The 144,179-nt window shown below is 38.4% G+C and overlaps 1 protein-coding gene across 8 annotated transcripts; it reads left to right on the top strand.

Moving 5' to 3' along the window:
• Window positions 1-67,812: 67,812 nt before the first annotated feature.
• On the top strand, window positions 67,813-142,422 carry Mindy3 (MINDY lysine 48 deubiquitinase 3). Of its 8 annotated transcripts, XR_004944975.1 has the most exons (16): window positions 67,813-68,097; window positions 77,047-77,126; window positions 80,713-80,773; window positions 82,704-82,874; window positions 86,038-86,089; window positions 86,920-87,034; window positions 89,536-89,609; window positions 90,940-91,019; window positions 100,616-100,686; window positions 105,961-106,041; window positions 124,161-124,233; window positions 133,316-133,388; window positions 134,927-135,014; window positions 138,757-138,828; window positions 139,913-140,048; window positions 141,485-142,422. XR_004944975.1 is itself a non-coding variant. In XM_036187463.1 (15 exons), exons 1-15 carry the CDS (start codon window positions 68,004-68,006, stop codon window positions 141,632-141,634), a joined length of 1,335 nt encoding a protein of 444 aa, XP_036043356.1. In that variant the 5' UTR covers window positions 67,813-68,003; the 3' UTR covers window positions 141,635-142,422. The 8 variants fall into 8 exon arrangements, 7 of the variants coding, with proteins under 7 accessions (XP_036043356.1, XP_036043361.1, XP_036043358.1 ...); XM_036187463.1 differs by lacking the exon at window positions 139,913-140,048; XM_036187468.1 differs by lacking the exons at window positions 86,038-86,089; window positions 139,913-140,048.
• The last annotated feature ends 1,757 nt before the right edge of the window (window positions 142,423-144,179 follow it).

The raw sequence follows: 144,179 nt of genomic DNA, 5'->3' as shown, positions 1-144,179 counted from the left end.
ACACACACACACACACACACACACACGAACGCACACACACACACGAACGCACACACACACACGAACGCGCACACACACACACACACACACACACACACACATGCTTTAAAATATTTTTTTTAATTTAAATATATTTTATTATCTTCCCTTATTAGTTATTTCTTTCTTCCCCATTTCTCCTTTCCTTGTGTACACTTATCTTTCCACTTCAAGTCTCTGGGCCGTGAAGCCTATCACCTTACCTTGTCAGTGGAAGAGACAGACAAAGCTAAGTGAGAATCCAGGGGTCCTTCCATTCGGCAGTACACTAACTTCAGTGCAAAGATTCTGAATCAGACTGTCAGCCCTGATCTCAAGTGTACATATGTACCTATAATGGTTCATATTTACTGAATAGATAAAGTATTTAGAGTATGTAGAATTTCAATTCACTTTCTGATTCTTAGCTCTGTCATAGATGTTTGAGGTTATTGGCTAACTGAACTCTGGATGGGTGGGGTTTCAATGTCTGTATAGCCTATTCTCCAAATGCTTTCTGTAAACTCTTCACCAAGGGAGTTCCTGGCCAAAACTGTTCATCTCTTCTCATTCTTCATCCTTCAGCCATGCGAGGACACAGCAGGAAAGCTCCCACCAGATGTTTGAGATCACCCCATGACACCCAGAACTGTGAGAGAAAAGAAATAAGTTCCCTAAAAATTACCTAGCCTCAAATACTTTGTTACAGCAGCAAAAAACGTAGAGATGGTAAGATAAATGAGATTTTAAGTCTCATACAAACAGGTATATAAATGTGCACATACACAGACATATATAAAAACTTAAATTGAATAATTTAAGAAGGGTTTAATTTCTTTAACCTCTTATTTTCTGAATTTGGATGATATTTTCCTATTTGTAAGCTGTCATTTCCTCCTCTTCGTCAGTTATTTGTATTACCATGAAGGAATGCTTCCTCACTTCATTTAGAGGGAAGCCTGTGAAGGCCCATTGCCTTAGCTAACCTTTCACACTATGTTCCCCAACATCAATTTTTACTCTGTCCCCTTAACAAACTATAAGGAAAAAAAGAAAATAGAAAAAAACAAATATGAGAGAAACCCTGAGATACTGTGCTCTTCCGCGGTGACTTCTGATGTTCACAAGGTAAGAACCTTGACACTCAAGCCCCCCCCACCCTCCCATCCCCACCCTCCACCCCCTGCCCATCAAAAGTTTTCACAAGCTCAATACCCCTTCCCCATTTCTACCACAGACCTCTCCTGGACCCTGGACCCTTCAGCTCCTGGTATGCATTATATCCTGCATACATTCTATTATAGAGCAAAAAATTAAAGTTAAGAGCACAGGCTCTAGAATCTAAGTTCCAAACTTCTCCTCCACACTTGCTAGCTGCGTGATCTTGGCTGCTAAACTAAGCCTCTTTGTGCTTTGGGGCCTCTCTCTATAAAATAATGTTCATGTTGGATGGCTGTGGGAGTATTAAATAAGATTCCCATGGTGCTGACATTTGACATGTTCAGTTACTAACAGCGGCCACAGGTTCATTTTGCCTTCCAACTACCTTGTGAGCAACAATGTTTTCTGTGCCTAGCACAGTGCCTGGCACATGGCTTGTGCAATGCAAAAAAAGTGGAGCAGGTAGAGCAAACTGTAGGAAGTACATAGTGACTTTCCTATATGTTTATGGAACTATACACATGTATTTGTACTATCTGAAGTGCTGGTCTTAAACATTTGCTGGAATAAGAATCACCAGGTATAAAATGCAGTGAAGCTGTACATCTGAGGTCTCTAACAAAGTCATCATAATTCCTGAAAATTCCTCCAAGGAGCCCCTGGTCTGAAATCCTATTTTTCTTGTTTCAATTTAACAGACTATTCATTTTCCTGGTCAAAAAAAATCTTCTAGCAATATTTTGCATAGAGATAGCTTGATTTTCACAAAGGAGGCGGCTAAGAGGGACAGTAATGTTTAAGGGTGGATGGAAGAAATCACTGGATTTATTTCATTCGTAAGAGGCTTTCCAACTCTAAATAACACTGCCTCCAATTGTCTGGGGACTCCTCCCCCGATCGTGCTGACCCTGGATGTCTTTGGGATGTCTCCCACACATTTTACACAGCATTTTCTTCCCACTGTAGCCATACTCCTCGAGCCCCCAAAAGTGTCACAGTTTTTATGAAAAGTAGAAAAGTCAAATGAAAGAAAGGCAAAGCCAGATCAGACAGAGGTGTTAAGGGCCCGAGCTTCGCCTCACCTTTCAGTCCTCTTATTAATACCCATGTCATGACTCCTGTCGAGAGAAAGGTTCGGTGTGGCTGTCCTCAATCAGTGCACCTTCATTCACTTTCATTAGGGGCCATGTTTCCTGACAAAGGATAACAAATGGATACTGTGGGTCCCTAATGTGCTTTTGACTACAGATTCTGCACCATTTCTCTGTGAAGCAATTGCAATTATTTGTCATTTTAATATGACTTGGCAAGGAGGTCTGAACAACACAGCTATTATTCATCAATATGTATATCTTGTACTTATATTAATATTAGAACATCGTTATTACTCTTCTCACATTGCATGAGCAAGATAAAATTACACCATGCAAAAAAAAAAATGCATTAAATGCTCCTCAACTGGACTCATAGCAAAAATAATGGTAATTTAAGAGCTTACGCCATTTATATGCTAAATGCCAGCCATTTGTTATTATTAGCAAGGAAATACTTTTACCTTTGCACTAATGGAAAAGATATCAATATGTTTCCACCATTAATTGGAAATAATCTAGCTAATTGTGTAATCCAAACCTTCTAAAGTGTTTCTATCCATCCTTTTATATCCTGAAATATGTCTCTTTTCAGTCATATTCACGCAAGCATAACTTAGGTTTTACAGTATAATTCTTACTTCTTTGGTTCTGTGTTCTTTGGGAGTAGGTTTGCATATAAGCTAAATATTGAGACCTTTGAGGTTCAGGAACTAGATTTATAAATAAGTAGGAATGGTTTATCAGCCAACCCTCTCCCCATAGATGTAGTTAATATTGTATCATAATCATGATGAATCCAGCAAAACCTCTATCCAATTCTGAGTACTTTAAATTGTTCTGAAATTGTCTTCAATTCTTTTGCCTATTACCAAGCTAGAATTATATAAAAATCAAAGGCATTGAAAATAAATATACAGATAATAAATTTTTAAAAGATTGCTGTGTGCTAAGTAAATGGAAAGCAGGGGGAAGATTATTAGAATCTGATTCTTATAATTAAGGCAACACACATATTCTGCAGTAAGGAGTAGGGGAAATGCATGGAGTCGACTTTCATGCTTCTCACATGTTACAAGACCCATATCATCAGCTTTCCAAGTAAAAATAAGCCTTTGACTTCCCAGTAAATATTTACCTGGGAAGAAGCCAAGTACATATTTAAAACATCTACAGAGTACAAGATAACATAGTGAGTTGGTTCAGCTCCTAAGACTTAGGAAGATGAAGATGTAGATAACAGCCTCTAAACCAAGTCAGAAAGCAAAGGGCAAAGCGGGAAGCCCATGATGGCATCTGTTTTTTTGTTGGTAGAATGAGAAGCAAGGAAAGAGAAGGAAGCCCAGACACCTTGAGCTGGCAGTGACATCAGCAGATCAGAACCACTAGTCCCACCTCAGAAAACAGATGCCCCAGCAGGACACTATAGAGGAGTTGAGAGAGTTGACAGAGTGTCTTAAAACAGCATGCAAATGTGAAAAGGAAATGTGATCTCCTTTTTCTCTGGGAAACCACTAAGGACCTTTCCACATTCCTCCTCCTCAAACAATGCCAACTACATAAAAACAAATGCCACCTCCTCACACGGGACCATCCACATGAAACAAAGAAAATAACAAAGATACCAGGACACTCTGGCATCGTGGATAGACTGGCAGCCCTGTGTACAGAGCTGTGAGCTGGTGTGTTAATATCTCCTCAACCATTTCCTTTTTCATTCATAGGAAATAAACATCTACAGTTACGCAGTGAGAAGGGACTTTACAGTTGAACACTTACATATATAATGCTGAACTCTTACGTATATAATGCATAGGAAGATGCCTACCACAAGCATTTTAAAAATGAATATAGAACTAGAAATGGCTTTTATCAGCCCTTTTTGGTCATAAGTTAGAAATCCAGGAAACACAATGAACTAAACAGTATGTGCAGAGACTGTGAGATCACATTTCTAGTCTTGATTCTGTCTCATGTTAAAACAGGATGAAACAAATGATTTAAACTTTTCAATATCGTTTTCTCCTACCTTTAACACATGAAAATAAAACATACGTCTTGTGTCTCATGACAAGAACATTAATCTTCCCCGATGCCTTCTGTGGAAGTGACGAAAGTTCCATAAAGAGAAAAACCCTGATGCCCACACTAGGAACTAGGAAGGAAGGAGCACTTTTTGAATCTAAGAACAAAACCCCAGTATTCCTCACAGGTTTCAGAGCACATCAGTCTAGATTAATGAGATAAATTAATGCATAAATAGAGCCCCTCATCAACAGGAGAAATCAGAACACCAAGGAAAGGGCTTCCATAGGGACACTTTGAAAGGACTAAAAGACCACTGGATTCAGACAAGGTTCCATCTCGTTATGATGGTAGTCCTGGGCACAGGTCTTACAATCAAGAATTGTCTAGATAGAGCAGGACCTCAGGGTATATATAAACAGCACACTCAGTATTCATACCTGCCAGGGAAAGAACAATGCCAAGTGGCTTCTCACTTGCATAGTATCATCATACATACCATTTGTGCTCAACATTTTAAAGGAATATGTATACACATATGTATATATACAGAAATGGAGAGAGAGAGAGAGAGAGAGATTTTTCCTGGCTACAATTTTTAGAGAAACATGTATTCATATATACTTATAAACAAAGGAGACAACAGAGATACACAAATAACATATAACATAGAGGATAGATGAAGTAGAATAAATAAAAGGATACCAGGGCATTCACTAAATTTAGTTCATTGTAGCAAAAGCCAAATCTGACTACTTAAGAAAGGGAAAGAAGTTTTCAGAACGGTAGCTGAGGGCTCACAGGATGTAAGGAATGTCTGATGCACCTTGTGAAGACAGACAAGACCAAATCATGGCAAAAGGTCTCAGAAAGCAGAGCCGTCACTCCTACCTAGACCCTGCCTGAGAAGTCCAAGGAAGCTGCAGCATTGCTCTTCATCCCTCGAGTGAGCAGCACAGGTTTGAAAAACCCCACGTGAACACCTGACCTAAGCAGAAAATGTGTCATCTCCTGGCTGCACCCAGGGAACCCAGGCAGAACACATCTGAATCTGCTGGGTGAGCCGGTGTGTAAATGGATCCTCGTGGGAAGGCTGCATATCTCATGGTGAAAACATTTCTCAAGAGAAAACCCAGATACTAAGTGCAGAGAGAGCCCCCCGAGAGCTCAAGAAAGGACAAAAGTCTATAATAATTTCTAAGTATGAACAGAATATGGGGAGGTTAGGCTATGGAGAGGGACATAGATGACCATCCTGGGTAGTTTTTGTCAACTTGACACAGCTAGAGTTATCTGGGAAGAGGAACCCTGGTTGAGGAAATGCCTCCACTAGAACGACCTGTAGGCAAGTCTGTAAGGCTTGGTAAGCGGTCTGTAAGGGGTAGTGCTTCCCCTGGGCAGGTGGTACTGGGTCATATAAAAGGCAGGTTGAGCAAGCCATAGCGGGTAAGCCAGTACGCGGCACGGATGCGGTGGTCAGAAGACAGCTTTCGGGAGGAGGGTCTTTTCTGCCACTGTTTGTCAGGCTTCCAAGTGCTTTCGCCAACTGAGCCATCTGCTGGCCCAGTAAATGTATCTTTAAGGAGTGATCTTAAGGAACTTCCAGTCTTGGGGGGGGGGGGGAGAGAAAACATGGCCTCTGCTTCAGTTCCTGAACCCAGGTTCCTGCATTGAGTTCCCACCCTGACCTCCCTCACTAGTCAACACTGTGATTTGACATGCAAGCAAAAGAAACCTTCTCTCCCTCAAGTTGCTCTTGGTCATAGTATTTACCACAGCAATACAAAGCAAACTAAGACCACAATATGTCTGCATCTAGAGTCAAACTACAGAACATGATCAGGTGTTTGCATCCCTTCGCAGACACCGAAGGGAAGATCAGTCATTGTCAGCTCATGGTAATCATAGAAGACTGAGGGCCAGGAGAAATTCCACAGCTGGGTGTGGTGGTGCACACTTTTAATCCAAGCACCCAGGAGGCAGAGACAAGTGGATCTCTGTGAATTCAAGGCTCGCCTGGTCTACAAAATGAGCAGCAAGAGCTACAAAGAGACATCCTGTCTCAAAAAAGACAGGAAAGGAGAGGAGAGGAAGGGAATGGAACAGAACTGAAATTCCAAAAGCTCATGACAACATTGCCAAGCAAACTGTAGCATGTATAATTAAAAAAAAACCCTCAAGGTATTTTTTAAAATGAGCTGTCTTGTGTATTCTGACAATATGTTGAAAGACAACAAATAATGTAGTACAGTATACAAAATAATCCATTTCTGTGAAATAACATGCAAGAGGTAGATACAAAATATCCATATACACAAATGTAGTCATTTTATCACTGGGTTGGGAAGGGTTTTGAAAGCTAGGAAAAAGATAAATGAACTTTTTCTTTGTCTGTTTTGGACTCCAATCTTTTAAATAAGTATGTCTAATAGTTTTATGTAAAATTTGGTAATTAAAAAATGCTAACAGTTTTTCCAGTAATTATTCTTCTAAGAAATTATCATAAAAATATTGAGTTATAGGAAAATATATATATATTTAGTGATTTTGTCCTATTATTGTTGATAAAATACAGGATTTGGTTAAATGAAATATAGATTATCTGTAAAATTGATCAGGTAAAATTGTTCCAAAAAACTGTAGCTATGAAAGCATTTAAAATTGCTTTGTAAAATTATACTCTCAAATATGAGAATGTAAAACTATTTTTATTTAAAAGTACACTGCAACATAGATGTGTACATGTTTAAACAAGATGCTCTAGCATGTTCACTTGCTGACAAGATTATGGGTGATTTTAATTTTCTCCTTCATACAATCTCATATTACCCAGATTTTCTACAAGGGAATGTATTATTTTGTCAAAAAAAAAAAGAGTCACTTAAAAGGCCTACTGAAATATTAACTAGAAAATTATTTTTTAATGCATAGAACTTAAAACTTTTATTTTTACAACTCAATACTGAATTAAATTATGATTTTTTCTTGAATTTATTTGAAGTCTTAAATCTCTGCCAAAGAAACTTCCACCCTCCTTGCTGTTATTTTATATACTGACACTTAATATTTTAAAGAGGATCTGTATAAAAAATCTAAGAATCCAAGGAACCTCTGGAAAATACAAGGATTGTTATTTTTAAGACAAACAATAATAGCATGATCCAGATTTAAAACAAATTAGGCCAGTCACAGAGTCTTGTTCCTGTGTCAAGTCGGAAATACAGATGGATTCAAAGAGTCATAAAGTGTGTGCCAGTCTGTTGGTTTAAAAAGTAAAAGACATCTTGGGTTGGAATTCAATCCCTAGGTCCTGTTTCCTTTATTTAGTGATGTTTTACATGGTGTGGGACTAAAGCAATGAAAGAAAAAAATAGATACAACACCAAAATGTAAAGCTTTTATATTCCAGGGAACACCATCAAAACCATAAAAAATATAACTGGCAGAACTGGGAAAAAGTTTTATATTTCACATATCTGAAAAGAAGCTCAAAAGAGCCCACCATGAATCTTCATTGCACACCCAATGAGTAGGAACTCACCACAGATTCTCACTGCACACCAACTGAGTACGAATCCAGCATGGATTCTCACTGTACACCAACTGAGTAAGAACCCACCACAGATTCTCACTGCACATCCAGTCAGTAAGAACACACCACAGATTCTCACTGCACATCCAGTCAGTAAGAACCCACCACAGATTCTCACTGCACAACAAATGAGTAAGAATGCAGCACGGATTCTCACTGCACACCAACTGAGTAAGAACCCACCACAGATTCTCACTGCACACCAACTGAGTAAGAACCCACCACAGATTCTCACTGTACACCCAACTAAGTGGCTAAAATACAATTTTTAAGATAATAAGAAATCTCCATACTGATTTTTATAATGTCTATACTACTTTATATTTCCATGAAATAATAAAGTCAGTTACTTTATATGCCCCCCAGGCAAAAAATAATAACCTGAAAATACAATGAGAGGTGAATAGAACAACATAAAGGGGCCAGAACTCTAACTCACTACTGGTGGGGTCTCAAAGTGGTGCAGTAGCTTTGACAAATAGCCCAGGATTTTGTCAGAAAACTTTTCATGAAGACATTATATATTTCAGTAATCCAACTTCTGGAAATAAACCCAAGGGAAAAAAACCTGCACACACAAAAACTACCTATGAACACTCACAGTAGTGAAATTCCTAAAACCCAAATGTTCATCAGTTGATCAGTTGATGAAAGGATGTGGCATATCCAGACAATGGAATAATGGTAAGCAACAAAAAAATAAATAAATAAATTACTGATATTGCTAAAACCTGGATGCATATAGAGACAATTATTCTAGTTGCATGAGATGTCTGGTGCCTCTAATTCTAGCACTCAAAAGGAAGAGGCAGGAAGATCAACTGTCAGTTCAAGATTAGTGCATATTTTAAAATGATAAAATCAAATTAATAAAACATAAAACTAAGCAAAAAGTCTTGTGCTAAGTGAAAGAAGCTGGACTCCAGTCCTCTGTAAAAGTGGGGCTGCAGAGATGGGTCAATGGCTAAAGCGCCAACTGCTCTTCTAGAGGACCTGGGTTCAATCCCCAGCACCCACATGGCAGCTCACAACTGTCTGTAGCTCCAGTTTCAGGGGGTCTGGCATCCAAAACACCAATGCACATGAAATAAAAATAGATATATTTTTTTTAAAAGTGGTACACTCTCTTAATCACTGAGCCATCTCTCCAGTCCCAGATGGGGATTTTGTTATTGGCTTAATGTACATGGTCTAATCAAAGAAACTTTTAAGAGGAAAATAATCTGTTTTGATGAAGTTACTTTTTAATAAATTTATTTAAGTCGGGATTGGAACTTATGAGTGTTATGACACACGTGTAGACTTCGGAAGACAATCTGTGGTAGTCACTTCTCTCCTTCATTATATGAGTACAGGGAATTGAACTCAAGCTATCAGCTTGGTGGCTAGTGCCCTTATCCCTTTGAGTTATAATGTCTGCCTTAGTAAAAATATTTCCTAACATTCTTGAGGCATCTGTAATTGGATGGGAACTTCTGTGTTAAATTAGGCAATACTACTCAGCCCTATGGCAGAAGTGAGCTTAATAATTTCCAATGATAAATAGAGGTCGTTACTGTCACAAAGACAAATTTAGATAAAAGTTAGCCTATTGACTTTTCAGATAGCTTTAGTGGAATTTAAAACATCAAAGGATATGCCTTCTAGATACCCAATAAAATAATGCTGAGGATGTGGCTTTGTAGTTTACATGGAATTGTTGTTTTTTTTTTTTTTTTAAGGCTCTGTTAAAATACTTATTGTAAGAGTATAATGCAGATTAAATTGGAAGGATCACACAATTTCTATCAAATGTGTCACACTTAACTTTAAAGTCTTATGTTCCCCTAATGTTATATTATTTCATATATCTAAAATATTGATGAGATGGTTAATGATATAATTTGTTGGTTCATTGGTGGAGTGTTTACCTAGCATACAAAGAAGAGGGCTTGAATCCCAGCACCAAAAATTAATTAATAAATACATACCAGTGAGGAAATATCAGATATAAGGTGGATCGCCACAGAGGATCACTGCCTGAGGTGTTCACATATGCACATCTGCACACATGTGCACATTCACACAGGTCATTTCACACAGCATTTCTTACTCTAAGGTCCTAACTGGGGCTCTTCGGGTTCCCTTTTGCTTCCTTAGAATTCCCAAAGTACTACTAAAGTCTCTACTTGGGCAATGCCTGGGGTTCCAGACAGAGATCACCTGCCAAGCTTGCTTATAGTTATAGGAAATTCAGCTACAGTTCAAGCACCTTGCAGAACTAGACATTTCTCCAACTCTTCTGAGAGATGAAATTATGATTCCATCTCAGGCCAAGAAAATAATTTCTCACTTGTATGAAATAAAGTCTGGGCCTGTACATTCAACGAAGTAATGTTAGGAAAAACATCAGCCAATATGCTTAATAATAGAAATATGTACCATGGATAAAGAATAAGTGATCAATTTGAGGAGCTTAACATTTTAATCATGGGCTAGGAGGATGGAGTAGTGGGTAACACAACTGATGAATGTGGATCTACAGCACTCGTGTAGCAGCAAAGTGGGCGTGGCTGCCAACCTGTATTCCAAGAGTTCAGGAGGTAGAGATGGGGGTGGGGCAGTGGAGGGTTGTGGGGGGGGGGCAAGCTCTACACATGCTGAATGGGCATGTTCTGCTTTCAGTTTAGGATCCCTGCCTCAATATATAAAACAGGAAGCAGAGTCATCAAGGAAGACAACAAAGACACGCACATTTACACTTAGATATACATATGCCCAAACACAAGAGCACTCATACACAAGTTCACACACCATATACATAAACAAGCAAACAAATTTTGGAGTCATATATTTGTCTTTTCATTACAGGAAAAGGAACTTTTTTTTTTTTTTTTTTTGAGACAGGCTTTCTCTGTGTTTTGGAGAGAAGCTTTGGTGCCTGTTCTGTAACTCACTCTGTAGACCAAGCTGACCTCGAACTCACAGAGATCCACCTGCCTCTGCCTCCCAAGTTCTGGGATTAAAGGCGTGTGCCACCACTGCACTGTGGGAAAGGAATTTCTTGAGAAGATTCACTGTCAAAATATCATCAAAAGACTGAAAACACGGGGCTAGGTTTTGCACCTGCTCCTTTGGAAGAGGTCACAGGGAGTGACAGAAACTTTTCATTTCCATTTTATTTATTTTATTTAATTTTTTAAAGTTCAATGCCATAAAAGAAATTTACTACCCAAGTGTCCTTTGGTCCTCTTTAATGAAGTGCAATATAAATCTTATTTTTAGCTCTACTGAAATTGTTCTATATCCTTGTGGAAGATCGTTAAATCCTAATTAACTTTTAGGTTATTTTTTAAAGCACAGAATAAGGAAATAGCATTTTAGTTATATAAACATGCATTGAGTTCCCTACAACACTTTTAAAATCAAGTATATATACAATAAAACATACATCATCATTTATTCAGGAAAAAATTTACTCCATAAAATTAAGATATATATATATATATATAAATATATATGAAAGTTCAGAATTCACTCTATTTACAATAAAAATGATGACAATTTAGTTCCCTTAGAACACAATTAATCCCCTTTCAATCAGCAGAAAATACAACCTGTAAAGATAAGAAAATATCAGAATGCAAACACAGGCAACTGCCCCCAGGTAGGCATTGGACATTAACATCATGTATAATTTCAAAAATGATTTGTGTGGGCAGAGAAAATCTTTGCATTTAAATTAGCAAGGATAAAAATGATAAGACTCATTGCTGGCAAACAAGTGAGGAATTCAAGACTTTTATGATCAATGGGTTGTTTAATCTTTTTTTCTCCTTTTTTAATTTATTGTATTTGTGTTTTAATTTTACACATCAGCCATGGGTTCCTCTGTCATCCCCCCTCCCGTCCACGCCCCCACCTTGCCTCCAGCCCCTCCCCTCCATACCCATCTCCTCCAGGGCCAAGACTCCCCTGGGGATTCATTTAAACCTGGTAGATTCAGTATAGGCAGGTCCAGTCCTCTCCTTCCAGGCTGAGCAAAGTGTCCCTGTGTAAGCCCAAGGTTTCAAACAGCCAGCTCATGCACTAAGGACAGATCCAGGTCCCACTGTCTGAGTGTCTCCCAAACAGTTCAAGCTATTCAATTGTCTCACTTATCCAGAGGGCCTGCTCCAGCTGGGGGGCTCCACAGCCTTGGTTCATAATTCATGTGCTTCCATTCGTTTGGCTATTTTTCCCTGTGCTTTTCCAATCTTGGTCTCAACAATTCACACTCTTACAGTCCCTCCTCGTTCTCCACAATTGGACTCCTGGAGCTCTACCTGGGGCCTGGCAGAGGATCTGTGCATCCACTTCCAACAGTTACTGGATGAGAGTTTCAGCACGACCTTTACTATTCAGCAGAGAAAAACAATGACATCATGAGGTTTGCAGAGAACCTTACTGTAGAGAACATTTTTCTAAGTGTAATTCAGTGCCCATTGACCAAACATTCTCTTCCTTCTTCCCCTCTACCCTTCTCAGCATCTACTAAATTCTAATGTTGTCTATCCATAGTTTAGAATCTTGCAGTTGCACAACCAAACTAAGCTACCAAATTTCCCACTGGGATTCTAACAGGTTACCTTGCATTATCAAAGCTAATTCTGCAGTTAGTGAGCACACTGGCTGTCAAACTCATAGGCTTCCCAACAAATATAAAATAAATTGACTGCATTTGTTCTGTGTGTTGTCTTCAAAAATTACTGTTGTCAATGGAGTTTTCTTCTGTTTCATCAAAAACATCTTGTCTTACCAAAATCATCTTTAAGAAGAGTTTAAATGTCTGGCATAGAAAGAACTGGAAATATCTGACAGACAGATGAGAGGGAAGGAAGAGGGGTGAGGAAGAGGAAGGGAAAGATGACAGGGAGGAATAACGGGTAAGCAGACGACCATCTGGATAGATGAAAAGACAAGATGGAAAGCTGAGAGGCTGATGGGTGGATAAATAAATAAATAATTGGATGAGAGATATACAAACAACTGAATAATCACATGTGTTTCTTTAAAATCAGCACACTCAACTCCTCATGCAAAGTTAATGTCTTTTGATTCTGGAATCATAGATGAGGACAAATTCTGATTTTTAAAGGCAACACTAGTAGTTTGGGGTAAAATATGAATATTAACTTTATTGTAGAAGTATTCTAACAGTTGTTTTATCTGAAAGTGGATATAAAGATAATATTTTAAAACTAAAATTGGTAATAGGAGTACTTTGCTTTGCACATTAAGAATTCTTGTGTGATAAGAAAAATGCAAATATTTTCAACTTTTGGATTTTATTTATTTAAGTAGGATCCTAAGTGGATTTATATATTAATAAATCTCTAAATCAATTTGTATCTCAGTTCACAATGTACTTAAACATAATAGGGCAGGTTTTGAGAATTCGAATGACTTTTCATATATTAAGAGAATTTCAAGTTTGCTCTAGAAGAAATAGTCAATAATCTCTAAAATAAATCATAAAAATGCAGGGAACCTTTGGATACTCATGGGCATACTTTATTTGACCTTGAAAAAATACAGCCAATGTACCTTTCAGGGTGATTTATTAGATGTTATTGTTACAGTGTTCAATATTGTTCAGTACTGAGCTAGTCTAGTGATTACCACTCTCCACTCTGTGTTAGTTCTATCATGTGTTTTTATTTACCTCCCCAGGCAAAAACATTTTAATTGGTTTAGAGAAGCTTGAACTCTCTTTTATCAATGACAGATTTCATCAAACTGAGCTACTCCGGGAGCTGCAGTCCCAGAATAGAAAAAAAAAAAAAAATCATGATCTGCTTGGGGTTTCTAAGATTTGAGACTTAGAAACCAACAGTATAAAAGACAAATAAATCTCAATGAGCTCAGACTTTTATCTACATATATACACATTCACTATATTAAAAGTCCCCTAAAATGAATGTGTGGACACACACGTATTCCATGTCTATATTTACACACTGTATCTGTATGAATATGCAGCTGTCCACCAGTGGAGTGGGTTATTGGCTCCAGAAACCCCATCATAACCAGTCTATAGAAACTTAGCTTCCTTGTATGATGATTGGAGAGATAGTTCAGCAGTTAAGAGTGCAAACAGCACTTGCAGAGGATCAGAGTTCAGCTCCCAAAACCACCACCAGGAAGCTCACAACAACTTCTAACTCTTGCTACAAGAATATGACTCCTTCTTCTGGTCTCTATGGGCACTGCACTACATGCTTTAACCTCTCCCTGATACATCTAAAAATGAAAATGAAAATAAATTTTTTAATGTACCCTGCCCTGGTGTACCAGGGTTACAAATCCCAAGCTAACCAACTCATTTACCGTCCAGGCTCAGATCTGGCAGTTTGAGTAGGTCCACCCCAACATCTACCCCACCTATGTATGAGCTGATGGATCTCATGAAGGAATTGGTCCTATAGAACAAAAGCTGCAGTATCTCCATGACCCTGAGCAGTAGCAGGATATCTGAGAGGAGTCTCAGTGATCGTCCAGTATTGATGGTGTGTCAGAAACCAGAAACCTTGAACGAAACCAAGGACTCTTTGCAATGAAACTGCATTGCATATAAACTCGTTGTTTATAAAAACTGTTTGGGCAAAAAATATACTGTGTGGCACTCTCCAGCTTCTAATGCCACTATTACAAACTAATATATAATAGAGAGGTGGGACAGATGGAGGAACAGGCAAGTACATGCACAGTGGAGAGAGAACTAGAGACTTGGCAGCTATGACAGGTGTGAGAGAAGGCTGCAGTTGATGGAGGAACGGGTCCTTACCAAGTAGGGTCGGCAGGACGATGTGCAGACTCAGCCCCTAAACAAGCTGCCCAAGCCCCACAATCGCCGTGGCTCAGAGCAGTGACAAGATGCTCAAAATGAAGAATGGTTCATTTACTGGATTGGATCTCCACAAAACTCCTCCATGGTTCGCACTTCTCCCAGGGGCCATGCTGATCCATGGCCTGTGCTTCAACAGAGGGCCGTGTTGATGTCTTCCAAGAGGTGCTGCCACAGTAGACCAAGCGGAGGTCCTTGGCACATGCTGATACTGGGAACCATATGGATGTTCCGGCTCCACGCTGATGCCAGAAACCATGCAGAAGCCCAGGATTCATGCTCTCGCTGACAGTAAAGAGCAAGGAACCTACTTTTGTAGTGGAATTGATGACTGTAGACACACAGTCGAGAAAGAGGAACATAAAAGGCTTCTGGGACAACTCCGACTCCCACCCCAAACCCACCCCAAAAGTAATAGCCAAAGCAGGAAGCCAACAAAGAGAACTCTTAAAACTGTGATAAGAATGCTGAAGTATAGCTCTCCAGCTCTCTACAACTGATGGGCTCAGGCGGGGTGCAGGTGGGGAAGGACTCCGTTTTCTTTAGGGGGCTGGCCACTGGGAGTTTGACCATCCTCTAGCGACAACACAAATGGATTTGGTTTTTTGGTTGTTTATTCTTTATTGGTTTTTTTTTTCTTTCTTCCTTTTTATTTTGGTGGGGGTGGGGGGCGTAGGTAACAAGGACTGGGAAGGGACACGAGAGGACTTGAAAGTGAGTATGCAGTGTGCTGGGAGACATCGATTTGGGGGATGTGGGGATGCGGGGTGGCTTGGGAAGGAGGGCTGAGGGGTAGAAGGAGGAAGGAAGGGGGGTTTGTGGATAGCATATGGAGTGAATAGGAAATTTCTTAATAAAGAAAAATGAAAAAAAAAGAAAGTGGGTATGTTCTGGGTGCATGATGTGAAATTCCCAAATAAACAATGAAAATATTATGTTGGAAAAATTATAGCATTTTCATTTAACCTAGACACATATCCCCATACACTTTGAATATGCTGGAGCACATAAAATATCTATACAATTTAAATAAACTATAAGTAGTAAATACTAATTTTTTAAAGAATAATGACAAGAAGGAAATATTTATATATGGCCAGTACAGAAGCAATTAAAATTTTTTTTTCAATCCACACTTGTTAAATTTCTGTTTGTGCCACCAACACAGAAGGCCAACTATATACTCATATGCACCAAGTCCATATAGATGTGTATAGAACTCAAATATAATTTTGAGGAAATGTTAAAGTGTATGAAGTAGATCAGAGAGTCAAAAAAAGGTGTAACATAGTTTAGCTACGTATTTTTTAATCCTAACAGGGAAAGTCAACAAATCTGCTCTGTACTTCTCTTGTTTTGCTAATAGGCTCCTTGCCAAATTATCCACACATTAAATTTATGGAACATTGCAGTCAATTTTGAAATGATTTACAGCTATGGCAAATCTTGCATAAACTTAGGCTAATGGTATATTATTTTAATGGGACTATATTTCTTTAAGTATTCATTTTACAGTGTTATATTATTTATGAATAATATACGTGAAATAATTTACTATGTCACAGAAATTGTGTTTACTTAATATGTTTTATGTTCCATACAGATATCACTATTTCAAAACTGGAACCTAAACTATGTAGTCCTTTTTCTACAAAAAGCCAAATATCCGTTGTCATTCATTCATATGTGTATATATATATAATGATAGACACCCACTTTGCAAGTTTCTTTTTAAGTTTTATTTAATTAGACTAAGAATAATTGGCATGGGATCTACTCTCTCGACAAATATTCAAATGCACAAAGCAAAGAAGTAAGAGAAATAACAAGTGCTATGGAGGGCATTGAGAGCCATTGTATGCTTGATGTTGGTGGGATTGCCACATGATTCAGCTGCCATGAAAAACACTGTGGAGTTTCCTCAAGCACTTGAGAACGGGACCACCATGTGACCCAGAAATCTCATCTTCTAATTGTCTAGAGAACTGAAATGGAGATCTTGAAACCTTGAACACTACTCACAATAGCCAAGATATGAGAACAAGCTAAATGTCCCAAGACAGATGATTGGCTCTCACTTTGCCAAGCAATCTGACACAAGTTGTACCCATGAAAAGCAATACAGACAAAGCCACACTGCTCCACCAATCCTGCTTCAAAGGGACACAGCTCTCCCTTATTCTGAATTCAAATGAGATGAGTGATATATATATTTGGTTGGCATGTAGCACATAGAGAAGGTGAAGTGAGTTGTTTAAAGTGAGTAGAAGTTATCCTCTTCCAATAAATCCTCAACCTAGGATCAATTGATAGTCCTTCACAGTCCTAAATTGTGGGCAGCATTTCATTGCTCTTTCCAATATGGGCTTATTGTTATTTTAATCTATTTTTTTAATCTTGAACTGAGCAAAAGCTCCCAAGAACCACAGATGTTGACCTTCACGTCTCTCCCCAAAAGGCAGAGGCCTTTTCAACACAGGAGGTTCATCCTAAAGACAAAAAAGGCATTTCATCTTGTCTTGTTACAAATAGCACTGCATTTTGTTCAGTGAGTTAGTAAAAGAAATTACTCCCTTTCTAAACTGCATGTAGTTAGAAAGGTAAGGTCATTCCTGAAATCTAACATGAGTGATACAGGTAATGGACCCTCATAATAGTTACTGAGTATGTTCATATATCCATTGTATTCACCTAGCACTCCAATGCATTAAATACATGTGTATATTTCACAGACAGAGAGAGAGAGAGAGAGAGAGAGAGAGAGAGAGAGAGAGAGAGAGAACCACATAAGAAGACACATTTTTAGTTGCTAAACCAATCATATATTTACAAAATGCCTACTCTATGCTCACCTGTGTACCCAGGCATTATAAAACACATATACATTTCTGCTCCTAAGTAACACAGTTTAAAAGAAAAGATCGACCTGTGAAACTATACCAAAAAATAAAAAATAAAAAGAACATTTTTACTTGAAATCCTATATCTCATAGTCACAACCAGGGAACCAGTAGGGTTGTCCTTTCCTAGAGCATCAAACCTGGACCTTGCACATGCTAAGCAAGTGCTTTGAAATTGAGCTACATCCCCAACATTTATGGTCAGCCAACCTTTTCTGCAAAAGGATAGATAATAAAGATTTTATATTTGGATAATATAGAGTCACCGCCAATGCTACTCAATTTTACTTCTGTGCAAAAGTAGACTTAGATAATTCTAAATGAAAGAATGTGTGTCTGCTTCAATGAAATTTTATTTATAAAAACAGGGCAGTGGGCTGGGAATGAGCTGAAAAGATAGTTGATTGTCATGAGGTCTATTTTGTATGTTTTCTCAATATTTTAATGATATTACTAGGCAAGAACTTGTCTGATTAAATTCTGTTATGGGTGGCAAGATGACTCAGGAGGTAAAGGTGCCTGCAGCCAAGCCTAATAACCAGAGTTTGATGCCTGGGACCCAGGTGGCCTTTTAAGTTCACAATGTCTCATTTGTTGATAAGTAGCTTTATTCCATGAGCTACTAGAGTCCAACTCAGAGATTTCCCTATGCTTCTATCCTGACATGTTTTCACTACCTTTTCATCTAGAATTTTCAGTTTTGGGTCTTACGTTGAGTTTTTGATCCATTTGGAGTTGGGTTTTGTGCAATGTGAGAGATAAAGATCTAGTCTCATTTTTTTTTTTTTTACACGTGAATATCCCTGAGGAAATTTTCTTCTTTTTATCTATTCTTTGAGAATTTAATATGTGTGTGAAATGTATTTTGAGCACATCTATCTTTTCCTCCTGGATATCCAGTTTTACCAGGACCATCTATTACAAAAGCTGTCTTTTCTCCAGTGAATGTTTTCAGCACCTTTATGAAAACCCAACTGCTAGTGCTGCATATGTTTATGTCTTGGTTTTCTGCTCTGGTTCCTGGATCAACATGCCTAATTGTGACTGTGACATGCTGTTTTTAGTTACTGTGGCTCTGTAGTGTTACTTGAAATCAGGTATGGCGATAACTCCAGCATTACTCATTTTGCTCAAGGTTTGGCTAGCTACGGTTTTCTGTGCTCCTAACAAATTTGAAAGATTGTTTCTTCGTCTTTGAAGAACGGGACTGCACGGACTCTGCAGACTGCTGCTGGTAATACGGCCATTTTCACAAAATTGATTCTACCAGTCCAAGAATGAGAGAGGTCCTTCCATCTTCTAATGTTTTAATTTAATTTAATTTCTCTCTTGGGTGCTTTAAAGTTTTTATTATAGAGGCCACTTGCTTCCTTGTCTAAGTTATTCCGATGTATTTTTAAGGCAATTTTAAATGGTATTGTTTCCACGCCTTCTTCCGCAACGTGTTTCTTATCGGCATATAGGAAGGCTACAGAATTTTCTAAGTTAATTTTATATCCTCCTACTTTGTTGAGAAGGGTTAGTGGAGGTTTTTCTATTGGCACAAGAAAAACGTGCTGTTTAAGAATAATATAATGACCCAGTTGCTGACTGTTCAGCAAAACATAGAATCAGTTAACATAGGATCCATGATAATAATTTTAAAAAATGAAACATCTGGAGATAGCCTCAGCAACATCTTTAATGCTGAATTACCAACCAGTTTTCATGGAAACCAGAGGAAAACTAAACACATGGATTTCTATCTGTCCATGGGAACTGCCTTTCACAGTAACCAAATGATACCAATTCATGATGGAATACTTCCAGTTAATCCTAATGACAGGAAGAATTAATTAGAAAGGAATCATTATTTTGTAATAGCTAATGAAATTATATATTCAGGCAATAGTTACAGATTGGTTTTAGGGCCATGACATGAGTGGTTGATTGGGAATTGTATACATGATGTCAAAGGGCACCACATGCATCATCTCATGCTTGTAGAGGAAAATGTTGAAGCACAGTGAGGGGAGAAGGCTATTTCTAACACTCTGGCCAATGTTTTGGTGCTTTTCAATCATCATAGGGCAAATGGAACATTTCCTGATATTATGAAGCGTGGCACCCACATTATTTTTCATGCAGTCTACTATGGTGTTTACTTAACATAATCAAGATTTTAGGACCAAATTCCAGGGAACAGAAAATGCAAGGCATTGACTTATAAGTTTAAAAAATCTATAAGAAAGAAATGTGACAATATCCTAGGAAGTTGAATATTCCTCAAAACAATTACCTAAGCTTCTGTGTTATGAAGTGACTTTTGATCAAATGAGAGTTTTGTGAGCTATGACAACCAGGTGAATTGTCTGACCCCAGGTTCAATAATGTTTATGGTAGCCAGCTATATATAGGACATGTGGTGAACAAGTAAGGGAAATTTAACTATGAAATGACCAGTAGATCCAATTTAAAATACATAAAGTTCATTAAGCATGCTTCTAACAGACGTTTTAAAATAACTAGTCTTGGGTGTCACACCACTGGACAATATGTTGGCAGTTTCTCACTAGCTTCTCTGTAGAAGACATCTCTGAAGTCACCTAACAGGTTTAAAAAGCTGTGTAGTAAACATCATGACTCCCTATCTTCTAGCAGAAATAGCCTGTTTTCTAAGTCTCCTGGTCCACCAGGGGAAAGTAGCAGTTTGCTACCTTCCAGTTCTTTGGAGAAAGGAGACGTTTTCTATCTTTTTTTTTTTTCAAGACTTTGTAGCTTTGTGCCTTTCCTGGATCTTGCTCTGTAGACTAGGCTGGCCTCGAACTCACAAAGATCTGCCTGCCTCTGCCTCCCAAGTGCTGGGATTAAAGGATCCCATGCCTCAGAAAGTCTGACTACAATACACATTTGTGGCATCCTTGATGCCTACCTGAATAATTACATTTCCTTACAAATCCCTGCACAGCCTTTGTGTCTGTAACACCTGGGTAAGACTAACATCTAATCAGACTAAGATATAATCCCAGCTGGTCTGTAGTCTTCAGTTTGCTAGATTTCCAAACAAGTATTCACTGTTGACCCAGCTACTTGTCCTTGAATCATTGACTTTGAATGGCCTAGAAGTAAGCCCAGGGTCATGGTTACAACCAATTCTTTAAAACTCTTCACAATTATGAGACTTTTTAAAATACTGTGCCTTCGTTCCAAGTAGCTCACACTCTGCTATACTCCTGTAATAATTCCATCCTTGAGTACATTGTAATGTTTTCTACAAGGCAGTTTTATTTAATACTTGAATTGTTTGTTGGTATGTTGTTCATTGGTTTCTCATCTCCCTCACTCCGGAATAGTATCTTGTTTGTTGTATTCACAAGTGTATTCTTATGCCTTGATAACATGCATTGTGCAGAATAGATGCTTTGAAAAACATTAATTTTCAAAATACATACACTTTGATATACATATACTTACACTAAACCACATTTCAATTATTGTATTCATGAAAATTTTGCATGGAAAAAAATCTGCTTTTCTTAGTTAGACATATGGCTTCCTGTGGAAATGTGTTGACAAAAATTGGGAAGGGGATGCTTTCCATTTTCCATATGAATGCAGCTTACATGGTATACTGTCAGTTAACAACAAGGGGAAGAAAAGGGAGAAAGAAGGGACTCTAATTCACTGTGATTTAAAATCACATGTGAGCAGCCCGCTGTGCGCAGCTGGAAGACATCTCTGTGAAGTTCAGAGAGCTGAGTCCTACAGCACCTGTTTCTGAGCTATAACCTGTTTACACTTTTCATAATAAGATGAAACTCGATGTTTTCAGAAAGCCAGTACATGAACGTTCTAAACATATCCTGTTGGAATTAAATCTTCAGTCCTAAAAATAAAGCTTGCTGTGTTCCAATGAAAGAAAATTAAAACATTTTATTTTAAAAAATGTGACACTGGAAATCATAATCCAAAGGAGCCATACCAACATGAATAGGAACATCTTCTCCATCTACAGGAGGCATATATTATATGAAGATCAGATTTAACTGTGCAGACTACAGAGGCTCTGGTTCAAGAAATACAAATAGCAGTTTTTTGTCACATATAGAGACTATATCCCCCAGTTAATACAGTCATGTTTAGTATTTCATTAGTTGGCATTGAAAATTTCATCTGTAATAATAAAGGCCATTTAAAGAAGCCCTAAGGTGATGTGCCTAATAGCTGTGTGTCTTTTGGACCCTTCAATATTTCTTTTCGTGTGTGTGGGGGGAGGGGGGAGATCGGTGCACCAATATACACCAATGCTGTGGTGTATGTATGGAGGAGGTCAGAGGACAACTGTATGCAGTCTATGCTCTCTTTACACTTTCACTTGGTTTGTAGGCAGCAAACTCATTTCAGTAGGCTAGGCAGCAAGCACTTTTACCCACGGAGCCATGTTGCCAACCAAGTACTTCCTATGCTATTCAAAACATGGAGAATGAAGAGCAAATAACAAGCTGTCTGACACTAGGTAGTTATGCTGTGGACAGAAGCCAAATTTCTACAACCACAATTCTTCTCGATTACTTATTGTTCTTAAGCTGTTACTTGTCTAAAAATTATAGAGTCATATTCAAGGGAAAACCTACCCACTATTAAAAGGGAAAAAAGATTTTTACAGTAGCTGCATCTAATCAACAGATATAAAGTGAGAGCCAGTGAGATGGCTCAAGGCTTAAGGTGCTTGCCGCTAAACCTGTGCCATAACTTTGATCTCCAGGACCCACATGGTGGAATGAGAGAATCAGTTCCTGCAAATTGTCCTCTGAAAATCACACCCACACGTACACATGCACACACACACACACACACAGAGAGAGAGAGAGAGAGAGAGAGAGAGAGAGAGAGAGAGAGAGAGAATAAATAAATAAAATATATACAGTAAAATTTTACTAGACATCACATTTTAAAGTACTAAGAAGTTTGAAAGTAAGATGGTCTTTATCCTTCAAGGCTCTGGATTTGTGTGTGTGTGTGTGTGTGTGTGTGTGTGTGTGTGTGTGTGTGTGTATGCTGGGCCTTTCCTTACTCCCAGGATATACCACAACAGAAGTTCCATTAAAGGAGTAAAATACATTGCGATGTTATGTTGAATATTAATATGTGTATTATTAATACTAATGAATACTATTTAATATTAATGTGATTTAAGGGGCACAAGGTAATCTGTTAAATTACCCATTAAACTTTTCATTTTGCCTGGAAACTGAAGTAGTAAGGTGAACAAAACTATTTACTGAAATTGTAGTCCTAACAAAAGTAATAAAATATGACTAGAAAGAGTAAGCATCCCATTCATTATTATCAATGTAGTTTTGATCAAAAGTGTGAACTTTTAGGGGCTGAAAAGATGGTTAGTGGTTAAGAGCACATGCTGTGCTTCTAAGAGACCAGAGTTTTGTTCCTAGCATCCAAGTCAGGTGACTCACAACCACCTGTAACTCCAGCTCCAGAGGATTTGCATGCCTTTCTCTATTGGCACCTGCAGGCACATGATTCACACAAACTTACACACACAAACTTACACACACACACACACACACACACACACACACACACATCAAAATAAATCTTCAAAAGATTTGGACAGTTTTGGAAAACTTACCTAAAATATGCAAATGTACAAGGACAAATTCAAGAAATTAAAACACCAAAACTAAAGAAGATTTGTTTTAAGAATACATTAATTTAATGTATTATTTTCAGTTATGTGTTTATTGAGGCCACATTACCCATTTGGCATGGAAAGATATTTTCTTGACCTACTAAGGAACATAACGAATCAAGACCAAAGTCCATGAGTTTTCCCTATAATGTTTTCTACATGAACAACAGTATCTGTCTTCTAACTTTATCATGAAAATTAGATAAATTAATACTTACATGGTATCTATAATAGTGATTGTTATACTAAATTCTTTTAATTTTTATACTTGAAAAAGTTTAATAATAAATATTAAAAACATTCTTACTCTATTACAAACACAAAAGAATTTTCATTAAAATTAAGACACAATTCTGAGAAGACTGAAGAGCCAGAAGCCCTAGAAATTGTCGTCTCCATTAGACGACAATGGCAGGGGCAAACAGGTCTCACTGATGACACCACTTTGAATCTCTGGAATCCACTGAAGGTAGCAACGTCTAGGAAACATCCTAGAGAACGAGCTGAGGTGGGTTTTATCCTGTCAGCTCTTGGCTCAGCAGTAGCTACTCTACTCCTGGCACCAACCAAGGCACCTCTGCTTGCATTTCTAGAGCAATCTGTACCAAGTTTGTAGCTGCAAATGTGGTCCCAACTGCAAATATGGGGGGCCTGGGATTGCACTATCAATTACTGCTTCTGATGACAGAGCAGACAAACGGGCAGGTGGCCACTGTGGTTAGAGCTCCCACGGTATTGTAAGCCACTTGTCTGACTATTGATTTCCAGGGGATTTAAAGTGCTGGCTCGCATCTCCCCCACCTTAACTGCTTTCTTCTTTTGCAGAAGCTATATATTAAACACAAGGACAGTCCAATGCAACCAACAATATATAAGGGAAAATTAGAAAGCGACTACATATACCCATGGAAAGAGGATCGATTGGTTTTACACAAGATTATATATCATTTCAAAGTTGCCAAGAGCAGAATAATTGTCACGCCACAAAAAAATTAATCTGAGTTGAATCATAGATATAAAATCTGCAACTATATATTTTTAATCTATTTATATAATATATTTTTGTATTTATAAAACAATATATTCACAGCCAATAACAGAAAATATTTCTTGAAATATTAAAAGCATTAATGACAAAAATAACCTAAGTACAATTTAAAATTTAAAATGTCTATTCATCAAAAGGCATTAAGAAATCAGGAAACTGTACATTAAAAAACTGAGTAGAGAGTCCTTTGGCTGTAAAACATAGTTTTAGAGCATATATCTAAAAAAAACCTGATAACCAGGAATTACTAAAGAATTCCAACAAATAAACTAAAAAAAAATGTGATCCATATGGATTTAAAAGGAACAAAAAATTTGAAAATGTCACAAAATATGTCAATAATCAATAAGCAAAGAAAAGTTTCTGAGAATCATTAGTTGTGAGTGAAAGGAATATTTAAAAAAAAAAAAGGTGAGATCCCCATTCTTAGCCTCAAAATGTAGAAGCTTTGAAGAAACACCCAAAATTGAAGACTGCCAATACTCTATGGTATTAGGGAAAGAAAAATACATTATTCATGGGCAGGAGGACAGCTCAGTTGGAAAAATGCTTGCTTTTCCGGGTGCAGGAAGTTCACAGTGCTGTATATCTGTAATCCCAATGCTGCGGAGACAGAGATAGGTGTAACTTTGGGGTTCTAAGACCAGTTAGCTCAGCCTACTTGTTGAGCTCCAGGCTGGTGAGAGATTCTGTCTGGAGCTGGGGATTGGGAGAGTGCAGGGGTAGATAGCTCCTAAGGAACAACACGAAACTGTCCCCTGGCCCCCATAAGTGTGGCACCAGTAACCACACATCATGGCGAAAAATAAAAGCCGACACTCATGCACTGGAAATGTAAGACAGAGCAACCCCTTCGGCAATTTCACCTAAAGTTAACATTCCTTGCTACATTTCAACAATTTTATCTTTGGACATTTAGGCACAAAAATAGCAGTAGTAAAGTCAATCCTAAAAGCCCAAATCCAGAAGCAACAGTATGGGGGAATATATTATGGTATGTTAGTGTCAGGGGACGCTATTCAACATTGAAAAAATAAATAAACTACTTATAATATAACCACATGGATGAAACTCAAACAATTGTGATTAAAGAGCAGACACTCATCATTCCATTGATGTTGGTGCTGGAACAGCTGCATCAACTTTTACAGGTAGGGATCAGAACAGCAGTTGCTTTCCAGGCTCTGGATCAGAGAAAAATAACCTGAATTTTTATCTGGGCTAGCCCATTTTTGCTGCTATAAGAGAACAGACTGGGTAATTTGTAAACAATAGCATTTTGTTCCTTGCCCATCTGGAGGCATCAGCAGATACAGTGTTTGATGAAAAAAATGTTCCTTTCTGTCTTCAAATGCAGAATTCTCACATGAAAGAAGATACCGACACTGTGTTCACACTGGGAGCAAAGGCACTTCCTTCAGCGCAGTTTAAAGGGGTGTTTACCCCACTCATGCAACAGAGTCACCATGACTTCATCTCTTCCCAGGGCCCCTCCTCTTAACAGCCCAACAGTGGAGGTTGGGAATAAATCAATTTTAGAGAGAAGTGTTCAGATCACAGCAAAGTCTGAAAGCAAACCAAAAGCACTTGGCACATTCCCCTTTCTCCTCTGCTTGTGTGGATCTCAGTCCACTTGATGTTCATCCTAGAGTTTGCAGAGACACCTAATCTATCCCTGTGCTGGTTGCTCAACGGAGCAGGGGATATGGTTTACTGTTCCTTCAAGAGCTTCAGAGTAATGCAAACCCTGCGCTCCTTCAATGTGCAGGATCATCTTTCTGGGATCCCATGACCCGGTTTCCACAAGTGCTCTGGCTTCTTCAGGATCAGCGATTTGGCTTGCGCTTTCTCACTCTGTCCTCTTTGCTCCCCTCTGCCCTCCCTCATCCTCCACGGTGGTTCCAGGGACACTTCTCCCCTGGAAAGAACAATGACTCTGTAATGGCCATAGGGAGGACAGATCACACCTGAACAGCCCAGCTGGACAAAGGGAGGAGGAGTGAGGACAGACAGACAGACAAACTGGGAGAAAGCACTTCAGTGGGAGGGAGTACTGGGGAGAGAGGACTTTTTTTCTTTGGAAGCTTTGTGTCAATAGTGAGGGTGAGATGCAGACAGGAAACCAGCCTACCTTGAGAGTACATTACACTCTGAAATTTATCTGGGATGATCTCCGATGGCAGAGCTCCCAGGGATCCAGCAAAGCCCCACCCAGAGCAGTCTTGGGGGCTGGAGAGATGTCCTGGTAAATGAAAATACCCACCACACAAGCCTGGTGACCTGAGTGTGATCTCTGACCTCCATATAACATCGTAGCACATGGATACCTGCACTACACACACACACACACACACACACACACACACACACACACACACACATGCACCCCTTATACACACACACACACACACACACACACACACACACACACACAAATAATAAAATAAAAAAAAAATATAAATAATGAAGGCCCTCTATGGAGGAAGATGATATCTTATTCTCTATATTGTTTCTGAAAACAATCCTGCTATTTCTGACACCCAGCCACTAAATAATATCTAAGATCCAACGGAGGCATAGCACATGAAAAAATGCAAGCAGAAGTTTACAGAATATGATCAGGCCCAAAAGAGCTCCATATATTACTGTGAAGAGACAAATTGTTTAAGTAAAAATAATCAAACAAGCAAATCTTATTTCCATTCATAAAACTGTGCATAATAAGTTGACTAGTAGGAACCCTATGAGAAATGAGAAGTAAGGCAGCGATGTGGAGATGCCTTGTCTTCAAGTCCTGTTCTACCACGAAGGGGCTAGCTCATCAAGAACTTGGTAAGATCCAGGCATTTCAGAGGGAATAGAGAAGGAAGAACCAGCATGAAGAACCTCACATTGCCCACACACTTTTTAAGTAACACATCTTTTGTGTGCCCTGATGTCTTTTGTTTTTCTCCATATAACTTAGAAATATTGACCCAGAGTTTTATACTTTACATGAATCTCTGAGAATAAGACAGGGCCAGGCGGTGGTGGTGCATGCCTGTATTCCCAGCATTTGGGAGGCAAAGCCAGGTAGATCTCTGTGAGTTTGAGGCCAGCCTGGTCTACAGAGCGAGATCCAGGACAGGTGCCAAAACTACATAGAAAAACTCTGTCTCAGAAAAAAAAAAAAAAAAAAAAAAAAAAGACAGGCATGATTAGCAATTTGGAAAGATATAACACTTACAATCTTAGAGCTTGATTTGTCCATAAACTAGAGATTGACCATTTATGACATTCAAACCCAACTGTATTACCATAGGTCCTGCCTTGGAGGATCAGCCTTGTCTGCCTGACCTAACACTTCACTGTAGCTGCTACATGGTCTCTGTTAGTATATTTCTTACAAATAGTTACCACAGTACCTAATATTAACTAGAGGGTCAGTAAATAGTTATTGCACAAGTACATTCATTAAACTTTCAGATTTAGGTGAAACACTGAACAAATTTTTGTGTTAAACAGAAATATGCTAGTATTAAATAAGCTACATAGCCACATAAGTCAGTGAATAAAGTGGCATCCACTTAAAATTAATAATAGATAATGGAGCATTACAACATACTACGTACTATTCTAAGAGTATACAGATAGACTTTGAAAGTTCTATTTGACCTTGTTTTGAAGTTATCTGAGAATGTCCCTCCCACAAATAAGAGCACTGAAGCACAGGGATGCTTAGTGGTCTTTGGCTCCTGTAAGCGACTACTCAGAATATAGAGTCGGGATTCAGACATGCGAAACCAGGGGCCAGTTAGATGGCTCAGAGGCTGAAGACACCTGCCAACCAGCTTGATGACCTGACTTTGATCTCTGAAAGCCACATGGTAGAAGGAGAGAACTAATCCCACCAGTGTAAGAGATCAGATTCCCCTTCACCTCTAAGTGGGAAACTGTGGACGCAGTCTTCAACTTCCTCTTTTCAGAATGTTTCATTAGGACACGGTGCATTCTAAAACACACCCAGCTGGTGTGCTGACTTTAGTAAGTCTTACTCTCTCTGAAAAGGTCTACTCTTTAGTTTTTAAATTAGTTTCCATAACGACTTAGTTAAAACATTTAATCTTCTGTTTACTTTCTAACTATATAAAAGCAGTGAAGTTCTGAATAAAGTATATTGATACTAAATGAGTTTCTTTTCGGTATAATCTAGTCAGTCCTATCTGTAACAAAATTTTACCCACCTATGGCACAAATGACTGAAATGACAATATGCTTTTTCACCGAAAGTTACTCATTTATTCACATAAAACACATTGGCTGACCACACTAATATTTCCCATGCAGCTCCACATTTTCAATTTTAATATTCTATACTATGCAAAGATGTGACATGTTCATTAGGATACCATGACTATTTTGTACATGGTCTGCTACATTTTAAGTTTTTTTCATGTGTTATGAGTGTTTTGCCTGTGTATATGTGCACTGTGTGCATGCCTGGTGTACTCACAGGCCAGCAGAGGGTGCTTGATGCCCCCAGAAGTGCAATTGGAGTTACAGAGGATTATGAGCTGCCCTTTGGATGCTGGGAACAGAATCCTGGTCCCCTGGAAGAGCAGCCAGGGCTCTTAAACTGATGAGGCATCTCTTTAGCCTCGGGTCACCTGATTTTAAGCTATTAGTTTCAGTCAATGGCCCACTGACTAGACCTTCCTCTTTGATGGCCACTGTGCCCTTGTCAGAAAACAAAGCTGTGTCTTCTGTTCTATACACACATACTTTTACAGCATTCATTTGCTATGCTAGTGTGCCAATTTTTAGGAATCAAAAGTACACTTCAAATCTGTGGTGTGATAAAAATCAATGTATATAAAATCTCCTATTCTCAGATTTATTTAGACATCAATATTCTCTTTAGCCAGAAATGTGAAAGTTGTTATCTACATAAGTCCAATACGAATGATGAAGAGAATTTCCATAGAACTAAAGCACAACATACTCAAATTTAAATTGAAGATGTAAGACTAAGATGCTATAGCATTTGAAAAAGCATTGCACATCGCAGACAAGCAAGCCACAATGAACTCAGTTGGAGCATTCTCTCCATATAATTAAAAAAAAAAAAACTGATGCAAGAAGATTTTACTGCATTGAGGAATGTATTCCCTTAAAGGTGAACTATCCCTATCACCACCCTTCCCAATGACTCTAGGGTGATCAAAATCCCTCTATTAGCACCTCCCTCCCTCTCTCTCCCTCCCCCTCCCACTATGAATGTCTACATTCTTTAGCACCGTCTTTTATGTGGCCCTTTATGAAAAACTCACACAGGCACATGGGTTAATGTGCTATCAGAATTGTTTTAAAGCTGAAAGATACTCAGACCTGTCACAATTTAGATGGAGGGAGGGAGTTCCTAGAAGAGTTGCTAACATATAAAGTCAAAGCAACATAAGGGTGTCAGGAAGATCATCTTAGTGATCACACTTATATCCTCAGAACTGAGGGAATGAGGCAGGGGGATTGAGAGTTTAGGACAACCTGAGCTACATAATGAGTTTGCTTCCTAAATATTAAAGTGGCACAAACCAATTGTTTATCTTATATAAAAAATAAGAAATACCTTTTGTTTAGTTGGATGATGCATATAGAGCATTTTAAATTATTAAAATCAGTTCAGGTGTCGCAAGCCAGAAGGGCTCCATCTCCACCTGAGGATTTATTATCACTCAGCCATCTGTGACCAGTAGTCCCTACAGAATTGTTCCAAATTTATTCTTCCAAGTTAAATCTATGAAAGAAGAAATCTGGCACCTTTTCAGCAGGTGAACATCTGGGTTCATTTTGAACAGGTAGAAACCAGATACCTGTTACTTTAAATATTTAATGATCACGAGGAATAATGTTGAAATACATTATCCTATTGTAATAAAGTACAATGAATCCGTTACATAAATTGGAAGAACATGGAAAGTGTTGGAAGGCCCAAAGGTCTACAAAATTGCACATGTTTAAGAAAAAAAATAGTAGCCATGGTTGGATGTTCAATTTTGGATCATTGTTCCTAATTTTGTTTACATTGAAATTTTATTCATTTAAGATTACTTTCTTAAATGTGCACATTTTAATATCTTTAAGTTAAATATTATACACAAGATATAGTTAAGAAATGGATAGGATGGACCTCATTCTCTGAGAGCAAAATATATCTATTTTAGAAACTGTGGTAAATCAGATGGTGGTGGTGGCACACACCATTAATCTCAGCATTTGGGAGGCAGAGGCAGATGGATCTCTGTGAGTTTGAGGCCAGCCTGTTCTACGAGTGAGTTCCAGGGCAGCTAGAACTCTTATACAGAGAAACCCTGTCACAAAAACCAAATAAGCAAACAACAACAAAACCTGAGGTAATTAACCTCCTCAGCCCATCAAAGTAGGAAGGGGGGATTGTTGTTGGAGAGCTTCTCTCCAGGTGCCACCAAGCCCTGTTAGTCCAACAACCCATTTGTAAAATAAACACATAGACATTTATATTATTTAAACTCCTTGGCCATTAGCTCAGACCTACCATTGTCTAGCTCTTACTCTTATAATTAGTCCATTTTTATTAATCTATACTTTGCCACGTGGCTCGTGGCTTACCAGTACCTTACATCTTGTCATGGCCGCGGCTGGCAGTATCTCTGCCCCAGCCTTTTACCTCCCAGAATTCTTTTTTCTCTTGTCCTGCCTATACTTCCTGCCTGGCCACTGGCCAATCAGAATTTTATTTACACAGAACAATATCCACAGCAGGGGATAATCAGAAGCACTGTCCTGGCTCTGTTGTTTGTAGCAGTTCTGAAGCCCTTGACATGCCTCCCAGAGGCCCTCTTTCTCACCGGCCCTTTGTTCTTTCCCTGGATCCACCCCGAAGATATAGACAGAAATGGTACTTTGTAACCTCTAAACTTTCCATGTGCCTCAGCTCTTACTTGGAAACAGGGTGGAGGAGAGGAGTCTTTCTTGCCAGGCTACAAGCACACAGTAAGTACAGGCCTCCTCCTCAGAGGCCTATGGGCCCATGAAACCATTTGCAGATAGGGCCAGGGATGGTGGAAGACACAGGTCTCAACTAGCTCAAACAACTGTCACCAAGGTATTTTCTAGAATGGGTGTGCCAATAGTCTATGAAGTACCACCAACATGAAATAAGTTCCTTACAGTTTCCAAATTCTTATCTAACTAAGGGAGAAAAAACCTACATATTGGTACAAATTGTATTTTTTTGTCAAAATTGAGGTCATATTGTCTTCCAATTAGAGTCACTTACAATTTTGTGTGTGTGTTGTCCACTGTAGGCCAATGTTCTTTTATTTGTATTTATTTATTTTAAATTAAAAAATTAGTGTGTGTGTGTGGGAACATGTGTGAGTTATAGGTGCCTACAGAGGCAGAAGAGAGTGTCAGATCCCCCAGATTAGAAGTTACATGCAGTTACAAGCCATGTCCAGTGTGCTGAGAACCACCACCAGACCTCTGGATTAGCAACAGGCACTCCTAAACACTGAGCTCCAGATATTTAAAAGTAAGTTTCTGGGATGTGTTTATTCAAACAGGGCAGCTCTTTGGCAATGTTTTCCTCTTACTTCCACTTGTGCCAAAGTAACAGAATAAACTCATTATTCTTAACAACGAATAGTATTGGTAGTGTCTTTTTATAATTTTTGTCTTAATTTCATACATGACACGTCTTTTAAAACCAAACTTTTTTTTCTTGTAAAGGATCCATATCATTTTGCAAAAGAATTTTCTTAACTTGCATAATGTTTCTTAACAACTCAGAGAGATATTTCAAGGCACTTAAATACCTTTTGATGTTCCCTCCAATTTTTTTATTTAAATCTTTACATTTCTACTTGGTACACAATACTTTCTTTCTTACAAGGATTTTCTTTTTTAGAATAAATACAAATTCACTATCAACACATTGATGCTAATGATTCTAAAGAAGATACTGCATTCAAAAATAACTTAGTCCCATGTCACAACTTGAGCCTTGGATTTATTGAGCAACCACAATGAACTGACACAGCATTCTATGATCACAAATATGAACAAGACAAGACTCTGAAGTCAACGTGCTTATAATCCATTATCAGGTTTATCAAAGATACCAATGTCCGGTCAAACATAAGCATGACTCAAATATTTCAACGTATATACCTGTACTAAAAAAGAATTGCTCATTTGGAATTCTGTATTTTATCTGGAACTTCCGATAAAATATCTAATGGAGTATTGAAATCCATGTCTTCTTTCAATGAATATATGAGAGCAGTAGCGTTGAGCAATGAAACTAAGCATGCAGTACAGAAAGTCAGAAGAGCAGAGGGTCTCAAGCAAGCAAGGAGGATAACATCCAGACAGATGGTAGTCACAGGTGATCTCAAAGAGGGGGATGGATCAAGCAAAGGGGATTAGGCCAGCAAAAGGCCACATGGAACCCGCAATACAGTCCATTGAGCTGGAGAAGTAACTCACATGAGGAAGTTTAGAACGAGGAAGTTTAGAACATAGATCATTTATTAATTCTCAAGTTTAAATTATGAAAGAAAATACACACTATTACATTTCCTATTTATTAATTACAAGTTCAAGGGTATGATGGTGTTAGATGTGAAATTATTTCTGGTGGAAGAAAAGAGCTATTTATAGTCAGAGTTATAATTCCCTCTAGTGGTGAAAAGGAGGAAACGCCTCCATTGATATGAAATGATTTAAAAAAGCATTATAAAACATTCCCTATTATTCCATTTTTCTGGGAATACATAATTTTAATCTGTATAAGTGTTCATTTTCATGGGGACTGTAATTCAGAAATTAATTAGTGAAAGAAAGTACACAATCAATTGGAGGATACATTTAAAGCCCTCACATGTTACCTGTCAAGTTGCCTAAACGAAGCTCATTAGAGTCCTGGATTTCCTCGACAAGGCTGGATCCTCCCCCTCCCGTATAATCCAACTGAAATTCCCCTGAGAGAAAATGCAAAATCTGTTATTGAGTACATTTTCTAACAACCTAGAATAGAGCTATGTGTACATAAATAAGACTCATCCTGTGAGCTTGAAAAAAAATAATAACGTTTCCAATCTCAAACCATAAGCACCACAAGAGGGAGTCAGCAATCTGCACTTGCTGCAGTTGCCCCTAAGCGACTGTTATCAAGCCCACTGGGACACACTTCTCCAACGCAAGCACTCCTTAATAAATTAAAACTTCTTAGCTGCCAACTTGTTGCTGAGCAGTTGATTGACTCCTAAGTACCTGCAATTCATTAGCACCACCTGTTTGACAAATGGAAACTGTTCCCTGTTGTCTATTAGATCAACTCTAAAACCTCTCTCTGCTGGAATTTTATTCTATACACCAGATGGGCTTTTCTCTCAGATCACATCCCTATACAGGGTCCTGATTTCAGAAATGCATCCCTCTCACTGGCGCCTTCTCTGTCATGTGTCTCCTTACAGAAAAATGTGATGTCATCTTTTCCAAGGTCTGCCATTCTTTTCTCATTCAATGTATTCTGATTACACTGTCTGCTCCTTCTATTCTACCCAGCTCCTCCCCATTTCCCATCCCATCCAGATCCATGCCCTTTCTGTCTCTCATTAGAAAAGAAATAGGCAGCACCTGACCGGACTAAGAGGTGAGTCTTTATCCACATACCCAAACTCCCCAGCCCCTAGGCTTTGGACCCAGGGGCACAACCCTGCATCCCTATACACCCACCCATTGCAGTTCCAGTTTCAAGCCAGTTGGCAGGCAGAGCTCCTGCACACAGGGCAGACCACCATCCCCCATCAGACCCTGTAACCCAAGCCCCACCTCCCCCAAATCCCACCCACCCTCTGAGACTGCCAGGCACCCTATACTGGGACTAAGAGGTCCAGTTGGCCAGGCAGGACATCCTGCAGACAGGTCAGACTAACCACCAGTGCTAGCCACACGGGTAAGGCACTGCAGCTACCTCCCTGAGGCAGAGCCCCAACTAGTGCCCAGTGGGACAAAGAGCTGCATTCCATCTACCATACTAATTTCTCTGGCTGGCCACCACCATAACTTGCTAGATCCCACGTGTTCTTTGTGGTTTGGGCTTTCTCCTATAAGCTCTATAGTACTTACTTGATTCTAGTCCATTTATAGACTGATGTGTGCACATAGCTGGAGAGCTTATTTTTGGCCACCCTTCTAGTCATACTGGTCCACTGTTACTTCAACACCTCTGGGTAAGACAGGTTGACAAAGTACAAAGACCACAGAGCGAAGTCACTACTTCACAATTCTCAAAACTTTCCTACTGCATTCCCCCATGCCATGTCCGCACGATGTGGCATGTCCTGTAAAAAGCTCATCCTCCATTTCTGATCAAGAAACTACATTAAACTATTCATTGCAGCCACACAACGTGCACACCCTTAGTAAAGTTGTAGTAAAAGTGTCTTCTTGGTCTTGCCTTTTGATTGATGTTTAGCTCAACCTATACCTGGTTACAGCACAGTTGTCTGTCTGGCCATGGTCAGATCTCCACATATTAGTACATCTTACCTCTCACCTATAATCCATACATATTCTAACCTTCAACACATCGCCTGGTCTCTCACAAGTCACTGTGTAACAAGGCTCTTGAGTACTTAGTGAGTTCATCATCATCGCAAACAGCCACTGTCACAGTTTGCCTGCAAATCTAGTTTGTTGTAGTACATTAAAGATGCTTTACATTTGTTTCTGCTGTGTAACATTTGTCTAATGATGCAAAGATGCATTGCATTTTTTTATACTGCATTTGTTTAACTCTGTGAAGCTGTGTTACTTTGTCTGCCTAGAACGTCTGATTGGTCTAATAAAGAGCTGAATGGTCAATAGCAAGACAGGAGAGAGGAATAGGCGGTGCTGGCAGGCAGAGAGAATAAATAGGAGAAACATGGGAGGGAGATCGAGGAGCAAGAAAAGATGGGACCAGCCACCCAGCCACACAGCCAGACACAGAATAAGAAGGAAAGAAAAGATACACAGAAATAGAGAAAAGTAAAAACCCAGAGGCAAAAGATAGATGGGACAATTTAAGTTAGGAAAAGCTAGCAAGAAACAAGCCAAGCTAAGGCTGAGCATTCATAAGTAATAATAAGCCTCCATGTATTTATTTGGGACCTGGGTGGCAGGCCCCCAAAAGAGACAAAAGAGTAAGAAAACAACCAACAACATTAGTTCAGAAGTTTTAAAAGTGATGTAGGCTCAGCCTTTTAATCACATTTCATTTTGGTTATCAAGATGCTTGTATTTAATCTCTTTCAAAACATATCATCACTTCAATAAAAACATGCCTTATTGATGTTTTCTTAGAAAATCAGATGCTATAAAATTCATAATAGTTATATTTCTTACCTTATGATTGGCTAGTTAACCTAATAATTGAAGCATAAAGAATTAGGAAAGACCAGCACTCAGAAGGCAGAGCCAGGCAGATCTCTGTGAGTTCAAGGCCAGCCTGGGATACAGAGCGAGATTGGGAAAGGCACAAAGCTACACAGAGAAACCCTGTCTCAAAAAACCAAACAAAAAAAAAAAAGAATTCGGAAAGTGACAAATAGAATTTGAATGTACAGAAGAGAAAAATTCAAAAAGTTTTAAAAACTTGAAAGTTCAGACATATTTAATAAAAAAAATCAAGCAGAATATTTATTTAGAATGCACATTCCTTCCCCTACAACTTAGGGCACTCCAACTTTAAAGCTGTCATGTTCATCTTTAACATATATTCATTTCAGTCCCTATATCTCTGCTCTTATAAGACACACCAAGGTCTGAGTGTCAGCCTGGACCCAGCACAGAGTCTGAGACATGAACTATAAACAATAACAATTTGGGAATGACTAAATGTGCTAATCTGGTTAACAAGCATCAGTCTGGCTTAGGAGCAATTATAAACTAAAGAGACAAGTAAATCATCAAAAGGAGAGCAAGCCATCTATGTTCATGGAACTTATGTAACACAATTGCAGAATAACTGTAGAAACAGTCCATTGTTGAAAAGCAAGTTATTACAAACTTAGCAGCTTTAGACACTGTAAATGCTCTTTTTTGTCACAGATTGTGGGATCAAAAGTCTGGAGTGATAAGACTGAGGTGCTTCATGTCTCCAAAGACTGAAGTCAAGGTGTCAGCAGTTCTGTTTGGTACTTGGGGGACCTGGAAGGCTCCATGTCCAAACCTATGCAGGTGGGTGGAAAATCCTACTACAGGAATTAACAGGTTTTTTTTTCTGGTTGTCAAGGGACAATCTTGACTCTGATGACATCTCTACTAGGCAGAAGACCACCAGAGGAGCATCTGCTCCCACCTCTTCGACTTTTCTTCTCTGCCTGTTTCTCACCAGCTAACCTTTGCTTACACAGTGCTTCTCCACAAGGTCATACCCACCCAGGCAATTTTCCCTGTTAATACAAAATAATCTATAGTTAGTTCTTTATCCTTGAAATGGGGGTGACACTGAATCCCATGTAGAGACTTACCCATACTCAAAGAGAACCAGATGGCACAAAGATGAAAATCAGTGAAATCTTTCATAGAATTTTACATGTTGCACATGTCAAGCAGATTATTTAGTTGGCAGTTATGGTTTGTTTTTAAAGGCAGAGCATATACTTATTAATTTTACAACTCCAACTATGTACACATGCTATTTTTAGAAACACTGGCAAATCATAGTCACTCAGATGGTGATTGGTGTAATACCTACATATAAACACAATAGAGGCAAAAGGAGGGAGACACGTGTTTGACTCTTAACATAGGAGCTAGGGGAGCAGATACAAGAGACAGTGAGATCCAAATGGCAGTGGCCTTGCCTGCCATGCTGTATTTTTACTTTATTCTGTAATTGATCACACAGTGATCGTTCATTATTCAGCAAGAAAAAAGACACAAGATTTCTGCAAACATCAGAAAGCTAGATTTAGCCTTGTGGGTAGCAACAAACAGTGCAATGCCACCTACAATGTCTGCAGACTATTAGTGGTCCTGCATCGGGAGGTGAGAATTAGATAAACCTAGTGGCCAAACATGTTAATACAATTTTACCTTCCCAAAGGCGCTAGGAAATCTGACTCAGCCTGGCATCTCTTCCATCAGTCCTCTGTGACAAATTTCTAATTTATAATCTACTGTGTCACACTTCCAAAAGTTTGAGCTTCCCACCCACCCTCTGCCAGACTTTTCAACTACTCACAAAGAATTTCCTCTATAGATCAGAGTCGAAGCTTTGCACACATTAAAAATAAAATAAAATAAAAAACCCTGCACCTTTTATGCCTGCTGTTGCTTCCTGAGAAAAGGTTACAGGAATCGCAAGTAAATTTTAATGAGTGAGTTTCTGAGGTCTCGGAACTGATTTATGTGGGGAAGCATTTGAGATTTTGTAGTAAGCGCATGGTTGACATGAATTATCATGTAGATGTACACCAGTCTACATACATAGCCCTCTTGCTTTAAAGAGTTAGCTCAGAATAATTTTTAAATGTCAGTGCTGGATCTGTGCTAACTACCAAGCACTCAGCATTTAGAAAATCAAGTCTATGTGTCCTAGAAGTGACTCATCATGAAGTCACTTCTTATCAGGGGAATAGATTGTTTTAAAGTGTAAACATGTGGAGGAAGAATTATCTCCTGATTAAGATGAGAAGAAGATCAAATGGATCTTTCCATTCCTTTCTCTACATTGTGTATCTGTTGTGGATCCATTGTGTATCTGTTGTGTATCATTGTGTATCCATCCTGTTCCTTCTGCTCCCAGACACATGAGTGACTCATGAGATTCCATTTGAAGTTTTACCTCAACTCATCTCCTCACAGAAAGGAGTTTTCTGTCAAAATCCATGAGAGGGGAAAAGAAGTCTGAACTTTCAAAGATCCTGACTGCTGCGAAGACAGACCCATTTTTCTATATAGGATGGAGCAATGATGAAACTATGGTTAATAACTTAAACATGCACAGCTTCACCCCTCTAAATGACACTACGAGATAGTGGGAAATTTTAGACCTATGGATTAATTCATGGAACATCTGAATTTCTCAAAAAAGAACTTTGTTTTGAGTGCCTACTACATGCATGAACTGTGGGTGATAGGGTGGCGAGAAAGGCACCTTCGTAGACCCCACTTCAAGCCTGGAGTGTGTTAGGAAGCCACACCTTCTCCAGTCTTCAAATACAACTCCAGTCCGCATGTGGGAACGTTAGTAATCTCCCAACAGATACTATGATGTCTTATGGTAATCAAATTTACTTTTTGTCTCTTTTGAACCCATTTGCCCTTTTTTCTTTATATTCAAATTGTTTAGGGCAATTATCCTTTTCTGTCACCACCGTTGTCACAACACTGTTTACTATACCTTAACATTCCAACTCTACAGACTCGAAAGCCTTTCAGATCAAGACTGCCCCTGCAGCTTCTAGTGCACAAATGTTTTCACACTTGTGAAAGGGTGCTTGTCAATCTGAAATGTTTTTGTCAATTACATTCGACTGTTTATAAGTCGTAAGTACAGTGAAGACCCCAAGTGCACGATGTGAGGGAAGAGACAAGCTATGTGGGCACTTTGCTGAGTCTCACACATATACTCCTGTGATCTTGGAGAGTCATGGAGAATCTACTCCTTCTCCTTTTCCAAAATTGCCTAAAAACATAAAGCCCATTGGATTATGTAAAAACAAAATGCTATTTTCTGATATAATATTATAAAATGGATTTTCTACAATTTAAGGGCTGGTTTACTTGTCCCAAGAATGCCTCTCAGTCAGTTGGCATTCACAAATGCCAAGCCAATTTCTGTGCAATAAAACCCTGTGTGCAATTTTGCAAGTTGAACAGTTGACTTATCTTAAAAATACAATAATTAGATCATTTTGACCAACATGCATAAAATATTGAAGTCTAAATTTCACTATAACAGCAAAGATTTTGAATCTGTTGGAAAATTAGGCAAATTACTCAATAAAAATGCTTTCTGGAGCTTTGAAGAATTAAATAATAGTCTTCAAGATTAAAAATCAATTCATTTAGTCTACCAACAAAGTCCAAGTTTATACAGTTGACTTTGGTGGATGATCTACAATGGTCAAGCAGCTTCTACTTTTTCTAGGAGGAACCATGTGAGCTGGCTTGTGAATGCTTTTCTTGGTTATATGACTGGTCTTGCATTTTGCACATGAAATTTGGATATACTGAAAATCCCCAACACAGAAGAAACAGAAGATATCTACCATAAAGATGACTTTAAGAAGATATTAGAGATCTTAAAAGAGGAAATGAAAAAATGCCCTTAAAGAAATCAAGGAAAAGTCAAACAAAAAATGGGAAGAAATCAGTAAATCCCTTGAAAGCTGAGAAAAAGCAATTAAACAAGTGAGGGAAACAGTTCAAGATTTCAAAACTGAATGGAGTCAATAAAGAAGACACAAACTGAGGTAATGCTGGAAGTGGAAAATATGAGTAAACGAACAGGAACTACAGATGCAAGTATAACCAACAGAATGCAAAAGATGGAAGAGCTGATCTCTGGTGTTGAAGATACAGTAGAAGAAATAGATTCATCAGTCAAAGAAAACACTAAAACCAACAAAGTCATGACTCAAAATGTCCAGGAAATTTGGGACACCATGGAAAGACCAAATCTAAGAATAATAGGAATAGAAGAAGGAGAAGAATACCAACTCAAAGACACAGAAAATATATTCAACAAAATCATAGAAGAAAACTTTCCCAACCTACAGAAGGAAATGCCTATAAAAATACAAGAGGGTTACAGAACACCAAATAGACTGGATCCAAAAAAAAGGCCCCTAGCCACATAATCAAACCACTAAACATACAGAATAAAGAAAAAATATTAAGAGCCACAAAGGAAAAAGGCCAAGTAACATATAAAGGCAGACCCATAAGAATAACACCTGACTTCTCAATGGAGACTCTAAAAGCCAGAAGGTCCTGAACAGATGTTATGCAGATACTAAGAGAACAAGGATACCAACCCAGGGTATTATACCCAGCAAAATTCTCAATCAACATAGACGGGAGTAAACAAAACATTCCATGACAAAAGATTTAAACAATATCTCTCCACAAATCCAGCCCTACAGAAAGCACTCAAAGGAAAAATTCAACCTAAGGAAGTTAGATACACCTATGAAAACACAGGCAATAGATAGTCCCATACCAACAAATACCAAAGAAGGGAAACATACAATACTACAACCAAAAAATAACAGGAATTAACAATAATTGGTCATTAATATCCATCAATATCAATGGCCTCAATTCACCTATAAAAAGAAACAGGCTAACAGAATGGATACAAAAACAAGATCCATCCGATTGCTGCATACAGGAAACACACCTCAACTTCAAAGACAGACACCACCTCAGAATAAAAGGCTGGGAAAAGACATTCCAATCAAATGGATTTAAGAAGCAAGCTGGTGTAGCTATCCTAATATCTAATAAAATAGACTTCAGACTAAAATCAACTGAAAGAGTTTGGGAAGGACACTACATATTTATCACAGGGAAAATCTGACAAAATGAAATCTCAATTCTGAATATTTATGCCCCAAATACAAGAGCACCAACATTTGTAAAAGAAACATTGCTGAAGCTTAAGTCGCACATCAAACCCCATACACTAGTAGTGGGAGACTTCAACACCCCACTCTCACCAATGGACAGGTCTGCCAGACAGAAACTTAACAGAGAAATAAGGGAACTAACAGAAATTATGACTCAAATAGACTTAATAGATATCTACAGAATATTGCACCCTAACACAAAAGAATATACCTTCTTTTCAGCACCCCATTGAACCTTCTCCAAAATCGACCACATGCTTGGTCACAAAACAAATCTCAACAGATACAAAAAAAAATTGAAATAACCTCCTGTGTCTTACCAGACTACCATGGCTTAAAATTAGACTTCAACAACAACAAAAATTACAGAAAGTCTACAATCTCATGGAAATTGAATAATGCCCAATTGAATCACCAATGGGTCAAGGAAGAAATAAAGAAAGAAATTAAAGATTTCTTAGAATTCAATGAAAACAAATGTACAACATACCCAAACTTAAGGGACACCATGAAAGCAGTGCTAAGAGGAAAATCCATAGCTCTAAATGCCCACATAAAGAAGTTGGAGAAATCTTACACTAGTGACTTAACAGCACAAGTGAAAGCTCTAGAACAAGAAGAAGCAGAGTCACCCAGGAGGAATAGATGCCAGGAAATAATCAAATTGAGGGCTGAAATCAATAAAATAGAAACAAATAGAACAATACAAATAATCAATGAAACAAAGAGTTGGTTCTTTGAGAAAATCAACAAGATAGATAAGCCCTTATCCAAATTCATCAAAAAGCAGAGAGAGAGCATCCAAATTAACAAAATCAGAAATGAAAAGGGGGACATAACAACAGACAATGAGGAAATCCAGAGAATCATCAGGTCATACTTCAAAAACCTGTATTTCACAAAATTGGAAAATCTGAAAGAAATGGACGATTTTCTGGATCGGTACCCCATACCTAAGTTAAATCAAGACCTGATAAACTATTTAAATAGACCAATAACTCCTAAGGAAATAGAAATGGTCATTAAAAGTCTCCCAACCAAAAAAAAAAAAAGCCCAGGACCAGATGGTTTCAGTGCAGAAATCTACCAGATTTTCAAAGAAGAGCTAATATCAATACTCTTCAAATTGTTCCACACCATAGAAACAGAAGGAACATTACCAAATTCTTTTTATGAAGCTACAGTTACCCTGATGACCAAACCACACAAAGATGGAACAAAGAAAGGGAATTACAGACCAATTTCCCTCATAAACATCGATGCAAAAATACTCAATAAAATACTGGCTAACTGAATCCAGGTACATATCAAAAAAATTATTCACCATGACCAAGTAGGCTTCATCCCAGGGATGCAAGGATGGCTCAACACACGAAAATCTGTCAATGTAATACACCATATAAACAAACTGAATGAAAAAAACCACATGATCATCTCATTAGATGCTGAAAAAGCCTTTGACAAAATCCAACACTCCTTCATGATAAAGATTCTAGAGAAATCAGAATACAACGAACATACCTAAACATAATAAAGGCAATTTACAGCAAGCCAACATCTAACATCAAATTAAATAAAGAGAAACTCAAAGCAATTCCACTAAAATCAGGACCAAGGCAAGGCTGTCCACTCTTCCCATACTTATTCAATATAGTACTTGAAGTTCTAGCTAGAGCAATAAGACAACAAAAGGAGATCAAAAGGATACAAATGGGAAAGGAAGAAGTCAAATTTTCATTATTTGCAGATGATATGATAGTATACATAAGTGACCCCAAAAATTCTACCAGGGAACTCCTACAGCTGATAAACTCCTTCAGTAAGGTGGCAGGATACAAGATTAACTAAAAAAAAAAAATCAGTAGTCCTCCTATATACAAATGAAAAAAGGGGCTGAGAAAGAAATCAGAGAAACATCAACCTTTATAATAGCCACACATATAAAATAACTTGGGGTAACTCTAACTAAGCAAGTAAAAGACTTGTATGATAAGAACTTTAAGTCTCTGAAGAAAGAAATTGAAGAAGGTATCAGAAAATTGAAAGATCTCCCATGCTCATGGGTAGGTAGAATCAACATAGTAAAAATGGCAATCTTACCAAAAGCAATATACAGATTCAATGCAATACCTATCAAAATCCCAACACAATTCTTTACAGACTTGGAAAGAACAATATTTAACTTTATATGGAAAAACAAAAAAACCTAGGATAGCTAAAAGAATCCTGTATAATAAAGCAACCTCCAGAGGCATCCTGATCCCTGACCTCAAGCTCTACTATAGAGCTATAGTAATAAACACAGCTTGCTACTGGCATAAAAACTGACATGTGGATGAATGGAATCAAATTGAAGACCCTGTCATTAATTCACATACCTATGAACATATAATTTTTGACAAAGAAGTCAATACTGTACCATGGAAAAAAGAAAGCATCTTCAACAAATGGTACTGGCATAACTGGATGTCAACATGCAGAAGATTGCAAATAGATCCATATTTGTCACCATGCACAAAACTCAAGTCCAGCTGGATCAAAGACTTCAACATAAATCCAGTTACACTGAACTGGATAGAAGAGAAAGTAGGAAGTAGTCTGAAACGCATTGGCACAGGAGACCACTTCATAAATATAACACCAGTAGTACAGACACTGAGAGTGATAATTAATAAATGGGACCTCCTGAAACTGAGAAGCTTTTGTAGAGCAAAGGACGTGGTCAATAAGACCAAACAACAGCCTATAGAATGGGAAAAGATCTTCACCAACCCCACATCTGACAGAGGGCTGATATCCAAAATATATAAAGAACTCAAAAAACCTAGACATCAAAATAATGAACAATCCAATTAAAAAATGGGCTACAGAGCTTAACAGAGAATTCTCAATAGAAGAATCTCAAATGGCTGAAAGGCATTTAAGAAATTGCTCAGCATCCTTAGTCATCAGAGAAATGCAAATCAAAACAACTCTGAGATACCATCTTACACCTGTCAGAATGGCTAAGATCAAAAACACTGAAGACAGCTTATGTTGGAGAGGATATGAAGAAAGGGGAACACTCCTCCACTGTAGGTGGGAATGCAAACTTGTACAGCCACTCTGGACATCAGTATGGCGGTTTCCCAGAAAATTGGGAATAAATCTTCCTCAAAACCCAGTTATACCACTCTTGGGCATATACCTGTAACTGGAGACCTTTTCTCCAAACTCCACCAATCCCTGTCAGTCCAACAGCCCACTTATAAAATAAACACACAGACGCTTATATTATTTAAACTGCTTGGTCATTAGCTTAGGCCTACCATTGTCTATCTCTTACTCTTATATTCAGCCCATTTCTAATATTCTATACTTTGCCACATGGCTCCTGACTTACTGGTACCTTATATCTTCCTTGTCCTGGTGGCCGCTCATAGTATCCCCTCCTGTCTTCCTGTTCTCCCAATTATCCTCTCTCTTAGTCCCACCTATACTTCCTGCCTGGCTACTGACCAATCAGTGTTTTATTTATGCAGAGCGATATCCATAGCATATACCCAAGGAATGCTCATTCTTACCACAAGGGCATATGTTCAACTCTGTTCATATCAGCATTATTCATAATAGCAAGAACCTGGAAACAAGCTAGATGCCCCTAAACTGAAGAATGGATAAAGAAAACATGGCACATACACATAATGGAGTACTACTCAGCAGTAAAAATCAATGATATCATGAAATTTGCAGGCAAATGGATGGATCTAAAAAAATATCATCTTGAGTGAGGTAACCCAGACTTAGAATGACATAGTATGTACTCACTCATAATGGATACTAAATGGGAGGGAAGGGATGGCCAGACTGCAACCCACAACTCCAGAGAGGCTAGCTAACAGGAAAAGACCCTAGGAGGGACACATGGATGATCCTGTGAAGGAGAAGTGGATGAGATCTACATGAGTGGACTGGGGGGTGGTGGCAGAGAGCAAGGATTGGGGGATGAGAACATAGAGAAATGGGAGGGTCAAGCTGGAACAGGGACAGAGTGGGAGAGCAGGGAGAAAGATACCATGATAGACAAGGACATCATAGGAATAGGAAGAGGCAGGGTGCTGGGGAGGCTCTCAGGAATCCACAAGGTTGACCCCACCTTGGTCTTCTGGAAGTGGTCCAGAGGGTGCCTGGACCAGTCTACTCTGGTGACAGCCTAGCTGTCATTATAGAGCTTTTGTCCAGTGACAGATGGAGGTAGATACAGAGATCCACGGCCAGGCATCAGGCTGAGCTCCGGGAATCCAAATGAGAGAGAGGAGAGATACTGCAGGCAAGGGACGTGCAGAGATGAACGGCCACACTAGTGGAAGCCCATAAACTGTGGACTGGTGGCTGAGGAGCCCCCATGGGATTGGACTAGGCCCTCTGGATATGGAAGATGGTTGTTTGGCTCGAACTGTTTGGGGGCAACAAGGAAGGGGGATTGGGATCTGTCCCTGGTCTATGGGCAGGCTTCTGGAATCCGATGCCTGTGGTGTGACACCTTGTACAGCCTTGGTGCAGTAGGAAGGGGCTTGGACCTGTCTAGGCTCAGTGTGCTGGGCTCTGCTGACTCCCCAAGGGAAACCTCGATTTGGGGGATGTGGAGATGCAGGGTGGCTTGGGGAAGAGGGCTGGGGGTGGGAGGAGAGAGAAGGGACGTCTGTGGATAGCATGTGGAGTGAGTAGAAAATTTCTTAATAAAGAAAAATGAAAAAAAAAAAAGAAAGGAACAGGCTTCTAACAAAACGTAACAGAACAAAATATAATAAAACAAAAACCATCACATAAAAGTTGGGCAAGGCAAACCAATAAAAGGAAAAGAACCCCAACAACAGGCACAAGAATTAGAGACCCACTCATTCTCAAACTCCAGATTCCCATAAAAACACTAAACTAAAAGCCATACTTTATACGCAGAGGACCTAGTGCAGATGCCTACATGCCCTGTGCTGCTGCTCTAGTCTTGGTGAGCTCATATGTGCCTTGCTTGATTTAGAGAGTCCTGGTGTCCTCCTTCCTCTCTGAATCCTGCACTCTTTCCACCTCCTCTTCCATGGGGTTCCCTGAGCTCTGGTGGGGGGGGGGATTTGATGAAGACATCCCACTTAGAGCTGAGTGTGCCAAGTTGTATGTGTGTGTGTGTGTGTGTGTGTGTGAGTGAGAGAGAGAGAGAGAGAGAGAGAGAGAGAGAGAGAGACAGAGAGACAGAGAGACAGAGAGACAGAGAGACAGAGAGAGGTGTCTGGCTGTGGGTCTCTGCATCTGTTCCCATCTGCTGTAGGAGGAAGCTTCTCTGATGATAGCTGAATAAATCGCTGATCAATGAGGACAGCATAATATCATTAGGGGTCATTTGTCACCACTTTTTTTTAAGACCAGTAATGTTTGATTTTACCCTAGGTTTATGAACTACCTAGTATTGTTTGTTTTCTACTCTTTGGGGGGACCCATCACCCAGCTTCCAAATAAATCACTCACAGAGGCTTATTCTTAATTATCAATGTCCAACCTTAGCTTGGCTTGTTTCTTGCCAGCTTTCCTTAACTTTAAATTATCCCATCTTTTCCATTTCTCTTACTTCTGTAAGTCTTACTCTTACTCCGGGGCTTACTGCATAGCTGGGTGGCTGGCCCTGATGTCCTCCTTCTCTGGCTGCTAGATCTCCTCTCCTCCCAGAGTTCTCGCATTATGCTCTCTGCCTACCAACCCCACCTATCCTTTCTCCAGCCTTGCTCTTGGCTATTCAGCTCTTTATTAGAACATCGAGGGTTTTAGACAGTTTCACAGAGTTAAACAAATGCAACATAAAAGTAACACACCTTAAAATAATATTCTGCAACAACTTAGTCTCCTGTTCTTGGTCACTAAAGTAGTTTCAGATATGGGTTCCATTTCATGGAGTATACCTTAAGTCGGATATCGGTTGATTACTCCCACAAGCTTTGTGCCTCCATTGCCTTAGCATAGTTTGCAGGCAGGACAGCATTGTAGATGAAAAGGTTTTTCTACAATCTAACTTTCAGTGTATCACCTCTCTTTTTACTGATTTATTTTAGAGAAAATTAAATACATGGTATGTCATTTAACTATGACATTTTAGGGAACATCTCTAAATAATCCAGTAAGATACAGGTGTGATATTTATGCTTAGAGAGTTCCTTCAAGAATAGCACATTACCTGATATAGAGTCTATGGCCACACCACTGCCCTGAATGCACACAGTTGTGCTGTACTGATGTAGATGGACCAGCCTGTGCTAGAACACTTGGCAGAACTTGCTCATACATCTTTTAGTTAAATGCACCTGAGAACACTACTCCAACACGATTCCTCTCTTTCTCTTTTGGCCACCAATCTGTTAGAGTCTTCAAAACAGATCAACATTTCTCCTCAGAGCTTTTAGTTCTCTTCTTTCCACTTTTAGCTCTGTAACTTTCCCCATAGCTCTTGGGTATATCTAATTATATGAGTTTATTATAGCACTTCTTGGATGCTATTTTTAGTTGGCTTCTGCTTGTACCTTTTCATTTAATAATAAATACCAAAGGCAATATTCCCTGATGCCAGTGTTGGTAATTTATCTTAGAAGTTATAGAAGAAGTATTCTAAGCAGTTAGTTTTTATTAATATATTGTTATTAATCTCTACTTTATGCTGCAGTTAAAAATATATTTTGTATCGTCTGGAAAGACGGCTTAGTCAGTTGAGTGCTTGGTGTGGAAACATGAGAGCATGAGTTCTTGCACCCATCTTCTTAAATAAAAATCAGTCATGTGACAGGAGGCTGCATTCTAAGAGTGGGGGAAGTGCAAACAGGATCTGTGGAGACAGGGGATCCCCAGAGCAAGCAGGCTACACCACAAAGAGGTATATGCAAAAAAAAAAAAAAAGTCCTTGAAAGAAATCAAAGAAAGCCCTACACCCTAAATCAGTATCAAAGTCTGCTTCCCAGAAAACAACTCAAAACAGCAGTGGTGTCAGAAATGATCTCTGAGAAAAGCAGATAAGGGATTGAGAAGCTGGCACTTACCACTGACCAGCACTGAGAACCTCCAGACTAATGGCAAGAAGAACACAGATGATCAGGAAATTTCACTAATGGTAAACTGAGATGACATATCCACATGCCAGGTATAATAAGACATCCACTGGAGTCTGCTTAAAGAGTAAAGGAATTTATTAGGAAAGAAAACTCACTGAACAGGATAGGAGAATTGTTGCAGGGTCCTGGAGGGCTAAGGTACTGTCCTCCACTGCTCCGGATGCCTGAGTCAATCTGCACCATCTAAGCCCACGAGGGAGAGAAGAGAATGGCATGCTTGTGTCTCAGATTTTAATGGTAGGCCCCAGGCCATGCCCCAGGGGCATGTACTACAAGGTCATAGGAAGGTATCCACTACATCTCCCCCTTTTATCTAAACAAGAAAGTTCTAACCTAATATAAAACTATATACAATAGGAATGATAGCCAAATATTGTCCAGGAGAGGGAAAAGGTAATAACATAGACAAAAATAGAAATACAACCAGCAAGAACAACATCAAACAAGAGACATAACCTACAATCCAGAAATGTGCAGATCATAGGTAAATGGCATGTTACAGAGATTATTCCAATAGCTGTCCTATCCTAAAGAACATAACTTTAGTATCTGAAATGTTCTTAGCTAAGATATGAGAAGATTACAGCTGTAACTATCTAGTCTCACCAAAGATCTGAGAAGGAACATATCAATACTGAGAAAACAGGAACGCAAGGCAGCAATTTTCAAAATAATGCACAAATAGACAGAGACAGCTGGCAGCCTGGACAGTCACCTAAAGTTTCTCACCACTGTGGGGGTATTCTTTTTGGCTACAGACCTAGAAAAATCTGACAGACCATTATCAGAAGCAGGAATTTTGAAAGACCATATTACCCTGTTTTGGCAAAATTCAGTAGTCACTTTTCCTTGTGTCCTGCTTGTCTGGAAAGGACAGCATGCAAACTGTCAGAAGTTGAGACAACGGCAGTTCTTTACCCAACAGGCAATTATGTACCAAGAAGACAAACTTCCAAACGTAGTGTCTTAGAAGCCCAACATTCTCTCAGGAATAGTTCAGTGCTGCCATGAGCAATTGTGTCTCATGTCCACAGGATTCTAAGGTATCAAAACATTTTAAATGCCATATTCTCTCGGTCTATGAAGTATTTGGAGATTACCTATCCATCTGACATGTTTCTGTAAATCTAGAAAACCTAACTAACATAACTATAGATATAACAAGCATGGTTGACTATTAGTCTGTAAGTCTTACCTACCTAATATAGCTAAAGAGGAAGGCTTCACATTAATAAGGTAAACAGTCTATAAACAGATGTACAGTATAAAGCCAATGACCTCAAAACTGTGACAATATACAAAATATCTTAAACAGAGGTAGAAATGTACAATGCAATATAACAACAATATCCTTAACATGTATCAATATACAAAATATCCTAAACAGAGGTAGAACACAGAGACAGTATGACAAACATAATTTTACATTTGTATCAATATACAAAATATTTCAGATGGAAGTAAGAACATGTGAACAATATGACAATTATAGTTTTGAATTTGCATCAAAATATAAATTATCTTAAATAGGAATAGAAAAATAGTTCACATTTGTATCAATATACAAGAATCCATCAGTGCAAATTATTTAAGGCTGATAGTTTGCTAAATTAGTTTACTAATAGATACAATAATCTACCTTAATAGCCTATGCCTATCTATTCCCATTTTTTTCTTTCTTAAGAGAATACTGAGTCTAAATTTTACTGTTCCACCCCTAACCCTATAACAATTTATCCATAAGCCTGTGAAAAATAAAACCTTTGGGAGAGGGGGTGGTTTTTTCCTTAAAATTGCTATCTATTGTTTAGGGGGTGATGGTATCTCTGTGGGATCCTATAAGAAAGCTAAATGGTTAAGTCTCAGTAGAATTAGCTGTAAAGTCTGTAGCCAGTCTCAGAGTAAAGAGTATCTGAGATTCTGGCTAGAGGTGTAATATGATGGACCATCTCATCTTGGACCTATACTGAAGAGTTTGCAGTCCAAAGCTGATCACTGAGTGGTGTTTTTGGTTCAATGGCATCATTATGGACATGGTAGAATCATTGTTGTGGTGCCCTATCTTCTGGAGGCTTCAGAGATCATGGTTAGGAGAATTTATTGTTCACTGTGGAAAACTTAACATTATTAATATCAAAATGGAAATTTTGGATGTTAGAATGATGTGACATGAGGAAGGATTCCAAGGAATCAACAATAAGAATGGAAAGAAATAGAATCTTGACAACAATGGTCCCTAGATTATTGGCTTTCTTCTGTCCCATACCAGGAAGCTCTTCTGATATGAGACAAAAATCTCTTTTTTTTTTCTTTTAGCAATATGCTTGGGTTTAGAGAAGGAGAGAGCCAGATTCCAACTCAAAGCCACAACTTTTCTAGAGTAAAAAAGATATTGATGTTAGGCAGTGAGACATTAATTACCCCGTAGAGTATATTGGTACCAATAGGTCCTTCCCTTCTGCTGTAGATGTCTGGGTGTCCAAGGCCTTTTGATTTCTTGAAGATGGTTATTTCTATTATCCTGTAAAGGCAAAAATCACGCCGGGCGGTGGTGGCTCACACCTTTAATCCCAGCACTCGGGAGGCAGAGCCAGGCGGATCTCTGTGAGTTCAAGGCCAGCCTGATCAACAGAGTGAGTTCCAGGAAAGGCGCAAAACTACACAGAGAAACCCTGTCTCAGAAAAAAAAAAAAACAATCACAACCTTGCCCTTACCCTTGTTTGTTGATTTTTCTTTACAACTTGGAGTATTGTCACATTGGTGGATGAGCTGTCACTCATCCTCGTCAATGAGGAAAAAAATTAGAGATACATTTTACAATTGCAAATTGCTGACTTTGCTTCTGTAAACTTGCTTGCATTAGACACAGACCCATCCTCTCCCTGGAAATAAGTAAAAAGTTTCAGAGTCCAGCCGTCGGCCTTGGGACAAGGTCTGTAATTATAGATTAAAATAATAATAAGTCTCTGTTTAAAAATTCCCCAAATGGGACCCAAGATAAGGACCATCTGGCGAGTCCAGCAAACTAGGTCAAATGTCAGCCAATCATAAGCCTCTAACTATTCGAACTCCCCTCCACAGTAACCGCTCCCCCTAGACCTCCCCTGAGCCAACCAGTTTACGACGAATGTTACAAAATTTCCTGCGTAACAAAATGATTGCTGAAATATATGATGATTTTTAAATTGGGCCAAACCCGGGGCACCTGGTATCTTATGCTAATTTTGTAGTTTCTGCCTTTAAAAATGCTTGTAACCCTACACAGGGCTCTCTGACTGACTGGGACAGAGAGCCCACTTGCGCCAGTGCTGAATACATTCCTCATGTGTGTTGCATCTGCTGGTTTGGAATCTTGGTTTCTGGGGGGGGGGGGTGTCTCGCAGACGAAAGTATCCCAGCGGTCTGGGGTCTTTCAGTTAAGAGGGTTCTCCTGTTTGAATCAAGTTGTTGTTAATTTTGTTGGTATCCATAGCTTTTCCTCTACTGCAGAAACAAGCAAATAGTAAACATAAACTCATGCAGGCACACACACACACACCAAATTAATTAATTAGTTAACTTTAAAATTGAAGCTAGGCTCTGAGAGAGCTGCTGTGTGCCATACAGCCTCACAGCCAAGCAGACAGGCAGTTAAGGAGGTAAAAACAGTATAATTGGTATCACCTTTCTCTTGTGTGTGTTCAAATCTTTCTTCAGAAGAATATCTAAAATTAAGCCCTTGCAAAGTTAAAGCTACCCCTCATTATAAAAGCTCTGAAAAAAAAAAGAGAGAGAGAGAAGGAACACACCTCCACGTGACTATCTATTATAAACTTATGCCAACATTTAAAAATATCATTTCCTTGCAGTATTAGTTGTCTCAAAACTGCACTTGATGAACGGGATTGGGACAGCAATTGTCTTCACAAAACCCCTTTGTGGGGTATACATGAGCTACAAAGATGTTGCCAATAGGAAGTTAGCTTAAGTTGTTTACACAGAGAGTGGATACAAAGGATGGTGTGGAGAGGAAGTTACCTTAAGTTGTTTGCACTGAGAGTGGATACCAGGATGGTGCTGAGAGGAAGTTAGTTTGGGTTGTTTGTATGGAGATTAGATACAAATGGTGCAGAAGGAAATTAGCTCAAGTTGTTTGTGCTGAGATAAGATACTAAAATCAGGAGATGATGTCAGTGCATAAACAACTTGTAAACAAACAAAAAAAATGAGTATACGGTTACCTTTAAAATGATTGGTCGGTTCCTTTCCCCCTCCTATTGTTCTGAGGGTTTTTGCTATAAAAGAGGCTTACTGCCTAACAATAAATGAGTTCTTGCTTGACTTCCAGCTGTCCACTATATCTGATTGTCTCCGGGTAAGAGGAAGGCTGGGAAGCCAGCCAGTGCCAGCCAGCAATGCACTTACCTTTCCTCGGTTCCAGGCCATCTCTTCGGAGGTGACCTAAGTTCCTGGTGGGGCAGGACCCCACAACCGTTCTGTAGCAGCACCATGTTTGAATCAACTGGCCTGGGCTCCAGGTAGTTTCTCATTTGTACACCTCAGTTGTTACAATCACAGATCTGTTCTGACATACTGGTTCTTAGTCTCAAGCCTAAGCCAATCACAGCATAGAGAATCTCTGGCAAGAGTTAAGACTGGGTATCTAAACTAAATTACCCAAATTAAAAGGAAGAATATTTGTTCACAAGCTGAGGGGGTGGTGTTCTCTTCACCACACTGGATCTGAAGGAGGAAGCGTCCATCAATCTGTAAGAAGAAATAGCTACTGAACATATGTTATATACACCAGATCACAGAGTGGTAGAACAGAGCTCAAGGAGTGGTAGCTCATGTCTGTAATCTCAGCACTCAGAAGACCTGAAGAAGGAGGATCATCGCCAGGATAGTGAGGCCTTGGCTACATTGTGAGTTCCAAGTGATTCTCAGATTCAGTGTGAAATCCTGTCTTAAAACACTTACCTCTGGGACTGGAGGGACAGCCCAGTGGTTAAGAGCATTTGCTGCTTTTGTGCATGATCCAGGGTTGGCTACCAACACCAACATGGCATCTCATAAGCATTAATAACTACATTTCTAGTTGAATCTAATGATCTCTCTTGGCTTCTAAGGGCAAAAGGCCCCATGTGGTATAGATACACACATTCAGGTAAACATTCATACACACACCCACAAAAAAAAAAACTTTAAAATATGCATCCCCCAAAAGAAGAAAGGGGACATTCATTTTTTAATTACATTTTTGAGTCACTGGATTAACTCATCCTGATCTAATCAATTATTTCTGGTCTTCTTGCTTTACAAACAAACCATGTTTTAAATAGTTTAAGCCACTTCACTTTGAGGCTTTCCCATGACTTGTACACAAAAATCAATGGTGCAGCCAATTATTTAAATAAATTGATAATACATGATGAGTACTTATTATGACCATACTGCCTATAATGAGCCAACAAGAAATCATTTCTGTACCTTTCTAGATGTTTTAAGAAATCTTACTGAAAATAATTTTTCATGCATATATTCTGATCATGGTTTCCCTCCCCAGCCTCTTCCCAGATCCTCCACACCTCCCACTCATCCAACTCCATGCCTTCTTTTTCTCTCTTTAGAAAGCTTACTCTAGTCAATTACCTTTCCTCTCATTCTTTGTTCTTTGTCTACGCATCTAACACTGTTTGATTCATCACTTGGATCTTTCATCTGCATTCTAGAAGGACAGTTTGAATTGGCCCACTCCAATGCTGAGTTCACTTTCTGCACCTCTTTCTCACTTCTATTGCATATGTTTCTTCTTGTAATTTTTTAACTTATTTGTAACCCTCGCACTGTATGCACCTCTCTGTGTCATGCCCTGCCTTATTTTTTTCCTACCTGTTGGAAATTCACCCTATTCTTTAAATGATATTTCCCATTCTTATAACTTTTTCCTTTACAAAGGGATCCTGACAATGCCCTGAGATTTATTCCCTAGATTATTTTCCGGTGCAATCAAATTGTCATCCTTGTAGACCCATAATCCTTCTAAATGACCTTCAACCACAACAAGTGAAACTCCCTCTTTCTACTACTGCTTAAGTTACATAAACTCCAGTTATTAAATGTAACATGTGTGCATATTACTTATGAGCACTTTGCTCAATTGTTTTGTGTAAAGGAAAAATATGAGCCAAATTTTTTCACAAATTAAAAAAATGCTTTCTACTACCAAGAAATAAAAAAACCTTAAAAGTTTGACTCAATTTAAAATAATTACAGGAATATATATGGAGAGAGAGAGAGAGAGAGAGAGAGAGAGAGGCAAATGAGTGTGTAGCTGCATATGCCTGAGTGTGCACATACAGAGGCCAGAGTGGGATATTGACTGTCTTCCTCTATCACTCTCTGCCTTGTTGCCTTGAGGCAGAGTCTCTTGCTGAATCAAAAGCTCACTGTTCCCCCCTAGGATGGCTCAACCTGCCTCAGCCCCACATGCAGGGGTTACAGGTGCATGCAGCTGTGTCTGGCATTTTATATGGTTTCTAATTCAGATCCCTATGCTTTCAGAGTGAGTAGTTTTACCCAGTGAGCCATCTCTCCAGTCCTGGGTAGATGATATCACCCCACACAGGATGGACTAGGGACTGCAAATTAAGAGTATAATGATGCATAAGAATTGAATGTTAACAAGTTTTCTGGAATTTTCTTTCATTCTCTTTATATTGAACAAAAGTGTATTTCACACCCCTTACATTCCAAGTCTATTAGAAAAAAAATTCCAGATCTGAAAGCCAAAGAGCTTCTGATCCTGTATTTCACTCCAGTGAAGACAGAGCGGTACTGTGGCATGGTTCATAGAGAGAAAAACACAATCTCCATTGTCATAATCCACATGATGTTGGAAGCCAGGCAGGCATGGTAGTGCATACCTTTAATCCTAGCACTTGGGAGGCAGAGGCAGGCAGACCTCTGTGAGTTCGAGGCCAGTCTTGTCTATAAAGCAAGTTCCAGGACTGTTACATAGAGAAACCCTGTCTCAAAAAAACAAAACAAAACAAAACAAAACAACAAAAATCTTACTTAATGTCAGAAAGTAAGCATAGTGAGTCATAGTTCAAATTTAATCTGCTCGTGCACATTGTCTAACAAGAAGAGTACATGACTTACAAAGACCTTCAGTAAGTGCTCTAATGTTTCCTTTGAGTGTAACTTATGAAAATCCAATTGTGAAACAAGGATTTTCAAACAGTTCAGTAATAAGAAAATTTGAAAATAAATTCTCACATAGCAAAGTTGAAGACAGCGATTTTAAGAATATCACACATTTTATTAATAGAATTTGTTCAGTATGTTGATAAATGCATTATTGAATGTATGGCCCATAACTCCGGTTTCTGATCCTAAATGTATTTTGCCCAACTCTTTGGGGACTGAATTTCTGATATGCTGATTTGTTCATCTAATTGATCCAAATGCTTCTAAAATCATCTGGGTTCACGCCTTAGTATTTGTACTGTTGACAGTTCTGGGCTTGCTAAAGAACTGTATTGTTTTCAATGACAGTTTTTCAGATCATCCAAATCAACAGCACAGTACTAATTTGTTTGGAAGAGCTAGTGGTTTCTGAAATTCCCAAGAATAATAATCACAAGAGCCTCAACATAATCTCCCTACTGGTGACTTGTGCCAACTCCTTACCACCTTCTGTGATCACACTGTGGCTTTGAAAACCATCCTTGAACAAACATCATCTCCAGTTTATATAGGGATGGAACACAGAGCTCTGAGCAGGATAGAGCTGGTGTACTTTTCTTTGTGTTCTCTTTATGACAGGGTAGATGGGGTCAACAGTCCCAAGCTGCCCCTGTATGACTTGCAGCAACATGAAATCCTTCTCCATGGTGTTATTCCTGGGAAGATGTAGCTACAAAGAGTTGTCAGGCAGACCTAAGATCAATATTATACTTAATAGCATTTATAAAAGAAGAAATGTAAATATGCATTGGATAGATCTTTGTTTCCTCAGAATGGAAAAGAAAAAAAAAAACTAGAACTTTTTCTAACACACAGCAATATTTTAAAAATCATAAGAAAAAATGAGAATTATCATAACCTAAAATATTAAAGCAAATACCAGATTATTTAACAGCCCACTAAAATCCATTTGGGGGCTATTAATTTTTCTTTAGACAAAATAACATTCATATGTCCTACAGTTTCTAGAATTATGTATTGGAAGAACACAATTATTTCACAATATCATTTAACCACATACATTTTCAAAACTCTAAAATCAAATCTTGTTACAAAGGTAATAACTGAATCCTCTTTAAAAGGTGATGTGTTATATAGAGAATTACTCCATTTTTTCCCTCCTTCACAGAATTCAAATTATAATCCAATGGCACCACCTGTTGTTGGTATGGCAGAACTGACCTACATAACAAGACCACATGCTACTGAAATTAAAGATCTAAAGATGCAGCGTAGGTCTTTGGCAGCTGGGCAGATAACATAATGAGGCAGTTACCTGGTCATTGATTTGCTCAGATGCCACTTTGATCCTGGCCTTCCTGGAGAACTGCACATGATGTTTTGAGGACCCATCACTGTATGAGCACAAGAGAATATATAATTAAGATTAGTCTCCCCTCATGCTTTTAAATGCAAGCCATGGAAGAAAACCATTGGTGACATTGATGTGTATTTTGTGTGTGTGTGTGTGTGTGTGTGTGTGTGTGTGTGTGTGTGTGTGTGGTGTGTGTAGAAGTCAGGAGATAATATCAGGAGTCATTCTCTATCACTCTCTACCTTATCATTTGAGACCAGATCCAGCAACTCTGGAATCCCTGTCTCCTCTCCCCCATGCACTGTACTGGGGTTACAGGAATCTGGGTTCTGGGAATCCGACTCAGGTTCTTGTGTGTGTGTGTGTGTGTGTGTGTGTGTGTGTGTGTGTGTGTGTATGTGTGTGTGTGTGTCAAACACTTTAATGACTAATCTACCTCCTCAACACCAACATTGATTTATTTTTAAATACAGCATATAATAAGGTTGGATTGAACATTGAAGTTCTACAGATCACATTTTTGAAGCATTTGTTTGTTTATTTATTGGAAACATGATGGACTGAGTAAATAACCAGTAAATACATTTTTAATTAACTTTTATAAAATAATGAATATACTCTTGTATACTTATACTTTATAAAAACTAAAGAATATCTTCATAGGCAAAGTCACTGAAGGACTTCAGAAACAGAGCAATAAGGCTGGAGAGGTAGATCAGTCCTAAAGTATTTGCCACTCAAGCATGAGGATCCAATTAACGCAAGCTGGACATTGTGACATAGTCTTGAGATCCCAGTATTGAGGAGACACAGACAGGATGATTCCTGTGTCTTGCTAGCCAGCCAGCCTGGTCAAATTGGTGACCCTAGGTTCCAGTCTCAGAAAACAAGAGGGATGGGTCTCACAGAGAAAGGACACCTGAAGTTCACTGTAAGATTCTATTTGTGCCTATACACACACACACACACACATACATACACACACATACACACACACACACACACACACACACACACACACACACACACCACAGAGACACACTAAAAACAAAAGGCAAAGCAATAAATAAATATGTTGAATTTTTTCTCAGCTGTCCTGGGAACTTACAATATGTTGCTTTTTGAAACTGAACTACTTTAGGCCATACAGCGATGACAGAATCCTGAAGGCAGTTCCACTGAAGAGGAGTTTCTATCTAAAAATATTTGCAAAGCTAGCAAGAACACATTTTATCACGAGTAAGTCAGGAAACATCATAAATTCTCAGGCACAGTCAGAAAACAATTAGATAAAACTTGTATCACCTAAAAATTTATTGAGATTTGAAATTCTGTGAATTGGTTAAAAGAGGGAATAAAAGAACTAAGCAGAGACTTAAAGAAAGACTCTAGAAACAACATGGACAAAGAAATAGAAACTATGAATGAGATTGATACATGGAAGATGGAATGAATAAACACAATAAATCGTATTATTTCTAAAAATGGACAGTAAATGGTCTGATTGAGGGAAATGTTAAAATTGAAATGGCTGATTTTCCCATTAATTGATGAAAATCATGATCTTTGTCATTGAAAATGTGAAATGTCCTCTTTTTTACCTCCCTCTTCCTCTTTCCTACCTCCCTCCTTCCTTTACTGCCTCCCTCTCTTTCTCTCTGCTTTCTGCTGCCATGACATAAGCACCTTTGCCTGACTATGGGTTCCCACGATGGCATTCTGCCTCACTACAGGCCTCAAATAATGTAGCTAAGTGACCCTGGTCGGAAACTTCTGAACTGGGAAACATAAATCTTCTCCCATTTATAAGTTGTTTACTTCACAGATTTCATTAGGGTGGTAGAAAGCTAGCAAAAAGAACGTATTTCTAACCTAAAAACATGAAAGGATAGCAGTAGCGTTTGTGCCTTACTATTGCTGGCTTAAGATGACACTAAAGTGAGCCAGGTCTATGTCTATCTGTCCAGGCTCCAATCTCAACTAGAGCTTCTTCATAATGCTGCAGAATGCATGGCAGAGAAGGTCCAAGTGCAGAGGGCATTCATTCATCCTTTAACAAACATGGCATTCTCTGAAAAAAGGTCATGGTCAATTCACTGAACTAGAGAGTTAATGATCACATACCTCTTCCTCTAGTTTTTCATTAAGTAGTCCAGAGCCAACTTTCAGCCATGAAAATTTGGACAGATCTGTGTTAGCTTTTCATTGCAACAGACAAATAAATGAGAAATCAACTTAAAAAGAGAAACTGTTTTAGCTGGCTGTTTAAGAGATTTCCATGCATGTTGACTGGTCTATTGCCTGTGATAGGATAACATATCATAGTGGAATCCAGAGAAAAACCACTCACTTTATAGAAGAAGGAAGGGAGGGAAGAAGGGTCTGGGGTCCTAACAGTTCTCTTCAAGAACACATATTGTCATGATGACCTAAGAATGTCCAACTAAGCCTATTTCCTAAAGGTTCCACTACATCCCCAAAGCACCATAGGATCACCAAACACATCTAACATGCTGGCCATTGGGACATTGAAAGTCCAAACTGTCATAAGCTCCTACTCAATAGAACTAAGACACACAAGCAGAGCTGGAAAACGACTGTCAATTAGAAAGCCAGTATTTGTTCCCTTGTGAACTGTTGCTGACTTAACTCAAAGCTTGAAGAACATTACCTTCTGACTGTCCAAGTCCATCCAGGTTCAGAGACTATGCCTATCTGAAATCAGTATTCCTCCACCAGACCATAGAAGGCCGTGTTACTATGCAACTCAGGTCCACATATATTTAATGCTTCCCTAACCTGCCCAGAGAGGATGAGATGTGAGGGACTTATAGAGAGACAATTCCCAGAAGAAAGCATGAAAAATACTGGGAGAGGAAGACCCTGAACACTGAAGGCTAATGAACTATAGAAACTCAGAAGACAGAGTGGGCAGCTTAGTGGTGAAGAGCATGCACTGCAGAAGGCCATTTTGATTCCAAGCACCCACATCAGGTAGCTAACAACCACTTACAACTCTAGATTCAGGGGTTGTCTCTTGTCTGCAGGTACCTGCACTCACTCACATTCATGTACCCACATACACACGTGGACAACTACCCATAATTAAAAATAAATCTTAGAAGGAGTACATAAGAGGTGCTAACATAGTCAAGCTATGATGTAATTTTAATTATAAAATCACATCAAGAGTCCTTAGAATGCAGTAACAGCAGGAAAGGCTAGAAGAATGTGAGCTTAAAGGGCCTCAGCTCCCTTTTCTAGCTATCTTTGGGCTATAACAAAACACCTAAATTGAGTGGCTTGTAAACATCAGAAGCCTATTGTATCTGGCTGTGAAGACTGGAAAGAACAAGATCAAGGCACTGACAAACGTGGTCTAGTTATTAAGGCCTGCTTCTGATTCATATGTGGCAGTAGTGTATGATTGCATGAAAAGGAAGAGCAAGTTCTTGGGTCCTCTTTCACGAGGACACCAATCCCAAGCAAGAGAGTGCTACCCTCATTACTAAATCAATTTCCCCAAACCCCATGTTCTACCATCAACATTGTGTGGGGTAGAATGTCATCAGATACATTTGGAGTAGGGAACAAATGGACACTGAGGTCACTGAACTAGCAGAGGAGATAAGGTGAGAAGCCAAGAACTGCAGGAAGCCTTTTGAGGCTGGAAAAGAAAAGGAAACTAATCTGTCTTTTTAAAAGTATAATATAATATTTTAAATTTTTTGAAATTATAGTATCATTTCCTACCTTCCTTTTTCTCCCTCTAACACCTCTCTCTCTCTCTCTCTCTCTCTCTCTCTCTCTCTCTCTCTCTCTCTCATTCATGGCCTTTTTTCTTTAATTATTAGCATACCCTTACATATACATATTCCTCAAGACATTAATACAAGCCTCTCAGTCCATATGATGTTATTTCTCAGGGCTGACCATTGGTGTTGAATTGCAGGGCTTTTCCCTGGGGAAGACTATCCCTCCTGCCCTCAGCATTTCTTAGTTCTTTGTCTAGGGCTGTGGCCTTGTGAGCTTTCACTGTCTTCATTTTGTCCTGTCTGGTAGTGTTATAAAATATAAATATGGCCTTCTCCTGTCATGGATCAGAGCTTTTCTCAAGCTCTTGTGATTTTTTAAAATAAAGTTTATATTGACAAATAAGCATTGCTAGCAAGTCTATTGGCTGTCATCCTTGTTCCAGGCTGGTTTATGCAGGGGATCATGGGGGATGTGTGAGGAGCAATAGGGAAGGAATAACATGTTACAATGATGGGGGGGGGGGGGTGCCTAACTGTGGAGTGGGGAAGGAGATGAATCAGGAGGGAGGAGTGTAAAACAATACTAAGGATGTCCGAAAACATAAGGGATCATTAGCTACCTAAGATTACATATAATACATAGAAGTCTGTGCATACATAGACATATATAGTTTAGATGAAATTCTCACACTTGACCTGGCAATGCTCCCCTAAAGATCCAGACTAACGAGTAGTCCACCTGCAGGCTTGAGCCTTTCCAATCAGTATGTCATAAAGCCCGCAGAAATCAGCTTGCAGAGCTCTGCTGCTACACGGACTCCATATCCACTTCAGCACTCTATTTTCCTTTACTTTCTCCAATATTACTAGAGTAATAGCTTCATGCTATTTTCCCCTATTCATAGCTCCCTTAGCTAACTTTCAGGGCAAAGAGGCCCATTGTAAACCCCAGCTTTTGCATCATGGTTTCAGTAAATACTGGATGTTTAGATGTCAAAGACCTAGTTGCTCAGTCCTGTTTCCCCACAAAAAAATCAGGTAGACTCATCACTTCTATCCCCATTTGCAATTCAGCTCTACTTCTGTCAACAGAGCTGCTAGTAGTATGTTCAGGCAGAATTGTGTCTCAACTTGTTAGTTAATCTACCAAGTTCATCCATTCTGCTTCCAGAATGCCTGTGGGATTTGCTACTCCCTAAACTCAGCACTGATACGGCTCTAACTCAAAGCTTTTCTCCGGGACCACTGTGGTCGCTTTCCAAGTGTTTTAGCAATGTCCAGACTCTTCTCCTAATTCACTGTCTGCACTCCTCCCCGCCAGGCAGCATTATAAAATATAAATATGGTCTTCTCAGCTGTTACTCAAGACTTTTGTCAAGCTCCTGGTACTTTTTAAATAAAGTTTATATTAAGAACCCACCAGTATTAAGGAAGAAGATTAAGGGGATAAGCTCTGAAATCAAACCTCTGTCTTAAAACATTTCATGCTCTGTCCTGGGTTTATATCCTGATTTTTTTTTTTCATTTATTGCGTGACCCAGGACAAACTACTTATCCTTGCAAGAGATCTAGTAACCTACATCACAGGGTGTGAGATTTATATATTGTAATATATATATAAGGGCTCAGTACTGACCTGAATAGTCCTAAAGCAATAAATATTAGCTGCTGCTATTTTTATTTGTGTGATCAGCTGGTGATGCCCTGATGAAATATTTCAGGCTAGATGGCTTATGCAGACGTTATTTTCTTTTTCCAGTTCTGGAAGCCAGATTTCTAACATTAAACAGCTCTAGGCATTGACTTAAGCAGTGGTTCTCAGCCTTCCTAATGCTGCAACCCTTTAATACAGTTCCTCGTGTTATGGTGACCCCCAACTATAAAATTATTTTTGTTGTTACTTCATAACTGTAATTTGCTATTTTTATGAATCATAATGTAAATATCTGTTTTCTGATGACCTTATTGACTCCCATAAAAGGGCCATTTGACCAAAGCAGTCATGACCCACAGCTTGAGAACCTCTGGCTCACAGTGAGACTTCCCTTTTGGATCATTGGTGGCTGACTGCATCATGTAGTAACATGGTTTTCTCTCCGTGAATGGAGAAAGGTGAGGGAGAAGAAAGGGAGAAAGGATAAAGAGAGAATAAATAAATAAATAAATAAATAAATAAATAAATAAATAAATAAAAGTATTCTGGTGTTTACTTACAGCAAATAGGATGCTCACCCTATTGAATAAAGGCCCAATCCTATGACCTCATTGAACCTGAATTATCTACTGAAATGTCTCTTCTCCCAGTGCCTTCATGGTTATGCTTTAGATACATAGAAATCAGAGAGAGAAACAGTTTGGTTCCTAACTTGTATCTTTCTAGTTACAGAAAAAAATAGAATTTTTCCACAATAATATTTTATACTAAAAGGCACATATACTACCTCATTATAGATATATGCATATATGCATATACATATATATAAAACTTTTCCTTTTAAAATATTATTGTATACATACATGATGTGTGTAGAGGTATGCATGCTACAACATATATGTGAAGTCAGTTCTGCGCTTCACATGAGGCCCACGGTTCATCATGGTTGCAGGCAAGCATTTTTACTGCTAAACCATCTTGGCAGCCCTTTCCCATTCTTTAGTCAAATTTCTCTCCTGCTTGAATTTTTCTGGTTTCCTCTTATTGAAATAAAGAAATAATTCTTATTTCACCTTTGCTCCTTTATGTTGTTTTTCTAAGTCAATAGATTGTACAGGAAGGGCATTTTCAATTTCCATTTTTACATCCAATATTCACTATTACATATCACAACAATTTATCCCACATTATTTCTCAACATTCTTTTTCCAGACAATTTTTAGAATAATATAAGTTGTAAGATCTTGATTGGATGAGAAATTATTTAAACATAGTCTTTAATTTACAGATGAAGAAAGCAGAGGACAGACAGTGAGTTGATATAACCAATACCATAGCTGGTGGGTTTAGAGTTTCTACTTCCAGGGCTGGAGAGATGGCTCAGCCGTTAAAGGCTAGGCTCACAACCAAAAATAGAGTTTCTACTTCCACTCTAAAGTTTATTCTGTTATTCCACTGATTCCCTAACAGTCTTTTCCAGAACATAAACTGTTCTAGAAAAATAGTGACTCAAATGTGTTCCTTTAATGCTGAGCACACTTGCTATTCCTGGAGCATTGCAATTAAACAACTTGCTTAAATTCACTGGTTAGCAGCTAATGGTAATGTTCCTCTTCTACCATATAATCACATGGGTAGGAAATGCTGGCATAATGACGCCATACTTGAATGTGACCATTGAGGATGTGAAAGGGGTCTCATGTACTCAGTATAAAAATAGAGCTGAGCAAATATTAGGGTGATGCAAAGTAAAATTCATTAACTTTGTTAAGGTTTCTGGTTTTATTGGAAGGCAGAGGGTGTAAGAGTAAGCTTTATCAATGATGTGAGGATGAGACCTGTATAGGATTTATTATTGTATTGCAGTGTAGGTTTTTGAAATTGTTTCCTTTTATTTTAGTGTAATGAAATGTACTAACTTAGGAGAAAAGGACTCCCATTGGAAAATTGTTCTTCTCATGGTCACTAGGAACAAACAGAAAATGAAACTGCTCCTCTCATTTGAAAGAAACTTGGGAGAAAGAGAAGGAAAGCAATTAAACAGGGTTAGGGAGTTACAATGAGCAATTCCCTTACCACGAGATGGTATATATTTATTAGTATAAAATTATTGAATGTGAAAATTTTGAATAAATAAAAATTTGTATTTCTATTGTAAAAGAAGTACACAATTTAAATGTTGTAAAGAATAATTAAGCCAATACATAATTTAACATTAATTCAATATTAGTTGCTAAAATATGCACTGCTAATTTAAAAATGTAGAACACTGAAAATACTAGATACAAAATAAAAGAAGTGACAAGGACATTAATCAGTGTCTGGTGACATCTGCTTTCTTTAGTACAGATGAAAATTCAGAAAAATATCAGTTCAGGGTATTTTCCTTTTCTCAAAACACACTTTTTACACTAAGACTGCTAGAGAAAAAATAGGCAGCACTTTACAAGACCCAGGGGTGTGTGCTCGTGTGTGTTAAAAGAAGCTGTGTCATATGGGGTGACAATGCTCCCACAAGAGCCAGAGACAACTTAACAAAAACCCAAATGCGCAGGCATGGGAAACTGTCTTGTTACTCATGGGAGTCCAAGAGACTCCCCAAACAATATTGGCTATTGTTATTGCTCTGGGTTTACCTCCTGAAAGGAAGACCATACTGCTAAGAACACCACACACTTCATATGCTGGCCTGAAAAGAACTCAACTGGAACTGACCTGCAGACCTCCTCCCTGAAGACTAGCTCTCAGAGCATCAGAAGGTGCTGTGCAAGTCTCCAAGGAAGAAAAGCAACCAATAGCCCTATAAATAGTCCTTTAAAGCCTACACATGATAACAGTGACTCGCCTGGACAAGATATCCCCAATGGTACAATAGTGGCACTTTTATCTTGAGGGTAAACAACAGCTGAAGTATTAGACTTAGGGCTCCCTCAATAGGAGGGAGTTCACACCTAGGACTGTAAACACAGCCAACTATCCATGGTTGGAGAGGTCATAGACTCTAGAAGAGAATCTATTACTGCCATTTCTGTAAAATAATTTCTAACTATATTTTAAATACTTATCCTTATACCCAAAGACAAATATGATTCCCAGTGTGCTCTCTGCTTCCTGCTTGCAGTCTGAGATGTGCTGTCTTAGCTGTTCTGGTGCCATTCTTTCATTCCACCATCATTAACCTTCTGCAAGTGTCAGCCCAATTAAACACATTCCTTTTCAAGTTGTCTTGGTCATTGTGCTTTAATCACAGCAACAGAAAAGCAACTAAGACATACAGTATTCATGTGTGAAATTAAATAATATTGTCGTTTGTTTTTGCTCTTTTGGGGGCCCACCACCCAGCTCCCAAATAAATCACTCATGGAGGCTCATTCTTAATTAAAAATGCCTGGTCTTAGCCGGACGGTGGTGGCGCATGACTTTAATCCCAGCACTTGGGAGGCAGAGGCAGGCGGATCTCAGTGAGTTCGAGGCCAGCCTGGTCTACAGAGCGAGTTCCAGGAAAGGTGCAAAGCTACAGAGAAACCCTGTCTCGAAAAACCAAACCAAAAAAACCAAATTCCTGGTCTTAGCTTGGCTTGTTTCTTTCCAGCTTTTCTTAACTTATCCCATCTACCCTTTGCCTCTGGGTTTTTTCCTTTTCTTATTTCTGTATATCTTATTTTCATTCTTACTCCATGACTGGCTAGATGTCTGGGTGGCTGGCCCCTAGCATCCTCCTCTCCTTGTAATCTTGCTCTTTCTTCTTTTCCTCCCAGATTTCTCCTTCTATTTATTCTCTCTGCCTGCCAGCCCCACCTATCCTTTCTCCTTCCTTGTTATTGGCATTCAGCTCTTTATTAAACTATCAGATGTTTTAGAGAGGCACAGTAACACAGCTCCACAGAGTTAAACAAATGCAACATAAAAGAATGCAACACATCATTGTATCATTAAACAAATGTTACACAGCATAAACAAATGTAACACATCTTAAAATAACAATCTATAACAATATATTTTAATATTTAAATTAAACAAAAACATGCTTTTAAAATATAGCCTTTTATCACTGTATTGGTATAGAGGTACCAAATCTATAACAACCATTTCTGTCTTATTGGAAAAAATATGGTATTGAATTATATATATATATATTAAAAATTATAGTTTTTAAGAGAAATTTTGATTTAAATTACACCTTCCCTTTGAGATTTGTTATGTCTTAAGAGTTGGTAAAGTTAGAATGTTGGTTTATAGAATGTAGGAAGTAAATTTAAGCTCTAACTTCCAGTATAAATAAATTTCATTCTTTTGATTGATGCTTATCTTATTATAAGACTTCATGAATTTGTACTTTAAGAAAAAAATAAATAATTCTCTGCAATTGTAAGGATAACAATTATGATCATAGCGAGTTACAGATGAGTGTACTGTGAAATTTCACAAGTTATTGTTAGTTTAGACTGTAAAAACTGAAGAAAGTTTTATACAAAATAACAAGAATATTCCACCTTACAAAATAGCTAAGATTAGCCATCCCCTGGTACTACAGGGAAGAATGCTTAAGTAAAGAAAAAATTATAAATTAGAAAGTCTTTTTTTCAAACTAGTGATTTTAAATAAGAGTCTATTTATCTTAACTAGCTAATACGAGAGCAATGTTCTAAAAAAAAAAACTACATATTTTGAAATCAGTGAGCTATGCAACTTGAATTTATCACTCAAGAGCAAATTGCTTAAATTTTGAGTCAAAAAGTACATAAACATCAGCGTTGCATCAAATTCCCACAAAATGTCTTAAGTAATAAAACATCCCTTGTTTTCTGTCCCCGTTCCAAGTGCCACAAAGTATCTGAATCTTTTACACACATTTTTCTTTTATACCTTACAGTGTGTGAACTGTATGGTAATTCCTAGTTTAGGGAAAACAAGCCAAAGTGGAGTGAAGCTAACTTGATAATCATCACAGAAGAGTCCTGGGTTTTCATGACTCAGAATCCGACCTTCAAATAACTATGAAATACTTCATCCCAGAAACAAACAAAAAAGAACCCAAACCGCACAAACTTTTAAAATGCACAATTTGCCCTTTCCATTTACACATCAAAGCGAACCAATGAAAATAATCTTTTTTAAATGTCACAAATAATTTACACTAAATTTTACGGAATGTTAATCCTTTAATGAAACCCTGGTCTTTAATCTCAAGAGTTCCCAACAAATGTGTCTCAAAACATTGGAGATGAAATCTGTGTCATTTACAATCAACTTACTTTAGGTCAGCTTATTTCCAACAAGCTCTGTAATGTGCATTACACCCGTAGTTATTTTTAATACACGAATGCATTTACAGGTGTAACCAGGTAATGAGTTGGGAGTTTGCATGGTTTATCAAGGCAGCTTCCAACTCAAGGACATAGCTATAATCTTATAAATCCAGTTTTGTGAATTATCTTAGATTTTAAGGGCCGGGTAGTAGAGTGAGGGCCTCAAAGCCTGCTCAAAGTAGAGCAGAGCCCAGGAGAGTATGGGCTCTCTCAGTCCCCTGGCAGGGCAGGGCAAAAACCAACAGTCCAACCACCCCGAATCCGTACAGTTCCCAAAGGTAGCCAAAGACTCCCAGCTCTTCCCAAATTCTACCCAGTCCTGCTTCCGGGGAAGAGATTCCCCGGTGCTCCGCGGAGGGGCGGAGCTAAAGGAAGTCGGAAGTCCGGCCACTTCCGGTACGGGAAACTCCAGACTGCGGCTTCGCCGGGCTTGACAGGCGCGGTCCGTGCCGGCGGCGTGCGTTCCTCACTTCGCTCGGCCTCCGGGTCGCCGTTCCGCCGCCCCTTTCTCGACTCTCCGCTTCCCTATGTTCCGGAGCCGGAGTCCGGGAAGCAAAGACCCTCTTGCCCAGTCCCCATCATGTCCGAAGTGACCAAAGAGCTGCTGGAGCTGGTATGGGGCACCAAGAGCAGCCCCGGGCTGTCGGACACCATCTTCTGCCGCTGGACGCAAGGTACCGGCACAGGGCTCACCGTTCCAGCCGCTCCGCCAGGGCTCTGGGAGTCGGCCCAGGACGCCCCGCTCGCTTCCAGTACCTCCACCACCTCGGGTACTTGGCGCTTGGTCCCAGTGCCCTTCTCTACCAGTACCCGTGCTTGGTCCCAGTACCCACGCTCTAGGCACTTGGGCACCCACGTTCTGTCCCGGTAGCCCCGCTTGGTCTCAGTACCTCAGCTCCAGCTCTTCTGGTACCCTCACTCTTTCCCTGTATTCTGGCTTGGTACCCCAGCTTCTGTCCCTCTTGTATCCGCGCTCTTCCCCTGTGCCGGCCCTTGGTTCCAGTACCCCAGCCTCGACCCCTCCGCTCCCCGCACTTTGTCCCTGTACCGGCGTTTGATCCGAGCATCACAGCTCCAGTCCCTGGGGTACTCGCACTCTTTCCCTGTATCAGAGCTTGATCCCTGTACCTCTGCTCTGGCCCCCTCCAGACTCCGCACTCAGTTCTGGTACCCGGACTTGGTCACAGTAACCCGGCTCCTGCACCTCAAGTACCCCCACCCGCGTTAGGCTCCGTTGCCTCAGCTCTGGCCTGTCGGATACTCCGAGCTCGGTTCAAGTACCCATGCCCTTCCTAATGCGCGATCCTTTAATATAGTTCTTCATGATGTGATGATCCCCAACCATAAAATTATTTCGTTGCTACTCCATAACTGTAGTTTTGCTACTGTTATGGATCGTAATGTAAATATGCGCTATGGAGGATATCTGATATGCGACCCGACCCCACCCCACCCCACCCCCCCGGGGCCTGGGGGTCGAGACCCACAGGTTGAGAACAGCTACTCTTAAGGGCTGTTAATGGGGAAAATTTGCATAGGAGGGAGTTTGCCAAAGAGCCCAAGTGGCTCTGCAGCTCTGGGCTGACTTGCTGTAGGGGTGGAGGGGTGAGGGGCCCTGGTGGACTGCTACCTGTCAGGATCTTTACACCTCCCGTCTCCTAGTGAGTTTTATGTTATCAGTGGTTTTTTGCGGGGGTTGGAGCGGGATGAGTTGAGGTAGGGATCCAAGTGACTAATGCCAGAAAGCAGTTTTATGTTGTAATTTTGTAGTTAGGTGTGGTGCTCTGAATGGAAACATAGTGTTGCTCGCTACAAATTGTTACTTGGCCTCAAGTATCTCTGGTTTTGAGATGGTGTCTGATACTGTTGCATTTTAAAAGGAATATGGATCACAGCACTTCCTCTGCCAGTTTAATGGTGCTCAGAATTAATTACTCTTAGAGGCCATTGCTAAATGTTGCTGTGGTGGTCATTTGGGATTATGGAAGTAGGCACAGGGCACATTAGTAAGGCGGCTTGATTTTTGTGGTCGATAACTGCATTGAATTGACAACTGCAACCTCAGCCTTCTGAAAATAAGATACAGGTGTAAAATGGTTAGTGTAAAACAAAGTTATACCTAGAGAGATTCCATTTTAAATTACTTAAGTCAACTTACTTTGCTTGTTAAAATAAGCCAATAGAGTAGCACATAGTTGTTCATTTTTTGTTGATACAACTTTTAGTTAATTCTTTGGAAATCCCTTTCATTTCAAGAAGTATATGTTTTGAGGTTTTTTTGTTTGTTTGTTTGTTTTTAGCAATCCTTATATAAAGATTTTTGATTTTTTTTTTTTTACTTAAAAAAATGTGTGTATGAAAGCTTTGCTTCCATGTATGCTCATGCACCAAATGCATGCTTTGTTTGCGCAGAGGCACACAGAGGGCATTGGATTCCCTGGAACCAAAGTTATGGATGGCTGTGAGCCTGCATATGGATGCTGGGGATTGAACCCAGGTGTCCTTCATAAGCAATTAGTGCTTTTAGCCACTGTGCCATCTCTCCAATTTTGTTTAAAGGCAATAAGCCTTTTGCTAAAGTGTTTGAATTTCATTTTGTTTTTGAAACAAGGTCTCACCATGTAATTTGGCCCCGAACTCAATGAGATCCATTGCCTTGACCTCCTGGGTGCTGGGATAGAAAACATGCCATATCTTGTCAGTCCAGGCTGACTGTTTTTAGTTTGAAAATTTGTTTTCTGCTTTGGTTTTCTCCTGTTCATTTGCCTACCTTTTAAAAGCGTTGTTTTCTCCTGTTTTAGTTCCTTAGCACCACTTACTCTTTTTTCTTCCTGTAAACCACACTGGTGCCCCTAGCCCTTGCAGCTGAAGCCTGGGGTAGTAGAGCCAACATCAGGTGCCTGCAGTGGTTATGAGGTGAAGGTACAGAGAGTTCCAGAAACACTTGCAGTCCCTGGAGCCAGTCGTGCAGGCATCTGAAGAAAGTGTTCCAGACAGAGGGCACCACCCCTGTAAAAGTCTTAGTGACAAATGTTCTCCGCCTGTTAATCGGGGAACAGGAAGGAGATCAGTGTGGCTGCAGAGGGGCAGTGCAAAGAAGGGGGGAACAAACACTTTCTAAAGAATATAGTCACATAAGGCTTTCTAGCCATTATAAAGACATTGCCCCTCATGCTGAATGAAACAGGAGTCCCCGGAAGTTTTGGAGCAAGGAGGTACAGGTTCTGTTTTTGGAAGGTTGATTTGATTGCTGTGCTTGAGGGGAGACAGTGGCGAGACTGATTAAGATCCCATGGCCTCTGTAGCCCCGGAAGAGAAGTGGTGCAGACCAGGATAGTAGCATTGGAGACGAAAAGAGCCAGCAGATTGACCGTGTCCCAGCAGAACCCAAATTGGCGTCTTCTCTGTCTGACAGAAGTAGTATTGATCATGGGAACATTTGACCAGCTAGGAGTCCAGTTTTCAGTGTTGATTTCGTAACACAGTGTTTGGCAGACTCCCTGTAGAGGGCCAGTGCCTTTTCTCATTTTCAGTGTTCCTCATGGGTAGTGTAGCTTTCCAAAACATCTCTTGTGAAGCATTTGGGGCCTGTGTTTTCCCTGCACTCAGTTTAGATCTTGGGAACTCAGGAACTGCTCTGTCCCTTCCTCTAAACATCAAGTTGTTTTATCGGTCACCTGAAGGTGTACTGGAAAAAGAGATACTCACTCTAGCAGCTTACTATGGGTTTTATCTTTTTGTAATATGACAGGGCTGTGTTCGATTAAAATTAGATTTGGGGGGTTTTCAGGAATAAGGGACAGTCTTTATTAAATAATAAAGAAAGTAAGATAAGTAAAGGATCATTTAAAACTGTAGAATGGACAAACAAGATAGCTCAGTGAGGAAAGATACTCGCCACCTCAGCCTGACCACCTGAGTTTGATTCTCAGAACCTACGTGCTTGAAGGAGAGAGTCAACTTCTGCAAGTTGTCCCCTCACAGCTACACACACACACACAATACACACAAATAATTCATTACCTGATCATTTCGTTCAAAGTTTGAACTTAGGTTTTTCTTTCTGTGGCATAACTAAATTATAATTTACCTAATAGGTAATTTTTTTTAAAAAATCACAATTTGCAAACACATAAGAAGGTTAATTACTTGGTACTTTAAGTATATAATGTAGTTTCTTTAATTCAAAAATTTGAAATATCTGTACTATGGTGTTATCTTGTACAGGTTTTTGAAACCTTATTTAACTATTGCTACAGGCCTGCCAGATAGCAGAAGATTAACATCTCTATTCCAACATTATTAGCTCAGGAAAATAGGCTCAAGTCAGATATTTGACTTAGCCCAGACCATCTATAATAATCTAACCAAGTCTGTGCCCTTGGTTTTACACTGGTTAAGATTTTAGAGGCCTTGCTTACCAGTTGGTTGGTAATGTGTACAGACAAGACTTGAGAATAGAAACCTGGAAAGTAGCAAAAAAGGTCATGGCTCACATTTAAATTAGGTCCTATAAAACATGAAACTGAGTATGTCTTCACTGTGAAATATGTTAGAAAACTATATCTATCAAATTAGCTATTAGATGAGTAATTTTAGGTTTAATCAGAAAAATTGTCCTTTTGTGAAAAACAAATTCCTTTTAAATCTAGGAAATAATTTGAATGAAAACACTTGACAATAAAAGTAGCTGTATATTAACAAATTCATATTCAAGGAGAGAAGTAAAAACAACTCACTGATGTGATTGTAACTGTAAGCACCACCCATGGGTCTTGATAGTTGTATTATATCGATAGGATTTTTAATAGTGTTTTTACTTCTTTGAATATTGGTGGAATTTTTAAGGAAGGCTAAAATCCATTCCTAATTCATTATTTATTGTAAGAACTGAAAGATTGGTAGAACTTCGTTGCTTCTCTGCACTTGCATGCAGTACCAGAGTTCCTTCCTTATTCTCCTTGGACAAACAGTGAAGGTGTCTTGGGGTCACCTCTCTTATCCAAGTACTGACAAGGCCCGGCAGCAGAAGAGAAGGGATGGCCACTGACTCTTGGCTTCGCTTCTCGTTCCTAGTTTAAACCTGAAATTTAGTTGTCTTGATGTGATAACCAGCACTCTTAGGTACCACTTTCCTCGTTAAGTTTTTCCATCCATCTTAACTATTTCCAGATCTCCATGTATTGTTATCATACACTTTAGCTGACTCCTCACTTCTACTCTTCATCTTTGTCAGATAGCCTTGTGCTTTTCCGAACTAGCATCCAGAGAGTTCCTCAGCGCTCACCTTTCTTTATTCCCTTGACTCCAGTCAGTGTCTTCACTTTCTTTTGTTTAGAAATCTTCTAAGATTTGTATCTCTTAGGTCACCAGCTTTCATGTTTTCTGAGTTCAGGATCCTGTTATACTCTTAAAAACTAAGGAACTCAACATGAAAGCATACAACATTATCAGGACTGTGGCAGATTGTGTCTTGGCAGACTGTGAAAACTGTTTTAACTTCAGGTGGGTACTTTGTACCAGTTTCTAGCACTATAAAAAGTCTGTGGGGCTGGGTCCATATGTGAGAACCTGTCTGGTTGGTAGTCACTACTACCATGCTGTACTTTCTCAGCTCTCTTGTATGACTTGTAGGTCTTGAATTTCTTTTTCCCCGTATCAGTCATTGAATCAACTCCCGTTTATTTATGTATTTAGTTTGTTGGTTTGCTTTGAGACAGGGTCTCACCATGTAGCCCTGGCTGCCTGGAACTCACTGAGTAGACCAAGGTTAGGCTCAGACTCAGAGTTCACCTGCCTCTGCTTCCCAAGTGCTGGGATTAAAAGCATGTGCCATTTTCTAGTTCATGGCCTTCATTCTTTTGGCTAACATCAAGTGTCAAAATAATTCATGTTACCATCCTTTCTCCTTCCTTGAAACTTGTGCAACAAATGGTTTCTTTCACTGTCTCTCTCTCTGGCTAGCTCTGAGTTTTCTTTTGTAGGACTTTCAGTGGCACGCTTCATCTAGCATTTTATGGCTTAGCATTGGCACAGCTGACCACTCTTGTATCTAATTGTTCTCTAGAACCTCAGCTGCTATGTTTCTGTCTTGCCTGTTTTTCTAAGCTGTTATCCTTCATTGCTGACACAGCCTCTACCCAAGTTTCAGTGTTCTCGGCTTTATTATCTTTGCAGTACATGTTGGCATTCGCTTAAACTGACCTGTTTCAGATGATTGCAGCTGTTATCTAGTCCCCGATCATGCCCTGAGGTCCAGTGTCTCCCACTTCTAGATGGTGGTAATGGCTGTTTTACATCTTTCCAAACACCTCTTATTGTCTTCCCTTTCAGAAATTCGGCAAGGGGTTAGTAAGTAGTGGCTATACAGCATTTGGTGAAAAACAGCCACTAATTAAAGACATGATACCTACAAAACAATTTAACATGTAGATTATGATGAGTGCTGGTTCTGCTCGGGGGTGGGAGACTGCTTAGGCCGGTTTGCCAGGCAGTCTGTATGGAGTTAACATCTAAACTGAACCCTAAAAAGTAGGAAGAGCAGAGTAGAAGGAAGCATTTCATCTGGAGAGAAGAGCAAGCATTTATAAGGACTCTGTACCTAAGCAAAGTAAATGTAAAAATAGAGGTCCATTGAATTGATTGATCCTCCCATGTCTTTAGACCAGAAAAAGGAGTTAAGGTTTTATTCTACTTGCAGTGGGAGTAGTTTTTTAAGCATTGTGACCAAACCTTGTTTCCATTTCGGAAATACTCTCCAGGCAATACCGATGAGTAGGAGGGGTTAAGTAGATGAAGAGCTGGAAGATGTGGTTGGAAACTTTTATCAATATGCTAGATGGGGGGAAGGGGATAGCAGTTTGAACTATAAGACAGACTAGATACAGGATAGAAATGGACACATCCAAGATACGTTTTGGAGCCTTGCCAAGGAAGGAAGGAAGCATAAAAATTGTCACTTCCTTTAGAAAGGGCTAGCATGTGTTTCAGACAGAATGTACATTATGCACAAAGGCATGGAGGAAGAGGAGGGAGGCATGTTTGAAGACCTGGAAGAATCTCAACAGAGAGACACAAGTCCACTGTGTAGAACCGCATAAGGACTTTAGATTCTGCATGTCTGGTTTATATTTGTGGATTATAATCAGTAATGGAAGTTGAGAAAGTAGATGAAATTGTTAGGGGCAGATAAAATTCAGCATATTATCAGAGAGAACATATAGAAAGGAAAGTACATAGTTGCGAGGCCAGGCCTTGGGGATCATCAGCATTTAAGAGGTGCTCCAGTAAGACTGAGAATAAACAAGAGGGACCAAAATGCAAGAGACCAAGTTTCTTCAGAGTTGATGCTCATGCTTTTAGGTGACTCTGGAAAATTAGATTTCAGAGTATTCTGGAGGAATCTACAGTGAATGTGAGAGTGAACGAGCTGGGTGCAGCCAGGAATTGAAAGTGAGCACATAATGTGAGCTGAGGAGACTGGGGTGAGAAAGGTAGGCTGTTGCATAGAGATGGCTGCTGTGGGGCTAAGAGTTCAAGAACGAGAGGGTGTGGGGTGGATTTCTTGCTGGGATCACTCATGTTTTTAAAAGCTATGAAATACACATTAAATGCTATTTGGGAGAGAGGCTAAGGAGAGGCTGCTGAGGAAGCGCCAGGTCCTCAGCTTGCTTTGTTTTGTTGTTTTCTGTGGAACTTCTGCCGGTAACTCCTCTGCATCTGTATCTAGTCTCTGTGTCAAGCACTCTCCATTTATATACAGTAATCCAAATTTAATTGCACTGGAGAAGTGCCATCCGAAAGTAGCTCTTCTTCTCCATAGGAAAGTAGCTTTTATTAGGTCAGTTCCATCTCTACTGGGCTCTTGGAAGAGCTTTTCTGTTTCCATCCTCCAAAAACGAAGAAGACTGTGTAGTCCCGCAAGGACCGTGCTTCCTCAAGCTCATGCAGGTCTCTGTGGTGTGCTCCTCCTCTTCTCTCCTCTTCTGCCTGTTCTGCCTGCCCCTACCCTGCCCCTGGCTACAGTACATTTCCCTTTGCTCTGCCACCTTTCCCTGCCTTCACAGCTCTTTGCCTTTTAATACTGAAGTTTTCTTTGCCTGAACATCATTTGCCTATCCTTGCTCCCAGGCACACCCCCAGTTCATCTGTTCAGATTCGACTCAGGCTAACTACGTTGTTCCTTTCTGCACCCAGGACACCCACAGTGTCCTTCCTTCATTCTTCTGTTAAATTAGCATGGTCTTGTAGTATTACCTATTTACATGTCTCTTCAGCTGGATTATCAGCTCCTTTAGACCAGAGATTGTAGCAATCTTGCATATATTCGGATTGCAGGTATAAGATCTAGTGTGTATGAAATATAAACAAACCCAGTATGTTTGCTGGGCTACTGAATTTAGCCATTAGTAAAATTCTCTAGATCAGCACACTGAAGTTGAAAGTGAATGTTTAAAAAATAAGACCACCAAGGCTCAAGGAGATGAAATGATTTTTTTCCAGTTTCTAGTGGATTCTCCTGACTTCTGTCTCAGGGCCCTCTGCATAACTTTAGCTGCTATCAGTTAATGCTGATTAGAAATATATAAAATAAGTTAGAGCCAAGGCAGGGGTGGGGAGGTGGAGCACCTTTAATCCCAGCACTGGGGAGGCAGAGGCAGGCGGATCTCTGTGAGCTCAAGGCCAGCCTGGGCTACCAAGTGAGTTTCAGGAAAGGCGCAAAGCTACACAGAGAAACCCTGTCTAGAAAAACCATAAAACCAAAAAAAAAAAAAAAAAAAAAAAAAGCAAAACAACAACAAAAGAAAACCAAAATAAGTAAATATAAGGTAGATCCAGTGTCATGCCACTTAGTTTTTAAATTACAGAATGTGACCCAAAGATGGAAATGAAGTAGGCAAATACTGCCTAGCCTACTGCTATTATTAACTAAATTATTTTAACAACAACAACAAAAAGATTGTGAAATGAACAACAACAAAAATACTGTCTGGGGGTTGGGGATTTAGCTCAGTAAAGACCCTGAGTTCAATCCTCAGCTCTGGAAAAAAAAATACTGTCTGGAAAAGAGTGTTTGGATTTCTAGTCTTCCTTCAAGCAAATTAAATGATCTAAAAGTAAGAATTAGAGGTTGGAGGTGTAGCTTAGTGCTGAGTATGTGCTTGGTATGCATGAGCTAATTTTTGTCTTCAGACCAAGAGATAAATAAAAGTAAATTTAATGTCCTTCTATTCAAGTCCACTTTGCCTTTGTAGAGTGGTCCTTGGGTGTGAAATTGTGTGTGTGTGTGTGTGTGTGTGTGTGTGTGTGAGAGAGAGAGAGAGAGAGAGAGAGAGAGAGAGAGAGAGAGAGAGAGAGAGAGAGAGAGAGAGAGAGAGAGAGAAAGAGAAAGAGAAGCAAGCCAGGGGTGGAGGGGATTTTATAAATATTTTGGAGGAGAGGTAGTAGTTGCATAACATTGTCCAAAGAGTCTTCTTGGTCTTTTAAAAGAAGAGTCATTCTCTCCGATGACTGTAGATATTTTGCTGTTGTAAAACATGATCTCAAAGCCAAGTACCCGAACAATTCTTTGATAGATGCTACTGGAATTATTTTTAATCCTTGCTACTTGCTTTCATTTTTAGGGTTTGTGTTTAGTGAATCAGAGGGATCTGCATTAGAACAGTTTGAAGGTGGCCCCTGTGCTGTTATTGCACCTGTTCAGGTAACATAGACTACTTTACCAACTCCTTAGATAAGGGTCATGTTCAAAAGTTTAGCACTTGCATTTGTTTTCTGATGTCTGTACTCTGTAGGACAACCCAATATGGCCGTCTAACAACTCTAACACATGGAGCTGTATCTATCCAAAATAACAGTGAGTTCAGAGCATGAGTAAATCTTTACAAGAGTAGCATTTTGACTGTTTTCAAGGAAAAATAAGAGGTATACCCCGATTTTCAGAAGATTAGGAGTTACTACAGCCCATTTTGTAGTATTAAATTAGTGTTAAGTCTTAACGTGTTTGAATTTCAGAACCGACTAGTGCTCTAAACTGTTCAATTGCTAGAATCAACAGCTCTGGTTTACTATTATATATGAGTATCAGTGTAACCTCAGAGCTGTTTGTTTATATTGCTGTTCATACATGGACATGAAGGAGACATTTCTAAACTCTTGGTTACATAACACATCAGTCTCCAACTTTATCTTCCATATGCTAACATCACTCAGTTAAAAATGTGTTTTCTCTAAAAGAAAAGCCATTTCAGGAATGGAGAGATGTCTCAACGGTTTAAAACACTGGTTGCTCTTACGGAGGACCCAGGTACATACATGGAACACATAAAAAAATGCAGGCAAAACATTCATACACATAAAATAAAGGTCAAAAAAGTTAAGAAAAAAAAGAAAGAAAAGCAGTCTCCACTGAGTTATTCCAACATCTTTATAGATCATCTTGTTTTTATTTCTTCAAAGAATAAAGCTTTTTTTTTCACATTGGTGAAATTATTAAGAAAAATTTGAGTGTCTGAATCTTGCTTCAGAATTGTTAAGTATATAGAGTGGAAATTTAAGTATAACAATAGTTATAGTACATTTATATATTCTGTGTGATTACCTATTATATCTGTTTTTCTGAGTAGCTGAAGCAAATTTCAGGTAGCAGTAGGAATCTTGTTTAAATTTGAAGATCCTAGGCTCTTCATGTGGGTTAGATTTGGAAATAGTCTCTGGTCAGTAATAGTACTATAAGATTGAAGGTCCACAAATATAGTTAAGTAGAAGATAGGCTATAGCATTTAAGAGTCAGTGTATAGTAAAAAAAAAATAAACAAGGGATAACTTTAACATTAAAACCCTGACTGCCTTGTTACAGACTTTTGAGGCATTGGTTTAGTGTGAGAAACATAACAATATTTTCAATCAATACAATTATTTATATTAGTGTTTCAGCTTAAATATCTTGTTAAGAGCAAGTCAAAATAATAACAGTAACCTTTTTGAACTATTAAGTTTAGAATATGATGCTTCTAAAAAATGTACATAGGAATAGCATTAAATAGATAATTTGTTTATTAAATAAGAATTTACCAAGAGTTTATCACATACTGTGATAAAGGAACTGTCATAGATGGTGAAATAAAGTGAAATTGCATAAATACCACCAATATGACAATTTGAGGGACAAATGATTTTTAGATCATCTCCTACCATATGCCAAATATATCCTTGAACCATAAGAAATCCAAATATTAATGTACTAATGCTCTAAGAAAAGGATTACTTTAAGCTCAGAAAAAAATAGTTTCAGTAAAAATTATTAGCAAGGATATTGTCTGTCTTACATAGGGAATTAGTACAAACTGGGTAAGAAAAACACTCCATCCACCAGTGGTAAGATGCCATCACGAAGTAGTTGTTAACGGGTAGATGCTAGACAATAAGAGGATAAAGGCATTTGCTGAGTGTGGGCCAGTGAAGATCAAACTGGAGCTTGATTCTATTTCTTTTCCTTTTTTTGAAACTCTCTAGATGTAATATTGTCAAGCCATATGTGGGTGGGATGTCCTGGCACTCTTGAATATTGCTGTCTAGTACAGATTGAACTAAGATTCTGGGAAGGTGTCTAGACGATGGCTAGAGCCATGATAATATAGAGTCTTGATGCAATAGTCTACTTCTGTGAGTTTCTCTTTAAAATAACCTTTCATATGGAAAACATTTTTTTCTTGCAACCAACCTAATATATTGTAATAAAATTTAAATGAGGAAATAACAGGTAAATCTTAGGAGCGTTATAGAAGTAGATTATGGCTATTAATTTCTATGAAAAACAGAAAGTGCTCATCTTAATATAAGCATTATAATTCCCTCTTTCAAAACCTATTATGAGGAAAGAATGAAGGAAATACTATATGCCAACAGCAGTAGTACTAGTGATGGGATAAGTGTCCTGCTTTACCTCCAAAGTTTGTACTGTCGATAATGACACAAGGTAGTTAATTTATGTTGATTTTAGATGATAGTATATACTTGATCATGTTTGCTTTATTTCTATTTAAGTACAGTAGAACTTTACTGTTGTGGGTGATAAAATTCTTTGAAACTGATGGCTTGGTAAGTGCCAGATAGTATGCTGAATCCATTGCATACATTTTCTTATATAATTCTTCCTGAAATCTTTCAAAGTTTGTCCTAGCACTTTTGATTAATAGGGTAGTTAATCAAGACTCAAGCTTAGGTCCTTCTGACTAAAAGCAATTTCCATCCTGCTTTCTCGTAGCATGTGAAGAGTCCTATAATACCTGTGTTTCTTAGACTTGCCCTACACAGATTCATATTCAACAGGTGGAGCCCAAGAGCCTGCATTTAAGCAAATCAACTGCCCTGTACCTTAAGGAGGCACTGTCCTATATCCCACAGCTTTCTATGACAGAAAAGATTAGGGACCAATTTGTTTTTCTTTTGAATCATATAACTTGATGACTCAAATCATAAAACTGTGAGTTCTTGTGAGAAGTGATTGATAGTTGGGTTGGTTATCTCTCCCTTTCTCTCTCTTCCTTCCTTCCTTCCTTCCTTCCTTCCTTCCTTCCTTCCTTCCTTCCTTTCTTTCTCTTTCTTCCTCTCTCTCTTTCTCTCTCTCTCTCTCTCTCTCTCTCTCTCTCTCCCCCTCCCTCCCTCCCTCCCCCTCCCCTCCCCCTCCCCCTCCCCCTCCCCCTCTCCCTCTCCCTCTCCCTCTCCCCTTCTCTCTCTTTCCGTAGTCTTGGGCATCTAACTCATAATCTCACCATGGTATACAAGTGCTCTACTACTGAGCCTTATCCACAATGCTTTTGTATTTTAGCTTTAGATAGGGTCTTGCTAATTTCCCAAGATGGCCAGTAGTGGTATTCTTTCTATAACAGATCAGAGCTAAGAGGAAACAACCATTGTTGTATTTAGATGTCTTTCTCCTACCCCAGGAATCCAAGAGAACTGTAGACATGTTCCTATAACCTTCACTATGTGAACAGAACACTAACTTGCTGTAATTTCTACTTACCTATTTATTTTGTAAATTAATTCTCTGCTTATTAGGAAGTATGTATCTGAGGTGGGTAATCTGTCATTCTGGGGGTAAAGTTTATATTAAGTGAATAACTATATACACTGACTTTTGAATATGGGGGAAGACTATTTGAAGTTTTAGTAAAACCGCTCAAAAGAACAGAAAGGTGGTGTTAAGTTTTTCCATTTTGAAAAGTAAGAGAGCAGCATGAGATTTGACTACAATGAATTCTAACCACTGCTTTGATTGTGTAAAGGCATTTCTTTTGAAGAAGCTTCTGTTTTCCTCTGAGAAGTCGTCCTGGCGGGATTGCTCAGGTATGATAGCTGGCTTTCAAGTTTTTACTTCATCTTCTCTTCTAAGCCTGGGCTATGCAGCATTTTTTGTTAGCAATTCAACTAAAAAAAAGATTGTCAGCTGGGCGGTGGTGGTGGTGCATGCCTTTAATCCCAGCACTTGGGAGGCAGAGGCAGGTGGATCTCTGTGAGTTCGAGGCCAGCCTAGTCTACAAAGTGAGATCCAGGAAAGGTGCAAAGCTACACAGAGAAATCATGTCTCAAAAAACCATTTAAAAAAAAAAAAAAAAAAGGTTGTCTTCAGTAGGAAACAATTGGTGGGTAGCATTTCTTGAATGTTTCAGGAAGTTTTATAAACAGTGACTTTGTTTTAGTGTGTGTTTCAGATTTATAATAGGAGAAGGAAGACAAGGTATTATAAGTAAGGGAAAACACTTAGCCGCTTGTTAAAATGGCTGTTTCTCTTAACTTTTAGATGATAATATACCCGTAAAGAATAGCCATATGTTCTGGTGTTTGTTTGTTTGATGGGATCTTGATAAATCACAAGGCTAGCCTGGAACTTGCTGTGTAGGCCGGGCTATCTTCAGACTCAAGAGCCTTCTACTTTAGCTGCTTATTACTAGGGTTACATTCTTCCTCCACCGTGCCTGTTTGTTGTTATTGGTCTCCCTCCCTGTCTCTCCTAGTTTTTTTTCTTTTCTTTTCTTTTTTGCCTTATTGGGCTCTGACTAGGAATTCAACATTCTCTTTTTACTCCTATATCTTTTATTATAGTGGGGACATTGGAAAGTAATTATATTGCAATAAAGCATAGTGTTGCAGCTTGTGTTAGATAGGTACAGGATACTGCCTGATAACAAACATGTTCATTCCACTTGGCAATTTACAAAGATTTTCCTTGGTGACAGGATTTCTTGTGAGCCTCATAGTCATTTCTAGAAGAAGGCAGGATATTACATTGCCAATATTGTGTATAGGAACATAATAGCTTCCATTCTAAGTCATGACCATAGAATCTCCTCATAATTTTGAACTGAAGAGTTAAAGGTGTCCCGGTCATATATATTTAGTATTAATGTGAAATGCACAAGTTCAGTAAAGAAACTTTCTGGGAGTCAGTTATTAACCTGACTTTTAATTGCAGAAAACATTTCTTCCTCAAAAATACAGTCACTTTGACAAATTTGGAAAGCATTGCCATAATGTCATGAAGGCTGTGATGCAAAGTGCATGGAACCGTTACTGACTATAAAGAACTTTGCATTAGAAGACGGAAGCCTCTTGTATCATAAAATGTGATGTAGGATTGTGTTACACAGCCTTCACTTGGAAGTTGGAGTGTGACAGTGCATCTGGAGAGGGGCACTGCTAGAGAGAAGGAGGGCTACTCAGGTTCTGGAGGAGATGGCCTTGCTTGTGCCATCCAAGGCACCAGTGCTCAGCTTGCTATGGGATGGTGTAGTGGCTTCTGGTTTATTCAGCATAACAGTGGTTGCTGCTGCTATCATAATGGATTGCGGTTTTTGTGTGCTAATGGTGTCTAATAACCTTGCTCTTATTCCTGTAAATTGATCAGACATTAAATTCAGAAGATGAAGAGAACAAAGGTCTCCAGGGGCCCTGTTGTTCACTATGCTTGATTTGCCGTAAAGGGGACCTGAGCACCCAGGTGCTCAAGACAGAGATAATTAGCATATTATTTCTCATAATGTTAAATTCTGTATTTTTTTTAGTATTCTTCTAACTCACACCAGTATTTAAAATGATAATATTTTAATCTTTAGGCACATTGTTTTTCTAATTTACAGTCTCCTGGTTATATATGGGTTTTCATCATTTTTATGAAACACTTGATTTTTATTATTAAGCCAAGGCATCTGACTATTTTTCATGACTGGATTTTCTTTTTCAGACAAACCATTATAACTTATACTTTGATTATTTTTAGAGGAAGAGCAGAAGGAGCTCCTCTGTCATACCTTATGTGATATTTTAGAAAGTGCTTGTGACAGCTCTGGATCCTACTGCTTGGTTTCATGGTTAAGAGGAAGGACAACCGAGGAAACGGCTAGTGTTGCTGAGAGTCCTGCACAGGCTAGTTGCCGAGTGGAGCATTCTTGTAAGATACGTTTTTATTTTGTGAAGTCAGTTCTTGTCCTTTAGTAAAACTATTGAAAAGTTTGAAGAGAAAATAGTTTAAGTTTTTATAACTTTTTCTATCCTAAGTTTAACTAGTAATCTTTAATACTTTGTTTCCTTTTCCATTACTTTAATTACTGTAAGATAATGCATATTTACAAAAGGAGTTACATTTATCTTTTATGCATTTTAAAAATAATTCTAGTTAACTTCTACTTGATGAAATCTCCTTTGAGCATTAAAACTTTGATTTTAAAAATCTAAAGAATTTACATCTGTATGCCATAGATTTAGGTTTGCATTATTCTTCTTTGGATGAAAAGTTTTTTTGTGCCATTAAATGTTTAGATATCTTTAGTTGCTTTCTAGAATAAAGATGGAGACATTTTCTTATTTATACACTGTTTCTTTGCTCCTGAACTTTTTGGATATTGTTATCTATATCTAGACCAAGGTAATTTTAGTTTTGTTTCATTTATGTCTTAAGTTTTCTATATCTTGACTGTAGTTTCTTTCTTTTAAATAATCTAAATAATGTCTATTCCTGTTCATAAAAATTATGCATCCCTTCAGTCCCAGCACTTGGGAGGCAGAGGCAGGCAGATCTCTGTGAGTTTGAGGCCAGCCTGGTCTACAGAGCTAGTTCTAAGACAGCCAGGGATGCACAAAGAAACCCTGTCTTGGAAAAAGAAGACAAAACAAAACAAAAAAGAAAGAAAATTACACACGTGAACATTCTTAAAGTGTCTTAAATATTGCCAAAGTGACCTAGTAAATTAGAGACTTCTGGTGGCAGGGAAAATAGATACAAGTTGTTTTTCTGATTTGCTTTGGAGGAATAATCTTGCTAAAAGGTAGTTTTTTATAATTAGTAGTATCAAATCCATAGACTGAATAAGTGATTGATTCCATCCATACTGCAGTGTGCTCACTGCCTTCTGTATAACATGGTTTTGCAAAACTTAGTTAGCTACCTCATGCTAGAAAGTAAACTCTTGAATGTGTGTGGCGTGCACCACTTCCCATAGAGAATTGTTGGTGATGCAGTGTTGCCTTCCCTGAACTGAAATACCCCAATATTTTCACTGTCATTTTTCCCTGCCTCTGCAATTAGAATGGCTTGTGGTTGGCAATTTTAATAACACATTTGTGAGGAATAATTTTAAAAACTTAAACAGTTATGTGATGTTTCTTTTCAGGCCTTTAGAACATTGCCTTTCAAAAAAAATTAATTTTGGAGCTCATTATGACATTTAAAAACAAATGGAAATTACTCAAAAGGATAACAATAAAACATCATTTAAGGCTAATTTTTAAATGTTTTGTAAATTTTACTGTATGAATGTAAGCATGTTAATAATTCCATGTGGAATACTGAATTTTGAGAGAGAGATGCTTTAACTATTCAAAGAGTTTAAGCTCATTGACAGCATTTTCATGTGGATTGTAGTGCATCCATGTGCTGTGAAGGAAGTGGTGTATGGCCGTACTAATGGGTTAGAAAGCTCTAGAATGAAGGGTCTCATTGCGGTCAGCTACCTAAATAATTTAGATGAGTGTGTTATATTGAGTCCCCTCCAAAAAGACAGGCTGTAGAATTTTCTAGTTTACTTAATACTCCTCTGTAAAAAAAAAACACGACATAAAAACGTATTTGAAATATACTTCTAATTTCATATAGATTTAAAACATTTTATTAGCTGAAAATTTGAGAATTTATCTTAGATGCTAACAGTTGAACTGAACTTACATTGAAATAGTTATTCCATATAACAATCTGTTTTCCCTGTTTTTCTTTATTCCCAGTTATGTTCATCCTCTTATGTCTTCTTTTCCATCGTTTCTGCAACTAACCTTTATTTATTTTGGCTTGCCTTTTTAAAGTACTCTCTTTATGTCAACTTTCCAGTGCAACATAAGCAGGCATTATAAAACAGTATAATTTGAAAGAGGCTAATAGAATTATTTACCTTCATGATTTAAAAGTGAAGTATTTCCCCCTCTCATTGATTTTACATTGTGTACAAGCATTAATTCCATTGGCTTCTGTGGTGTATATATTTTTTGCTTTCTAGTAATGCACATTTGTTTGTAGTAGTATATTCTTGGTTCAATTTCAGTTTGTTTCCCACATAAAGCAAAAGGTAAATTAATCCATTTGGACTTCTAAAGGTTTTAGAAAGGCATTTGAAACATTGGAAAGTTAAAATTAGGCTATATAAAGCTAGTATAATGTGCAATTTTAAATTGTAAGTAAAAATTTTAAATTCTGATTTCATAATCAGTTTCCTTAAACAGTAAAAATTTGCTTCATGAAATTGCTCATTGCAAGAAAGTGGGCATTTTGATTGGCTTTTAAAGACTTTATCTTCTGGAAGCCAAGGCTGAGTCTACCTTCCAGTGCTGGTTAGAGCTTGGTGCTCGTAGGGTTCCTGTGTGGACCTGAGCTTCCTTCTACAACAAGAGATGAGGAGGCCGTGGCCACTAAGTGAGGTCAGGCGTGTGCTCACAAGTATCCGCCACTTAGTGAAGCCTTAGTAAATGTCTTTGGTTTAAAGGCTTTCTTTGATTTCCTTAAAAACATTTAAAATTTGTACTTTATTAATATAATCTTAACAATTATTAAAAACTTGCATATGATTGCATGAATAAATGAGGAAACAAACTTAAATCTGTCCTTGAACCTGTGGTTTCAGTGCTATGCCTTTTATAAACATTTCTTTAATAAGTGAGCAGTAAGCCTAAGGATTTTATACTGAAAAAGGTCAGTGCTGATAGTTACACTTCTCTTGTAAACTGCAGGATTATTTTCAAGTTCAGGACACATGACAATGTGTGACAAACAGGCAGTGGTTCCTGTTTTGCATTGCATGTTCTCCTGGCGGTAACTGAATTGTACAGAGATGTTGGTTACTTAGTAACCCTTCTATATTCTCAGTACTGTATCCAGTTCAGTTATAACCATAGTAACTAAGATGATGAACTATGAATTCATGTTACTGTAAAGTTCAGAGTAAACTGGGAATTGTAAGGGAGTAGAAGTAGGGAATGTTTTGATTGCGTGAAGTGTTTACAGCCTGCTGTGTGTATCTTGTGTCATTGATTTGCCATGTGTAGTGCTGAAAAGTGTCTTTTATGTATAGCTGCCTTGGCTGTCGAAGAGCTTGGCTTTGAGCGATTTCATGCATTAATTCAGTAAGTAACATTGAAACATTTAAAATACTTACCTTGTGGACCCATTGCCATTTTAAGTGTGTTCATACTGTGGAAAGGGCCTTAGACTTACATAGTACTTCTGTACTGAAACATGAGCTTAAAATACCTGGTTTGAGCATTAATTTGCTTTCAAATTTAACAACAATTTATACATGTATGTAATTCTAAGTCCTAAAATAACTAACTATCCAAGTATACTTTTAAAAACACTAAATTACATACCTCTTCATCATTATCAGTGAAAAGATCATTTTATCTTTTTTGTTGTTGTTCTGGATGAATGTAAAACCATTTGTAGTGAGACAAATACTAGGATTATTTATCTGCCAAAATATGCTTCCTGTAATTTTCATTAAAAGTGCCCATATTTCATCAAAACTAAGATTTTATCATAAAATCAAAGGAAGGCTGTTGTGTTGACAGAATTACAGGTAGCATTTTGAAGTTTATTAATTTCTTTTAAAAGAAGCCACAAATGTGGCCCTCAGAGGTTTGTTGAAGAAACTTCCAGGCTTTAATGATAGTGTTCTTGTTGCTGACCCCTCTTTGAAAAGGGCCAGTCTATTGTCTAAATAATGGCATAGACTGAGGAGATGGTGCCAGGACTCAGGCTGTCTGAGTGGACTGCTTATAAATCAGAGGAGTTGTCAGCATAATTTTTGCTTTCCTGGTCTAAATTGTTTTTAGAAATCGAAGATACTTCCTAAATATCTCCTGTGTGTATGTTGTAATGAATAAGAATTTAAAATTTTTCCATTTATGAATGGAGTAATCAGGATACTAATACTTAATTCTTCTTCCCCCTCCAGAAAAAGATCATTCAGAACTGTATCAGAATTAAAAGATGCTGTCTTGGACCAGTATTCAATGTGGGGAAACAAATTTGGAGTCTTGCTTTTTCTCTATTCTGTATTACTGACAAAGGTTTGTTTAAAACGATTTACTGTCTTAGCTTAGTGCTGTTTTTCCTGCTGTTCGATGCTGCGTGGCTGCTGTTTGTACATCCATGGTTAAGAATCTTGCTGCTAATATGGAGGTTGATCCTGCCTCCATTCATTCTTTAACCACGTTCACACTTTCCTCCTCTCTGCTCTTGTGGACCACAGAGGTGATTGATACTGTTCTAGTCAGGAGATATCAGTTCTTCTTGATTTGGGTTTTCTTTGATCTTAGCAATATCTAGCACTTGACCTCTAGCCCCTGTAGAAACTCGTTCTGACCCCTCTTTTCTGAATTTAGTTGATTATCCTTGTCCTAGTTTTATATATAGTCTAATATTTAAAATTTTTTTCTTTAATAGCTTCTTCCTTCTTTCTGGGTTCTCTTACACTTCTCCCCTTCTGAATTTTAGAATTCCAGAAGAATCATTCCCTGGGTTCTGTGTAATTATTCTTGTTTTTCTTTTATGGGTAGCTTTTTCTCTTAGCACACCTCTCTGCAACTAACTCCAGTGTGCGCGCTTCCGGTCCTGTCTTCTTTTTGCAACTGCCAATCTCGAATTTCTTGTGGCCTTTCAGGCTCCCTTGAATATCTCCTGATTATACCTTATCTGAAGTCAGGTTTATTTGCTTTTCTTTTCTTTTTTTTCCATTTTACTAATTTTTTTATCATTAGCACTCTGATAGGTATGTGACATCCTTTTTTAAAGGTTTTCTGTTTTTTATTATAAAAATGATATATTAATAATTCTATTAGGGTCATGTTTTGGGGTGTTAGTTTTAATATTTTAATTTTTTACATGCAAAAAGTATTTTTGCGTAGAAGAAGATATGACTTAAGTTTGTTAAAAGGACTCAAGGACAGACAGACTCTAGTAAGGACCATTGGGTGGATGTATGGATGCGAGGAGTTTTACATGTGGAAAAGTTGTAATTTACCAAAGAGTAGAAGCAGCAAGTCTAAAGAGGAAAGGAGTACTGGGGTATAGCACAGCTTGAGGGATCATAAATACTTCAGTCCTACTGCAATGTGATATACGTAGGAACAACTGTGATGATATTCACCCCTTTATATAAGAGGTTTCTCGTGAATACAAAAATAATACTTTAGGTTTCATATCAGAATTGGAACACAATACAATTTTTTTAATATGGAAATGACAAGATTTTCTTATGTGTGTGAGGATGAAAGATGCCGAAATTGGAATAAGAATTTGTGATGAAGAGATTTGAAAAATGGAATACTAGAGTCAAGGAAGCTAGGAAAATAGTATTGTAGTAGAAGCCTAAAGCAGGATGGTGGCCATAGAACAGAAGAGAAAGAGAACAAGTAAAGTAGTTATAATAAAGAAAAAATAATAAGAGAAGCCGACCAACTATTAAACAAGTTACTGTATTAAGTAAGGTGCAAAGGTGCTTGGAGGTCAGGTGACTGGAAAGTGGTAGTGGTGAAGGTTCTGCACCCTCATGACCTTTTCTTGACTATTCACCCTCACGCAGTGTTTCTGCCTCAAATTCTGTTATCTTCTGTATCCTCAGCTGTTTTAGCCATTATGTTAGCTGTTCCTTTGAACACCTTTGAGCTATTGTTCTCTGAAGTAATTCCTTCCGCCCACTGACTGCCACCTGCTCCCACCATGCATTTTGACTTGGTTGTAGCTTGCTTTGTTTTGTTGTTCCCTGGGATGACAGGTCAAGATCGCATAACCCTTTGCTTTCCTAGGGTATCTAGACAGCCTTTTAATATTTTGATTGTTGGTTGTCTATTGTATCCTTAGATGTGGCCTATAGTATAACAGAATCAGTGGTTCTGGTTAGCTTTATAGTGCTCTGGATACCACTTCTTGCTGTTTTGGGGTTGATGAGGTTAAGGTCCCTCACTCTTCCTGTGGTTCTCCAGCCTCCTGTTTGTAAGACTGAAAATGTGTCAGGAGATTGTTTTTAAGAAGGAGAAACTTCTGCCCTCAACTGATATTTTGTTACTGTATATTTGAATTACCAATTTGGGGGAGAAAGTATGGTCATATATGTAAGCTTTCCATTTTCTTTACCTATTATATCTTTTATGTATTTAACTTTATATCTATCTATCTAAACTCAAAAGTCTATGAATTTACTAAGTTTTTTGAAATGATCTAAAGTAGAATTAGTTTTCTTAGTAGGTATGTCAGGTTTTAATTTAGTTTAGCCTGAAGTTAAATAAATATTAACTTTCATATTAAATAATGATTCTCTTCTCTCTTGAAAATTGTTATCTCTGTCCCTTTAACCAACATTATACTTACTACCTATGAGTCCCTTACTGTCCTTCTTAGAGCCCATAAAAGCTGTAAAGTGATCTTTGGGGAGCTACTTCTTACCATATCAAATGCATCCCCACTTCAAGTCTGGGTAATTTGAATAGTATTTTATTAACATATACTCCAAACTGATTATACATTGTGCCTTAGTTTTAAAATGAGGTTAATGAAGTCTTGGTTTCTTTAGGGCATTGAAAATATAAAGAATTCAATTGAAGATGCAAATGAGCCTTTGATAGACCCTGTGTACGGGCATGGCAGGTAAAGGTTTCAGTCTGCTGTCTCTTACTGAACTTTAGACTTCAGGAGTGGGAGAGTTCCTGAAAAGTGTGTTGGCAACAGAAGTCTGGGCTTTACTACCCCTGTGCTGCACGCATTGCACAGCTTTAGCCAGTGTTTGCTGTGTGTGGCCAGTGTTGACATCTGGTTTCTAGTTGTTTACAGATAACTGTTATGACAAATATCTTGTCAAGATATTTTAACAAAGCCTCCTTTATATCCATTTATTATTTTTTATTTGTTTGTTTTGTTTTTAGAGACAGGGTTTCTCTGTGTAGCTTTGTGCCTTTCCTGGAACTCACTTTGTAGACCAGGCTAGCCTCGAACTCACAGAGATCCGCCTGCCTCTGCCTCCCGAGTGCTGGGATTAAAGGCATGCGCCACCACCACCCGGCCACTTATGTGTTTTTTTTAAAAGCTAAACTTATATTAACTTAGAAATAAATATTTTCTTACCCATCTGTGCTAGTTTCATTTTGAGTTAAAACAAACCTTTTCTATTTTTTGGCTTATTTTACCATATCAATAGAATAGTGAAAATCTATTCTCACACAAGTCCTTTTTAGATATGTCTGCTTTAGTTGTTAACATTCACCTATCCTCTATCAGAGTGCATATTAAATGTAATTGTGATGTTCTCCATCTATTACAAAGTGAAGTTTCTTTGGGGGGTGTGAGAATTATATGTATAAAAAATAAATATTTTAAATGTAGTTAAGGATTATACTGATTTAGTAAAGTAAGCTTTTGTAAGTTCTCCAAGACCCATGACTTCACTAGCCAAGTAGCAAGGTTTCCAGTCCCAATTGGTTCTCCATACCAAGTAGTCAGCCCCAAAATCATGCACGTGCTTATGTAAGTGTGTGTGTGTGTGTGTGTGTGTGTGTGTGTGTGTGTGTAAGAATATATGTGACAATTTATTGAAAAGAGGCAATTAATTTGAGAGCAAAGGGGGGTATTTGGGAGAGGTTGAAGGAAGGAAAGGGAAGGGGAAAATGATTATTTTTTTGATGATTATAATTCCAAAATTATTATGTATAAAAATAAATGTAAACACTGAAGCAACAGACTAATTTTTATCCACTTAAAGTTACTAGGTTTCTGTGGAATAGTCTTCTGGAATAGATGCCATTATAGTGTAGCACTAAGGCCCTCACCATGGCCAGACAGAAAAGGGAAATGAAGGTTTCCTCTCATTTTATGTTTTAACAGATTGAATGGGAAAAGTCATTAAAAAACTATTGTAGGAATTACTTGATTTGAAGAACTAGTTTTATATCTGTTTTAACTGATATTTAATTTTTATTGATAGCCAAAGCTTAATTAACCTCCTACTGACGGGACATGCAGTTTCTAATGTTTGGGATGGTGATAGAGAGTGCTCAGGAATGCGTAAGTATGTTCTTTGTTATGGTCTCAAATGATTAATATTTTAGGGAAATATGGGAGATTGATATTCATCTATTTAACAGCTCTACATTATGTGGATGTTAAGGTAAGTGCTTTCTGTTAGAAGAACCCTTTATGGTTTCCAAGACACCATAACATTAAAGTGTAGATTTTTGGAAGCAGGCCATCTTGGGTACCAAATTTATGAGCTTGGTCAGGCTTCGATCCTTAAGGCTTTGGTTTTCTCTGGTCTGTTATTGGGACTGTGGCGCTAACTTTAGAAATGGTAATCTGTCTCTTGGTAGATGTAACATAGGAATATTTATCCAGGGACAGTACTGCATTCAGTGCTGGAAGTTATGGGGAATTATAAAGTAATTGAATTACTTGCTTTGACAGTATCCTGAGTTTTTCTATATTACTTTTAATATACACTGTAATTTGCTGAACAGATTTTGTTTTCTAATGGCTTTACATCTACTTACCCTTCCAACAACATTTCCATTTCTGGTTTCAGTTATTTTGTTTCAGTGGCTTCTTACGTTGTCACAAACATCAAATGAAGCACACTATCCAGTCCATTCACTTCAGCAGGACTGATGCACATTTATATTTAAATCCCTTTCAGTTTCTTACTGGACAGTCTGAATTCATTTGTGTAGTCATTTAACTTTTATGGAATAATTGCAATAAACCTTTTACTGAAATGTCTATCATAGGACATGAACCTTCATAGTTCCTGTTCATAGGCAAATTTATGTTTTCTCCCTAATTTGGTGTTTGACAGAATGGTTACCAAATGACAGAGAATGTATTACATTTGAGAAAATGTTACTACTTTTGATTTATATGAATCATTCTTAACTTTCAATTTGAATTTTCCTCAAATTTTAGAAATTTATATAGCTAATTCATAAAAAAAAAATTACAATGTTAAGAAAAATTTGAGTAAAAAATACAGAACTCCAGAATTCACAGAACACAATGAAACCTTCCACTGTGCTGTTTGGAAAGATGAGCCTGACTTCGTGCACTAGGTGATGTGTGCAGTGTAAAGAAGAGTGCGGCCTTGCTAACTGCATGGACACACAGCCCACATGTGCTCTGTCTTGTCCTGCTCTCTTCTGTTCCAGCACATCCTAAGGACTTTCCATTCCGGTTTTGGTCGAGAAGCATGTGATCCTGCTGGCTAAAGTGCCAGTCTCTCTTGTGTGATGTCCAATGTCCTTGATCTCTCCCTCCTGCAGAGCTTTCTGGTCTCTGTGGTATCTGCCGTGATGTCACAGAACTAGAGAAGAAACTGTGGCTTCTGCACCTCTTCTCGCCTATCCCCCTTCGGCCCTTATCATTGCTACTTACCACTGATTGCTGTGGCCATAACTATTAGTCTTCAGTTCATTACTATGCTTTCCTGGTTCAGTTTCCTGTGTTCAGTTTCCTCTCTCTCTCTGGTCACTACAAAACCCAGATCCTCCCCTAGGTACATAGGCTCTTAACATTTTGAGTTTTCATCAGTACCTTGGTTCCTGGTATATGCAAATGCATTATTTTCTGATTCTTGAAGCACTGCCGTTCAGGACTGTTGTTTTACTATGGATACTTTAAGGTACAGTTTAAGGATCAAAACTAAGCCATGGTTAGAAGATAGGGTTATCTCAGAAAAAAAATTGCCCACGTGTACTTAAAATTTCCCCTCAGTCTTTAGGAATGTTGACTTGAACTCAGTTCTGCTTTCATATGTTTCAACATAAAATAAAAATCCATACATTTATTCAGCATTTTCTGTGTGTATTTCTGGCTTTGACAACATGGTAGGAAGTATGGAACATAAATGAGAAATTATGTGGTAGTTTTCAAACACTCAGACAAATCACTTCCCTTACTTAATTTCCTTTTATGTGGAAGTAATGCATTCTTCAGATGGCTATTGTAAATACTAAGAGTTCTGTAATGTCTTCATGGTCCTGTAGGAACAACTCAATTTTCTGTCAGTGCTTATCCACATAGTTTAGGTGGATGAGGACGTGAACATGGATGATTTGATGTGTGGTGAAAGGAGACATGTTGAAATGAGAACTATACAAATGCTGAGGAAGGAGGAAGCCTTTCTCATTGTGTTTATGTCGGTGTAAATAGACACTGGAATTTTAATGGGGACAGAGAGCATGAGCAAGAGGGTATTTGGGGAAGCACACACATTTTATTGTTTAGACAGGGAGACAGACAGACAGACTGAATAAAGCAGTGTACATCATTTGGAGACCTTAAAATGATGAATATTCAGACCCCAGCTGAGAATAGTTAAGGGTAGAACTTTTAGGTGTTGGGACATGGACATAAAACTTAAGACTTTTCCTCAGTGATTCTGCTGTGCAGCTGGGTTTGAGAACCAGTACATTGTGATGAACACTGGTAAAAGGAAAGACTGTATCAGCATAGGCTTGAGTGAGGACACAGAGGCTACTAACTACCATATTTACTCCTAGTTGGTAAGTATCAGGAAAGGAATCATTGTCAGCATTGAGCAGAGAAATAACACAGTCAAATCTAGAAGAAAACAATGCTGTCAGTTGGTAGAATTATTGGAATAGAATCACGAGTTGAAAGCTATGGCACACAGCTTCGACAGTGGGAAAGGTACAAGACAGTGATAGACGGTGGCACAGGACGGAGAAAAGAACAGTTTTTATTTCCTTCCTACAAGCAGTATGTTTTGGATATGGCTTTTTAACCTCAATATGGCTATAAAGAAACTGAGGCTTGGGTGATTATTAATTTGTCCAAAGTGAAACAGCAGAGATTAAACCAACAGGACTTCTAACCATGCCAAGGCCTCTGCTTGTTCTCTGTAGAACATCCTCCTCCTAAATCAGCCCACCTTGTGCTCATATCGGCAGCACCTATACTAAAATTTGGGATGATATATCAGTCTACCTCTGTGGTTGAGTCTACAGGAGATAGAACTTGTAGAACTCCTCATATTAGAGGTAAGGGTGAAGTGCAGGTAACTATCAAAAGTTTAAATCAAACATACTGCATTAATCAACACATATAACATGGGAAAGCCCTGAAAGGCACGTGTATTTTTATAATATGCTTGACCCTTGTCATATACTGACATTAGTACTACATTTCAGTGCTAGTCACCCTCAAAGATAGATGTTTGCCCACATAGAGAGAAGTTAATCCAGAGGTCCTTGTCCGCAGTATAAAGTTGGAAAATAAGCTGTGCAGTATATCTCATTCCAGGAGAATGGGGCTCCGAGGAAGATTTTTCTTTAGTAAGGTAGTTGAGATACAAATCACCTGAGAAGGGACTTGCTCTTCAGCAGTGGGGGCAAGGATTTTGCTGGTGAGCTGATAGAAGTGAGGCCTCTGATGGGCTGCATGGTTTTTGTTTTAATTATTAGAGTTTGCCTCTGCTGTACACAGGGAAAAGAGCCAGTTTTAAAAGAGCAGCTGGATACAGGAATATGCGTGTGACATAGTCTTGTGAGATGCACGTTCTTTTAAAGAAATGACATGCAACAAGGAAAAGATACAGGCTTCGTTCAACTTAAGAAATTCAAGATATGGAAGTTTACTGAAGGTCTAAGTGAACATAGAAAAATGTACAAAACTAGAGAAAAAGGATGTGAATTAACTGCTCTAAGGAATAAAGAGCTGTTAGGAGTTTAGATTAGAAGACAAGTGGGATTGACTTACAGTGGATCTCACTGATAAGGCTACTAGGTTTTTGGGTTATTTCTTGCGGTTTTGTTTGGTTTGGTTTGGTTTACCTAGCAGTAATCACTCCTGGTAGTAGAAGAGAAGTGGATATTAGGTGTGACCTGGGAATATTCAGTGAAGGGTAAACAAGGCATTTTTCACCTTTATTTACTAAGGTTATTAGTGTTTGAATTGTCATGTGTGTCTTTTGCCTTGAGCAGTTTACCTTGGGTGAGCATGTAGATGGTTTCCAGTTTGACTACTGCAGAACAAATCGGTAAGAAACACTGTGTGTGAGTCAGTCCTATTCAATGTTCCTGCAGGATTGATTTCTTAAATTAGATATGTATTAAAGATTTAGTCAACTGTTGACTTTTTCTTAGTAATAACTTTATTGAAATCTAATCTATGTACTATGCATGCCACGTAGTCAAAATGTAAAATAAATCAAATCTGAAATAGCTTCCTTGCTTTATAAAGAAATTCTGGTCCCATCAGCACTAGCTCCTCATAGCTCCATTTACTCCAGGTTGACAACTACTAATCTGCTTTCTGTTTCTATAAATTTTCATGTCCTGGGTATTTAACATAAATAGAAATTATACGATGTCTGGTGTTTGTGGCAAATTTCTTTTACTTTGAGCAGTGTTTCCCTGTACTGGTGCTTGCTTTTTATCATTGAGCAAGCAATATTGCAGTATGTGGCTGAGCCATGCATAGTCATCCATCATCAATTGCTGGACATTGAAATGGCCACCTATCTGTTATGAATAATGCTGTTAGGGACATCTGTGTGCAAGTCTTTGTAAGAGCATGTGCTTTTATCTTTCTTTGCTATATACCTAGAAATTGAAATCCTGGATAATACATTAACTCAGAAGATTTACTCTTTGGGGGAATATCCATTCAACTGTTAATTAATAGCAACTTTATCTCTAAAATATGCCTTACAACTAATAATGTATCAACATATCTTTCTGACTGTTGAGTTTTGGGTTGGTTGTTGTTGTTTTTTTTTTTTTTTTTTCTGTATCCTGGATGATAACTGAACTTTGTCCATCTTTAATATTTGGTCAGTTTTTGACAAATGATTATATATTTTAATTGACATGTGTTCCACTTCCTCATGAATCTGAGCTCAGTTGTTTATTCACATGTAAGCGTTTTAACTTTTTTGCCCTCTGGGAACTGTCTCTTCTCATCATCTGCCATTTTAGAGGGAGGGGTTGCTTTATTCCAATTTATGGGGCTCTGTAAGTTCTTTTTTAGTTTTTTTTTTTATAGTGCAGGCAATCTCTCCCAACCTTTTCTTATACATTTTTCTTAGTGATGTCTTTTGTTCCCAAGGTTTTCACTTCCATAATGTAGAGTCATTTGATATTTTCTGTGTCAGTTAGGCTTGGGTGGCTCTTTCCCCTGCACCAATTCTGTATTTCTATCATCCCCACATTAAACTAATATTCTTTAGTATTTTCTTAAAATGTTTTACTTTATTATGTCTTACCCATTTATCATTTTTATACATTTATTTAATGGTTAATTGTAAGAAATAATTGATGCTCATGAACTTAATGATACATAGAGATATAGAAATGTAAACTCTAAGGAATATGATCATTTCAGAACTCTACAATTAAGAATATGATTTACAATTATGATTGATCAGAATTAATAGATCAGAGGGCCACTATCCTGAAACTGTGTTACTTTCAACAACATGTTTTATTGGCTAGAGCCAGGTTGCTAGATGAAGTTAAATCTCCTAGTTAATCTGCATTTGAGACCATCAGTCATTTTATAGTATTTATTTCAAACAGTGTTGTAAATGTAAATGGTGTGCTGGTTATTTTTTGTTGTTAGCTAGACACAACCTAGAGTTACTTAGGAAGAAAGAAGTTCAGGTAATTAAGGAATGGTACAAATCAAGTTGGCTCCTGTGATGGTTAAATGAAAATGACCCCCATAGGCGCATAGATTTGTATGCTTAACCACCAGTTGGTAAACTGTTTGAAAAGGTCTAGAGATTAGAAGGATTAGGAGGTATGGCCTTGTTGAAGTAGGTGTGGCCTTGGAGGAAGCTAGTCAGGGGTGGGGGGGGGGGGGGGGGTGGGGGGGGGGGGTGGACTTTGAAATCTCAAAAGCCCACACTAGTGTCCATCTGTTCCCCCCCCAACACCCCCCACCCCGCCTTCCACTTGTTGATCAGGATGTAAAGCTCTCAGCTACTGCCAAGCACCATGCCTGTCTGCTTCCTGCCATGAAGTTTTGTTTACCCTCTAGAACTGTAGGCAAGCCTCCAGTTAAAGGCTTTCTTTATAGGAGTTGCCTTGGTTGTGGTGTCTCCTCACAACAGTAGAACCTTGAGGCTAAGACAGCCTGTGACTATCTGTGAGTGACTCCTGATAGATGGTTGGTGTAGAAGGGCCCAGGCTCTGTGAACTGACTGCACCATCTCTAGACAGGAGGGCTTGGGCAGTATGTATAAGAAAGCTAGCTGGGTATGAGCCTGGCAGTTCAAGGGAGTGAGGCAGTTTGCAATTTTCCTCCCTGGTTTCTGCTTGAGTTCCTGCCCTGACTTCCCACAATAATGGATTGTGACCTGGAAGTATAAACCAACTAACCCTTTTTCCTCCCCTAAACTGCTTTTTGACAGAATGCTTTAGCACACCAACAGAAATCCAAAGTGGGCATCCTGGGTTTGTTGTTGTTGTTAAATCTATTATCCAATAGTAGCAGTCCAACTTCTTAGGAATCCAGCAGGTAGCCATCAGTGGATTTAAAAGGATCTTCACTTTTCCTTTCCTCGTATAATTTAAATTGAGGCATAGTTAGTCATTGTTTTTTCAAGACAAGGTTATTTTGTGTAGCCTTGGCTATCCTGAAACAGCTCTGTAGCCCAGGCTGTCCTTGAACTCGAAGAGATCCTCCTGCTTCTGCCTCCCAAATGCTGGGATTAAAGGCAAACATTTGCCACCACTGCCCGGCTGGCTACTCATTCTTAACTCTCTGGTATAAGCACAAAATTTAATACTTAAGTGTATTTTTGGGAAAGAGCCACCATTGAGATCTTTAAACAGATTTTAAACTGAAATTGCAAGTATGTTTCCTATAAGTGAAATAAACAAGATTTTCAAGTACATTGTTGCTTTTTATTTTAACTGTTGTATATTTTTGTTTTTTAAAAATTCCTCTTCTATATTTAAATATGGATTTTTTTTAACCTTTCTTAGGACCCTGCATAATCTCCTCCCAATTCATTTTCCACCCATCATAAACCTGTGCTTGAACAAAATACTACTGCTGTCTGTGTCTTTGTTCCTGTATCTGAGGACTTATGTGTCCTTCCTGCCTCTGCCTGTCTAGTCCTGTGCTCACTTCATATGCCGCCTGTTCAAGGAGACCTGAGTTCCCACTGCTGAAAGTGACCATGGCCTCATCTGAGCATTTTACTGTCCTGGCACTTTCTACTTCCTACTTGTCCTTTGCTGCCCAAACCAAACTGCTCTTAAGGTGATCAGATATCACCTGTGGCATTCTATTACAGGGCTTGACACCTAGGGTATGTTTGCTGCATGTAAGATGATTATCTGGTTTCCAAAACAGCATCAAATTTGACAAATCTATGAGGACTCCTATAAATTCCCCAGCAGTTGTAGGAGATGACAGTTGGTAGTACAAAAAATATCAACCTAAGTACTAGGATACCCAGTCAGTAGTCCCCAAAAGGTAATGTGAAATAATGATGGGGGGTAAGAGTGGGGGCTGGGCAGAATGTGAGAGAATATCAAATTTCAGTTAAAAGGAATAAGTTTAAGAAATCTATTGTAAAACATGCTGACTATAGGTAATGACATGTTCTCTGCTTGAAAATTGCCAAGAGTAGACTTTAAATATTGTCATCCCTCAAAATACATACATGAAGCACATATATATGTATGTATGTGTGTGTGTATGTATGTATATACGTATGTACTTTTCAAATATCTACAAAGTTACATTTAAAATATCATGCTGCTAATACAGAAAATGAGGCCTTCATGTATTCCTGCTGCTGAAGTGTTCAGATCTGGTCAAGAATCACATGCTCTCTGATGTAGTTGGACTATATTCACCTCTTCTTTACCTCCAACCCCTACTTCCTTATACAACCCCAATAATCCTCTTTTGCTTTCATGCCCTAACACCCTAAATTCCACAGGAAAGAAAACAGGATTGTTCTTGTTTGGCATTTGTCTCCTTTCGGTTAACACCATGATCTTTCAGTCCAACCATATTTTCTTGCAAACAACATAATTTTGTTTTTCTTTGTAGATGAACAAAATTCCATTGTGTGTATAGGTCACATCATCTTCATCCGTTTATCTGTTGATGGGTATTCAGGCTGATTTTACAACTTGGCTGAACACGGTTGTAATAATATGTAAAGAGGTTATGAAAAAGAATCTCATGCTCACGTGTCTGGTTTAGATGATATTTTTTTCTTCTGATTTTTTTTTTGAGACAGTCTTATATGGACATTAATTAGCTTGATTTAGCTAATCTACAATGAATACATATTTCAGGACATGTTATATAGTATATACAACTTTTATTTGTGAACTATAAAATTGAATATTTCCGTTTGGCCAAAGAATAGTTGTATTTCTTTGCTGTCAAGCTAAATAACAGTTTTGAAAATTCAATCAGCAATTTAGATATTATTGGCAAGGACAAAATAGTCATAAAATTACCAATTTCTTGCAAGCAAAGGGTAAAGACTGAGACTTTTACAAAAAAACTAGTGCAAATAAGTTCTATAAATGATATAAAAATATATCCTCACTGTCTTACTGCTTGGTATAGATATAAATTAGGTATATTTTGATTGATAACTTAATCTAAGAAGGTCATATTAAGTATATATCCTGTTTGGAGGAGTGAGAATAATACATTTTGAAATATTATTGTCCAATGCTAGTCACAGTAGTGTATTCCTATATCCCAGACCTTAGAAGGTAGAGAGGCAGGCCATTCAGGAGTTCAAGGCTATCTTCAGCTACAAAGTACATTGAGTACCTTGAGTATGCGACACTCAAAAACAAAAACAAACAAACAAAAAATCAGAGGAAAAAAAAAAAAGCATCATTTAAACCAGATACCTGAGCATGTGATTCTTGACCAGATCTGAATTATTTTATCACCAAGATTTATAAAGGCCTAATTTTCTGTATTTAGTAACTTGATATTTTAAATGTATCATTGTAGACATTTAGCTAAACCCAAGGAAATAGATCATGTAGTAACTAGTTGTGACACTAGGTGGTGGTAATTGATTTTAGAAATAAAATTGTAGAATCTGGTTCTCAACATGTGTTTGTCTTTGACTAGGAAGATTTTGTTACTGCTTACATTTCAGAGGGAAAAGAGACGGATGTTTGCTAACTGTAGAGTATCATTTCTACCCATCTCTGCATTTGCTGTACTTTTACCCCAGAGCTGCTGCAATGCAAAGGCTAAAATATTTTATACTCCTAATATTCCTAAAATTTATTGACGATTCCAAAGAGATTTTACTTGTAGATAGTAATACTTTTCATGTTAGAAATTGTACCTGAGGAAAAGTTTTTTAATCTATGTTTATGGTCCTAATGTATTATAGTTCTACTTAGTGTACATTAGCTATGAAAAGCCTTTGCTACCACGTCAGGGCCATCTATATGTGGTTAGTGTCTTATACCAGTATATTTATAAATATGTGCATAGGTTTAAAGATAGTTATAGGTGAAAGAAAACATTTTGGCATGGTTTGAATATAAATATATTTATGCACACACACACACACACATACACACTACTCAGACTTATATATACTGATGCAGTATTAAATTTGGTTCTGTTTATTTTTTTTGCAGAACTTCTCGGTATCCATGAACAAGCAGCTGTAGGATTCTTAACATTAATGGAAGCATTACGATATTGTAAGGTAAATGTCTTCAAGGTCTTGAATGTGTTTGTCCTGTGGACAGTATTTTCATTCTTAGGTAACAAACTTCAAATTCCATCTGTTAACCACTCATCACTGTCTTACTTCCTTGTGGAACTCCCAACCTAAACTGACAAAGTGTTAAGAAATTAAGCCAGCTAATCATTCTCATTTTCCTGTGAAGGGAATGGGTGACAGAGCACAGAACAAAATAATATAAAAAATGGAAATATATATGTTTGACTATAAATATATTTTTAAGCTCTTTTAATCCTGTGCTAGGATTAGGAACTGTCTTGAACCTTCATTTTTGATTTGAGGCACCTTCCTGTGCAGTCATCAATAACCATTAAATATTGCAAGTGGTTTTAAATAAATGAAGTTTACTCTAGTATTCTCACTTAAAAGAGTCATATTCTTAGACAAAGAATAATGTAGATTTGTGTGTTTTTTATTTTAAATGTTTATTTCATACAGTGGTTCTGATGGTGGTGATTATTAGTAATATAAATCTTGTCCTCTCTCTTGCTCTTTCTCTCTCTCTCTCTCTTTCTCTCTCTCTTTCTCTCTCTCTCTCTTTCTCTTTCACACACACAAAGAGAGAGAGAGAGAGAGAGAGAGAGAGAGAGAGAGAGAAGAGAAAGAGCAGTCACTACTGTTCCTGTTCCTATTTGTCAAGATGTCATTCCTCCTTCATGATAACACATAAACAGAGATGATGTAGGTGTAAGAACTATGCAGGATCTATTTCGACCTTAATTGTAAGTAGTAACTATAAACAATAGTGACGCCTTCATTTCAGTCATTTTAATTATACAAATTAACATCATTCTAAGACAGCCTGGCAATCAGAGATCCAAACTGAGTTCCCTATATCCAGTCCATACACATACTCATTTTCCTGGAGGAAAGTGTGCACCATTGATCACCACCCCCTCATATACACACTTATTTTACATGTGACCAAATTATATTTTGATTTTATATTCTGAAATATTTAAATTTTGTGTTTAGTTTTTTTGTTGCTGTGATAAAATACCATGACCCCAAAAGTATCCAAGGAAAAAAGATTTATTTTGACTTACAGTTCCAGAGAGAGAGTCCATCATGTTAGGGAGACATGTCATTGTTAGAGGAGCTAGAAGAAGAGAGATCATTGCCCACAGGAAGAGAGAGAGCAGAAAGTGGGCCAAGACTATAAACTTAAAACTGGCTTCCAGTGATATACATCCTTCAGCAAGGTTCTACCTCTTGAAGCTTTGACAAACTCCCAAACAGCACTACCATTTGGGGGCAAAGTGTTCAAATACATACACTTAAGGGGGACATTTCTCAGTAAACCCCATAACTGTGTAGCCTGTAAAGTCTTCATCTGGATCCTGTCATTATGGGCAGGGTTGCCCTCTCTTATTGCTGTGTTCCAGCCACACTAGTGGCCTGGCATTTGCCAAACACATTCAGCCCTTTCCTGCCTGATAGACCTTAGTACTCTCTGTTTCTGTGTAGAATGCCCCACACATTGGTTTTAAGTTGTATCAGAAAATCTATTTCCGAACATTCCCTCAGTTACTTTTACAATTTTGGTTGTGAGTCTAGCCTTTAACAGCTGGACCATCTTTCCAGCCCGCTCTCAGTTATTCTCACACTATTTCCTAGGAAATGACTCTGGTGACTTTATACTTTTTTAAAAAAAACTTGAATTTGTTTCTCTTCTTTTTCCTGATGGTGTTAGACTCTTACAGGATTCTTCTAATGCCCCAATGCACTGTTGCTTATAAATAAGAGGTAAAGAGAGCTGACAACTGAGCCACCAGTGGCTTCCAAATGGGGACAGGGTAGCAGCAAGCTGGAGCTGAAGGCACAGATTATACATGGCAAGTGGGATGGAGTTAGCTGGGTTCCCTATGCTTTGATGATGTGCTGATTTGAATAACTCCAGTGGGCTGTATGCTATAAGGCTGTAACTATGTGTCTGGGTCCTGACATATAGACAAATAGGCTAATCCTACAGTGTGAGGGCTATGAAAAGAATGGTGCAGTATGTATTTAATCAGCTGTCTTTAAAGCAGACTGACTGGTTTATAATAACTGGGGCATCAAAACTGAGCTGTCAGTTTCTAAAATGCTGTATATAAGTTCACCAGTATGTAAGTTCTCAGTCAATGATACACACACACATACACACACACATACATACGCACATACATACATTTATATATATATCATGTCACCAGATAGAGAAATGGCAGAAGTGTTATGAATCTAAACGTTTCTCCATTTGATAGTGTAGCAGATTGCTTTCTAATAATGAAATTACCATTTTACTTATTTTGAACACATATAGGAACATAAATGAAGTGGTACCTATTTATAACCCTCCTACACACACACACAGAGAGAAAGAACTGTGCTTTTAACTATTTAAAGATAAGAGCCAGCAGTGGTGGCACACACCTTTAGTCCCAGCACTGAGGTAGAGGCAGATGGATCTCTGTGAGTTCAAGGCCAGCTTGGTCTACAGAGTTCCAGGACAGTCAGAGCTGCTATACAAAGAAACCCTGTCTCAGAGATAAAAAAAAGAAAGAGCCAGGTGGGTGGTGGCACACGCCTTTAATCCCAGCACTCAGAAGGCAGAGGCAGGCGGGTCTCTGAGTTCGAGCCAGCCTGGTCTACAGAGTGAGTTCCAGGATAGGCAGAGCTGTTATAGAGAGAAACCCTCGTCTTGAAACACCACTAATAAGAAAGAATATTTTACCACAAATATCACCACGTTGATGTATACAGTTCTGTGATTTTGCTGTGTTTGTAAGGCTGGACAACCATCATCCTTATCGAACTCTAGAAGGTTTTCCTCACCCCCAAAAGAAACTGACCTAGCAGTCACTTCCTTCTTCCCTCGCTCTAGACATTACAGCTCTGCTTTCTGGCTCCATGGGTTCCTCCACCCATTTAATATTGCCACAGACGAGGTGGAAAACAGGAACTCTTCTTTCCTTTTTGTGTTGAAATCACTATTTTATAATGTGTCGGTTTTTTTCCCAGCCCTCAACTGATGGATGTTTAAAATTATACATTTTAAAGAACCCCTTAATATTGTAAAACTTTAAATTTAGCTCTGTCATGAAGAATTGATTAGCAGGAGTCTTCTCTATTCTTAATGGTTCAGATTTAATACTTTAGAGTGATAATTCCAATTTAGCTACTGTGAACATTTGTCTGCACATTTTTTATAGGCATATGTTTTTATATTACTGTGTACTTAGGAATGAAATTACGTGGCCACATCGTAATTCTCTGTTCAACTATTGGAGAACTATCAGTTTGATTTCCAAAATAAGGATAATATTATGTTCTCTAATGATTGACTTTTTAATATAAAATACACCAAAATAATAGCTGGAGAGATGACTCAGTGGTTAAGAGCACTAGCTGCTCTTGCAGACTTCTTGAGTTCAATTCCCAGCAACCATATCGTGGCTCACAACCATTCATAATGAGATCTGGTGCCCTCTTCTGGCCTCTGAATACAGAATGCTGTATACATAATAAATAAATCTTTAAAAAAAAAAAAAAAAAGTTAGTTTAACATTCATTTATCCTTTGTTCCTACTATAAAATTTCACCTTTTTTTTTTTTAAAAAAAAAAACCTCTGCCTTAAGTGAAATGCACATGCTTTTTCTAAGGGAAATGAAGCAGTGTCTAGACTGTCCACTGTGTGGTAGAGTCTTAGTCTACAGTCAGGACCCCTGTCTGTGATTCCAGCTCTGTAGTTGGTGCTTATGTTCAGGCCAGGGCCTGCCACTGTGCACCTCTCTGCTCCAGTTAGAGTGAAATCTCTGTTGCTCATCTCTCCAGCCCCATTTGACACTAACTGAGCACTAGCTATGCCTTTCTTCGCTCTTTTCCTTCTCTGCTGTCCTCAAAGAAGCCTTCCTACTTGACCAGTTTTCTGTTTCATGTTAGCACATCAACTTGTCCCTGCTTTCATAGGACAAAGGAACTGAGTTTTCTGCCCATGGATACAAGAGTTCCTGTCTTCCACCTCTCTTGTGATCGTAATTCCCCAAGGCTGTGGTGGTTCTGAAGCAAGGCTGCTGGCTGAATAGGGAAGAATAATGGCCTGAGTACCACAAGTCTTCTTAGAGTTTCCCAGTTATAGTCAGCTGAATGAGACAGGAAAGCAAACTAGATTGGTTGTTTTTAAGATTAGTTGTTTTTAAGGGAAGTGTCCTCATGGAAGTCTGGAATAGTTGATTAGGGTAAACATGATGGATTGTGTGAATTTGTTTTACTTGTTCAAAATGCACTTTTTATCTCAGTTATAAATAAAATGCAAGTTTTTTGGCACAGGCTTATATATAGACCTAAAACCTTTTTTTTGAGTGGGGGGGCACGTACCTGTATATATATGACCTTGCAGGCAAACTATAAGGATAGCTTTTTATTTTAAAGATACTATGTATGGCCTGGGCAGTGGTGGTACACACCTTTAACCCCAGCACCTGGGAGGCAGAGACAGGCGGATCTCTGTGAGTTCAAGACCAACCTGGTCTATAGATCAAGTTCCAGGACAGGCTCCAAAGCTACAGAGAAACCCTGTCTCAAAAAAACAAACAAAATAAAACAAAAAAGAAAAAAATACTATGTATGTTTTAGAACCTTAAACTTTTCATGCAGGATTCCTTTATATTCTGAACTTTTTCTTTTTTGGCTTTTCGAGACAGGGTTTTTCTGTGTAGTTTTGTGCCTCTCTTGTAGCCCAGGCTGGCCTCAAACTCACAGAGATCTGCCTGCCCTCCCAGTGCTGGGCTTAAAGGCATGCGCCACCACTGCCCAGCTAAACTTTTCTTTAGGGGAGGTTATTGTATTAACCTAAACTCTTTAAGAAAAAGGGTGCCCTTATCTTGGTCATTGATTTATAATTATTACCTTATAAAGTAATTATAAATTTATGACTCTAACTTTGTGCCTAGTTGAAATTCCTAAGGTAACCATTCTATCTGGGAAATGCAGCAAAATCTGAAACTGAGTTCTTGAGCTAAAGTCTTCACTATGCATGCGTATCCACTAAGATCTGCATTGCTCTGTTCTGGTTTAAAGATGCAATGTAAGTTTAGGAATAGTTCCCTTCTGTACTCAGTATTTAACCTCTGTGGATAAGAAATGTTAATTAGATAGATACCTTTGTTATGTTTCACATAATTCTGAACAAATAATTAAGGGGCAGCATAAATTTTTCATTTATTTGTTTTACTTTGCTGAATTTATTCTAGGTTGGTTCTTACTTGAAATCTCCAAAATTCCCTATTTGGATTGTTGGCAGCGAAACTCACCTCACCGTGTTTTTTGCCAAGGTAGGCTTGTAGGGACTTTGTTTTCTTTAGAATGATATTAGGCAACAGGTAATACTGTAAGTCCATATTTAGTTTGATCTGTGTTCAGATGATAGTCCAACCAGTGATAAATGTAATGTTTCCAAAACATCTTATCACTTCCCATTACAGACAACACTTGTTACTTTGCTCTAAATTTAGAGTAATCTCAGTAAACTCCTTCATGTCTTTATTTCTGCTAACTTCAGAGCTCTGGGTTTTTTATTTTGTCCAGAAATCACTGAGATGTGGAAGAAACAACTTTGGTTTTTTAGATCCTTATATAGAACTATTTCTAAATTTTACTTTTTAAGAAGCCATAGTATTTTCCACAGTCGGGTGGTAGGAGCTTTGCCATCAGATACCTTCATTTAAACCCTAGCCATGCTTCTTCCCAACATCCCCTGGCCACTTTTCCTCTGTGTTCAAAGTAGGACTTTATAGTAGTACCTAGTTCTTAGAAGTGTTGTCAGCCTTGAATCTAAAATACTCAGCAGTGCCTAGCACAAGTCAAGCGCTCAGTAAATCTGTGCACTTGTTACCACGGTGGGCCCATTCATTATTCAGCAAACAGTTATCAGACGTCTCTGATGCTATTAAGAACAAACTGTCAAATGCTGGACTAATGGGGAGGGGCTATATAAAAGTATATATTCAAGGTCTCTTGCTCCAAGTGCACTTTTCTAATTATTCCAGGAAACTTTGTAGCATGCTTTTTCTAGTGTAAGATTGCTTCTATAAGAATTGTTTAAATTTCAATGAACTGATAATCTCAAGTTTATTTATTTTCTTTCTGCTTTTATTGTGTTGGCCAAAGTCAGGCTTACAGATCTAGATTAAAGTACATGGTACTTTAACAGGGACAGGCCATAAGTGTACCTGTGTGAAAACACAGGCCATCCTGATATATTATTTTGAGTCTGAAACTTGCTCTTCATTTCCCTCTCAAAATAGGGAGTATGAAGTCAAATTCAAAAACAGAAAACCATAATTCTGAACACATATTTCATCAGTATGTATTTCTGGAAAAGAAAAGCAGACTAAATTTACATTAAATGTGTTTTTAAAACAATTATTTTATTTCTAATCCTATTCTTTAGGAAAACTGACATAAAACTATACAAGTGAGTTTGTGGAGATGGGGACACTTGGGTTCTCATTATATAGCCAAGGCTAATGCTGTACAGACTGAGGCTTCCTGCCCCAGTGGAAAATTATGTAAATAGTAAATGAAGCTATTAACATTTATTGAGTTCTATTTTAGATATTTTAAAATATGAAGTATTTGTATATTCTTCACTGCATAATGCTGGGAGTTTTGCTGTTCTTAGAATTATAAAAGGAAACATTCACTTTTTGGTTTGATCTTTTTAAAAATACTTCTATATTTTGAACTATCATTTTTGGCCATATTTTGGCTATTATTTTGTTTTGTTTTGGATTTTTGTCTATTATTTTGTGGTTAATTTATTCACTCTGTATAATTGACCCCAAAGAAACAAAAGAACGTAAGTTTTTTTCCCAAGAGTTTATTAGAAATAAACTGTAAAGTTATGTAAAATTGTTCTTTGAAATTATTTCTATAAAACTGGCTCTGTGTCTCATGTTCTGGGTTTTTACTGGTTGGAGTTAGACCTGTTTGCTCTTTGCTCATAGATGTCAACAGCCTATAAGGAAGCATTGTTTCTTGTCTGCAAATGGTTGGATTCCTCATGTACTATACATAGGCTGCAGGTGTGCTCATTTCTTCCTGTACTCAGTTATCCGATGTCTTCCAGGGATAGTTTTGTGCTGTGAGTGCAGTGTTAAACAAACAGATTTTGTTCTTGCTTTTGTGAGGTATGTATCCTAATGCAGGAGGCTAAAGTTTCCACACTCAGAAATTTTCAAGAGTGGTGAGTCTTGACAAAGCTCAGGTCTATAATACCATGGGAATTTATCTGAGTTTTGAAAAGCTGTGATGTTTAAAAACTCTCTCTTTAGAATATCCTGGGTCTTAAGGAGCTTCCTTTCTAAGATGGAAATTTGTATTTCAGAAAATTGCTACAGGACACCTGAGGCCTCTAATCTTCCCAGCCATGGATTCTTGGTCAGATTTACAATAGCAGGCATCCATTTCTGCTCATGGAGCAGGCCTTAAATATAATCAGAAAGCAATTGGTTACCTCTAACATTTGTGCCACAATTGCATTTATGAGTGTATCTTTCCAAGCTGGTCATCATGGTAGCTCACAATATTTACAGCTGCATAAGATCATTAATGACTTTTCTCCCTAGAAGCCTACTTAGATTCTTCCAGTAAGTACTATGAAAGCTATCCTTCGGGGAAGAAACTTTTCTCAGTACCAGCTTGATTTCTCCATGCCCTGTAACCAAAGTATGTAGTGTGTTCAGCAGTGGGCTATCATCAAGTTCTGGTGTGCAACCTAGAACACTGCCAATAGTCTATATAGTTGTGTGGGGGGTGGGGGGATTCTGGGAACCCTCTGACCAACAACTTGAGGGGAGGCACCCCTCATTTGTCATTAGGCTTGTTATTTGGCAATCTAGAGCTTGGAACATTATCCCCTGTGTAGGATAATGTGAATTTAACCCCTTTGGTATTTATGCATGTTTGTGTGTGTGTGTGTGTTTAAGAAGCTTATAAAATGGGTTTTCATATGAGTTCTAATTATCTCCCCTTACACTCTTCTGCTCTACTCTCCATTCCATTCCCTACTCAAACTCATTCCCCACCGTTGCTCTTTCATGTACCTTGTTTTCTATACCCCTGCCTTTAAACTGTGTCTTCCCCAAAGTGGGTCCTTTCTGACTCGTTTCAGGGTTAGAGTATAGAGTGGAGTCAAGTACCTGAATGAGAGATTTGCATCCTGAGGTAAAGTGGCTGGACTGGTGATGCTTTTTGCTTTGGTAGACAAGCTATAGAAATGTCTAAGGGGACACATGTGTCTGATGATTAGTCCTCAAAGATGTGTACTTGACAGCTAGGCTGTTCTTTTTAAAATTTTCCATTATTTATAATTTTAAATTTGAATACATTTTGATCATATTCTTCCCCTTCCCCAAGTCATTCTCAAATCCTTTCCCCCTCCCTACACCCACTCAACTCTAAGTTCTTTTTCAAAAAACAAAACAAACAAGAAAAAACCCAGTACAACAAAACCAAGAAAACAAAACATCAAACTCTAACCAAATAAAAGCATACGAAAAACAAACACAAAAAACCCTATGGAGTCCATTATATATTGATCAACTGCTCCTGAAAATGAGGCCCTCCCTGGAGTGGTTGATAAACCCAATGTCACTGTTAGAAAAACTGATTTTCTCTCTCCCAACAGGTATAAATGGCAGTTTAGTTGTTAACCTTTACCCTGGTGGTTAGATTGTCTTTCATTCGTTTGTTTTTTTTTAATATAACAAAATAAAAAATAACAAAACAAAAACTGTCACAGAGTTTCACAGGATAAACCAACAGAAGGAAAGGAGCCCAACAGAAGGCACAAGAATCAGAGGCCCACCCATTCACATACTCAGGAATCCCATAAAAACACTAAACTGGAAGCCATAGTGCATACCCAGAGGAGCTGGTGCAGGCTGTGGACTGCTTCATCCCCTGAGTTCATATGAGCTTTGCCATACTGATGTTTCCTTTGTGTTCTCCAGCCCGCTGGCTTTTATTTATATATATATATATACTCTTTCCTGCCTCTTCCACTTCCGCAGTCCCTGAGTTCTGAGGGAAGGGATTTGATAGATGCATCCTGTTTAGGACTGAGTGTCCCAAGGCCTCTCACTCTCTGCATAATGTCTGTGGGTCTCTGTATTTGTTCCCATCTGCTGCAGGAGGAAACTTCTCCGATGATGGCTGAACAAGGCTTTGATCTATGAGTATAACAGAATGTCCTTAAGAGTCATTTTATCACTACGTTTGTTGTTTTTGTTTTTTCTTTCGTAAGACCAGTGTTACCTGGTTTTACCCTAGGTCCCTGCATTATCTAGTCTCTGGTTCTTGGCAACCCAAGTAGGGCTAGGTATAGGATCTCTCTCATGGATTGGGCCTTAAGTCAAATCAGTTATTGGTTGGTTACTCACACAAGCTTTGTGCCACCATTGCCTCACCATATCTTGCAGGCAAGGCACCATTGGATCAGAGGATTTGTGGCTGGGTTGGTGTTTGCATTTCCCTTTTGGAAGTGTGCAGTGTACCATCCTTTACCAAAGATGCTAGAACATAGGGGCAAAGGCTCTATATAGGTAGGCACCAGCTTCTCATATCCATGTTCAATAAGTTGTGAAGGTGTTATAACTTTGTTATTCTTAATGTACTCACTATGAATCGGAGAGTTTACTTGGCATTTGCAAGGCAGGTGACCTTGAGATTGGGGCAATGAGAAACAAATATGTAGAGAACTAAGCTCATAGCTGCTTGGATATCACTTCCATATTGAATTTCCTTCCTATGGTACTAATAGGAAACAGTCTATTATAGATAAGACATGCTATAAATATTGTTCATTTGTAATTTATATTTAGCACAAAAAATAGCTGTCAGAATATTTGACCCAAGCCCCATTTTTTTTCTAAAAGAAATATTTTTAAGAGAGAAAGATCAGTTCTAATTTTGCATGCCTGAGAAAGCAAAAATAGTCAAGTTTACATAAATTACCTGAATACCAAATAATAGCCTATTAAACTTAGCCTTCTCTATGGTGTGAAAGGATATGTATCAAGCTAGTTAATAATGTAAAAGGTATTGGTAATAACATTGAAAACACAAATGACTCAAAGAATTTTATAAAAATTATGTAAGACTGAAATCTGTAGAACTAAATTTTGCTTTACTAAAAATAATTGCCATTACAGATGTAGTTTGAAAGCCTGTTTTAAACATCTGATTAGAGGCTTATTTTAATTTCTAGATTGTCTTATATGTTTTGTATACATGTCATTAAATTATTGCAAAATGTAAGCTTTATGTAATAGATTCTTTGTAAACAGAAATGACAGCTATGTTGTGTTTCTCTCTGAAAATTTAGACAGAAATTGTAACTACATGCTAGAAGTAACCTAAAAGGCAAACTAACATTTCATTCAGTAATAACACTAGTTTTCTGTGTGTTTTGTGATTTAAACTCTTTTAGTCAATGATATTCCAATGTGTATATATTGAATCTTTGTAGTAATTTATGTCTTAAAAAAATCCCAAAATTTTCACAAAAACAGTTTTATGGATGGCACTGAAAATTTATCAGTGTCAAGTAATTGACAGCTTTGGCTATTGTTTTTGTTTGTTTGTTTGTTTACATATTTTTTAAATAAGCCTTCACTTATAAGATACGCAAAGGTCTTGAACCATACATTTAATGAGTCATAGACTGACCCACTTTTCCATCCCTTTTCTAGGAAAAAAGAAAAAAACTCCTTGACATTGAGACTTCAGTTTTATTGCAAATTACAGTTTGTGTTTATGCATTTTATTATGTTCTCTATCCTTATTTCTAACCTAATTTAGACACCTTTTTATATGTCTTATCAGAATAGTGGGCTTAGCTTGAAATTAATAACTTAGTATTTTATTTTTATAATAGTCTTTATTTTCTGATTTCAAAACAGGTATAGTTATAATTGGTAAATTTTACAGTGCAGAGAAATGTGGTACAAACTGAAGAATCCAGCCTAATCTCACCATGTAAATAATAATAAACTTGCTGAGCAACCCCAGAAAATGTTTTTTGTAGGTTTTTTTTTTCAGTAATTAGAATTTTTTTATTATATTTGTGTTTTAATTTTACACATCAGCCATGGGTTCCCCTATCCTCCCCCCTCCCGCTCCCACCCCTACCTTTCCCCCACCCCCTCCCCTCCATTCCCATCTCCTCCAGGGCCAAGACTCCCCTGGGGATCCATTTAAACCTGGTGGATTCAGTACAGGCAGGTCCAGTCCCCTCCTTCCAGGCTGAGCAAAGTGTCCCTGTGTAAGCCTCAGGTTCCAAACAGCCAGCCCATGCACTAAGGACAGGTCCTGGTCCCACAGCCTGGATGCCTCCCAAATAGTCCAAGCCACTCAACTGTTTCACTTATCCAGAGGGCCTGATCCAGCTGGGGGCTCCACAGCCCTTGGTTCACAATTCATGTGCTTCCATTCGTTTGGCCTTTTGTCCCCATGCTTTTTCCAGTCCTGGGCTCAACAATTCATGCTCCCACAGTCCCTCCTCCTTCTCAACAACTGGACACACGGAGCTCTACCTGGGGCCTGGCTGAGGATCTCTGCATCCACTTCCATCAATCACTGGATGAGAGTTCCAGCCTGACCATCAGGGTGTTTGGCCATCTGATCACCAGACTAGGTCAGATCAGGCTTTCTCTCGACCATTGCCAGCAGTCTACAAAGGATGTATCATTGTGGATTTCAGGGGACCTCTCCAGCACTCTGCCCACTCCTGTTCTCATGTGGTCCTCATCCATCATGGTCTACCATTCCTTGTTCTCCCTTTCTGTTCCTGATCCAGCTGGGATCTCCTGCTCCCCCAAGCCCACCTTCCCTCAAACCTTGCCCTTCATTTCTCCCACTCTCATCCAGGTTGTTCATGTAGATCTCATCCATTTCTCTGTCATTGGGTGATCCCTGTGTCTTTCCTAGGGTCCCGTTTTCTAGGTAGCCTCCCTGGAGTTGTGTAGCAGTCTAGTCATCTTTGTTTTACATCTAGTATCCTCCTATGAGTGAGTACATACCGTGTTTGTCCTTCTGAGTCTGGGTTACCTCACTCAGGATGATTTTTTTCTAGATCCATCCATTTGCCTGCAAACCTCATGATGTCATTGTTTTTCTCTGCTGAGTAGTACTCCATTGTGTATATGTACCATATTTTCTTTATCCATTCTTCAGTTGAAGGGCATATAGGTTGTTTCCAGGTTCTGGCTATTACAAACAATGCTGCTATGAACATAGCTGAGCAAATGCCCTTGTGGTATGATTGAGCATTCCTTGGGTATATGCCCAAGAGTGCTACAGCTGGGTCTTGGGGGAGATAGATTCCCAATTTTCTAAGGAAGCGCCATATTGATTTCCAAAGTGGCTGTACAAGCTTGCATTTTTGTAGCTTTTAATCCCAAACAAGAATCCGGTTAAGCTTTGTACGTTGTAGTTGATATTTATTTATCTATTTTAAATTAGGACTTTGGTTTCTTGATTCTGGTCTTTTAAATTGAATTTACTGTATTTTATATTATAGAAAACATGTTGCACTAATGGTAATTATCACTTACTTTGAACTAGTATTTATCCAAGAATTATCAAAATGTTCTTGGCTTCATGTAATACTTTGTTGTGCATAGTGGAAAAGCTATAAATTTGAAGTAAATGAGATGAGGGAATATGATAATGATCGACTCTAATAAATTGTTAGCAGTTTGAAGAGGGCTGGAAAGATGGCTCAGCAGCTTAGATACTGGCTAGTCTTAGAAGGACTGCTTGATTCCTAGCACCCCCATGTCAGCTCACAGCTGTCAAACTCCAGTTCCTGGGGATCAGCATCCTCTTCTGACTTCAGCAGGCATCAAGCACACATGAGATATGCTATCATACATGCAGACCCTAATACACACAAAATTAAAATAAATATTCTTTTTTTAAAAAGGTCACCTTACAACACTTTTTACTTAGGTCAGATCATCATTCAATTTCAACTGAAGCATGGAAGACATGAGAGGTGTGGACTGGAGACTGGTGGCAGTGTTGTGAGCTATACAGCCTAGTTTTAAGCCTTGGGCCATTTTAAAGCAAGTGCTGTTTGTTAACTGCTTGTGGTTTCCCTAAATTTGTTGTGGTATCTTTTAAATATCAATTCTAATACTTGTAAATAATGGTTTGTTGAGCTTAGATTCCATATTACTGAACGATCTTTGAAGAGTAATTATAAATAAGCAGCATCAAAATACATACCATCCTTAAGATTGCTGTTGTGATTTGAGGGTAGAGAGAAAAGCTGTTCTCTCAGAAGTAACCCATCTGACTGTCTGGGGATATCCTTTGATAAGAACAATGACTGTTGGATTGACTAAAACTTTAACAATACCGGTGGAAGTTGGTGATCTCAATTTGGTTACTGAACTCTGTAGTCACCATGTTGCATATGAGATGCCCGGCGACCTAGGACTTACCTTTTTAGTGCTGTTGGTATTTGTTTCTGACCCACAAGAGAGAAATGTTTATAAGATTGAAAGAAATTTTTATCACAAGTTGGTTTTATTGAGTCATTAGTAAAATGAATTTAATCATTTTATGAACACATTAAATAACCACATTAAAAACTTATTACACATTTTATGGAAGTTTCTCTGATTTTTAAATTTAACTTTCCACTGTGTTTTGGAACTCCTCTTTTCTGATATATTAGTGATCTTTTTAAAAGTCTAACTAAACATGAGCCTGTATTAAGAGCGAAGGTGATACTGCTTTCACTGACACAGTATCTCAGGGAGTCTGCTAGAGAAACTCACTAAAGCTGCCCTATGTGGATTGGAGATTGATTCTTGTCTTAGGGAAATGTCATCGAATCTCCCTGCAGAAGCCTTATGGGAACTGCAGAGTAGGCAGGCAACAGAGTTCCCACAGGGCCTTCTAAGACTGATGTAGGCAGGAGAGATGCAGTAAGTAAATGGACCCTTTCAAGAAAGAAACTTAACTCCTGTTTAGTTGAATGGAGTATTTTTCATGCCAGCTATCTGAGCTTTGACAGAACAAAACATTTAGATCTGCCAAAGGGAATATGCCCTATGGGTGTGGGTCTCCAGACAGCCCTCTGTGGTGCCTCTGATGGTGTGGAGAACTTGAAACTCACTGCACAAGAGCAAGTCCTTCGAAACCATGTTTAGACTTACTTTGTCCTTTTGAATTGTTTCCCTCTAATATCAGAAAATAAAGCTAGTTCTGTTCAACAAGGCTGCATAATGAATAATAACGGATGTTCAATATTTTCTTTGTGGACCTTACTGCACCACGCTTTCTTAATCAGTGCAGTTCTCTCAAAATCACAGTGCCTGTAGTCAAGAGTTGGTCTTCTCATGACACATCTGTGTACGGAAAGGCTGCAGTGTAACCAGGCTGAGCATGTGGGCATTTGCCCTTCACTTCTCTTTTCTAACCATCATTATCACTTGTGATTCTTCATCTCTCTCATAATTGGGTTTAAGAATGAACTGCTTGGAGCATTTTCTTAATTTCTTATTTGAGAACTAATTATGAAGTTAATTTGCATTGTTGACAGAACTTTACACTTTAATTTTAAATTTCCTTTCAAGGTTGGGGTGACTTTTATAGCTTTGATTTTGTTCTGGTTTGGGGTTATAAAATTTCTCTCTCTCTCTCTCTCTGTCTCTCTCTGTCTCTCTCTCTGTCTCTCTGTCTCTCTGTCTCTCTCTCTCTCGCTGGGTAGTCTCATCTCTGACTTTTCCTATAAGAAAGTACTTTTTCTCTCAGGTAAGAGCATAAGAATACACATTACCATTTCAACAGAAAATACACATATAAGAAGTGTAATGCAAAAGAGAAACACAGCATGCAACTGTTCCTTCCTCAGCCCTCTTCCTTATGTCTGGGGTTGGGATACAGAGGGCCTGGCTTCTGTGTGGTGCTCTGTAGCATTAGGAAGACCACTGCACATAAGTGGGAGAGAGATCCCTTTTTGATGTGTTTTACATTTGCCCAGTTCTGTTTGAATTTAAATTTAAAAATAAATAAAATGCTTTTTATAGTGTTAATGTTTAGTATTGTGAGGAAAATTCACTTTTATATATCTTTAATTATTAGATAAAACCATGAAGATTAATTCATGGACATTTTGTAATAATTTACTTCTGTATTTTAACCAAGTTTAGTCATCCCATCCATTTGTCTTAGATTTTACTACTTCTGCTAATGTTTACATTTCATAACTTAATTTCCTTTCCACTACAGGAAGGGAATAGATTTAAGAATGTATTTATTTTTTAGATTAAATCATATTTGTGTGTCTTAACATCTGTCTTCCGAAGTAAACTTAACAAATAATTTTGAAAATATTGAAATCCTTTGAAAGTTTGATGAGAAGTCTATACAAATTAATCATTTTCAATTATTTTGGCATTAAAAATATGAAGTATTAACCATAAGCCTCCCTAACTGCTTGGCATATTTTAGGCCAGTTTCCATTAAGAATCTGCTGGTGGTTTGTATCAGCACAAAACATGAAGACTTTGTTTTGGTGACTTGGAATGGGAATCCCTGGAGGGCAGCATCACTTGTGCTCTGCTCTGCCTGGGGCTGGGGATGGATTGTTGTAGACAACTACAGCCCTCCTCAGTCTCGCTCTACCTGCTTCCTAGGACCAGTGCCTGCCTCCCTGTCTGCTGTCATAACAGAGTCCAAATGATTGCCTAAAGAATCATGAGGCATCCTGGGTAGACGGGCCTTAAAGCTGTCCATCCTGATCACTCTGTTTTTCTTCTTGTCAGCAGTTGAGTCCACTGCTCTGGCTATTTAATTGAGGGAAAAGAGTGAAGTCAATAGAGCTTATTACAGGAAATAGACTTTATGTACCTATAAGATATATAAGGAAAAATCTTACATATCTAATGTAGGACCATTCCTAAATGGGCTTATTGAAATCTTGGTCAACATGTCTGGTCTAGCCTTGACATCTTTGGCAATGTGACTGAATATTCTTATCTTGTTTTTTTTTTTAAATTCTTAACTGTATTACTCATGTTAAGTGGGGTAACTTAAAAGATTATTTTCTAAATTCCCCTAAAGGCAGTCCAAATATAGTAGCAATCTTGGTACACAGGAGAATCATTACAAAGTAGGCACCTTGGGCATTAGAAGTGAAACTTCGCACTAGACTAAAAAGAGGTTCAAGTGGGTTGCAGGTGCACAGTAATGAGAAAAGGCTGCCCGTCACTGTTCGTGACTTTATAGTACTGGAGTCCCTCATCCCTCAGACGTCTCCTTCCTTTGCTGTGTTTGCTTCCACTTGTACGTGTAGAGTTTAGAGCTGAAAGGAAGAGGAACCCAAAAGGCTATTTCTGTCCTGATGACTTTGACTTTGCTGATACAACAGGATGAGGTGCCACACAGCAATGGGCTGTTGTAGAGATAGCCTGGGGCTTTTGTGTGTTATTAAGAAAATAAAAACAAAAAGACCTCTAGCTTCAAATGATACTGTGACTTGAGAACATTTAATGATTAATTAAAATCTGTTTCTTGATAGTTCCCAAATCATTTTAAGTATAGTTAACAAGACAGAGTCAGTGTAAAATAGATTATAAAATGGCTCTAAATTTTGCTTCAAACCGAAAGGTCATTTATATATTTGTATTTCTTTTATTGTTTGGAGGGACCTAAATTGCAATATAAAATGTCTGCAAGCTAAAATAGCATTTTTAATGGGTCCAGTCATTGTATTGGGTAACCTTCTGAAAGTTCTTTGATTTCAGCAGTAGATTCTTCTTGACAATGAAAAAAGGTGTGATGAGTAAATTGTTAAAGAGCTCCTCAGTTACTCTGCTGGTACCTAGCCAACACAGGCCTTATAATTCTACACACATTTAGAAGAGGAGGTAAAGTTACATTTTAAAAAGACTTAGTGCAATCAAATAATTACGCTGATAGTACATAAAATGCTGCATGAAACAGAGATGCATGATCAGATTGCTAACTGTGGACTATTGAGTGTTCCCTTTACATCTTAGCCCCTGTTCCTCTGCTACAGGACGTCCCCAGTTAAGTAAATGGGGAGAAGGCTAGATGGTCTTAAAGGCTGGGTTCTCTGGTGATTCTTGTTGACTACTAAAGGGGCTGTAAACAGATGACTCACCCTAACATTGCTATGGCCAAAGCATCTGATTATGTCATACTAATGTAGAGATTTTGTTTTAGAACAAAAATAATTTTGATAGTAACTGTACCTGAATTTATTCAACTCTTGTGTTTATGATGTTTTCATCCTGAGAGAATTTAGAGTTGCAGATGCTTCTGCTATTGAAGCTTTTTCCTAAATGGTTAAACTAGAGGTGAAGAAAATACAAGTAACTGATAACTTGAGTGACATAGAATTACATCATTACAATCCCTTTAATTAGAACTCGCTGTTGAAATGGGAGATTTGAAGGTTAGTGCTGTATATTTGGTTCTCATTAAGATAATTAAGTATTTATGAAAATGTTTTAAGTAACATATTTTTCTCTTTCATCTATTAGACTCTGACCTGAAGTGCAAAGACAAGTCTTTCTTTACCAACTAATAGATGAGCCAAAGTAAGAAATAGGGAAGAAAAATGAGAAACTATGGGTGTGTAGATCGAGAGATTGGGAATCTGCTAAATGTGAAGCCGGAGGGCTCTTACTATAATCAAATATTAGAAGAAGAAAATCTGAGGGATGGAGTCCTCTTCATACTTAGAGAATTATTCATGAAAGTTATAGTTAGTTCCTCAATGTAAAACATGAGACTTGAGTGTTATGATGCCCTCCCTGAAGTACTTTCCTTTAGGACTGCAAAACACTCAAAATGAAGTGAGATTCTGTATTTCTGTTCCAATTTGGTGCACAAATACATTGAATATTAACATGCAGCCCAGTTTTCTGTGTGGATCCCTAAGTCATGCGTCTTTGTGCTAGGATCTTTGCTTTCTCCATGGCATCCTTATGGAAGAAGGTTGCCAGTGGGACCAAGAGAACACAGTGTGCTCTTTTGTTCAAGTCTAATACCTTGCTGGCTTAGCATGGAATATGCTTGTATTTATTGATGCTTAGAATTTAGACACAAGACATCAGGTAATTTTCTTTAAGTTCTTTCTTATAATGCTGGGGAGTTAATGTAACCCTTCTTGTACCAGTAAAACTTCAGTGTTCTTTCCCTTAACTTTACAAACAATAAGAATATATTTCTCAGATTTCACTTAAGAGGAGTGTTAACATAATGCTTTACTTATATTTTCCACCAGCTCATTCCCCTAAATAGAGTATTCTGCTTGTATATTTACTTAAAGTACTATTTTACTTCATCATTATAAATTGTTAATTTATAGGTATATAAATTTGTGGAATGCAAAGTAATGTTATAATTTGTAAACACACTGGAATAATTTAGTTCAAGTTAGTTAGTGTCCATGACCTCCAGTCCTTATCATATTTTGGGAAGAATATTTAAGATTTACCATCTTAACAGTTTTGCAGTGTACAGTTGTCTACTGTCTGTACTCATCATAGTATGTACTAGAACTGAAAGGGAAACCTTCCCTCGGTCTGATTCTTCCTCCTTGGATCTCGGGTCTCTCCAGTCCTCCTAACCCCCAGATTCTGTAATCAACTTTCTGCTATATACTTCTGAATTCAGTTGTTTTAGAATTTACATATTAAGGAGAAGGAATATTTGCCCTTCTATGCCTGGCTTATGTAGTATAATAGTTTCCAGTTCTGTGTGTAGTGATGGAAACAACCATATTTCTTTTTGTAGACTGAGTAGTATTCCATTGTGTGCTACAATTTTCATTCATTTATCTTTTGCGAGACATTGGATGTATAACATCTATAACATGTGTCTATACTGCACATTACAGTATAGATAACTCTTTGACCTTGAATCTTTAGGGTTATCCTAGAGTGGGATTGCTGGATTTTAAGTGGTTCTTTCAAGGAACTTCTGCAGTTTTCCATAATGGCTTGGCTGTTTTGCATTAACTCCTAACTACCATGGCAAGAGCTTATTTTTACTTCTTGGTGACGCTTGCCTTTTTCTGACAGTGGTGAGATGATTTCCCAGTCTAGCTATAAATTGCATTTCCCTTAGTTATAATATTGAGCTTTTTTTCTTTTCTTTTCTCATAAATTCCATGGCCTTTTGTGTGTCTTGAGAGATGTCTATTTGTGGACTTTCCTACTTTCTAAGTTGAGATTTTGTTCTCTTACCACTAAGTTGGGATCCTTATATATTTGGGGTAGTAATCGTTTATGAGATGCAGGGCTTGCAAATGTATCCTATTCGTGGGTTTTTAATTTGATGTGATCCAATTTGACTGTTGTTGGTTTTGGTTCCTGGGGGGTTTGAGTGAGATTATAGAATCACTGCCATGGCCAGTGTCATTTAGTTTTTCTATATTGCCGTCTTCTAGTAGTTTTAGAGTTCTTATTTTTACATTTAAGTCTTAATCCATTTTTAAGTAATGTTCATATGTGATGTGACCTAACGGTCCAATTTCATTCTTTTACTGGTGGAAATCCAGTCTTCTCTACATTGTTAAAGAGACCTTTCTCTGCCTATTTTTTTAAATTATTACTTTGTATGCATGTGTGCACGTGTGTGTGTGTGTGTGCGCGCACGCGCACACACACACACACACACACACACACACAGAAATCAGAGAAAAACTTTCAGGACTCGGTTTTCTCCTACCACCATGTACTTCATGAGATTGAAATCAGGTTCTCAGCCTTGGCAGTAAGCGCCTTACTCCCTGAACTATCTGGATGGTGTTTTTTCAAATCAGTTGGCATGCCAGGATTAATTTCTTGGCTCTGTATTCTATATGATTGTCTTATGCACACTGTTTTACCAGTACCATACTGTTGTCCCCATTTGTTTTTTTGTGCTCATGATTGCTTGGCTATTTAGGGCCTTTTGTGGCTCTTTTGTGGGAATTTTAAAGTTGTTTTTCTGTTAGAGTTTTAATAGGTATTGTATTGAATCTACAAAGCACCCCAGGCAGTATGAACATTTTAATACTGTTAGTTTCTCTGCTTCATGGTTATAAGGGATTACAATGAATAATTAATTACATACCAAAAATTAAGTAACCTAGAAAAAATTAATTTCCTTGACAAGTACAACTATCTAGTTTCATGAAAAAGTAAAAACCCAGAGATCAGAGGAGGGAATACTTCCAAATTCTATGAATCCAGCAGTGCCCTGACTTCGAAAGTAGTCAGTGATAGTTCAAGAAAAATCAGGCAAGGTTGGTACATACCTGTGATCCCAGTACACGGGAGTCTGGAGGAGGAGCCTATGTTCCACACCAGGAAGACAATAGAAGAAAAGAAGGGAAGGCAGGAAGCCAGTGTTCTTGACCTACATAGAATTCCTCAACAAATGTGAGCATGTGCAATTCAGCAGCACATAAAACAGAGCATCCACTATGACCAAGTGCATTGTGTTATTGGCATACAAGAGTGTTTCAAAATATACTAATCAATAAATGTGACATATCATATCAAAAGAATGAAGGATACAAACTATATGATTATCTTACTAGATGTGGAGGCGGGGAGTATATGACAGAATTCAGTATGTTTAGATGATTAAAAACTCTCACCAAGATTTGTGTAGAAGGAACTCACCTCAGCACAGTAAAGGCCATATACAAGGAGCCCATGGATTCTCAACATTGAAATGCTGAAAACTTGTCCCTTGAGCTGTAGAAGAGAACAAAAACTTCTACTATGTTTCCCATAGTGTGCAATGGCCTTGCCAGAGCAACCAGGCTTGAGAAAAGACACCCAAAGAGGAGTAGAGAAAGCAAAGTCACTGTGTTGTTGGTATGATCTTACATAGAAAAAAACACTACAGACTTCAGGGAAACACTGTTGAAACTAGCAAACAAATATAGTGAAGTTCAGGAATGAGTGTTGCTATACATTAGCAAGGGAACAGCCTCAATTTACAATAGCTACCAAAAAGTACCCAGGAATAATTAAAACAAGGAATTGAAAGATCTGGAAACTGAAACATCAGTGACAGAAATTAAAGGAACAAATACATGGGGAGATGCCCTTAACTCATGAATTTGGAAAATTAAGAGTTTTGTTTTTTAGACAAAAGCCTGATTGGTTTTTTCCTTCCTCTATTTAGATTATAGATTTATGTAATACTTAGAAATTCTATGGAATATTTTGAAGTACATCAAACTCATCTTCTCATCACTAATTGGTACTACAAAAGATTAAGTGGAGCAGATGAATAGGAACACAATTGGTTCCACTGCTATTGAGCTGCTCCTAGCCATGACTGCACTTGTGTCCATCCACTGGTTCACATAGACTCCTATAGCAGAGAACTGAAGAAAGAAGGAAGGTTAGGAATAGTTCAAGGAGTTAATGATTATACTAGAATAAATGTAGAATATAGACAGCTAAAGAATAATATTTCCAGTGTTAACAGTTGCTCCCTGAACCTTTTCTTTTTCTTTTCTTTGGGGTGGGGGTTTCTCAGTGTAGTTTTGGTATCTGTCCTGGATCTCACTCTGTAGCCCAGGCTGGCCTCGAACTCACAGAGATCTGCGTGCGCCACTGCCACCACTGCCCAGCACTCCCTGAATCTTGAGAGCTGGGAACAATCCTAGCTTTAGGATTTTAGCCCAGAGCGAATGCTGTATTGGTGATGTGAGTTTTAAGAAATCTTGTTTGAGAGTCTGGTGACATGACTCAGCAAGTAGAATGCTTACCTAGCATGCAGGAAGGTCTGGATTCAATCCCAGCATGTTATAACCAGGAGAGAGGTGCATACCTGTTATTCCAACACTCAGGAGGAGGGTGCCAGAGGACCAGAAGTTTAAGATCATCCTTAGCTTCATAATGAATTTGTGACTCTGTCCAAAAATAAAACACTGTTTCAAATAAGTTAAGTAAGCAAACATAATCCACAAGTCTCTACCAAAATTACACATGCATTCTTCCTGTGACCCAATAACCCACTGTAGATCTCTCTTACAAATATAATTAAGCCCACATAAAATTATGCCTTCACATTTGCTTGATGCATTGCTTTTGATAGCAAAAGATTAGACTGAGCCCGTTTATCCAGCAAGTAAGGAACTAAATCATGAATTCAGAACAGCATTGAAAGTGAAACCAAAGAAGGCATTGCTTAGCATGTGCGTATGTTCAGAATAGCAGAAAATGCAGAAAAGGCCTCTGTCTGAGACGGAAAGCAGGAAACATCATCGTTATTACCGAATCATTCAAAATACCAAGTCCTCTTTTTCATCTTTTTTTTTTTTTTAATACATAAAAACACATCAGGTGTTATGTGGTTGCTTTGTTTTGACTGCCATTCCTGATTTTTCATAAAATTGGAGCATGCTGTCCGATCCTGAGGAGGTTCGCTTACTGCTTCTTTTAGTTCTTCTGCCATAAATGAGATAAGCATGGGTGAGGATAGAAGTTAAGAGTGTCTTTCTTTAAAATTGTGTCCATAAAATATTTTCAGTTTTAATATTAATGACTGTTGGGTTTTGTTTTCTGGTTTGATTTGGTTTGAGATGGTCTTGCTTTGTAGCTCTGACCAAGGATTTGAAATGTGTGAAGGAATGCACACTCTGAATGAGTGACTCACTGAACACAAATTTTGGTAAATGCTTAGACAGAAGCTATGACCAGACATCAACTACAGAGCCTCAATTCTGCATTCTTGTTCATCAAAATTCAGATTTCACAATGGCTTAGACGTGTGCAGTGATGCCCACTGTGATGGAGAAACTTGATTTATGAGGGAAGAGGAGGAACTCTGTCATAGGATATCTCCTTGGAAGTTAATTAGACATGCAGAACCTGTTGCATGTGTTACAATCCACTTAAAAAGTGGTATCTGCCATTACAATACTCTGTGTAAAGGTCTGTTTTAATCTTTGCTATTAGAACAGTCTCATAGTTACAATCTCATAGTTTTGATTCCTTGAAAACTAGAGTATGTTCAACAGAACATATTTTCTGTTTTAGTTTTGACTTGTTGACAATTAGAAGATATTTGAAGTTATGTATTTCTGTACATAAACAGTAATATACAATACACTTACAAATCACAGGTTCTTTGCATACTGTATTTTATATTCATTGCTTTAATGATGTTGGCATGACATCCTCTCAATTTTCTGTGATTAGTGTCATTTCCATCCTTCACAAGTAAAATTAAACACCTGAGAGAGTTGGTGGTTTCTCTGGCCACTCACCTGTGCTACATTTGGAGCTCAAAGACTTCTGACTCCAAATGCCATAATTTCTCCACCTCACCCCTAACGTTTCTTGGTAATGTCATGATGTTGCAGCTGATTGACAGTATTCATTTTATTTTTTAGGATATGGCTTTAGTTGCCCCCGAGGCGCCTTCTGAGCAAGCCAGAAGAGTTTTTCAAACCTATGATCCAGAAGGTAAAACATCCTATATTGATACTCAGGTTTTGTTCAAAAGATGAATTGTATTACTAAATGGAAGATGACTGTCAGTTCTTAAAAAAAAAAAAAAAAAAAAAAAACCTTAGGGAAAGTGATAAAAATGGAAAACAGAACAATAAAGATAGCAGACTGTGATGGCTCCCATCAGATTTTGCCACTGAGCAATTGTGTTTCTTGGTATCCTGAGTTAAAGGTGATTTTCTCTTTGATTTGGGATGTCAAAAGCCAGGACTCACTGAAGTAATATTCTTCCTTATTTAACTGATCCAAATGATCACTGAATAAGCAGATGAGGGGCTAGAGAGATGGCTTAGCACTTACAGCACTGTCTGTTCTTGCAGAAGATACAAGTGTGGTTCCCAGTACCCCTGTAACTCCAGCTCCAGAGGATCTGACACTTGGCCTACACACACACACATACACACACACACACACACACACACACACACACACACACACACAAACGCAACAAAAAATAATTGAAAAAAATCTTCATGTGGAAGAATGCCATCCTGATCATTCACCTTCTGAGCCTGTGTTTATTCTACCAAAATGAGTTCTGAAAATTTCACACTGTATCATTTAACTGTCTACAGTTACTGTTACCTGAGGAGTCTCAATGGCCTTTTGTTTCTGTGCTGAGGAAAACGGTGCCTTAAAGATCTCCCTCCCTTAAAGACAACTTCTCCATGAACACCTTAAGTTCTGTTGGAAATTACCACATAGAAACCTAATAACTTGTTAGATCAGGGTTTCCTTCAGAGCTCTGAAGAGCTTCAGTCGTCTTTGGATTCTCTGTCTTCTACTTTAAGCTCTTCACTCTTGAGAATCTGCCCTTTCCTCTCACAGTGCTCCTTTCTCATGCCTCTGCTGGTACTGCCTCACCAGGGAGCAGATTGGTTCATGAATGACTGAAAAGACTGAAAACGAAAATTCCTTTCAGTACTTAATCCTTCAGCTTAGTTAACCAAGAGCAGTGATGAGAAAAGAAAATTCATCTTCATTAAGGTCAATCATGTAGTCTCTACCTAGACAGCAGTATCTATTAGAGGAAGAAGAACCCATTTTGTGTGCTTACTTTTTGTTTAATAATTCAGTTTAGATAGCCTTGCCAAGCTAACACACATACAAGTTTGGAGATGAAAACCTTTTTACTTAATAAGTTTCTCCCTCTAGTAGAAATTTGAGCTATATTACTTGAAATGGATTGTATCACAATTATAACCAAGTAAATGGATGAACTTCGTATGGGCAGACCAGCCACCACTGGTAGCACATCTTTTATGAGACTGACCACATCTTCCACCTGCTTTCTTTCTTTCTTTTATTTTTTTTTAAGATTTATTTATTTATTATGTATATAGCATGTATGAGTGCAGGCCAGAAGAGGGCACCAGATCTCATTACAGATGGTTGTGAGCCACCATGTGGTTGCTGGGAATTGAATTCAGGACCTCTGGAAGAGCAGTCAGTGCTCTTAATCTCTGAGCCATCTCTCCAGCCCTGCTTTCTTTTTTTAAGATTTACTTTTATTTTGTATATGTGTGTCTGTGTGTATGCCCCATGTATATGAGAATACCACATGCATACAGGTATTCTCTGAGGCCAAAAGAGGGTTTCAGATGCCCTGTAGCTGAAATTACAAATACTTATGAGACTCCCAATTCAAGTCCTGGCCTTTTCTGCAAAAGCAGCAAGTATTCTTAACTACTGAGCTATCTCTCCAGCCCCTACATATTCTACCCAATAAGCATAATGGGCACTGGTATTTGTGAGTAACATTACAACTTAGAAAACATTTTACCTCCATGAAGATGTTAAAACAAACTGTGCCATGCATGTGGCTGGTGATGTGCTCAGTTAGGGAAGTATTTGCTATGCTGACATAAGGAACTCAACTCAGCTTCCCAGCACCCACATAAAAAGCTAGCCATGGTGGTGTGTGCTTGTGATCCCACTGCTGGGGATGCAGAGACAGGAAGATCCCTGAACCTAAAAGACTGCCAGCCAGCTAAGCTGAATCATCGAGCTCTGGGTTCAGTGAGAGACCCTGCCTCAAAACTAAGGTGGAGAAGGAGTGAGGAAAACACCCAACATCCACCTCTGACCTACACACACACCTTCATAAATACATGTACATGCCCACACCAACATACACAAAACTTTGCTATGAACCTAGAAGATAATTCTCATTTTTTGCGAAGTTGCTAAACTAACTCTGTGTGCATCACTTTCAGATCTACGTATGTATTTCTAAGAACCAAGAGTTGGTTCTAGATGATCTAGACCAACCAGTCTGGACCCCTCTATACATTACCAATGTCTTTTTTACAGCTAAAGTCATGGAAATACGCCATTCTAAAGTTGTTGACATTAGATTGCTGCTAATAATTTGGTATTGATTTTCCTTTTGCTTGAACAATTATAGTAATCTGTATTTTAGATTCTTTAGGGTTTTAGAAACCTACTTACTTTGATGTCAAACAAAATTATAAGATCAAAAGTATATTTTTGAATTGCTAATTTCTCATTTGGAGTGCTGTCAAATTTTAATTTTAGCAATGCTTTATTATACCACTTTAATTACTTGGCAGGGTTTCATGATTAAATCACAAATTAAGAAATGACAATAATAGAAACTGCTCAGAACATAATGAGAACAATTTACTAGGCAGCAAACCATTAAGCACAAACTTTTAAGGAAGTCCACAGTTTTATTTGTTGATCATTTTGTGGAGAAAAGTATTTAGATCTGGGCTTTGCTCTCAGGTATGTGCTATGCTGGGATTGTAAAATAACAATAAAATTAAAAGAATGGAGCTAGACTGCTGAAAGTGTCCAGACAGGGACAGCAGAGAATTTTATAGTGTACTGCCTAAGATACTGAATATTAAGTAGAGATCTGTGATAGCCAATAAACACAGTGACTTTTCCAGATTACTGTTCATCTGCTGGTGGCCAAATAAAATCTGTTTCACATTTAGAGATTCTGGGCTTGTAGCTGTTTAGGTGGAATTTTCCTGTGCCAGCAGCTGCTCCCAAAAAAATACTCAGAAACTTAATATTAATTGTAAATGCTCGGCCAATAGCTCAAGCTTATTACTAGCTAACTCTTACGTTTATTTATGGTAACTCATATTTTATATCTTTGCTTTGCCATGTGACTTGGTACCTTTTCTTAGTACAGCATACTCATCTTGCTTATCTCTGCAGCTGCTGGTGACTCTCCAGCTCTGCCCTTCTTCCTTCCAGCACTCTCAATTTGGCTCTTCTGCCTAACTTTATCCTATTCAGCTATTGGCCAGTAAACTTCTTTATTAAACCAATCACAGTGACATATATTCATACAGTGTAAAGGAATATTCTATATAGCTGTGACTTAACTAAACAAAATAATTTTTTCTCTTTCTAATTAATCAAAACAAGCTTACAAGCTTGCATGTCTTTAAAAGTGCTTTCAAACAAGTTACTTTATTCTTTTTTATTATTAAAAAAACCCTTTTATTCATTTTACATACCAACCACAGATCTCCCACTCTTCCAACCCCTGCCTAACCCCCTCACCCCAACCCACCCCTCATTCCCTCCTCCAAAAGGGTGAGTTCTCCCATGGCAGGACAGTAAAGCCTGATACATTCAATTGAGACAGGACCCAGCCCCTCCACCTGCCTCAAGGGTGAGCAAGGTATCCCACCATAGGTAATGGGATCCAGAAAGCTAGCTCATGCATCAGGGGTATATCCTGGTCACATTGCCAGGGGGCCCTCAAACAGACCCAGCTATGCAACTGTCTCCCATATGCAGAGGGTCTAGTTTGGTTCCCTGCAGGTTCCACAGCTGTCAATCTAAAAGTTTGTGAATTCCTATGAGCGGTTCAGTTGTCTCTGTAGATTTCCCTATCATGATTTTAACCTTCCCCCCCCCCCACCCAACTTGCTCATAGAATCCCTCTTCCCTCTCTTCAACTGGACTCTTGGAGCTCAGTCTGGTGCTTGGTTATAGATCTCTGCGTCTGCTTCCATCAGTTACTGGATGAAGGATCTATGATGACAGTTAGGGTATTCACCAATCTGATTACCAGGGTAGGCCAGTTCAGGTACCCCACCATTATTGGTAGTAGTCAGATCTGGGATCATTGTTGTAGATTCCTTGGAATTTCTCTCGCACCAGGTTTCTCCCTTACCCCATAATGTCTCTCTCTATCAAGGTATCTCTTTCATTGCTTTTCCACTCTGTCCCTCCCCCAGCTACACCATCCCGTTCCCTCATGTTCTCATCCCCCATCTCCTCCCCTTTATTTTGCTCCCATCCCCAGTTTACTCATGGAGATCTCCTCTGTTTCCCCTTCTCAAGGTGATCCATGCATCCCTCTTAGGGTCCTCCTTGTTTCCTAGCTTCTCTGGAGCTGTGAGTTATAGTCTGATTATCCTTTGCTTTACATCTAGTTTCTACTTATGAGTGAGTACATACCATGTTTGTCTTTCTGAGTCTGGGTGACCTCACACAGATTGATATTTTCTAGTCCCATCCATTTGTCTACAGATTTCATGATTTTTTACAAGAAAATTTTTTACATTTTTTTTACAGCTGAGTAATACTCCATTGTATATATCTACCACATTTTCTTTTTCCATTCTTCAGTTGAGGGGCATCTGGCTATTATGAATAGTGTTGCTATGAACATAATTGAGCAAGTGTCCTTGTGGTATGATTGAGTATCCCATGGGTATATGCCCAAGAGTGGTATCATTGAGCCTTAAGGTAGATTGATTCCCAATTTTCTGAGAAGTTGCCATACTGATTTCCAGAGTGGCTGTATCTATCTGTACAATAGAAAAAAGAAAGCATCTTCAACAAATGGTGCTGGCATAACTGGATGTCAATAAGTAGAAGGTTGCAAAATATGTTACATGCACAAAACTCAGATCCAAGTGGATTGAAGACCTCAACATAAATCCAGCTACTCTGAACTTGATAGAAAAGAAAGTAGAAAGTAGCCTAGAATGCATTGGCACAGGAAATCACTTCCTAAATATAACACCAGTAGCACAGACACTGAGAGCAACAATTAATAAATGGAACCTCCTGAAACTGAGAAGCTTCTGTTAGGCAAAGGACACAGGAAATAAGACAAAACAACAGCCTACAGAGTGGGAAAAGATCTTCACCAACCCCACATCTGACAGAGGGCTGATCTCCAAAATATATAAAGAACTCAAGAAACTACATAGCAAAATACCAAACAAACTAATTAAAAATGGGCTACAGTCTAACAGAGAATTCTCAACAGAAGGATCCCAAATGACTGAAAGATATTTAAGGGATTGCTCAACATCCTTAGTCACCAGGGAAATGCAAATCAAAACAACTCTGAGATACTACCTTATACCTGTCAGAATGGCTAAGATCAGAAACATTGATGATAGCTTATGTTAGCAAGGATGTGGAACAAGGGGAACACTCCTCCACTATTGATAGGAGTGCAAATTTGTACAGCCACTTTATTCTTTAGACTTCCAATTAGTTGTAGCTAGACAAGTTGTAGTTACACTAGCCCTTCACATTAAAATCTATGCATTTTTAATTTTCACAAATGATCTGGAGCATTTTAGTCAAGGTCAATCTATCTTGAAAAGGGCAAACTACTGCTCAAGATGATTACAAATATAAAAGGCCTTTGTATAGTCCTAGCCTCTTTCCTGCCTACTAGACTAAAATTAGGCATCCAGAGTGAGCAACTGCTCACTTTATCTGTAATTTGTTACAGGAGTAGGACTTTTAGACAAAGTTTTTTTAAAAAAATTCTCTAATCGCTGAAAAAGACATGCTGGCTGCTAATTTAAAGTAGAGGCAGTCTTTGGGAATGAGTAGTCACGCACTGTGCATTGAAGAGAACAAGCAGCTGACTTGTTCAGAACTGCTGTCATTTTTAACTGCCCTACAAGGGTTTCGTTTGTGTCATTAATTTTGGCATCAGTAGAGTTTGAGTCACTTTCTATACTATTCTGTGTATATACACACACCACCATTTTAGTTGTTGACACTTAAATTTTGTTGAATTTCATCAATTATTTCAATATTTCTGTATTTGTTAAGATTTGTGTCCCAGGTTTAGGTCTATTTTAGAGAAGTTGTCTCTGAGCTGCTGAGTAGAAGTGTGTATTCTTTTTGGTGGAATATCTGTAGGTATCTATTAAGACTATTTGATCTATGATATTGTTTGATTCTGATGTTTCTCTGTTTATTTTTTTCATCAGATGGCCTGTCTCTTGGAGAAAGTGGGGTATTGAAACCACATACTATTAATGGATTGATAATTATCTCTGCCTTTAACTCTAGAGGTGTACTTTATGAAACTGGCTGCCCCAGAGTTGGTGCATTTATGTTTAGCATAGTAATGTCTTCTTGGTTAATTGTTCCCTTTGTTATTCTCAAGTATCTTTCTTTATCCTGTTTGGTTAGCTTTAGTGTGGTGTTTGTTTTGTCAGATAGTAGAATAGCAGTGTCTGCTTGCCTGGTCTCATTGATTGGGGTACTTTTGTCCATCCTGTCCCTCTAAGGTGGTGCCTATTTTAACATTAAGTTTTCTTGTAGACAACAGGTCTACAAGATTTTTGTCTCTTGATCCATTTAACCAGGTTGTGTCTTTTGATTGGAAATTTGAGGCTGTTAATATTTTAAATTATTAATGAGGCTGTTAGTATTTAAGGTATGTGTAGAATACAGACATTGTGTTATGTTTTATATTTTTGTTGTTGTGTTCTCTGTAGTAATTTGGTTTTTAGAAATTGTTAGTTTTCTTTTTAGTCTCTTGGCTCTCTGCTTATTCCTCTCTTTAGTCCAAAGTATTTCCTGTATTTTGCTTAGACTTGGTCTGCTGGATATAAAATATTTTTATATTTTTATTTCTCCTTCTCTGACAGATAATTTTGCTGGGTATAGTAGTTTAGGTTGGTAATCCTGGTCCATTAGAACTTGGATTGCATTGCTCCAGGCTCTTCTGGCTTTCCAAATTTCCTCTGAGAAATCAGCTGTTGTTCTAATAGGTTTTCCTTTTTATGTGATTGGCGGTGTTTCAATACTCTTTAAGTGTGATATGCCCTAGGGATTTTCTTTTCTCATCTTATCCATTTGGTGTTCTGTGTGCTTCTTGTGTCTGTATAGGTTTGTCTTTCCTTAGTTTGGTGATGTTTTCTTCTATAATCTCATTGAAGATCCTGTCTATACAATTGACCTGGGATTTGTCACCCTGCTCTATTCTTATGATTCAAAAGTTTAGTCTTTTTGTGGTATCCCATGTTTCCTGCCTGTTACTTGTGTGTGTGTGTCTGTGTGTCTGTGTGTCTGTGTCTGTGTGTCTGTGTCTGTGTCTGTGTCTGTCTGTCTGTCTGTGTTTTGTTTTATAATTTTTGCTCATTTTGGTCTGGTTTGTCTACTCCATCTTCAAATCCTGATAGTCTGTCTTCTGCTGGATTCATTCTACTTAAAGGTTTTCCCTTGAGTTTTCTAGTTAGATTATTGAGCTTTTCAGTTCCATCCTCACTTCAGCTTTTCTTTTTGATGTTTTTATCCCTTTATTGAATTCAGTTTCAAATCCTATATTGTTCTCATTATTTCCATAAGCTTTATATATTTGGTTTTGAGGGATGGGGCATTAGTCAGGTGTTTATTCTTTGAATTTCATTGTCTTCAAGTTCATTGAGATGGGTTTGTTTGTTTTTTGTTGCTGTTGTTTTGGTTTTTTGCTGGGGGTTGTTTATTTGTTTTTGTTTTTATCTTCTTAAAACTTCTTGAACTCTTTAATGAAGTTTATGATTCTTTGAAATCCTGTGTCCTGAAGTTCATGTAGTTATTTCTCATTGGAGAACATCTCTATAGGACTTCTGGGTTTAAGAGATTAAGCACTACATTGATCTTTCATAATTGATTTTTGCAAATGAGATCTTGGTATGTGGACTTCTTTTGTTAATTTTGTATCTGATATGGACACAGTAGATTAGGATGGAGCACAGGTTTGTGCGCCAGATTGGGCCTGAAGGTTGGATTTGGCTTAGGTAGACTGAAGTCAGGTGAACTCCTGGGAGCTGGGCTAGTACACAGGATGTGAGTTCTAGTCTTTGTCTTGAGTTGGGAGGCAGATCTGGGGTTGGGAGAGGTGCATGGAACAGACCATGAGGTAAACTCACCTGACTAGACCCTGGTTCAAGATGAATAGGACCTGCCTAGGTCGAATATTGAATACAAGGAGCCTACAGTTTGTGGACAGGTGGCATGCTCCTATAAAGAGCCTGGAGTTTGGAAGCAGCACAACCAAAGGTGTCCAGATGAGGCCTGGACATTAGATATAGTTTCCAGCCTAGACCTATGAGGTGGGGAGGTTGAGGCAGACTAACCTTACTAGACCCTGCCACATAATGTGGAATACTCTGGCAGCACAAAAAAATTTCTATACTATATTTTTTTAATTAAGCCATAAAATGTTTTCTGTGATACTGTCATTGTCAACATTTGCCTCCACTGTGCATTCTAGCTTTTTCGTGTGGGTGTTTAGTTTGAACTTTTTTTAAGATTGAATTTTGTAGCTCTTAGTACCAATCCTGCTTTAAAATTTTCCTTTCTTGTTTTTACACCATCAGTTATCTAAATATGACCTGATCACTACATTCTAATAAAATGAGACTGGTACAAACTATTTGTTGTAAAGAATTCTTTTCACTAGATTTCTTCCTGACAATTTAAAGATTTATATAATTGCTGAATTGTTATTTTAAGTGGAAAGAATTTTTACCCATTTGCAGGTTTGTGAAACTGCTTTAAAAGAAAATAATTTAACTTTAAGGTTTAATTATAGTTCTTAAATAGATTTTTTTTATTTCCCTTGAAGATAAGTCTTTATGCGCCTAAGAAATTTCATCTGAGCAAGTACCTAGGCGTAATAACCTCTATAGCAAAAACATATATAGTTCCTCAACTCCTTGGACTCCTGTAATGTGATCCTCTCCTCCCTAGAACCTGATCAGAAATGGTCTTATTTTAACTGTTCTTTAATATTTTTCAGATAATGGATTCATAGCTGACTCCCTTCTAGAAGATTTGATGAAAGCCTTGGACCTTGTTTCAGATCCCGAGTAGTGAGTGGAATTGGAAGTGTTACTTTGATCACTCAAAAAAGATTCTATTAAGTTGAAACATTACATACATTCTTACCCCTTTAAAAAAAAGTGCTAAACCTATATAACAAAACAATAACAATTGAGGGGGAAAAGCCCAGTCCAACCTGAAAACAGATAAACATACCTATCATGGTCTTGCTTCTTCACTCACCATTGATGTCTCACTTGTTAAAATAAGTCTTTCAGATCACAATCTAATGGCCTTCCTCAGACCCCCTGAAACTCAGAGCCTTTTCATAGGGGACTCAAATGACACCAGGGCTAGAGAGGCTATATGATCATGCTCCAACATCTTTTAGAACTGAACCTGGCTAGAGACTTACTTAACACAGCTGTAACTTTAATGAAACCTTAAAAATAAATAAATAAATAAAAATAAAAAATAAAAAGTTTTACCCCTCAACACATTGCTTATTATTTCTAATAGGCAAACAAAAACTCTGGAACTGATCTAGTCTAAACACAGGTAGAGACACGCTGACACTCACCAAACTCTGAGTATGATCTCCTAACAGAGGCCTTCTCAGGAATGGAGTCCTTGTACCCTTGGCCTGACCCTGCTCCAGCTGTCCATCCCTAAAGAGCTTGAGCCACAGAGACTCCACCCTGAGTACTAGGGAAGTATACTGGGGAGATTGACCAGCCAAAATGCCCTATAACTCCCAAACATGGCGCTTTGCTTGTTACATAATAGGCTAAGTTTAACTTGGCATTTGAGATAGCATTGGGGGTGGGGGGAGGCTAAAAAAACACTGATAGTTTTGAAACCCTTTAAATTATACTCTCCTTTTCTCTGCCTTCTTCATCTACTCATACATGATACTCTCCACCAGCCTCAATTACACCCAATGGCAAGGGTGGTACAGAGCTTGTTCACTTCCAATTGCTGCTGGACCAGCAAGGGCCATGCCACTTGCTGTAATTCCTGGACTAAAGCTCTTATGTCTGTAGCCTTCAAGTCAGATTGTCCGAGAATGTTAAACGTCTATCTCTTTTAGTTCTTCAAAATAACATTTTGAAAAATGGCTTTTATTATCTGATGTCCCAGTGTCTCTTGGCTTGTTTCTTTCTAACTCCTCGGGCCTAAAATAGTTTTAGAAAAGTAAATGCTCCATTTTCTTGTTGAATTCATGCATACCTAGGGAGCAGAGAAAATCTGCCTTTGGGAGGTTACAGGCTGAGTTTATAAGCCTTGTTTTTTAAATTACTTTACCTAATAAGGAACAATGTTCTAAAGTCATCATCATAATTTAAATTTTAAATAGTAACAGATTACTCTGATTTAAAAATAGCCAAGTTTTGGCAAATTGAATGTCATTCCTGTGTATTCGTCATTAAAGTTCTAAAAAGAACAGCTCTTAGGATTTTGACATCTAAATGTGTTATAGTACCAGCAATTTAATCACAAAAGAATGAAATAGTTTTGTGGAATTTTGTCTCCCTTGGTATTCACTGAAAAAATTTTCTTTTGTCTTTATTTTTTTTTCTCCTTATAGTATAAATCTCATGAAGAACAAATTAGATCCAGAAGGATTAGGAATCATATTATTGGGTCCATTTCTTCAAGAATTTTTTCCTGAGCAGGTAATATATCCAAGAGAATATATGTATTCATTTGTTACGTTGAGATGATTGTCTGTGAACAGGACTTACTTTTCCTTTTTCCTAAAATGCAGATGTGAGACTAAGAAAACACTATTTACTAAAGGCTTCTCATGTGGAGGTCAGAGGGACATGTATGAGCCCATATGGCAGTGTAGTGCTTAGAAAACATGCATGTGTCAGTACAGTGATACAGTGCCCAGAGGAGTGTGTATGTGAACTGATGTAGCTACATGTCCTCTCATTGGGTGTGTGCTGTGTTAGTACACTGATGCAGTACTCTGAATCCTGATGGGTGGCAGAGGAGAGTGTAATCTTAAAAAAGGATGAAGTTAGAACTACATGAAATAGAGAGACAACACTCTGTCTCTGCGCTCATTCTCTCAGGAACCTGTAGGTTAGTGTCTTAGCATACTGCCACAAGGAGAAAGGCGAGGAGCTCCTAGTGATGAGCCTAAGTTCTAGAAGCAAAGCGTGAACAGGATGGTTGTTCTCAGTGGAGTGGCACTTGTCTCCTATTGGGCTTTGCCTCATTAACAGGGCTCTGCTAGTTCTCACACTTGAGTTGTGCCTGCATTGGGGGCAAGCCATTTCTGTATCCTGTGCTGTCTTTTCTTTAGTCTAAGTGAAGCGTTTAACCACTGAACTGAATTATTCAGCTTAATAATCATGGTCATGTCATCAAATATCAGCAGTATCAGTTGTTCCAATAGAAATGCCAATTTTGTTAAACTATTGTAGAAAAAAATATAGTTACTTAATTTTGATATCTTGGGCACAAATCTGACTTGAACCAGAGTAATCAGTATTCCTGGCACTCAATCTTAGTAGTTAATGCAGGTTTAGAAAATAGGTTCCTTTTGGTTGTTATGAATAAATAAGGTGAGTGGTAAAATTCAGGAAGCAGCCAATGCTATTACAGTATAGTAAATTGAACTTTTTTAAACTTTGGCAAATAATTTATGAAAAAAACAACAAAAAGAAAAAAAAAAACCAAACTTCTGACATTGGAAAGGCGCTGTTGTTGGACTGTAGTGTCTAGTATGTTAGCATTCCAACTATTGGGCTTTTCTGAAAGTTCCTTTAGATATGTCAGTGGGTGATTAATTAGAGCATCATAAAATTTTGAAGTAGTATTTGAGGCTGTGGTATATTTCAGGAAGATGCTGCCAGGACATTCCTAGAAATACTGCTTGTTAGTTTTCAATATGAAACACTCATATTATGGTGGGGATTGAAAACTGGGCAGTGTAAGACAGTTCCCAGTTCCTTTGGCTGCATGTGTGTTAATTACAAGATGATGCTTAATATTAGTATAACTTATTAGCTCGAGGATTTAATGTTGTTTTCATATTTTTTTAATTCTTGAGAATTTCATACAGTGTGTTTTGATCATATTCACCCCAGCTCCTCTCCTTAACTCCTCCCAGATGACTCAATTGTGTGTCCTCTTTTTATGATTTGATTTAATGACCCATTGACTCCAGTAAAAGGTGCTGTCTTTGTGATAGTATTCCTTAGATGGTAGAAGAATGTTCTGGTCCCCTTCTATTCTACAGTAAGCAGACTTTCTCTCTAATTAATTGTGCTGTACCCTGAGTCTATCTTACTATTTGCTTACTTCTCTGTTACTCTGAGCAAAGTCCATCCACTCCTCGTTTTCTCATTGTCCCTGTGGAATTCATGTTCTTTCCTTATCCTACATATGTGACCCTACTGTCATTTTCCGTTGAAGCAGAAGGTTCTGAAGATGTAGTATGTAAGAGTAGTTAGAAATGCAAACCGTCAAGTCTCTCTTTAGATCTAGGGAATTGGGAGCTTTGGAGACAGAACACAGCGATGCTGATGCACCTCTAGGTGACTCGAATGATGGTCTAACTGAGAACAGCTGCCTCACAGGAGACCTTTCCCACACCATGTGAGAACTCAGACCCTCTGCCACCTTTACCTCCCTGTCTGACCTGGGGCACTGGTGTCCTCTGTACTCAGTGCATACCAGCATGGCTGCTCACTTTGCCACCATCCTTAGTCTGCTCTGTACCTAACAAATGAATACAAGGGTAGTTCAGTAAAGCATGTGTTCAGTTAACCTAAGAGTCTATAAAATAGTTACAAAAACAAGTTAGGAAGAAAATGTTGAAGGCAGCCCTCTTTGTGCTGACTTAGCACGCTGCAGTGGAAGGGCACTCACTGCATTGCGAGGAGCTAGAAGCTAAGGAGGGCAGCTGGTTCACAGTGAGAGCAGCAGGGGCAGCTGTCTTCAGTAAGCATAGCCTGTGTGCCTTGTAACTGAGTGCAGTTAGCTGCCCCCTCCCCCGACCCCGTTTTTGGTAATGAAGATTAGAAAATTTGAGAAACATGCTTGGTGTTATTCAGCTGTTACATGACTGACCCAAGAGCTCAACTCAGCAAAGTCCTTCCTGCTTCGCACGCCTTTGTGGTGGTGCTGTATGCCAAGTTAGGTATGCCACCTTGAGAATGCACCCGGGATTCAAGTAAGGAGAGTGTATGTCGTTAAGTTACAGTAAGTTGTGAAAATCAAGAACAAACTACTCACCTAAGTAACCAGAGTGACTCATGTACACTATCAAGGAAATGATCACCTAAGTTCAGTTTGTGAGACTTAATTTTAATTGGGAAATGCTAAAAGCAAATATAAAATATAAAAAAATATAGTCTTCCAGAATAACAAGCCAATGATATAAAGTCACATGAGGTTTAGTCTCAAATTAATTCAGACAGCTTTTTCTGAAAGCTCCCAGAGTAGTAAGAAACCCAGCTGGTGTGCTCAGAGGAAACTTCACATATTTGGGTCAGGTCTTAGAAAGGGGCATTTTAGAAAGAAATGCGTCATTCTTGTCTGAAGCAGAACTTAGGGGTCAGACTGAAGGGCAGATTGAGGCCTATGTTGTTTTGGAGATCTTTACTTGCTCTTGGCATAAGTGGAAAAACACTCAAAGGGGAAGGCATAGCTCCCAGGAACTGAAAGAGTGAGCTTGGGGAAGGGGAGCTGCTCTTAGCCTAGAGCAGGAACCCCCCCTCTTACCTCCCACAGTAAAGCTGCATCCTCTCGGCCCGTCTTTTGCCAGCAGCTCCCTTCCCACCAAGTAGAAAAGAGCCCGTGGAGGGACTCTGGCCCGCTTGGTTCCTGTCCATCCTTAATGTCAAGAATGGCCAGGAAGACAAGCTGTAGGAATAGAAATTGCCTGCTGAGAACCAGCAAGGAGCCCGGCACTTTGAGTGGGAATAAAGTCTTATCAGATATAATATGTTTTGATTTCTGTGAAATGATTTTTTTTTTTTTAATGGAAACTTCTGATTCAATACTGTGGACCAAACTGAAGATATTGGTGCATGTTTATTTGTGGTTTAAGTAGAGGTAGTGTTTGTTGCTTTGTTCCTCACTGAGAAGCAAATGTTTTACAGTGATGTATTTTAAGAGATACTTGTTAGGAGCTTGTCCTTTTTTAATGCAATGCATACATCTACTTAGAGACATAAGCAAGTACATAAGAGCTTGTGCAGGTCAGGGCTTCCTGTTTCCAGAAGCAGCTGTTTCCTTTCTCAGCTTTCCTGGCAGTTAACTATACAAGCTGTCTTTATCAAGTGATTCCCCAATAACAATCAAGATTTAAGAGATTTGCATTTTTACATTCATTGCTCTTAGAAATTGCTTCATGAAAAGAGATAACTTAAAGTTTTAATAGTCCTTTATTTATAATAGGGCTCCAGTGGTCCAGAATCTTTTACTGTCTACCACTACAATGGATTGAAGCAGTCAAATTATAATGAAAAGGTATGAGAATTCACATAGTAATTTGTCTTCAGCTGGGTGTGCATGACTATGTCTGAGTCCCCTGTATTTGCTATTTAAGGAGAGTGTTCCAGAAGTCTCTAATGCCACACATGTGTCAAAACTGGCTGTATTCAATTTGACTAGTACATATCTGCCTTCAAGCTGTACATTGAACTATGGGGCAAGAATTTCATTGTGACAAAATAACTGTCTATTATGTATATGGTGTTACTCTAGACTATGGAGGTATTTTCGAATGAGCAGATCTGCTTAATCCACAGAAGATTGTTACTCATCCATTTAAGTGCAGAAGTAGATAACACTGAGATCTTTTAATTGAGAATTTTTTTTTAATTTACCAAAATAGCTTTATTGAATGTTTACTGGTGTATTTAGTTTCACACGACCTTCTGAAGTCAGTATTGTCTGTATGTGTCTGCTTTGCAGAGGGGCCTAAGCACAGAGAAGCAGCTTGTCCAGAGCCAGGAAATGGCAGAGCCGGGATTGAAAGTTGCCGAGTGTAGCTCAAGCCCAGAGCCTGTGCTTTGCGCCTCTCCTTTCTAAGCATGGACAAAGAAAGGCACGCAGATGCCTGAGTCTGAGTATACTAGCCTCATTCAAGGCAAAAGTTTTGTCTGAGCACTTCACTCTTGGAATGCAATGCCAGTTTTGTGTGTCTTTGTGGCAAGTCTGCATTTTCTGAAGAAACACCGCAGTGGGTACTGCCAGTAGTGGGGAATGATGCCTTTCCAGTTGGATCTCATGCCGCCTTGTGAGATCTAAACTGGAGGGTGGCTACAGAAAGTAGAGGATACATTACTTTAGTAAAACCAAACTAAAAGGCTAAAATTACTTTTATTTTCATAACAAAATATAAGTCAAAACCTTTCATATATCCAAAAGTCTTTTCACCAATTGATTGCTATCTGTAACAGAGTATAATCAGTAAGAAACCCCGGATGATTTATTGAGTTAATGAGTACTTCATCTAGTTGTGGAAGTTTTGCCTAGCTTCGTCATCACTAAATATTAATTCACTGCCACAATCCCTGCCAGGTAGTCAAATATTATCCATATTTTACAGATGAGGCCTCTGAGACAGGGAGATTAAGTGACTCACCCAGAGTCACACAGCAAGTCATTGACAGAGCAGGGATTGGAACTGAGTTCCTGATTCCCAATCCTGTCCTTGGTCTGCTTGGCCACGCTACCTGTATATAGTAAGTTTTCAAATCATGCTTGTGAGAAGCGTCTGACATACTAACATAAGATCAGAAATCAAGACATACAGAGTATTAACATGACATATTAAGTAACAACCGTAAAGCAGCTCATGCATGTCATTTTACAGAAGTGTAAAGTCCTGAAGTTATTCAGGGGCTGGAAACAGGGCCAAATACTCAGTCAAGTACCACTCAAGATACCAGGGAAAATGGAACAACACTAGCCTGGGCTGCAGCCACCAGCAAGGCATCAAACACTAGTGGGGACCACAGAGGAGATCAGTGTGTCCTGTTCTGATGCTGTGAGCAACTAGAGAAACAGGCCCTCCATTGAGTTATAGTCCTTTTGGACAACTTTTTAGAAAGTGGCACTTTTGCTTTGAAATATGAGTTGTAATTTTAATATGAAAAGTGTGTTTCATCTTAATGACTTTGGACTTCCCTAAAGAGTAAAGTTTATAAACCAAATTATGTGACCTATATAATAGAACATCTTATTTCTATATCAGTTGTGTTTTTAAGGGAACTATTGTTGAAGGCTGATAAAAACTTGTTTCTTTTGGCTCCTTGGTCACATAGCTTATGGCTTTTATGTTAGAAGAACATAATTACAATCGTGTATCATCCACTGAATGGGTAAAAATAATTATACATACACTGGAAGAGAGCAGTCCATAGCCACTCCTTTTAATAATTCAGCACTTAATGTACACATTGAATCCTTGATAGTAAATTAGGGTTCTACTGGTATGTCAAATAACTTTATTTTCTTTAAAAAAGCAGAATAAATGTTTTCTGGTGTCTTCCCACTAAATTAGAGTTAATGTGATCATTGTCACAGTTACTTTGCTCTGTCATCCTTCCATGACTTGTATGTCTGTTCTCATATCTTTTGTGACTTTTTTCTCTGTGATTTTCATAAAATATACTCAAGATATTCAAATCCAAAGACAGTTGATTCCATTAACAAGCATGCCAGTCATCTTCAGGTCTGAACATGCAGTCCTTACATTGAAAGGGGAAGGTGGGATCCTCTCCGAGTACATAGCTCTGTTGAGAAGCAGAAACAACTGCCTCAGCAGCCCAGCCAGAGACAACACAGTATGCCATGTGGACACGAGGGAAGAAACCCTGCTGTCCGTCATCTGAAAAATGAGTTTTTCTTTACCTAAAGTATATGGCTTGTGATTTTTTTTTTAATCTTGATCTTGAATTCAAAATTTTACCAGTTAACTAACAATTAAAATTTGTGTCACCATCTTATAAATTTATTTTGCAGATGCTATAGTTGAGTATAATTCTTATCAAAACAGTTAGAAGTAAATCTCCATATAATGAGGTCTCAGAAACATACTTGCCTGTGAAGCTGTCTGTATCCACATGAGAATTTGCTACAAATATTAACTGAGCTTGCTGGCTTTTCCTCTTAACAGGTAATGTATGTGGAAGGGACTGCCGTGGTTATGGGTTTTGAAGACCCCATGCTACAAACAGATGACACTCCTATTAAACGCTGTCTCCAAACCAAATGGCCATACATTGAGTTACTGTGGACCACAGAGCGCTCTCCTTCACTCAATTGAGTTGCCTGAGTATTTAGAAGGAAGATTATAAAAACGGGTGTTGAAGGGGGGTTCACGACTGGCAACATTAAGCTAAACACTGGTATTGTTGATTAACTGTAAATAACAATTAAAAACACACTTTCAGTGTTTAAGATATGTTTAAATTATTTGTTCTAAAGCTTTATGTTAAAGGTTATCCTATTTTAATCCTTTCTATGAAATTTACTAGCAAAATTAAGCTTTAATTAAAGTTCATCACTTCTTCAGTCAAGTAATTGGTTGTTACTTACCAGATTATAAACACAATATTACAGCATTTTTATAATGAGACTCAGTCACAAAAACCTGCCTGGAACCTCATTTCATTCCGATTCATTTTATTGTATTATTTTTAGTAGCCTTCACACCAAATGTGCAGAAGTTAATTTTTGTTTTCATTGCTAAAATCTGTTTTCCATGAGGAATACTAATAAATAACAAATTATCAGCCCTGGTCCTTTGGTAAATAATTTAACTCTAGCATGTTTACAGAAAATGGAACCTATGTGGGAACTTTCCATTTGTTCACAGGTGCATAGGGATGTGTTTTTACAATGATGGAGAGAATGTTTGCTCGGAGCTCCTAACTGTAACTTTCACTGTATTGCTAAGTACACTTCTCCACCTTTGTTCCTTCAAGCCAGCTTCCTTGTATATTTATAAGCATGGTAAATGCATGAGAACAGCTGTTGTTACATTAGCATATGGCATTATTTATTATGATCCCAGTTAATACCATAAATAAAGACTTTTTTTCTTTAACTACATCCTTGCACTTTTACATTAGTGCCTCACCATCAACAAGTGCTTGTAAACATTTCTGCCTTCAAATGTTCCTCAAAGAGTCAGTAGAATGTGAATAGAAGCATAAGGTTGACTTACCTGAGAGCCCTGTGAACTCGGCCGTCAACACAAGGGCTAGGTGGAAGCCATCTGGGCCAGTAGCAAAACTACATCAGCCTCATCCTATCTACTCCAAAGCTACTCTCTTTCTTCCCTCGTGAGTGAGACCATGACTTGGTGTCCTCGTGCATTTCAGGAGTGAACTTTACCTTAAATGCTGTATTTTCCATGACAGCATCTAAGTCAAGTTGGATTTTGGTATAAACAATTATAATATTTTAGCATAGGAAAAACCTGGCACAAGATTTTATATATAACTTTAGTGCCATTCTCTTCCAGGAATAAAATACTGCTAGGATTTCTGGACATGGCACAGAAATCATCTACCCCTCAACAGTCTTCTTACTGCTGCTGCATGAAATGGCACAGCATAATACTGTGTATGAATTTTACAAGTTATCACTCAACACTTTAAATGAGGGCTAAGGACGTAGCTTAGTTGGTAGGGTACCCGTCATACTGGAAGCCCTGTGTTCCGTCTATAGTATAGCATAAAACTGGACATGGTGTTGCACACCTGTAATCTCAGCACTTCAGAGTTGGAAGTAAAAATCAAAAGTTCACAGTGAGATGGAGGCCTAGGATACATGAAACCCTGTCTTTAGAAAGAAACAATGCACAGTACAGCGGTAGCTTGCCTGCTGCTGCATCCGGAAGCTCTGCTGAGGTGCCCAGAAGCCATGGCTGGAATCATCTCTAGCTGCGGTGATGCAGTGACAGATGTGGCTGGGCTCCCTTCCTTAGCTTAGTCACATCACTGAAGTATCTGCAGTAATTTTTTTTGTGTAGCATCTATATGCAAATCACCAAAATGAATGTATGATGGTAGATAAAGCTAATCTAGAAAAATCCCAAAAAATTTAGAAATTAAGCCTACAGCTGTAAGGAGAAAGGTATACTGACTTGTGAGGAAGTCAGGCTAAACCTGAAGCTGGATTCTGGTGGGGGATGGTCTCCCTACAGGAGATGTGGCCATCCTTCTCCCCTAGAGAGCTGTTGATAGCTGAGTTCTGAGAGTGTCTTTACAGCTGAACCCTGTTCCACTCTGCAAAGGGAATTTCCCAGCAGAGATGCTCATTGCTTGTCTGCTCTGCTCCAGTATGGAGCTTCCCAGCAGAAATGTCCATTTATTAGTTCCGGCCCACGTTGTACTTCTTTGCTTCACTCTATGGGGGAAAGCCCTACAGAAATGTAGCAGTCTGCTCCACTCCAGTGAAAAGTTGTTGCTTCTGCTTCTGCTCCATCCCAACAGAGGTGTAGGATGTTTCTCTGTTCCACCCAACTAGAGTTTCCCAGCAGAGATTCTGCTCCCCTCCAGGGAAAGAAGGTCTTCACCCAAAACTCTTTCAAGAGATTTATGGGACAGGGGCCAAGAATCCAGGAGAGTGCCTGCCTCTACCAGGGTGAAGAAGGGTAGCTGTCAATTGAACAGGCACAGGGCTTCTATAGGGGTGGAGTTTTTCCAGGGAGATGATTTTCAGTGTGGGACTTGGTCAAACTTCAATCCCCTGAACTTCGACAAACTCAGAGATTGTCTAGGGTGTGTGTGTGTGTGTGTGTGTGTGTGTGTGTGTGTGTGTGTGTGTGTGTGTTTGTGTGTGTGTGTGTTTGTTTCCATTGG

Source organism: Onychomys torridus, chromosome 5 (assembly GCF_903995425.1).
Source record: "Onychomys torridus chromosome 5, mOncTor1.1, whole genome shotgun sequence".
Classification (NCBI taxonomy): Eukaryota; Metazoa; Chordata; class Mammalia; order Rodentia; family Cricetidae; genus Onychomys; species Onychomys torridus.
This window is presented reverse-complemented; position numbering and strand designations above follow the sequence as displayed.

What these genes read in the sequence shown, in the direction of transcription:
- Mindy3 (XM_036187463.1), top strand. Translation starts at nt 68,004, where the DNA reads ATGTCCGAAGTGACCAAAGAGCTGCTGGAGCTGGTATGGGGCACCAAG. An exon ending in CTTCTGCCGCTGGACGCAAG is followed by an intron (nt 68,098 to 77,046) that starts GTACCGGCACAG and finishes TTTCATTTTTAG; the next exon opens with GGTTTGTGTTTAGTGAATCA. An exon ending in AAGAATTTTTTCCTGAGCAG is followed by an intron (nt 135,015 to 138,756) that starts GTAATATATCCA and finishes TATTTATAATAG; the next exon opens with GGCTCCAGTGGTCCAGAATC.